Source organism: Curcuma longa, chromosome 3, assembly GCF_044706935.1.
Source record: "Curcuma longa cultivar G26 ecotype Majalengka, Jawa Barat chromosome 3, ITB_CL_G26_1.1, whole genome shotgun sequence".
NCBI classification, from domain to species: Eukaryota; Viridiplantae; Streptophyta; class Magnoliopsida; order Zingiberales; family Zingiberaceae; genus Curcuma; species Curcuma longa.
The window spans coordinates 20377125-20516829 of NC_133863.1; the positions used below are offsets into that span (position 1 = coordinate 20377125).

Genomic DNA, 139705 nt, shown 5'->3' on the forward strand with positions numbered 1-139705 from the left:
CTGCCATGTGGTCGCCTCGTGGCCACCACGTGGCCTTAAAGTTAGAAGGAAGTAAAATTGGTAAGTAAGATCATAAAAGATTATATAGTGTTCAAAGGGTGGCCAATTGACAACCTCAGCCTTGGATCCCAACCTCGGTGTTTGCTCGGCCTCATGTGCCGACTTTAGCCCAGCCGCAAGTCCTGACCTCGAGTCTAGACCCTATATCTCATCCTAGGCATTTGCTCGACTTCATGTGTCAATATCACCTCAGCCTTGAGTTTGACCTCAAATCTCAACCTCGGCATCTCCTTAACCTCATGTGTTGACCTCTCCTTAGCCTTGAGTCTTGACCTCGAGTCTCGATCTTAGATCTTAACCTTGGCGTCCGCTCGCCCCCAAGTGCCGACCTCTTTCCAACCTTAGGTCCCCGACCTCGAGTCCCAAGCTCGGTGTCTGCTTGGCCCTGCGTGCCAACCTCTTTCCAACCTCAAGTCCCGACCTCGAGTCCCGACCCGCACGCCGACCTCTTTCCAGCCTTAAGTCCCAACCTCAATCTCATACACCGACTCCGCCTTCGTCTTAGATTGAGTCTAGGGAACCGATTTGCCAGTAAGATCAAGAAACCTAAGACTATTTCTCCTGAAGAACCAAAAAAATATCCTAGAAGATATAGACAATTGGAACGAGTATATCGAAATAGAAGCACATGTTTCGGACTCTTTCTAAATTGGAATGCATATTTCAGAACCTATTTTAAACGGATGTTGATAACTCCATAAATGTTGCCCATACCCATAGGTACAGGTATGCACACAAAAAATCCTAACTTCTTCAAGTCTTTAATCTTCTTCCTCATACAAAATCCTAACTTGAGCATCGGAGTGGTTTACTGGAATTTATCCCCAGTGTTATTCTTATTCTTTTTAAGTGCTTTTAATTTCAAGTTTCTTCATCTCTTCCAACGATTATTTCTGAGGAGCGTGCATGTTAACCCATTCGTTGGTCGGTGACTTAATCATCTATGATATTTGACCGAAATAGGTGACAAGGCACAACTTATAATTCAATCCCTTAACAAGCCAAGTAGCAAGTAGCGTGATATATCATGAAAAGGGCCCTCATATTATTTTTTTTTTTTTTCTTTTTTTTTTCTATGGGTGCTGACACCCCCTTGCTAATCCGAGAATCTTAGGAGTATACATGAATTCAATGATCAGATTTCCACATTGAATGGATGATAAATACCCCATTTAGAATTTATCATATCCTGCAGAAGAGCAACATCACACAAAACTTAATTTATCTATATCACAAAGTTTTAATTCGATCGAAAATTAAATTAATCGATATTTTATTGATTCGTTTATTCAATTTTTATTGAAAAATTCGATCGATTTAGTTAGCTCAGAAAAAATTATTTTATTTGATTTTTGATTAATTCAATTCGTTCGATTTGATTTTAATTGAATACTCAACCCTAATAGCCGTCTATATAGTTATAATAAATATGAAATTATAACTACTATAATTTTTTATGAATTATAATTATTATATTGTAGAGTAATTATGATTTTAAAATTATTAGAACAGTTATAATTTTATAGTTATTTTAATACGTAAGTAAAAATATTTTTTAAAATAAAAAATAAAATAGAATGAAGTGTTATTTGATAATAAATGAAAAATAGTGACGATTAAAATATAATGGAGTTTTTAAATTACTTTTGTCGGATATATTTAAATGATGAATTTGTATTATTTACTATTATTATTATTATTTTGAGAGAGAGAGAAATTATTTTTTAAAAATATCTAAAAATAAAATTATTTTACAAAACCTCGCTTGAAGAGTCATGGTGAGTCATCATTAGCGGCCAAAAGAATGATAATAAACAGAATTAATTATCTAAATTAGGTACATAATAATTAAATTAAAAATTAAATTTTAGTTAATAATTTTCTCCTTCAATTTATTTTATTTCATATATTTAAATTAGAATAATCATTTCTTAAATTTAATCATGAAATTTTTTTTAAAAATGATTCATATATAGATAAAATAATAGAGGTTAGACTCCTCAAATATATAATCAAAAGATCAGCATCATAGTCCAAACAACACTAGCCGTTGAGCACACACATATGACTCATCACATAAGAAACTACATCAAGCCATGACACCGCCAACACCAAGATACCATAGCCCTACATGTCTACACATCACAACACTTGCATGCTCATCTACAGGTCATACAAAGCACCACATACCACAAAACCAATCTCATATTAGGAACAGAGCCACCGACAGCTTGGATGCTACTGTGGCTTGAGATCTACAATCCGATACACATGAACCTGCACCTTGCGAAAAGTCCAATCAAAATCCGGGATAATGCCCTGATAACGCCTTCGATTTCATGCCTCCCATATATAATATATCAAGCTAGAGATGTCAAAGTAGCACGCCTTGATTTTCCGTCGCCCATTCTTGTAATGTCGCCCAAGAACCTGCTGCATCTCCTCAAAAGAAGTAAAATTTTATCAAATACCCAGCCAATGCTTGACCTTGCCCCATACCTCACAAACCTTGGGACATTCAAAAAATAAGTGGTGGTTGGTTTCTTCATGAAGTTGGCATAACTCACACAACTTGTTAGACTCATATTCCACGCTATCTTTGGTCCTCAAGTGCCTATTTGCTAACATCCACAATATAAATCGATGTTTAGGCAGAACTTCCGACCTCCACACCACCGAACTCCAAGCTACCTCCAAACCCTGTGACATGAAAAAATGATAAGCATTAGAAACCCCTTTTTTCCCACCAACAAACCAATCTATCATAGTCATATTAGCCCTCTCCACACCGTTCGAGCTATGGACAATCTTGTCTCGGATTTCAATAAGTCTTTTAATTAGAGGAGAATTCTAAAGTTTTGCATTCCATGCCCAAAAATCTGCATTTTTAACATAATGATGATGCATCCAATTCACCCATAGAGAATTCTTCCGAGATTGTATGTCCCAAAGTATCTTACTTAGCAAAGCTTCATTCCATGCGTGGAGATCCTGAATACCATAGCCTCCATCCTTCTTTGATAGACAAATTTTAGACCAAAAGATAAGAGGTCATTTAGAAGACCACATAAAACTTTGACAAATAGTTTTGATCTTTTCAATTACCCCACTTGAAATTGGTAGCATAGATAGCCAAAAATATAATTATACAGTTTTAAAGAGTTTTTTTTTCATAGAAATGATTATTTTTAAATATTTTATAATTCAAACATTATATCATGGAAATAGTCAAGTTCGATAGATGGAAAGAATGAAATGAGCTAAATGGGTCATATAATTTAGTTGGCTAAATTGGCCAGGACAATTCAATCATGTCACGTAATTAAGTAAGCTAAGTAATGATCATAAATTACGATTAATGTTAAAGATGATTACTCCGATATAAATCTTATGAAAAATTTTCCCATCAAAATAAATTCAAAAATATACATGGCTCCTCATCCAACATCTATTGTCCCAAATTTTGATCATGGCGGAGCGGGATAACCTATGACGGTTCTATCATATGGCGGAGCAGGGCGAACCGACCCATCAACTTGGCGGGTTGAAAAATCTCCAACCCCACCCAACTCAAGACGAATCGCAGGTTAGGCGGGCCAATCCATCAACCTATTAAAAAATAAAAAAAATATAAAAATAAATTGAATTATAATTTAAATTGATTAAGTTGAAAATTTTAAATTTGAATTATAATTTTTAAGTTTGAATTGATTTTAATTTTAAAATTTAAAATAAATAAATAAACTTTCTCAATCTGCAGACCAACCCAAGTCCGTCGTGGATCAACCCATGCGGGTCGCAGGCCTAGACGGGCCAACCCATCTGAACTCATTTTAAATTGGGTTGATAAAATTTCAATCCAATCCGCCTAAATTACTTGGCGTGACAGACCAATCCGACGAGCCTAATCCAATTTGACGACCTAAACGACCAAGTGGATTTAGTTGATTGCTTCATTTGATCAATTAACTTACTCAAATAGATCAAATTAATGTTGCCAATTGATCAAATGGAATAATAAATTATATAAATAAGTTACTTTTACTAATCAAATATAAAAATATTTATTCTTTTATCTATTTTGATTAATTTATAAGACATATTAAGAAAATTTATCTAACTATATTATTCTTCAACTATTTTATTCTAAAAATCAAATGCACCATAAAAATAATTATATCAATTTTAATTTATTCTATAAACGTAAATATACTATAAGAGATGTGGTAAGTGTTCATTTTTATTTATTCAAACTTTAGGAGAGGAGTCACGAGAAATTATAGAACTTCAACTTCAAGAATGAGCTAGCTATTATCGATGAACAGAATAATCTTCTCAATTTTTCTCGATCATCGTCATCTTTTTGGTTTCAATCAGCACAACTTGTTGAGTGCTCGAGCGCAAACAACGATTGATCAAAGAGTCTTTTAGGTACAAAAGCCATCTTCGATTTAGATCAAGAACACAAAAAACACCACAATCTCACAACACAAACAGCACTTTATTGTCAGAGTAATCGCTATTACAGAGCAGAACGAACCCTAAAACAGAGCATACCTCCAGGTTTCATATCCTCCTGCTGCGACAACACAAGAAGGTATGGGCGATTAGATGATCTAATCGCTGTCGCTGCTGCTGCTGCTGCTGTGCCCGTCATGCTCTCCCTCCCCGTGCTTCTTCTCCTTCTTCTTCTTTTCCTTCTTCTTCTTTCCCTCTTCCCCTTCTTCGCCTTCCTTCTTGTGCTCCTTCTCCTCCTTCTTGTGCTCCTTCTTCTCCTCCTTGTGCTCCGCTTTGTCTTCCTCTTTCTTGTGGTCTCCTCCCATGTGGAGCTTCTCCTCGATCTTGTGGATGATTCCTGCCATTTTCTTCGATCTTCACTCGCTAACTTTCTCCGTTGATCCGATCGATGGGAGGCCAGACAAATGAGGCAAGGTATTTATAGGGACTGAGGAGGACGTATGCGCCCTCGCTCGCATAACCTCTCCGAATCGCGCATTCATTTGCGGACGACTTAGGGGATAGGGCCTGCGGGGGACTTTGGATGAGTAGGATGGAACAGGAAATGAAGATTGGTGAGCAATGAGACCGCGACATCGTGTCGGAATGGACACGTGTTGCGTTTTTATTGTGGATGTCAATCGGTCTTGTTTGGTTCCTTGGGAGTTCACGCGGAGTTCACGGGGAAGGATGCGCGCCACGTATGGATAATCGAACTATCGAGATGAACATTATTTGCGATACCCGACAGGTACCTATATGTTATGGGCTTAAACAAGTGGGCCCCTATGCCAGTTAGGATGGGTCTAGATGGTTCACGCGAAAGTCGTTGGAGCAGGTCGGCGTCTCAGTAGCGGACGAGGAGGCGACACGTGACTAGTCGGCGACTCGTGGGCACGTTGAGCAAGACGTAATGTTTTGTAATTTCTAGAGAACTAGTTGACGACCCGAAAGTTTTACCTGGCATTTAAATTGTCAATGGAGATGGAGCCCAATGGTCGCCTCTCTCAGCATCTCATCACAGGTAGCCAGAGGCGGGTGCATGGCAAAACTTTCCCTTTTTTTGGCTGTCGGCAAGAGAGAGAATTGAAATGGATTGACAATTTATATATTTTGAAAGTTACAAATTTAATAACATTTAATATTATAAATAAATTAAATATTTTAAAATATATTTAATATTATAAAAATTTATTTATATTCATTCAATATATATAAAATAATTCATCAACAAAATTTTATTATTAAATTTATGATTTTTTAAAAATATAAATAAATATATAATATTAAGTTCATTAATAAATTCTTTTATATATATACAGAATCGTTCTGCTGGGTGACTCGTGAGCGCCGTCGACGTGGAAGCTACGTGGCTGGGTGCACACGCGCGTGGTAAGGAAAAGCAACCCGAGCGTCGCGATTTTCAAACTCTAACCCTCCGCAATTCCTCCAAACCCTATTCCTCTCCTCACTGACAGTGCTATATTCCTTATTCTGTAATATTTTTCCAACCAAATTGTTGTGCATCAATCTTGTCTATACAGTTTGCTATAGTTAGTTTAATACAGTTTGTTATGGTTAGTTTAATACAGATTCTTTAATACAGATTTTCACATCTTCTTAAATTGACATTCCCCAATAATGGAAGAAATTGGCAATGATGATCAGCTATATATTCCCCAAGTTACAGATGATCGAAAACCAAAAATTGGGATGGAATTCACATCAATAGAGGAGGCATTTTCGTGCTATAACCAATATGCACGAGAAGCCGGATTTAGTGCAAGGATAAGCAATAGCAAGAAAAATAAGATAACAAATGAAGTTGTTTGGAAAACATTTGTATGTTTTAAACAAGGACATACTGATGATCAACGAAATAAACAGACAAAAGGTGATCAACAGAGAAGGGAAAGAGTACGTGGCGAAGTTAGAACTGGATGTAAGTCAAAGATTTCAATTGTAAAGAATCAAACTGGATCTAATTGGATTGTCACAAATTTCGTGGAAAGTCATAATCATCCACTCTCGACCCCTTCAAAGGTGCATTTACTACGCTCACATCGTTATGTTTCGACAGCGAAAAAAGCATTGACTCAACAGTTTTCAGAGGCCAATGTACCAACTTGTCAACAAATGCGATTGTTGGAAATAGAGTATGGAGGACCTGAGCTAGTAGGTTGCACAGAAAGAGATATTAGAAATTTTGAGAGAGACCTAAGGGATGAAGAAAAAGGTATTGATGCTGAAACATTAATTGAGCTATTTGCATCTGAAAAAGAAAAAAATTCTGGTTTTTTCTATGAATATGAGGTTGATTCAGATAACAGATTTAGTAGGTGTTTTTGGGCAGATCATATATCAAGGAGGGCATATAGTGTATTTGGTGATGTTGTTGTATTTGATACAACATATAATACCAACAAATATGGATTGATTTTTGCACCATTTGTAGGAGTTAATCATCATCATCAAACAACTATTTTTGGTTGTGGTTTTTTAAGTGATGAGAAAGCTGATTCTTTTGTTTGGCTGCTTAACAAGTTCATTGAAGTCATGCCTACAGGTGCACCTAAAGTTATCATCACAGATCAGGATCCTGCTATGACAAAGGCGATTGCACAAGTTTTCCCTCAAACATTCCATCGATATTGTTTATGGCACATATTGAATAAATTCCCAGAGAAATTAAATCCTTTGACTTTCCATGACAACTATCAAAGCATAAAGAATGTCATTAGAAATTCTACAACGCCGGATGAATTTGAGAATTCATGGGAAGAGGTTATCAAGTGTGCTAACTTGGAGAAAAATGATTGGTTGTGTTTGATGTATGAATTGCGACAAAAGTGGGTGCCAGCATATTTTAGCCATATTTTTTGTGCTGGAATGTCAAGTAGTCAAAGATCTGAAAGCTCACATGCATTTTTCAAGAAATATATCTCAAAAAAGAACTCATTGATGGATTTTATCACCCGTTTCAATAGGGCACTGAGACACCAAAGACACAATGAGTTAATTGCAGACCATATTGATATGAATGAGCATCCCAAAACTAAGACAATCTGGCCAATGGAAACTCAAATGGTTAAGTTGTATACAAAAAATAAATGGATGGAGTTTCAAAGTGAAATGAGTGAGAGTCATGGTTATTATGTGAAACAGATATCTATAGAAGTTGATCTTGTAGTTTACCATGTGATGAATTTTCAAAGTTGTTCTTCCTCCAAACCAAGGGTCCTCACGCATGACAACCATAGAGACTACATATCATGTAGTTGTAAGAAATTTGAGTTTGATGGCATTCCGTGCAGGCATATGTTAGCTTTTTTCCGTGTAAACCAAGTGTTTCATTTGCCTGATAAGTATATACTCAAACGTTGGACACAACATGCAAAGGTTGGAGCAATATATGATTTGGGGGAGCAAAATTTCATCGATGATCCAGAAAGATTTTTGATGTCAAGACACTCAAAGTTGTCATATAAAGCGTCGGTGTTAATTGATGATGCATCTTTGACTGATGAGGGAACAAATTTCTTAGATGAACAATTCGATTGTATCTACAAAAAAATTCAAGAGATGAATAATGGTAAAAAATGTGACAATGGAAGTCAAAGGAATAAATCCATGGATGGGACTCCTGTTGTTAGTGATCCTTCTTTAGTAAGAACAAAAGGATGTGGGAAGAGATTGAAATCATCAAAGGAAAAGGCAGTTGCAAAGTCCCGGCTATGTCATGGATGTGGGCATCGAGGTGTGTCACATGACAAGCGCAACTGTCCACTTTTACAGCAAGGGTATGTGTTGATTACTTCTGTATTTATATAATTTTATTTGTAAATCAATTTATTTTATTAAATGTTGTAAATATGATAATGTGTTTCCGATTGCCAGATCAAGTATAGATGATCATAATATCAACGATGACGACACATATGAACCCTTGGCATCTATGGCTGGTACTGTTTTAGTTTCATTTTAAAAAATTATAGTGGTTGATTGATTGAGAAATTAAAGTTAATAATTGTCTTTATTGTTGTAGGTTCTAACAATATGCTTTAGGATTCAATGTTGAAAGGATTTTAAAATATCTTGGAGTAGCATCTCCTTTACATATTAATTTTCTTTTGGCTGTATGTATTTTACTATCTTGAATGCTTCTTCAATTTTACATATTCGAAGGTATGAAGAAGTTATCAAATTCTGTGAGCAAACTATGGAACATGCTGAAGGTATGAAGAAGTTTTTTTTCTGCAAACTATGGAACATTCTGTGAGCAATTTTACAGATTCCAAGGTTGTATGTTTCTAATATAGTTTTTTTTTTCATTTATATTAATCTGGCATAGCAAAACAATAAAGACGTTAGTGATTCCATAATCACATTCTTAAACTGTATAAATAGAAATATTGTTTTTTCCATCACATTCATTATTTCTATTTTTGAATGCATCCTGATGCAGAGACATGAAGACATGAAATTGTATGGAGGACTGATCATGACTGATGTTGTTTTCTTGTTATATTTTTTCGCAGATTTCGACTTTCCAAGCGCGAAATTAGCATATTTTGGACTGATCATGACTGATGGTTGTATCAAGTTACTTGTTATATTTTCTTCGCCAGTATTACATCGGATACTCGACTTGGTTGTTTAACATTATTAGTTTGATTAGCATCTTGTTTTGTTGAATAGCTAATGCATTGAACTTGCGTTTCAATGATCATCATAAAACTCAATCGTGTTGCATTTTTTAGTTCAGTTTTGTTTGTAATGAATCTTGCACTGTGAAAAGTATCAAAGTTGGATACATTTGGCTGTCCTTGATACCATAAAAGCCCATCCCGCACAGGTATCATTCTTTCGTGAATGACTATTGTTGGAAGGATAAACTATTATGGGAAGACTTACAACTCAGTTTTTGAGAACGTACAACTAATGACTATATGTGTTATTTAGAATTTTTTATGCACTGTGAAAAGGCATCTGGATTTGTTGCCTTTTTGGGTCAGTTGAAACTTCATTCTTCACATAGTTTGGACTGTAGTTTTGACTTGTATTTTTCTGCCTTAAGAAATTATTTTGTACAATCTTTTGAAGGAACCTTACTACGCAGTTAGTTGTGCTCATTGCTTGTCTTCTTTTGTTGCCAATAGTGTCATGAGAATGAGTGTCCAATATTGAAACTGCTCATATTGAATGATAGAACTTGTGACAACCTGAAATTTATAATATATTTTCTATGATTCTGTATGTTTCAGGTTGTTCGAGTCCAAGCCATTACAGACCTGCATGCTGTCAATGCAACTAGTGCAAGGTGTTCCACTAGAAGCTTGTTGTATCCTGGGATCTTGCAGTGGTGGCTCAGTGTAACGCCCGAGTTATTTTTGTCTATTTTTGAATTTTAATTAGATTTAAAAATTATAATAAAGGTCCTTTAGTTAAATGGTGGAAGGAAGTTGGATAAAAATCAAATAGGTAAAAAGATTCGCCTTGTAAAGACGAATCCAACGAGACCAAGTTTGACCAAATCGGAGGTCGTTTGATGGCTGAACCAAACGAACCAAGTCTGAACCCGGTTCGCTATAATAGGTTTAATTGCTTTGATTGGATTTAACCGGTGGGTTTAGATTTAATGGGGGAGGTTACTGTGCACTCCTCGTTATAACAGCACGTCCGCCGACTCCTTCCGCGCCAGCAAGACCACATCCACGCGGACTTCGTCCGCGCGACCACGCCGCCGCCGCCCGATTCTGTCGGCGGAAAGCACGGAACGGAGAGGCTTTAAAGGAGGGAGGGGATCGATTGCAAACCCTAGCCGCCTCCTTCCTTCCGCTTCTCCTCCCTTCCTCTGTTCTTTCCTTCGTTCTTCGCTGCCGCCGAGCTCCTCTGCACGTCCGACGCCGCTGTGAAGAAGGAAGCCGACACCAGTCGACGCCCGCTGCTGCGAACGTCGCCGACATCGCCCTGCCGCGCCGCGCCTTCCTCTGCTCAGCACCATCGAAAGTCGCCGCCGCCGCCTCGTGGAGAAGAGCAGCGGCCACCGTCAGCCGCCACCAAAGGCCACTGACCCCGCCGATTTCCAGCCACGCCACCGCCCGGAGCCGCTGCTACCAGGACGCCAGCGTCGAGCCTCTGCTGCCCTGTTCACGCGAGGAAGAAGACGAGCGCAGCAGTAGGGTATTGATTAATTTCATTAAGGTATGGTTTAATTAAGTAAAGTTAGTGATTAATTAAGGTTATCGATTTAGGTTTAGCTAATTAGTTTAAAAGCTTTGATTAGTCTGGTTAATAAGTTAATTAGTGGTTAATGAATTTAATAATAAGGGTATATTTAAAGTTGAGTTAAACAATTGAGTAATAGTTGACTAATTAAGTTATTGGGATTTAAATAAATGACGGATAATTAACCATAGAGTTGATTAAATAATAGGTTTGGTTAATTAACTGGTTAACTAATTCATGTTCCATTAATCTTAGTGAATTGGTTAAGTTAGGTTTAATGGTGATGGATTACGATTAGTTAATTGATATAGTAATGAGTATAGATTTAGAGATTTCTTAATTAGTTAATTATTTAATTAAGTTATTACGGATTTGATTATTAGTTAATTTGATTATCAAGATCTAATTCCATAGGTTAATTTGAGTAGTTGTTGGATTCATAAAGGATGAGTTAATTAGGGTTAGGTTAACTCTTGACTCGGTTAAGTAATTAGATCATGTTAAAGATTTCAGTTGAATTATAGTTATGGTTTTGTTAGGTCGTGCGAAGAAGGCGCTAGAGCACCTCGGAGAAGGTCTCCGATTTCACGACCCTTAGCATTAAAAACCTAGTAAGCAGACAAGTAAGTACATCTCTCACCTGCAGTATGAGTTGTTCCGTTATTTTCTTTGCTCTTGCTATAGTATGATTTTATTAAAAGCATGCATTAAGTTCTTTTACATAGCATGTATGAATTGTTTCCTGTGTTTTTCCATAAACATGATTTTGTTAAAGCATATGCATGATTTTGTTAAAGCATATGTAAATAGTAGAATTGCATGATATAAGAAGTAAGATATTATAAGTATATCTGCCTAGTTAAGATATGGATGATGTAATATGAAAGAAAGTATTTTACTTTGATGTTGACAAGTACCGGACCGTGAGGTGTCCAAGGGATGGGCTCCATAAGTTGCCCCTAGGCCGCGAGGTGCCTAGTACGCTCTAATCGGCTTCGGTGGCTAGCTACCCCGGACCGGTTAGGGATGCACGCATTGGTACTTTGTCAGGGCCCAAATGATGGATGTTTAGTATGTTTAATTATTATGAAATAGTATGTTTTGAAAATCCCCTCACATGTTTAGATATGAACATTCATGTTGCATAAGTCAGTTATTACGAAGTTTTCTATGGTTTTTGTGAGTTAGATGATGTACTTACTAAGCGTTGCTTATAGTTTGCATTCCTCATATTGCAGATAAATGAAAGGAAAAGTTATAGGAAAGAGGAGGCAGCGGGAAAAGTGTTTGATGTGTGGTGTCGGCGGAACCGCGGAATAAGATCAAGAATTATATAAATGTTTATTTTATGTCCAAGAATTTATATTTATTTCTTTTGCTTCTGCATGTTAAACAGAAAAAGAAAAGTTTATTTGAGTTATTTTATTTAATGAGTAAAAGTTAAGGAAAGTTTAAGTACGTAATGTCTCCCTATGAGTATAAGAAAGAGGGGGGCGTTACACTCAGTCATTGAAGAACTAAAAATTTTTGTGCTTATGTAGCACAATCTTGACACATCCTTGAATTTATCAAACTCGCTTCATTTTATTTCGATTTGTCGCCTCTTCGTAAGTAGATGAACTCAATGTGTAGAGGTTTATATGCCATTTTGTGTCTTTATCAACTTGATCATGTAAGCATCCTCAGTTTAACTCATTTCAATCTATCAATGGTTTTGTGTAGGATCGTGTGGGATCGGCTATGGAGGGTGAATAGCCATAAATTGAAATTGCAACACTTGGATTCATAGTAAGTGTATCAATAAAGCGAGAATGCCTTCGATGAGAATGCTTCCTATTTGGAGACCGCGATACTTGTCTAGAATTGAAACATAAACACTAAGAAACACGCTATTTATCAGTTGGAGTGCTTCCTATTGGGAGACCGCGAAGAATGTGTTTCTGAATTCTTTACTCCCTCAACTCAACCTGCAAGCTATTTATCAGTTTCTTTAAGAAACACGCTTTTACACAAGTCAACATTGGTAAATTAACCATCACAAACAAACTAGAGAGGCTAAATATGTGACAGCTACAAAGAATTCCGAACGTATCAAAAAAGAAAAATTTAAAAGAAGTTGTTTGTCAACAATATTACAGTACATCCTGAAGCATCTGAAAACATGAAAAATTTAAGTCCACACAAAGACATGATATAACATGAGCAAAAAAAATGATAGTCCTCTTGCAAACAAGTATTATCCTATCAGAATCACTCGGAGCGCAGCCCACTGAAACTCTTCCCAGTTTCTCCTCGTACGCCAGGAAGCCACACAAAAGCAGCCTGAGTAACACAAATGAGTATTGATCAGATATTGTAACATCATATTGAAAGAATGTCACTAAATTGACAAGAACATATCAATATGAACAAATTCATAAGGTTGCCCTCGTCACCAAAAACAGAATATCAAAGAATGTAACATCTTATGTAAAGAGCTCATAATAATGCTGATTACCAACCTGGATCCATCTGGGTTTATGTGTTGAGATGAAGGATGAGGATTCATTCTGACTCTGTGCTGCCAACCATTGAAACTACCAGCAACTTCTACAATTTCACCATCTGTCCAGTAATCTATATGAACCTATGTTAATAAAACAATGTTATAGCATATCAAATATGTGTTATAAGAGAAAAACTGCTTCTTCTAACAGAATGTAGTTCGTGCTTATCAAGCTTCTCAGAAGGGCTTAAGCTATTGTGGCATGAATTAACAGTAACATAAGCAAATCTTAGCACATTCATCACATTTGCAGTTAAAGAATATAATCAGATAGGCACACACCATGCTGCTGGTCACTTAAAAGCATGGAAGAACACTTGCAGTATTATCAAATAATGAAAAGTTTGAAATTAGTAAATTACATCTGCATTCTATGATGGGTTTGGGCAAATTACATTCCAATTGAAGCAATACACTGGTGCATTTGAAAAAAGGATTTGGTTACCTGAACAATTGAAAGAGAACACCAAGTGTGCTCATGTGGCTTTTCATTTTTTATTTGAAGCTGTATTGCTTTTAAGGGATATATAGGGAAGCCAAAGAAGTTGCTATCTGGCTTGACAGTTATGATAGGACCAAATAGATCAGTGTCTGAGTTTTATGGAGTGATAATTGGCCATCTGGAATGGCCAACTTTTCTATCTTGGATCTTCTAGAACTCGTATTGAACACTCTTGAGATGACATTTGGCAATCCTATTGATTATGTGTAAAACACTTGGATACTTGTATCAGAGTTTCCAACATAGTTCAGGAATAAATTTCATTTGGTGTGGAAGATATGAACTAGGAAGACTGGAAGAGTAATAACAGAATACTTTACTGAAGTATTTTAGTACATTTTCATCTTCAATTTGTTGCTTTATTTGTGAAAGCTCCACTTCATTTTGCTCCTGAAAAAATTTCAGCACACCAATAATTCAAGAGAAAAAATGGTAAATGGTCTTCCCATTATGTTTTTTAGATGATTATTTTCATTCTGATAGTCTTGTTCATAAGCCTACAGATTAGAACAAAAGCAATTACATAGTTAAACATCAATTAGCTACGTCAACATATCTTACAAGGATAATTGCAGATAGAATAATCAAATTAATAAAACACGATACATCAACTTAAATAACCTATATCTACTATACGAACATGTAGAGGGAAGAATTAGATTGGTAAAGAAATGTACTTTACCTTTTTTGCTCTTCTTTTTGTATCACAAAGGTTAAAAGTTAACACGAAGCTAAAATACAAACAAAAAAGTTCATTAAGCACATTGAGGAAAAAAAACAAAGTATATCACACCAATAACTCAAATAGAATAATTCAAATATAATTTCAAGTTCAACACACCATTTACAATAACTTAGATAAAACAACTTATATTGATACCACACTTACAACAATTTAGATATAATCAATATTTACAGGATAACATTCTCTAACAATTTGAAATAACATATCTAATCATCACTACTCATTTGTAGGGAATCTAATTGTTGCCTTATGTCTTCTAACGCATCTTTCAACTTAGCTATTTGTTCAGCCTTCGAAAGATTTCTCCTTGAATTTGAATTTGAACTAGAAGTTGCCCCTGAAATTTCTTTTCCCCTTGATGTTAAAGGAGTGGGTGTAGATGTTTTATTCAAATGTTTATAATAAGCTTTTTCTGCCTCTTCTCTACTTTTAAAAGATTGGTGTATAACACCTTTAAAGCCAGTAACTTGATTAGATGTTTCTATCCATGTGTCATAGATACTTGGTTTGCGTCCAACAAAGACCACATATATTTTCCCCTATATAAAAAATAACATTTAGAATCTTATAAAAATATAATTTTAGAAGTTAATAACAAATAACATACCATTTACTTATATAAAGAATTACTAATTTGCAAGTTTCCTGCAAAAAAAATGACAAATCAGAAAATAGAATGAGAATTGTTGAGCTTAATAATCGGTGCTTCTTTCATCATGTTTAGAATAGCTTACTAGAATTCTAGACAGATCCTAGCATCATATATTTGCTACATCATGCATCTTAATGAAAGATCCTAGTCTTACTAAAGATAAAATGGGATACTAAATGAATCAAGTTGTTCCAAAGAATAAAAACAATCATTATCAATAGAATCTTTTGTCAGCTTTCTGAAGTATTCCTTTGGACAAAGAATTCCAAACACATTGTAAGGTAAACCCATACTGACAAATAACCAACACACAATCAATAGCAAGGGTATAGTAATAATGTTATTAATGATCTAATATTAAACTAAATGCTATGAATTAATACAGTTTAATACTATGAATGATGCTATGAATGATCTATTGCTATGAATGATGCTATGAATTAATGCAGTTTAAACTAAATGCTATGAATTAATTCCTAACTAAATGCAGTTTAAACTAAATGCTATGAATTAATTCCTAACTAAATGCAGTTTAAAACCAACCTGGATCCAGTTTAAACTAAATGCTATGAATTAATTCCTAACTAAATGCAGTTTAAACCCTAAATCATACCAGTTTAAACTAAATGTTATAAAATAATTCCAAACTAAATGCAGTTTAAACCCTAAACCATACCCTAATACTGAGGGAGTAGCGGCGGCAAGCAGAGGTTGGCGGCGGCGAGCAATGTAGGTGGCGCGACGGCGAGCAGAGCGAACCTGTCCGCGAGAAGAGAGCAGTGGCGCGGCGGCGAGCAGGGTCTTGAGGCGAGCAGGCGCGCCAGCGAGCAGTGACCGAGGTTGCGGTGGCGAGGGGAGAAGAGACCAAAGGTGTAGCGGCGAGCAGGGTCACAAGCGAGGTTGCGGTGGCAAGGGGAAAAGAGACCAGAGGTGCACGAGGTTGCGGTGGCGAGGGGAGAAGAGAGTAGAGGCGCGGCGGCGAGCAAGGTCACGAGCGAGGAGAGGAATCACGAGGGAGGTTGCGGTGGCGAGGGGAGAAGAGAGCAGGGGGAGAAGAGAGGCGGCGACCAAGGTCGCGAGCGAGGAGAGGAATAGGGTTTGGAGAAATCGCGGAGGGTTAGGGTTTGGAAATTGCGACGCTCGGGTTGCTTTTCCTTGCCACGCGCACGCTCCCAGCCACGTGGCTTACACGTCGACGGCGCTCACGAGTCGCCCAGCATAAGTCGCCCAGCAGAACGATATATATATATATATATATATATATATATATATATATATATATATATATATATATATATATATATATATATATATATATATATAGAGAGAGAGAGAGAGAGAGAGAGAGAGAGAGAGAGAGAGAGGTTTGATATCCCGCGCGACTCATCCCTACTCGATCCGTGCGCGACCGTCGACCCCCGCCCACTTCCGCCGCCGTCGCGCCGCCGTCCGATCACCGCCGGCCACCGGACCCGGACCGTTGGATGCGCAACTCGCCGACGCACATTCTGGCATCGGATTCCGGCCGGATTACGGCCGGAATCCGGCCAGAAACAGGACAGTGGCCAACGGCCACTGTCGGCCGAAAATCAGCCGGATTCCGGCCCAATTGCGGCCGGAGACCGGCCGCGGTCGACGCGCCGGTCTCCGGTCGGAATCCGGCCACCAGTCCGGCGCCGGTGAGTTGCGCATCCATCGCCGCCGGTCCGGTGGCCGGCGGTGGCCGGACGGGGGAGCGGCAACGGCGAGAACGCCGACGACGCAAAGAAGCTACAGTGATTTTTTTTATAAACGGCCTGGATTTTTCACGATGAACGGCCGGGATCGCTGCGCACGGGACGCATTTTTTCGTTCGCGCAGGATATCAAACTCGTATATATATATATATATATATATATATATATATATATATAGTCCTGATCTGCCGCGCGACAGCTCCGACCCACCGCCGTCGCGCCGCTGTCCGGTCACCGACGGCCGCCGGACCGGACGCATTGGAAAGCCAGCTCGTCGGCGCTCCGGCCGGGGCCGAATTCCGGCCGGATTGTGGCCGGAATCCGGCCAGAAACGCGACAGAACGACCCTTGTCCGATTTCAACGGAAATCGACCGGATTCCGGCCGAATCATGGCCGGCGCGTCGACCGCGGTCGGTCTCCGGCCGTGATTCGGCCGGAATCCGGTCGATTTCGGCCGGAATCCGGTCGATTTCGGCCGGAATCGGCCAACAGTAGCTGTTGGCCGATTTCGATCGAAATTCGATCGGATTCCGGCCGAATTTGGCCGGAATACGACCACCGGACCCGGCGCCGGCGAGTTGCGCATCCATCGCCGCCAGTCCGGTGGCTGGAGATGGCCGGACGACGGTGAACAGCGGCGGAGAAGCAGCAAACGTCCGAGGAGAAATACTGTGTATCGCGAAAATGGACTGTCGGGATTGATTCGCGCACGGGTGCGCAGGAATCAGTCGCGCGGCAGATCAATTTTCTATATATATATATTACTAACGTTGGCTCTCTAGATCTTTTTATTTGTATTTTTTTAAAATTAAATTATTTTATAATTTGATAATGATTTTTTTTTAAAGAAATAATTTTAAATCAATAAAATATAAAAATTAGCGATGGTTCAACGACTAATTTTTATTTATATATATATATTTAAAAATATATCTATAAATATATCGTTAATATTTTATTTTTTTTATTCATCCTACCACTTCCTACTTCTTCTTTTTATATATATAGATGAAAATTTTAATACTTTTTTTACATATATTTTGAATTCTCCAAATAGAAAAGAAAACACATCTTTCCAAAATATTTTCATTCATCTAAATATCCAATATTCTCAGTTTTTCTCTCACACGCAACTTTCTTTAAAATTTTCAAAACATTGCATATGTTACAATATCCTCTAAATTTCTCAAATTTCTAAAGTTTAAAAAAAAATCCACTAATTCGAGTAACATCGCCCTAGCTTTGTTTTATATGTATTCATCCCAAGATTGGTCAACCATGAGCAACCAATTTAGGATATCAATACTGTCATATATATTTTCTCCTCTTCAACCATCAGTCAGTACTTCAAACAAATCAAGAAAGACTAATGTTGATGCATCTATCAGCGATAAAGACTCGTAACGCCATTATGTGTTCTTTTATCATTGCCCATCGAAATTGGAGCACCTCAAATGCCTGCTCAATATCCTTTCTCATAGCCTTGTGGTGTTTTTAAACATCTTTTTCTTGGGATCCTAAGGGCATGGAAAGCTCTTGACGAAAGTACCCCATTCTGGGTAGATACTATCGGTTAGATAGTATCCTTCTGTATATTATGTATTGTTAACCATAAAATTAACCTCTAGTGCATTTTCTTATAAGACGTTGTTGGATAAAGGTGATTTGTTAAGCACATCGATATCATTACACGACCTTGCAATCCCAAAAATGACATGTGATGTGCGTAGGGTATACATATGTTTCTTATGCTTTAATCGCACATCTTTCTGTATTTCACGATATTTCCTACGTTCATTGCATCCTTTATCTGTGCATTAGGCATGATTTTCTCCTTTTCCTAGTTCGGAGATCTGCTCGTATTTTTATGTATTGCAGGATGAAAATGGAGCGAAAAGGCTAAACGAAGAAGCGATTGAAGACAAGGCTAGATAGGGTCGTGCCTCCTAGGCACGGCCGTGTCTCACTCCTACAGGGACCGTGCCCCAAAGGGCACAGCCGTGCTTCACCAGAGGCAGAACCAGCCCCTGGCCGTGCCCACCAGGCACGACCATGTCTTCACAACAGAGGAGCAACTGCCAGGGGTTGTGCCAGACAGGCACGGCCATGCCTTCACTTCAGCCCACAGCCAGCGCATGGCCATGCCTCATAGGCACGGCCGTGCCTCATTTCCAGAACGTCGTTTGCCTGAGGCCGTGCCCCACAGGCACGACCGTGCCAAATCTCCAAGCCTCGTCTGCCCACCAGGCACGGTCGTGCCCACCAGGCACGGCCGTGCCACCTTCCCAGAGCATCACCATTCTATGGTCGTGCCCCCTAGGCACGGCCGTGCCAACTCCACAGAAGAGTGGCAGCACACGACCGTGCTTCCCAGACACGACCGTGTGACGGGGGCGTGCCTGTCCATATAAATAGCCCTCTTAAGACCCCTAAGAAAGGGGGGAGACCTTGGGAGAGTTCCAAGGAGTGTTTTGAGCCACCGAAGCCACATTCTGGAGCAGGAGTCGACGATCCATCCATCCGACCGGGATTACTCCATCACTTCCGTCCCACGTCAACGAGGAGAAAGCAACGCGGAGAAGAAGACCTTCATCGATAAGTTTTATTTCCTTTCTAGGATTTAGAATGTATTGTTTCAAACCTTCTTCGAGTTGTATTCTCTCCGTTATGAAGTAGTTCTCTAGATTCTAGGATTAGGAGGAATCGAGATGTATGGATGATTGATTTTGTGGATTTGTTATTACCATGTTCAGTGATATATATATACATGTTGTTTCATGGATTTGTGCCTTGCAATTAATTGATAATATGTCTGTGAATGGAATTGAATCTATGAGGGTAAGGATTTATTGTGGTTTTGAGGATTCTTAGGATCGTATACCGGGGTGCCTTGTGACAGAAGGTTAACCTTTAACCGGACATTCCGAGGAAAGTCTTTAGGCTATAATGAATCTTTATGAGGGATATCTAATGGTTATTGATTGTTAGGGAGAGGTCCTTAAATGGATACCCTGTGACAGAGGGTAGGACATTGGTAGTATGCTGGGGCGACCAAGTGACAGCGGGAGAGTCATAACCAGGCTAACTGGTGTCATCTCAAACTGACAATCATAACACTAGAACACCATTGATTTTATTCCGAGGAAGCTTGACAAGGTCTAATTGGATACATTGGTTAGAATCCCTGCAAATGTGCATGTATTGAGGAATGGTAAAGGATCCATAGTCAATCAAACATAATCTCGAGGAATCCGAAGTCCTAGAGTCGTTTCCACATATCTGTCACACTCGATTTCTCTCTATTTGAGGTTTTAGGAGCTTGAGCACTCTCTCTTCCCCACACAAATTCAACTTAAGTGATCTCTCCACTCTTATTGTACTAGTTTAGTAATCAATTTCACGGTCCCTGTGGATTCGATATCTTTATTACTTGACGACATTCCGTATACTTGCGGAACGCCTTATCAACATGCTAGATCCACAAGTCTACATATGCGACTTTTCAAACACAATTGTTAGGACACCATGATCACACTAAGTAAAGAAACCTTTCCAAGTGACGAGCTAATTTTTCAATTGTCAATGCATATAATCAAGACTACCCAATATGCCAAGGAAGTTGTGTCTCTGCTTTTGCATTTCAAGTAAGTATTGGATGCCAATAGCATCAAATCTTCTCAAATATTGGGTCCTAAACACTTGAATCTCATATCAACAAAAGTTGAACAAACATTCGATAACAGTTGTTTCAATAACCCATAGGTACTCATCATAATGGTTAGTAGGGACTCCATACACCAATTGACGGATAGCCATCGTGCATTTCTGAAGTGGTGACAAACCTCTTTTCCCATGACATTGACCCTCCTTTGAAAATATTCAAAATGATTTCCAAGACATTGACTATGTGAAAGAATAAATATCAGCTCATCAGAGAAGTAATCATTAAAAATACAAGCATATCTGAGATTCACAATTCCGATTTAAATACCTTCTCCTCAGTGTTCTGTTGGAAGAACTTTGAGTTATTTACGTAGCATTTGTCATTGCTTATATAACTAGAGCATTATTTGTTCATCTACACCCTCTGTATCTTCTGACAATTCATTTCTCCAGAATTCATGGATCATAGATCTTTTATATTGATCTGGATTTTCAGACATTTAGAATAAATGAAGATATTTATGTGGTTGAGAAGATAATGTTTGTAGATAAAAGATTCTAATTTTCTTACTTATATATAGGCTAGTTTGTAATAGTTAGTTTATAACACTAGTTTGTACTGATTATATTGTAACGACTACTTTTTAACAACTTGCTTATTAAATCCATATAATTGGTAGCATTGAATGATATTATTAATTTGAAAGTGAATTATATAAATGTTGCAGTACCTATAAGAATTATGAAATTCTTATGAAGAACCTCGACTTCCCGCAAAATTATTTTTAACATTTGATATTCTTTAATGTCGTGTCAATCTATGTCGATGTTTTATTCCATTTTGGTACTCTCTCTGATTTTGAATTTTCCCTTCCTCTTTGCTTCCTTTTGCCCTATTGGACGAATATGGATTTCACAGTCATCCACATGAACACATATCCAGATTTGATATGGAAGTGTGCTCCTCTGATTTAGATGTTTTTGCGTTCTTGCTAGAGTTACAACTAACTGATTATAGAACATATTTCTCATACTCTCTGAAAATCCTCCATGCATGCGTATACATGGAGTCCTTGTTATTATTATTGGCTTTCCAAGTGCATTCTCTAACACATTCTTGTCACTCCAACTACTTTTTGACGATGAGTATAAAAATTATTATAGTTTATAAAAAAATTTATTCACCATCGAACAAACTTATAGTAATATGATTTTAGTGGCATCCAAATTCTTGGCACAGTTCCAACGTGTAAGATACGTGAAAATTTGAGCTCGTCTTACGAAGACAAAATGAACAAAATTTATTTCGTTCAAATTAGAGGTCATTGGGTTAGTGAACAAAAGTGTTCGATACTGAACCAAATCGAATCAACTTGATTTGGTTTGTTATAGAGGAGATTTTTATCAGAACAGAAGCAATGAGAAGTTTTGTTTGAGAAAATGAAACAAACAAAATTAGTTTCGGTCAAATCGGAGTTCGTTTGGTTAGTGAACCAAGTGAACCAATATAAATCCGATTTGTTACAGGATAGGTTTGAATCGAATCTGATCCAGTTCAGCCCATTATCAACTAGTTCAACCAACCCTAATAGCATGATCCAGTTTAGCCAACGCAACACGCGCCGACCGCACTGTAACGATTCTTCCTCGCTAACCCGGTTTGTTTACTTGGTCTCCACCTCCGCAGAGGTGACTAATCCAAGGATCCACACGCACACACACACCCGATGCACTATGAATCTTCTCCTTCTCGAAAACCTCGAAGGCGGAGAAACCTTTACAACTCTTTCGATCTCCTCAAAGATGATATAAAATGTTGTTTAGGAGGAGAGGAAGAAAGCAGAGAATGGAGAACAAACAAGTTCTCAGAAGAAGCACAAAAGAATGAAAGAATAGCAAAATTCTTGATCTTTGTTCTCGCGCAGGCTTCTTTTATAATTTCTGCAACATCAGTCGACTGCTGGCAGGGCCAGTCGACTGATGCCTTCAATCGGCAACAAAATCTCGCATTAAAGCGCATTAAATGCTTGCCAATTTTCTGCAACGTTCAAATAGCAGTCGACTGTCCAAGACCAGTCGACTGGCAACAGTCGACTTACCATAACACCAGTCGACTGCCCAGTCGACTCCTGTCTTCCTCTGGCTCGACTGATTTTTCTGTGTGCGTCTGATTTATGAGCAGTCGACTGCTGGCAGGGCCAGTCGACTGGTGAAGCTGAAAAATCACATTTCAGCTTCTCTTGACCTAGACCTCGGCCTTCAAACATCTTCCACAGCCTCATGCCTTCCCTGCACTAGCTTGAGATGCTTCCATCAGCTTCGTCATGTCAAGTCCTTGCCAAGACTACCCACTTGGACTTTTCCTTGCCAAGACTACCCACTTGGACTTTTGCTTGCCAAGACTTCCCACTTGGACTTTTCCTTGCCAAGACTACCCACTTGGACTTTTGCTTGCCAAGACTTCCCACTTGGACTTTTCCTTGCCAAGACTACCCACTTGGACTTTTGCTTTGCCAAGACTACCCACTTGGACTTTTGCTTTGCCAAGACTACCCACTTGGACTTTTGCTTGCCAAGACTACGCTTGGACTTTCCTGCAAACTTGCATCACACATGTTAGATCACAAGTATTGCCTAACTTCAAACATAGTTTAGCCAAACATTGAAACTCAATGCACTTGGGGCAAAGATTGCACCAACAGTGTCTCCACCCGCTTCTCCTCTTCTCCCTTGCTGACGCTGTTGCTGCCCTGCCTCCGGTTCCCAACGGCCACAACCCCGCCGCCTTCCTTCGTCGGAGAGAAAAGAAGGGTCGCCACTACGGCAAGGGGAGACACTTGATCTTGTCTTCTTCGTCCTCTCCGTCTTTTAGGTAAAGCAATCGATTCCTCTTCTTTGTATGTTGGCTTCCGTACTCGAGGAGGATGAGAGACTACAACATGCTCAGATGCCATTGTAGGAGATTGGTATCATCTCTTCATCCTTCACTACCATTTCCACCTCTTCCTGTCCCAACCAATGAGAAAATACTCGTTTGGGTTGGCGATGAACTCTTACCTCGTGAAAATGCCAAGGTATCCGTGTTTGATTCAGTTGTACAAGGTGGTGATGTAGTGTGTGTTAGTATCGATGGAATCAAAATATCTCCACAATGGTATGATATTGTCCACTTTGGACCTAAGCCCTCATGGTTTTGTTCTTGGGCTCTCCCCAAAAGGCCTCATACCAATGGAGATACTTGTCATCCTTTTAACCCCATGATATTTTTCATGTACTTTAGATGTGGGACTATGTTTGCACCCTTACAACCCAACAATCCCCCCCCCTCAAACAAAGTACCACAGGCCCCCCCAACATCGTTTTGATATCTGAATCCTCGACCCACCAGGACTTTTTGCCCCTCGGTCCACCCGACCTATTAGGACTTCCCATCTAGCCGCAGCTAGGACTTTTTGCCCCTCGATCTACCCGACCTACTAGGACTTCCCACCTAGTCGCAACTAGGACTTTTTACCCCTCGGTCCACCCGACCTACTAGGACTTCTCACCTAGTGTCTGGTCCTCTTGATTCAGACACGGGAGTACCCACTTCCTTTGTTTAAGGTTCAAATCACATGGCTAAATCTGGATCATGGCTCATCCGGCGGTTAGTCCGGTGAAGAGCGGTCTCGCTCTGATACCACTTGTTAGTATCGATGGAATCAAAATATCTCCACAATGGTATGATATTGTCCACTTTGGGCCTAAGCCCTCATGGCTTTGTTCTTGGGCTCTCCCTAAAATGCCTCATACCAATGGAGATACTTGTCATCCTTTTAACCCCATGATCTTTTCCATGTACTTTAGATGTGGGACTATGTTTGCACCCTTACAACCCAACAGTGTGGGAAGGTCTCCGTGTATACAATGGAAAAGTCTTTAAGCTTGATGAACATTTAGATAGATTGTTTGATTCAGCAAAAGCTTTAGCCTTTATTGATGTTCCAACACGAGAAGAGATAAAAGGTGTTGTTTTCAAGACCCTGGTTACAAATGGGATGTTTGATAACATATTAGACTCACGCTAACACGTGGCAAGAAGGTTACTTCCGGAGGCATAAGATTGGTTACAGCAACTATTCATCGTAACTCACCAAATGACATTGAAACGGAATTCTAGATAGAGGTCTTCCTTGCTGATACGGATTACATTCGGAAGGTGGGTATCTTGACTCATCTCTTTAGATATGTCGTTTGATATGTATAGTATCGTTATAGCTAGTAATAATTGTATGTTTTTATATATGCCCTGGTATATTAATACTTGTTTCATGTGTATATCAGGTGGTATGTCTTTTTACCTGCTACTTGTTTACTTGCCTTATGATAGATATGTAATAATTTCTTTGCGTTGATATACTGTTTCTTACTGAGCATAGACTGGTAGTTATTATACGCATTAGTGTCATGCACCATCTCTACATGATTGCATACTAGCGATCATCGGCTCCTTTATAGTCTGAGCCCGTCGCTCCAAGATTGCATACTAGCGATCACCAGCTCCTTTATAGTCTGAGCCCGTCGCTACAGGATTGCATACTAGGATCGTCGGCTCCTTTTGCATATTGCTAGCGATCACCGGCTCCTTTATAGTCTGAATCCGTAGCTACAGGATTGCATACTAGTGATCATTGGCTCTTTTATAGTCTGAGCCCGTCGCTACAGGATTGCATACTAGCGATCATCGACTCTTTTGTAGTCTAGTTACATGATCTGCATACACTGCCACTCATGGGTTAGTGGTACATCAGGAGACCTTATGCAATGGTTTGGCGACCTTGTAATCTATTGCAGGGTTCGTGCCATGGTGTTAATATATATGATTCTGGTATGTACAACTTTCTTTTTGTGGTTCAGTTGTGCTTTTCTTACTGTACAGACATGATTATTACTGCTAGATAACTCATTGTACATATTTGTGAGATATTCGCTGAGTTCATTAAACTCATCCTGTTGACTTTATTCTTTTCAGGTTGAAGTCTGTCTGGAGAGCCGCGCTGTTAGTCCCCTATCGAGATGACATCGTCTCTGTCGATTTTGGTTTTATTATGTTATCTGTAGATATGTTTCATATCTTGTTATATGTTCGTACGAACTTTCTTATACATGTTCGATTTTTTGGTGTGCACATTATAGCTTTCTAGTTGTGGCCATGTGGGCCTTGTTCACATGATTCTAGTACTTGTTATGTATTTGTCATGTATGGAGTGTGACCGTGTAGGCCTTATTTGTGGCCATGTAGGCCTTATGGTATTTGTATTCAGGAAAGTAAATTGTTATAGGGGAGATGCTGCCGAATTTTCAGACAGCCGTCTCCCGGGGCGTGACACAACGGGTCGATGTTTATTGTAGTAATCATCGATACATTTCAAAAAAATTTGATCTTTTTTATCATTATCAATGACTATGTCAGTACTAATAGTGACCCATGACTTCACAAGAACCACGTCTTCACTAGGAGACCAAATTGTTCATTTTGAGTCATCTATCTCCAGTTTGTAATCATGCTTTATGTGTGATGAGTGTGATAAACACTAAGTTACTGGAATAGACGATGGTGTTATGGGTTCTTTGTCGTTGATAGATGCATCGACACTAGCCCTTCTTGATTAGTTTGAAGGCATAATTGATGGTTGAGGAGGAAAAAATATATATGGTAGAGTTGAAATCCCAAATTGGTTGTCGATGGCCCACCAATCTTAGGGTGAATATATACAAAACCAGGGCTAGCCCTAGGCCAGGGCAACTAGGGCGACTACCCAAGGCCCATAAATGAGTAGGGCCCTAAGGCGGTGGAGGCAGAGGCGGCCAGGATTGTGAGGCCTCCGCTTCCGGCGACCAAGGGGAGGTGCTGCTAGTCCCGCCGCTCAACTTCGCGATGGTGGACTACGGCGTCTACCGCTCAAGCTTACCGGATGACACCAACTTCCGTTTCCTCCGCTCGCTTCACCTTCACTCTATCTTGTGTGCATCGATCACCTTTAGTACTGCGAGTGAAACAAAAATAAAAATCGCTCCTTTGATTGCAAAAAGCGCCCTTTTTTTATTTGCTCGTGGTGGATTGATCATTGATGTCGTGCAGGTGCCTTTGCCCGGAGCCGTACCCGGAGCAAAACCTAAATTTCCTTAGGGCTAATGGAATTAAGCTCTTCCAGATCAGGATTGAAGGGTGCAAGGTGCATTGCTAATGTCTCTGTTCCTGGTTCCTCCAGTTCACGTTCACTGTTTTGGATGCACTTCTAGTGTTTGATTAATTGCCACTGACATAACCTAAATCGTTTATCCTTGTGCACAGTCAATTACTTGATGGTGGCTTGGTCTATCTTTGATCTCTTTGATGAGAGCAACTCTTTCTAAGTGCTTTATTCATGTTTGCTCCGTCCCCGGTGAGAAACTTCATGTTTGCAGGGATTGAGTCCGAGACTGACTGAGATTTATCATTTATTCATGTTTGCTCCGTCCCCGGGGCAATGGTGCAACGGTAGGACATCCGGGTTGTAACCCAGGGACTCGCGGTTCGATCCCCAACTACGGCGTATTTGCAAGAATTTTCTTTCAAATGGGGAACGCAATCAAAGGATGCTGGGCATCTGGATTGGCCGCCGTATGTGCTTCCCGATTTACCCTGGTGGTCGGTGGAAAATTTCCGTGGGACCGGGCCGGCCACCCCCAGGGATTGAGTCCATGAGACTGACTGGGATTTATCATTTATTCATGTTTGCTCCTAGATACGTAAATCTTTGTCACTCTAGGGGTTAGTTACATTGGCTAATGCCTAAGTTTATTCCTTGTTATCATATTAGCAGTTGACTCGAATTTCCTTAATTGCTTAGGTTGATGATAGTATTCGTGAAAATGCAAGATAACTTAGTAGTTAGTTGGTAAAGACTTTCGTGATTGTTTGCAGAGTCTAGGAGTAGAATTCTATCTTTACCTATTAAATGTATAATAACTATAAGCTAACCACTTGACAACGCTCGAGCTTACTATTTGTTGAATATCTAACATTGAGATTTATTATGTCAGTTTCTCCTATTTCAAATTAAATGGTTGTGTTAATGATGCTTCATCATTCAAGCTAGGTGATCAGCCTCTTCTTTCCATGCTCCTCTAAATTACTAACTCAAGGCAACTACTTAGTTTGTGCATCTTTATGTTGATTAGTTGAACTATTTTGCATGTGCTTTTTGATTAACAATTTGCATCTCTTTCAATCTTGTTTATGAAAGTCACTAGAATAATTCTATTAATACTATCTACTCTGAGTTCTAGTTCTGATTTCTGAAGTTTCTAAACTATTTGTCATATGGATGGAGCATACATATAACAGAACTATTTGTTAAAGTCGATATGGAATTTTCAGTTTGGAACTTTTTCACTACGAAGAGGAAAAAGAGTATTTCAATAGAATTTACAGTGGCAATTCAAAAAATTCAGATATTTTTTGTCTAAATATTTTTTAGAGTATCGTTATCATTTTAAATAGGAGAAATTATTTTTTTTTGTCTTGAAACTCTAATTGTTTGGAGAGCATTGTTTTGTATAAAATTTTTTTAACTTGACACTCTTATTAATTGAAAATTATAATTTATGTTACTATGTCAAAGGCCCAAAAATTATAATTTCGCCCAAGGTTCTTACACAACAAGGACCGGTTCTGTACAAAACGAAGCTGGGGTGACATTACTCGAATTCGTCAAAAAATTTTAAAAACTTTAAAAATTGAAGAAATTTAAAGGATATTGTGGAATATATAAAATATTTTAAAATTAAATATTTTTGATGAATAACATAGAAAAGAATACCCCTTTTTACTGGAGTACATATGCAAATTGTATTCATTTATTGTACGAGACACAACGAACTTAACATAAGTGCTTCGACAGAGTACTTGTCAGGGTAAATGAAAACCCCTTTGAGCTCCATTTTTTTTTTTGGTATCCTCAATGACTAATTGGAAACAATCTATCTCATTTTTATTCAAATAAACTAAATTGCACATTCAATTTTTTATGTATATCTTCCCGTTCTGATGTGTGAGAGAAAAATTAAGATAAATATGAATATTTTGAGAAGATGTATTTTCTTTTATATTTGGAGAATTCAAAAAGAAATGTAAAAGAGGTATTGAAATTTGCATTCATCTCGAATAAAAAGAAAAAAAATTGAATGAAAAGGATAAGAAAGAAGAAATAGAAAGTGGTTGGATGAATGAAAAAAATGAAATATTGAATATATACTTATAGGTATTTTTTTAAAAAAAATAAAAATTAGTCATTTTTTATGTTTATTGATTTTATTATTAGTTTTTAAAAAATTGTTATCAAATTATAAAATAATTTTATTTTTTTTTAAAGTAAAAAATAAAAAGGAGCGACTCCCCTCCTAACATTCTATTTGACACATAATGCTCCATGCTCTAAGTTAAATTTTTTCAACCCATTTATATATTTAAATTTTTATCAACTTTATTTTAGATTGTGTCTAATATTTGTATTAACCCATTGTTGATATATCAAAATTTAGGCTTAGTGTTGGTAAGCAAATTCTAGAGACGCATAGTGACTAATGATGCTGCAAAAGGTTGGAATCCGCCAACCTAGCGGCCCCACACGATCGGCCCCCCGACCATCTGTGAGGAGGTAAATCACGGTGAATGCGGGACTGGTCAGGGCATAGTGGTTGAAGGATTTGGAAACATGACACATTTTGATGTTATCGCATGTGCGCCATGAGCCTTCGAACCGCCTATCTCATGCTGCAAGCTCCCATGCCCTGACCAGCTGCTCCCGCCCGTGGGGGCACGCATAGTGACTAATGATGATTCAAGTGGGAGTTGTCCGATAAGATTAAAAATTGGTCGAAAAATTAAAAATTTACATTTTGAATGGATAATTTTAGATTATTTAATTTTTTAAAATTAATTTTGAATGAATGAAAATTTAATTATTAAAATGAACTCAAATAAAAATTTATTACGACAAGGGATGTAAAATTATCCCGCATTCATTCAAAAGGAAAAGATCTTAAACCTTTCTTATATTATGTTTTGTGTGTATTAATATTTAATTGGTTCAATTCAAATCAGATCGTATGAGAGATATAGAGATATATAGGGTTGAATAACTAGTACCAACTTAAAAAAAAATGAAAGAGATGTCTAGCATCGATCGAGCATTTGGATTGTGCACGTGCACAAACATCAGGACATGATTGTGTAACACTAAAATCAATCATCAGGAGATGATTGAGTTGGTTATTATGAAACAGACTTACTTATTATGGGCGTATGGAGGCAGGTCACGGTTCGTCAAGTCCAAGAGCAACCTATCACACCGCTTAGCCGGGCCACCGAGGCGGGTTCGAAGCATCGCATAAGGTGAACCGAATCGGATCCCCGGCCCTATGGTCCCCAGTGAAGCCCACCGAGCCGACTCCCCAACTCCTTATCCTCATGCGAAATCAAATTCAATCTCCCCCTCTCAGACACTCGTCGAGTCCTTCAAGTCAGCGCGGGAACCTCGCCTAACTCACAAGGAAGCAGGCTCCTCCAGGACGGTGCAGTTTCACACGTATACCTCTTCTCGAGACGGTCCGGATATCCTGTCACCTCTGCAACTCATCATGGTTCCGAACCGAGCCTCGCGGACCGAAATGGAGGAATCAGAAAGGACACGATAAACGACAGTACTTCACTACGGGCGTCGTAACCGGATCAAGGCTCATCCTCTCGAATACTCGACACCGAATCCCCGCGCAGTATCCGACGAGCCGATAATGAGACCGAGCCAAATCGATCCATTCGGACATAAGGTCCGTCGGCCTTATCGTTCCACCCCGGCCTCTCGGCCCTGAGCCGAATCGGTCCATTCGGACATAAGGCCCGCCAATCTTACCTTTTCGCCATGGCCCTATGCAGGTTTCTCTTTTTCCAAAGACCACTCCCCCATCACGTAGTTGTGAATGTTCTCCTGCCATCTCTGCAACTCATCATGGCAAAGCACGTGCATGACACGACCCCCCCTTTTTTTATATATACAGGCCAGCGATGGGACATATGCGCTGACTATACCCTACTTACTGACACATTCATAACGGTGATGGGACTCCAGTCACGTCTGTGATATGACATAACATCTTCAATCTATATAAAAGGTTAACCTTGCACCGGAGGAGGTATGCAATCTCACAAGCACTCCTTTTTCACTCTCAATTTCCTTCCCTTCTCCAGAAGCTAACTTAAGCATCGGAGTGGTCGCGCCAAGACAACCCCTGGCCTTCCTACTCACGTTTCTTATGCTCGCAGGATCTAGAAGCTCTCCACCTTCATCTTCGCCCAAGTTAGCTCAAGTGGGGTGCTGAAGAAGAAGCTGCTCACCCAGAAGCGGATCTCAACAGGAACATTACTGAAATGGATAAGAGTCGAATCTCAACGAAGTCGAGGCAATGCCCTCTCCCATAGTGGTCAACTGTAGTTTATCGATTTATCTCCTCATAGATGATCATATGGGGCAATGCCCTCTCCCACAGTGATCAACTGCAGCTTCTCATGTTTTTTTACCTTCGGGACATGGTTGAATTAGTTACTATAGAATAGACTTGTTAAAGTAGACAAGGATTGAATCTCGACGACGCCGAGACAATGCCCTCCTTCATAGTGGTCAATTACAATTTCTCAATTTACTTCCTCATCGATAGTCGTGAGACCAACCATGTGGAATCATTAGGGTGATAGATTCTACCTTTTTGCTGAAGTGTATGACTAAAATCAAATGACTTTGTGTGATTCAATGCTCTTTCATATGGGATTGAAGATCAAAGTGCTCGCTCCCGGAGCATAGTTGAGTTGGTTACAATGCAGCAAAGAAGAGGGCAAGGGTTTGAATCCTGGTGAAGCCAGGCAATACCCTCCTGCATCGTGATCAATTGCAATTTCTCGATTTATCTCCTCACAGATAGTCATGGGGTCGATCGTGTGGGACCGCTAAGGTGGCGGATTCTACCTTTTACAGAAGAAGATTAAAGTGCTCTCTCCGTAGTAGTACCGATAACTTTTTGATTTATCTTCTCATAATTGGTCGTGGGATCGATCGTATTATACGATGATCGTTGAAATAATAAATTTTATTTTTTTTTGTTGCAAACGATCAAAGTGTTATTTTTAAATGAGACTCCATCTGAATCATTGAGTTCAAAATGGATGAAACAAATAAATCGAGACGAAGAGACAATGTGCTCCTTCGATTGGATTGGATCCAGCTCATCGATTGAAATGTCATCGTGGATATTTAATTGGCGTTGCTGCCACGCGCCCAACAGACCTAGTGCAGAGCTCGAGCCGTAGACGGACCACGAGGTCGAGCCTATTGGGAATTTACACTTTCTTTTTGTGTGAAATCACTAAAATACCCTTCGTCGGTGATTCCCCTCCGCCGGCACCTCACCTAGTCATGCAGGCGCCGTACTTTGACGGCCGCACCGTCTCTGACCCCGTGGTTTCGGTATCGTCATCTGATTGGGCGCCGAAGGGGCTGTGGTGCTTGAGCCTATCGCCGGAGTTGATGGCTCTGCTGAGGCGGAGCAAGGCGTAATCGAGTGGAATTAGCTCGGAGGGGGAGATTTTGACGGCGCCGTCGAAGTGGAGGCGATCGAGGGCGGCATGGACGAGGAGGAGGTCGTTGAGGTTGCGACGGTAACGACGTGGATCTAGATGGAGGGGCTGGCAAGAGGAAGGTTATTTTGGTATATTCAAAGAGGGAGGAGGGATCTTACTTGGGAATTTCTCAAGGTAGGGCTTGGTTTGCTCTACAAAACGCATGAAGGGATTGCTGCTTGATCTGCGACTTGGACTCGGAGGCCGACGACAGTTGTCCGGCGTAATCTCGGCCCCCGTCCTCTTCGGCTCGCATCCACTCGCCCTCACTCCGGCTCCGTTTCGGATCCGTTCATTCTGCACGCGGTCTCCCTCACGATCTTGTCCCAAGCCTCAGCCCCAGATGGCGGACGCCGAGACATACACCTTCGGCCCATACAAGATTCATCAGACCGAGGTCTTCCGCTCCACTCCGTACTCTTACGCGATGGTGAACCTGCGTCCTGTTGTGCCGGGTACGCTTTCCCCTTGACTATAATTCTCTCCGCACCTCTCTTGAATTCGGTACTTTTCGAACTTTGGATTGTTCCTACTCACGAAAGTCTTCATATTTCCTTCACTAAATCAATGTAGAGTCTCTCATGCTTCTGTTCATTTTTTAGTGCTCATGATTCTGTTCATGGTGTTGAAAGTAGATACCTTTTTGTCATTTCGGTTAGAGTTGATAGGATGTAGTTCGATCCAGCTTATTAATCAGGTGCATGTTTGTAAAATCTGATTTTGTTTGTATTTTCTCCAACTTCAAAAATTCTTATTCGTAACCTAAGCATGCCCAAATTGTTCCTCTGGTCGAGTCTTGTCAGTTAATAAATACTTGTGGACCGTTTCTTGAGTAATTATACGATGCCATCAATAAACATACATGTAAAAGTCCATTTGCATGGACTACTCTGAGTATCTTGCCTTGGCCTTTTACTATCTCTTTGCACCATTTTGATGTTATCACTTCATGATCATGGAATGCTTGAATGCATATAAAGAATGTCTCTTTGATTAAACTTCCAGTCACTAAGCATAATGAGCACATGAATGTTTTCAAATGCTTGCACATTTAGACCTTTTATCTCAGTAGCGCTTCCATCCTCTAACTCTGATTGGTATAGCAGTAATAGTACATTGTTCTTGAGGAAGGTGTGGGAACTGCTACTTGTATTGTTTCCTATCGTCTTACTCAAGCATATGATATTGCAATTGAACATCGAATTTGATTATCAATTAGCTATTCATCATAAATAAAGGTCAACTGTGAGCTTAAATATATTTTAGAATGTATTCAAGTATCCTGATTTCAGTTTACCTAGGGTTTCTAACTTATAGTTTTTTTTTTTTACTGTTATTGTGCATATGGTGCAGAGATTTTGTAGGCAAAACATATGAAAGTTTGTGGTTTTACCTTATACCTCATGTGCTTGATGACATTTAGTTAGGTATCTGGACAAAACACTAAACGATGAGCATTTTATTGTTGTTAACAAAGGGATAACCAGTCATTTATTCTCTTGCATGATAATCTTGTGTTAATTTTGTGTATGGAATATGATGTATATTTGTGAATGGTTTCTTTTTAACTGTTTATTTATCAAAATTATGTTGTTTTATATCTCCCCCATTCTATTCACTTGCTTCTTTTATTTTTTTTTGCAGGTCATATCCTTGCCAAATTAACCTTTTTGAAATAGTTGGAAAATTGATGATGTATGAATGCATATCAAAGTTTTCTTTCTTGTGCTTTGCAGCCATGTTAAGTGTGCAATCACCATTTCTGATAACATTTTAGTCCATTTATATGCATCAACAAAATATTTCAACTCAAACATATTTTTTTTGCACTTTAAACCTTGACATTCTCTACATGTACTAATATGCCCGAAGCGTGAAGTAAAGCGCTTCGTTGATCTCACTGCTGATGAGGTTTGCGATTTATGGCTTACTGCCAAGGAAGTTGGTGATCGTCTTGAGGATTACCATAAAGCATCTTCATTGACATTCACTATCCAGGTGAGGATGTTAGCATTTGTTTCGATCTCTGTTTTATGTTTTAAAACTTGACCACACTATTTTGCTTGAAGTCTAGAAGCTTTTCTCAAGAATATCTGCTGTGTTAATGAGACTTAGGTTCTTTCCCATAGTTGATTGGATAATTGCTATCTGTCTTACAAATGTTGATTTATCTCTGGAGGCAATTTCTTTTCTTCAGAGCTCTTATTCTTCTTTAGTTCTTTAGAATTAAATCCTACAATTTCGTTTCTTTTCTTTGGTTTTGTATGTTTTTTTTGTTGCAATATTATTGAAGCATGCCCATGCAAGAATTTTAGCATTCTCGAAAAGAAACAATATTTAACTATATAATTCACAAACTTTTGCAATTCCAGATTAAGGATGGGAGTTACGGTTGAGCAAAACTTAGCTGTTTAGTCTATGTTAGGATGTAGCAGATGCCAGAAATTGATTGTGTATTCCCTCATGGAATGCTACTACTTAATTCGGCAGATGATTACTATTTATTTTTCCCTTTCTAACCAACTTGATGATTACGAAGGTGTTGCACTAACGACAACACCATACTTATAAACAACAAGGTATCCGGTTTCAGATGATAAGGAAAGAAGTATTGTTGATCGGCTAACAGGAAGCAATTTAAGTACATTAGTGTAAGCCATAAGATGCACTTGGATGAGGGGATTCTAAATCTTATCGATTACAAAAGGGTCTTGAAGTTACAATTTTACCAAATTTCATGGTTTCAAGTTTCTTGCTTGAATTGACTATGAACTTTCTTAGTTAGGAAAATTCGATTCAAGTTAGGTGGAATTTTTTTTTCTAGAGGATAGCCTTTCCAAGTCAAAGCTAAATACTTGTTCAGGCACATATTTGTTGAACTGGATGAATTCATGAGACGCTATTTTAGTTCATATAATTTAAGTTTCTTCTTTGTTATTTAATTATATTATTATTTTATAAAATGTTTGAATTTGGTAGAGTTAGGCTGAAGTCTAAGCCGTTTCAATTAGCCAAGATTTCATTTTTCAAAATGTCAAAAACCCAAATCCTTGATAATTTAACGAAAACAATTTTATGATTGAAAATTATAATTTTATTTTAGAAATTTTGATTTTTATAAAATTTTAATCTTAAAATGTATGTCTTGACATTTTTAATTTATATTTTATAAATTACATTATCTCTGAAAATTTAAGTTATACCTTTTTAACACCCTTTTTTTTTTAAAATGCCATTTTGTAAAAAATAATTGAATTTTTTAAATTTCAACATTTTTTTGTTTTACACCTTTAAATACTCCAATGTTTTTTTTTAAAAAAATTGTCATTTTTTAAATTTCAATTATGTAAGCCAAGTTGTATAACTACATTTTTTTGTTTCAAACAAATAAACTCTTAGTTGTTTTTAAAATCAGATTCATCTCATTGACTTGGGGTAGTTGGTAGAATAGGTCATATCATTTTTTTTACGCGTGTTGATTTTATGTTTTGTCAAAGTTAGTGTCAATTGAGTTTTCTTTGATTTAAATGAAAATTTTGAAAATTTTTATGACTCAATTTGATCAGGTCTATAGGATTCCAAGTGGAATTAGGTGAGAATAATCAAACTCATTGATATCTTTCATTTTGCTTATCAAAACAATCTTTTATCTTGGCTAACCAACCAAGAAATACATTAGGTGAAACTATTCACAGCAGCTAGGAGCTTCCACATCGATTTATTTTGTGATAATTTCCAGATCATTCCACATTCTAGTTTCATATTTATAAGGTGGATCCCAAGTCGTAGAATCATTTAATGACAAGGCCTCGAGGTCAACCCTGATCTTCTGGCTTATAAGACTAGGAGCTGCTAATTTGTTTCTTTCATCTCTTCCGTTGTGTATGAAACCCGAGAGCGAACTGTTGTTTGGTCCTGAATTATTCTGTCATCTTGCTAAATGCGATGAGTTGCATTTTGAAAAAAAGGGGAATGTTTTCTGAAACATACTGTAGATTTGATGTATCTTGTATTCAAATAGCCCTTATTTCGATGTTTATCTATATTGCAAGCTTTGTATTGTATTACTAAGTCGAGGAGTATGCTATAATGTTCCAGGATGGACCTCAGGCTGGGCAGACAGTTCCTCATGTGCATATTCACGTTCTTCCCAGGAGAAGTGGAGATTTCACAAAAAATGATGAGATCTATGATGAGGTAAGTAGTATTCATGCGTATCGTTCACCTTGTGTCATCACAAAACTTATATCGGTTAGAACAAGTAATGATGTTCTTATGCGATAGATACATTGCCATGCCACTCAGTTTCAGTTTCTTATGATTTCCTCCGATTATTTCATGATTTCGATAGATTGATTCAAAAGAAAAGGAAATGAAGGAGAAACTTGATCTAGACAAGGAAAGGAAGGACAGAACACCAGAGGAAATGGCCCAGGAAGCAGAAGCATATCGGCATCTTTTCTGATAAATAGTTTCAGTGATCGATGTGTTCCAAGAGCAGACGACGAAAAAGGTCTGATTATCTTCTCATTTACTTTTCTGGATGTTAGAATAACTGTTATCGAATCCATTCCTGCAACTACATACGAAATGGGGTTAAAAGCTTGTTAATTTTACTCCATGGATTTAAGTTTAGATTTGTGTAAAACAGCATGTGACTTTTTATATAGTAGCATTGAACTCATGAATATATATCTTAAATATGGTTTTTCGAAAAATCTTATTAAGGTAAAACATAGTGTTTTGGAATTGCTATCAATCACCAACATATCACAACTGCTTCAAGTACTATTTATGTGTAGTTTAGAAGTTTCTTGCTATAATTTTGGCCTCATGATTCCTAGAGTTTTTTCCCCTCTGCTTCAAGAAATTCATCTTCTATATCCCTCCTCGTCGTAAATTGTGATTTATTTATTACATTCTTAACCTTGGATTTAGATATTTTTTCCAAGCCAGAGCAAAATCTCAATTAAATCAAAATAACGGACCGATCAAATTGATTGAATTTTAGTTTGGTTTATTTTAAATTCTCAATTATTTTGATTTATTTAATTCCATTTTAATTTTAAATTTTCAAATTCAGTTAAGTCGACTATTATGCTGTGAAAAGTCGATTGCTATACTTAATTCAGATAACAACAGAGCAACTTGATTGATAAATTAAATTAAATTAATCAATATTTTATATCGATTCAATTTATTTGATTTTGATAATAAAATTTATTCAATTCATTCAAAAAAAAAAAAAAAAAAAAAAATATATATATAATTTGTTTGATTTTGATTTGTAATATTTTTTAGTAAAAAATAAAATTCTGTCATTCCAGCAATGATCTCATGATCATCTGTGAGGTAAATTAGGAAGATACAACACTACGGAGGAAGATTATTGTTTTGATTTTATTGAAATTCGTCTTTTGTCTACTTTAATAAGTCTGTTTGCACTAACCAATTCAACTATGCTCTAAGTGTTGATTTGTAATACTCACTCCTAATTATTGTTTTGGTTTTATTGATGCATTAACTCTGACTAACAAATCAATTGCTTCGAGGGCGATTTGTGAAGTTGAGACAAATATCCTCTTTCATTGATTTGAAGTAAATAGAGAAGCTACAGTTGATCACGACAGAAGAAGGTATTTTTTAATTTACCAACTTTATTTACAATAATCAGCTATAAGAATTATAATACTCTTGTGCAAGTCTTCTGCAAGATGATTTGTAATACTCACTCCTAGCTAATTGATGCATTAACTTGAATGACAAATGTTGCAATTACAAACTCTACCTCACTAATTCAGTGATGAAAAATTATCCCCCTTAATCATAACTAAAGTAAATATCTATGCTACGTGCAAGGTGAAATTAAGAAAATAAATTATTAATATTGTATGGATATAAAAGAAAAAAAAATAATATGGATATGAATCAAGAAATTATTAATTATTTAAGTAGTAATATATTAGAGTGTAAATTTCTTTAGAATTGAAAATTTTAAAAAGAAATAAATAGGAGTTCTTACTAGTCATAGTTTGAATCAGATGAACTAAGCAAGTGCATTTATATTCTTTTACTGACCAAAAAGATTTCATTGATTATAATTTTTAATCACACAAAAATATTTCAAAAAAACAACTTTTACAAAACAAATAGATCAGCTATAACTTGTATCTTTTAATACAAAAACTCATCCATCATCTAACTCAGAAATTCAACCAAACAGATAGGAAAATGATAGTTACTCAAAATGCTCATTCATAGCATATATCGGAATGCAAATTATCAAAAGATTTATCGAGGAGCAAAGTCGAATGAAATCGCATAATTTAGGGTCACCAGACGCGCATCAAATAGGTAGCTAAGACTCTAGCATTGAAGTTAACCACAAAAGCAAACTTAACGGTAACGACGGAGCGACAATGTTTGATTCCTCTTCCAGGTTGCTCTGCGTGATGGCCTGGCCTTGTGATGGCGATGCCCTTTGCCGCGAAGACCACGATACTTCTTACCAGCCGAGGTGAGCCCGCGAAGCTCGCGATGTTTGTGAACACCCTTACAGATCCAGTTAATCCTTGGGTCGTTGCGGATAACAGTGTGAGCTGCATCAACAAGGATGACCTCGAAGTATTTGTAGGTGGAATCCTGCAAAACATGAGAGCACAAGTCGGTTGGTTCATTGGCAAATTCAAAATATCAGGAATACCTTGATGTATAAAGTTCAGTAGCATGAAAAGGAAAGCTAATCTCACCTCATTGACCCAATAAGAGTTTAGTACCCTGAGGCCTCCCAACTTTCGCCCGGCTCTCTCCTCCGCAACTGACCGCTTGTTTCTTTGGAACTTTAGCTGAGTGATACCTTGATTCTTGGGTTTTCCATAGACGATACCCTTTGGAACCGGCCTCTTCCTCCCACCACGTCTAACCCGAACACGATAAATGACATAACCCTGGGCACACAAAAAAGAAAATAACATAAAGACCAAAATGGAATATTACTCAATGGAGATTGGAGGGCTAAAGTCATATAGCCAATCCACTAATAGTTTGTAAAAGCACAGCCAATGATGGTGATAATGATGAAATATAACAAGAAAAATTTTTACAAGGAATGCAATCAAGTCACCTCATAGTGCATATGTAATCACAAGAAGTCTACAATCACAAGCAAAAAAAACAAATAATAAGTATAGACATAACACAACATATTTCACATTGCAACTTGTAAAAAAAACAAATAATAGATAAAGCTAAGATTAAATGAACAAAAATCTACTGTTAAAAGAGAAGATCTAGACACTAAAATATAGATAGAGAAGATTTCACACAAAAGTGATGAAAAAGGAAGAGGAAAGATGACTGGAATTCATCAGTGCCTTGGGCCAGCGATTTCAGCTGTGAGAGGAGCATCAAATGGGAGAGGCAGTTAAGGGTGCAATACAAGCAGAGATGCCAGGAGGGAGAGATTAGATTGTGTTTCAAATTTTTTTAGCAGTCAAAAATGAAATTGTTAATGCTGTGTAAGGCCATGGCTAATCTTTATTCAGCAGGGACAATTGGTCCTGCTTAATTAATCCCAACCAATTTAATCTTAGTTTCAGACACTTTGAAGATTTCCTCCACTAATGCTCATTCCACCACATACATAAATCTAGAGAAACATGATTGACATCAGTCCAGGAACCAACAAGTCATTCCACTGGTGCAAATCAAATGCTCATCTTGTTCTTCTCCAACTTACTTTCTTGGATATATGAGTTTATTATACATACTTCTCAAATAACTGCATCAATAAGGAGAATCCAACTAAAATGTTCCTTAAAAATAGTATTTTTAAATCATCAATGAAACGACAACAAAATCACACAAGTAAATTCTCATCTTGTTCCTCTCCAACTTCACTGACATTGGTATATCAGTTTATTCATACAACTCAAATAGTTGTAACAATAAGTAACATCCAATTAAATTGCTTCCTAAAGATACATTCCTTCAACCATCAATCGTTTCTGAACAAACATTGCGTTTGTTGCTACCATACTGCTGATAAAGGAATAGAATTACAATTCAAGTAACAGCAACAGATTAGCAGAGAAAATCCGAAGGACTTCTCGAAACAAGTACAGAAAGCTATTTAGTCAAAAGCAGCCAAAGATCTAACATGCAAAATTCGCAAAGAACAAGCGGATTGAATCATAGGCGAGGAAATAACCAAAAAAAAATTGGAATTTGGTATTTGATCGTACCTGCTTTGCCTTGTAACCGAGACGTCGAGCCTTGTCAGGGCGCGTGGGCCTGGTGACGCGCACGATGGACGGGAGCTGACGGTACTCCCAGCACCGCACCCTCTGCAGGAACCGCATCACATCCGACTGCTTCTTCCTCCATAGCTCCGACACGTACTTGTACGCCCCTGGAAGCACAGATAAAAAAAAAACCACACAAAAAATCAATCAAACACCGAAAACGAGGAGTCAGCGATGAGAATCATCCTGGGAAGGCGACTCACCCATGGCCTTCGGCTAGGGTTTGCAGTTGAGCGCGGCGGGGACTGATTGCGACCAGGGTTAAAAGCCAAAAACGAGCCATTTCGGCCGTCGGATTCAGTGAGGACAATCACGAGCGTTCATTTGACAATAATCATTTTGCAATATAGCCCCTAATTAAGTCACGGGTAAAAAATCTACTCGTCAAATTTCTTTATAAAGGATATCTTTTTATTTACACATTAATTTTAAAATAAATATATATAAATTTCAAAATACTATAATTAATAACACTTAACAATTAAAATGACACTTTTAATTATCATTTTCGATCAAATACATAAATGTTTTTTAAAAAAAATTAAAACAACACTTAATCATATTTTTCATCCAAAAAATATTCATATTTCATGTGTTAATATATATATATATTTAAATTTAACATTTTTTATATAATTTTTTTATTAATTTAGTCAAACTTATTTAAATTTAATCATCAAAATCAAATCAACTTTAAATAATTTTAATCAAATTAAATAATTTTATTTTAATATGAATAAATGCTACAACAATATAGAATATATATATATATAAAAAATAAAAAAGCACCTGCAATAATCTAGGATGCCTTTTGATTTTTATTTGATATATAATACATATAATAAAATTGTAAATATAACTTAATGTTATTAAAAAATTCTGCAGAAATCTATCTTAGAATTAGACAATTTTAAAAATTTCATCAACCACACAATGACTATAAAATTAGATTGCAGAAGAAACTCCCCACTTCTTTACATTTTACAACAGACAAGAACTAACAAAATGGACTTTGTCTCTGAAAAAGATTACAAAAAGAAAAAGAAAGAAAAAAGCTTGAACAACAAAACAAAACCATTCAGAGATAATAATTTTACACCTCTGTTCTGTTGTATTTCGATATAATTAGCACTCTTATACAACACACATGGAATGGAAACCCACAAGGCAAATAAATACAACTCTTTCAACCATGCCCAGTTCAGTTCATGTTCCCTTGGAAACTAGTTCGATAGCCGACGTTTGTATCGCTTCAGAACCGACGCTAAATTCTCTTTTCCTTTAGGAAATGCAATGTCTCCTGCGGCAGTACCTGTTCTGCCCTTGCGGCCGGCAACCGCAATTTCAACATCCTTAATGGTCTCGAGGATCATACTTGCAGTCGTAAAGGATCCTTCGACTGGCATTTCAGCTCTGTCTGGGGCACTTTGCATCGAACAGTCTAAGTTGTTAGTATCATTTCGTCGGTCTTCAAAACATAAGCATGGAGTGAGAGGAAACCGGGGCTTAAGGAACGCAAGTTCAACAATTCCCTGTATCGAGATAGAAAGGTGATCAATGTGCAGTGAATGACCAGAGATAAGGAAATATTCATGACTGCGTTAATGCATTTCTATCACCAACAATATACCGACTCCTTTGTGCTTGACTGTTACTGGTTACTGGTAGATATTTGAAAACAAGGTTATACGAGATGATTAGGCGCAAAAGGAACAAAGGGGTGTGACAAGAATAGATCGTCGAAGGATAAAATATCTGAAAACAGATCTAGGGGGAAGGGCGTGCTAAAGGTCAAACAAAAAAATTGGAGCCATTTCTAAGAGAAAATCTCAAATAAAAGAGAGTCAGAATTCCTCCAAGAGATGCTCCTGAAGGCCACAGGTTTTTGCTAAGTAGATATGAACTTTGTATGCTTGACTGACAGCATGCACAAATTAGTTAGATCTTTACAAAATAATGAGGCATCTCATGAAATAGCTAATTCATGAGGTTTTAGTTCAGAATTCTAGAAGATTAGGTTGCTCGATGCAGTTCATGATAAAAAAATCGATAGGTTTGACCAGTAGTTATTCTGTCTTCACATGAAACACTGATGTAGTTTTGAGTGAGTCCGGGTGCTAAGGCAAAGAACAATATGTTGGATATGCGTAACAAAAATTAAGGAAAGTGGGCACCTTCATGGAGTCAATAAAAGCCCCATTAGGGATCGGCGCCCACTTGATTTTTGTTATGCATATCCAAAATACATTGTTCTTTGCCTTGGCGCCCGGACTCACTAAAAACTGCATTAGTGTTTGTGTTTGCCTTATTCATCAATGTCGATTTCTTCAACTCAAAAGCAGGACTTTCCACTTTGTATTAATTACCAGGATATCACCCACTGAATTCTCCAAGAACCAGACAGCAGACTTAAATGGTGGTGTCATTCAACTTGATAAGTATTATTAGTTTAGCTCTTTGTTTTAGGGGAAAAAAAAGATCAATAGCTCTTCACAGTTGTCAGTGAACATGCAAAACTATCCTATTGTCATGATTCTTGTTTAGCTCAATCATAATGCAGAGATTTCCTAACTAATGTTGAGAGAGAAATTTACCTGAAGCCGGTTGAGAACATATGTATATTTTCCCCATAGCTCTGGTCGATTCTCAACTAGTGACAGATCCAAGATGCGTCGAACACACCAAACTCCAAAACTCACAACAAGTGATGCCCGCCAAATACAATCATCTCCGCACTTAGGAATGTTTAAGGGAAAAGAAGAATTTGAATCCTCGTCCAGCTGGACTGAAGCGAACTTATTAGTGGAGGAATAGTACTGAATTTCACTAGAATATAATTCATGAAAATCATCAATGCCACGTCCCCGCACACTTTTCTCATTGAGAGCAACTTGATTAATGAGCTCCTCATCAGAACCATCGTTTGGTCTAAAGAGCCAATCTGATCCTTCCAAGTTCAGAAGCCTCTGGATACAAAATCTAAGAGAGTGAAGTAACTTAGATTCTGATTCTGAATAAGAGAAAATTTCTCTAGGGGCAAGTCTTGGTTTGTCGGCAATTATTCTTTTTCTTGTTTGGTCTCTATCCATCACTCTACACAGTTGTTCAAATGGTTGTACAGACCAAAGTGATTTGACATCCTGGTTCATGCTTGACTGAAGCGAGAAGACATTGTCATGGAGTTTGGGCGGGGAAATTTGATCAAACGCTAATGGGATTCCGGTCCTAGATAAAATGTTATTGTATTGTGACTTTTCCAAGGTCATCTGACCCATAGATGATCTGGGGCCTATGGGCTTCTTCATCTCGCTTAACAAGGAATTCCTGCAAGCAGAAATATCTGGAGAACTATGGTATTTCTTTGCATAAACAGAAGACCCAACACTACTGCTAGGTGGTTCGATCAAGGAATGGTCATAGTAAGATGATTCAAGCATTCCTCTGTTGGCTCTTGGTGCTATTGGACTCTGCAAACCAGACGATCCAACAAAGCCTAGTCCACTTTGTCTATGAGCATATAAGACGGAATCTCTAAGGCTTGGAACAAGTGGTGAAAAAGATTTAATAGTAGTTGGAGGTTGAGAAGTATACGAGGATAAATAATTTCTCCCTGCCCCATTTCCTTTCAAATGAGATGCTATCTGGTACCCATGTATTGTTGCTGGCTGGAAATCCCTATCCTCAGAATACTGCGGCATGTGTAAACTCGAGTAAGGTCTTCGTATAGGTTCACGTAGACTGCCGGAGGATCTTTGCAAAAGAGTATTTTCCAGCTGCACATCATGGGACAAAGGTGTAATTCCCATAAAATTCAAACTGGACAAACTCCTTCCATTGGGAGAGTCATAGCCGATTGAATAGGCCACTTTGTTATCAATTCCTAATAAAACGTCGTACTTCTTCAGCATTGCTTCTTGTGTTAGGTTCCCATGAAAATCAAAAAGACAACCCCAGAACTCATCCAAGATCACTGCCAATTGACGCCGAGAGCCACGGCCCAATCCAGACAATCTTGATAAGCTCCTGTAGTCACTATCAAGACTTTTTCCTTCAGCACTTTGAGCAGATGAGTTCACAGAATACCCTCCAGCAATAGGCTTGGAAAAGAATTCCTCAAGTTCCAAAGTCCCTTCACTACTTTTATCTGTGTAATCAGCTTCTATAGAAACATCCCTTAGGATTTGCCCTTTATCGAACTTATCTAAGACACTAGGATCAGACAAATTATCACTAGATGTCTCATGCGCAATTTCCAAATCAGTATCAGGAAAGGATTTAGCTTTCATTGTATGATCCACTAAAGAGGTATAATGAGCAGTATCTTTCAGAACAGGCACAGATTGAAGAAATTGATCTTCAGTATGTACAGGTGTGACCAGTGGATGATGATGGACCTCTACAACCAATTTATCCTGCTGGTTCCCCACAGAATTTCCCAAAGCAGGTTCCAGTACAGACAATTGATTTTCTTCAGATGATATTTTGTGGTGATCAATATCTTCTGTCGCCCGAGTTAACTCATGCTGATATTTTTGAACATTGGAGGTCCAAAATTTCGTTTCTGGTTCACCACTTTCAGAATTCAGTGGTGTAATTGCCAGATGCAGTGTAGAAACAATTGAAGTACAAGAAAGAAGCAGAAACACAGCATTAAAAACTGCCCCAGTGATTCCTGTAGCTCCTCCAATGTTGTTAACCCAGCTACTATTCCCCAATAACATGTCTTTTATGAAGATAATATTTGAAGCAAAAATCCCAAAAAAGACAAACAAAGCCAATATTTTCATATGTAATGAGAGTTTAAAGGATCCCATTAGTGAACTGGATGATGCAACTCTAAAAAGAGAAACAACAGAAGATGGAAGAAGCATAGCCTGTACAATTTGGCAAAAAATAAACAACTGATATATCCCCGCAGGACCAGCACATTTTGCACAGCAGAGAGCTAGAACAATTGAAAGAGATTTAACTAAGAGATGAAGAACCCATGAAGAGATCTTTGCACCAAAAAGATAATGTAAGATTAGTCGCCCTCCAACATTGGAAGTTAGAGAAGTAATTTGACTAGAGAAAAGAAGGACCAGAAAAATTGCTACAGGTGCAATAGGAGTCCTAAAAACCTGCAGAAGAAAACCAGAAATACAGAAGTTATCAGTATGCAAGTCAATGATGAATGAAGTGTTACTTGCCCCACACATTTTTCTCAGGATAGCAGTATAAATAATTTGTACTGATATAGTGATATATTGGAAAAATAAAAGAAGCTGCAAGCAGGGTAACAAATATGCTAAACATTCTACATGAACACGTCATAGTACAACTTGGAAAGCTTTCTTATTTAACTTTTTAATCAATAAATGATGAAAAAACATTTTGCACACAGTAAACCAATATTTTTGCAAAAACTGCAAAAACACAATAAAGAAGTCCATAAGGAGATCAGTACAAATAGATGCGAGTACTATCTGGAAAACTGCATCAATCTAGTTGTGATTCTCTGATAGGACCATCCTAACGTGAAAAAGAAATGACTAAGGGTGCAAATGACCAAGCAGCAATAAGAATGGGCATCTTCCATTTTTTGAAATTCATGCAAGTACTATCTGGATTACAGCATCAATCTGGTTGTGATTCTCCGATAGAACAATCCTAATGTGAAAAAGAAATGACTGTGTAATGACCATGCAGAAATAAGAATGGTGATCTTCCATTTTTGAAAGATAGGTCAGACAGGGAGTTACTTTTGTGGCGATGATAAAAGATATTTGAAAAGAACAATAACGTTGGAATTTCCAGTGAGGAAGAACTGAACTATTAATGAGCATTATACAGTTTTAGTTGAAGAAGGCACCTTGAACTACATCCAAAGTTTATTTATGCTCCACACCACCAAAAATTAAAACACAAATCCATTTCACTTCGATCATACAATGAAAGAACTCTTTTTTACTGTTTTGCACATAGTGCATTGTAATCAGATTAAACTTTCTGCTGTGCATGCCTTAGCTCAATGTCATAGTACCAACAACCTACCACTATTACATTGGATATTATTTTCAGTTTATGATTCCAATCGTGCTGGATTTTTCAACGTCATTCTTTAAATTTAGACAACCCTATGATTAACTGGCATTTATAAAAGTGCTGGATTTTTCAATGTCATTCTTTAAATTTAAACAACCCTATGATTAACTGACATTTATAAAAGGGCAGTTCTTGTAAAACATTAATTGTAAGGGAAGTTCACATTCAAATACCAAGCAGCAGATCCAATTTTCTTAATTTGCAGCTGATATTATAAGTTATATTGTTAGCCAACTTGATGGCCTGCTTCTTGTAAAACAATAATGCTAAAGTAAGTTCTCGTTCAAATACCAAGCTGCAGGTCCAATTTTCTTAATTTGCAGTATAAGTTCTATTGTAAATCAAGTTGATATATTATTCTGATTTTTTTTAGCAACTAGAACAGATGTCCAGTGGCAATACTGAGAACTTCATCAAAATTCAATCTTAATGAAAAGATGAAACAGCTTATCATATACTCCTGGGAAAAATACCTTATGAAAACTTTGGAATCTGGTCTTTCTAGCAAATACCATATGACTCAAAAATCAGCTTCTTTAACAAGCATATATGAATATTACAAAAAAAAAGGAAAAAAAAGAAAGCTGAGAAAGAGGTGAATAACCTGATCCATAAGCAAAGAAACATCTTGAAAGCTGAACATCACATTTGTTCTGCTAAAAACAACTGCTGCTGAACTCATCAGTGTATAATTTACCAGAAAGATGCTGGTAAAAATGAAGATGATTGCAAAAAAGTGGTCATGAAACAAGGCACCCATCGAAGCATTGAGGAATGTCTTTTTTTGCTGAACACAAGTAGATTGATATTCAACATTTGGAACATTCAAATAAATACTTCAAGTGGTTAGTGAAAGGTACTCAGGAAGAAATAATAGAAACCAGGCTCATATGGTTGCAAGAAACACAATCCTCAGAAATATGACTGCAAACAAAGACTAAAAATACTGAATCATGCTGATTATACTGAGAAACTGTTTTCAAATCAATCATAGCAACACACACTCTACAACCATACCAACTTACTACAGAAGAACCATACTGTTCCACAGAGAATGGTTTTCTCTTTTTTCTTCAGACAATTACAAAATCCTTCCTACATAAGATGGTATTCTGTATGTTGTACATTTTGCTGTTATTACAGATATTAGACACCTATAGGGAACTAAAGACCCATTATACAAGGTTGCATGTGCTCGTTTGAGCAAAGGCGTGAACTTCAAAAGTATAAGAATAACATATACAGGTTAAAATACAGGTTCCAAAACCAATTTCAGTCCAAGATCAGAGCAGTTTCACAAGGGTACCAACTTGTGCTGCACAGCATAGGATGGCATAGGTCAGCCCTTGAACAGCTGCTCATGGTCATCTCTAGCCAATGCAAGGAAAGATGTCCTTCTCAGTCGGCCAACATGAACTCTAGCGTCAACAGGAACCATGCCACCATCAGAGAAGAGCAGCACCTTGATGGCCATGCAATGGAAGGCTTCATCATGTGTTTCAACCTACAACCAACACTGAAGTGTAGCATGAAGGTGATGGAGAAGAAGTCACAACCAACGTGTATGGTCATGAACACCCTCCACTTTCAGGGTAAGTAGTGAAGCTTGATCAAATTGAGCAAGCAAAGGAGCATCTCCTGCAGCTCCTTGACCTATCCCTGACCTCCTATGAGTTCTCCAGCAGATTCTTGATGTTATCATATGCACATAGGATGTACACCAATGTGGTCAACTTGTGGGAAAAGAGCAGGGACCATATGGACATGGCCGACGTGAGGGCCAATCGGGATTGGCTTAGCAAATAAACTTATAATCTCTCATTTAAGAAAAGGAAAAAAAATTTAATCTTTTCACCTACAATTTACTGTTTGTCCATCTCTTCTCCCCAAGTTTGAAAGGAAGCAGTTGACGCAGTTTTAGGATCTGTTGGCTACCTCATTGAATCCACTCCCTCCAGAAGTGTTCCAATCAAACTAGGAATATGGAAGTCTGTAAGTTCTCATCCACCCCTTTCCATGGATTTGAAATCCCTCCCCTCAAGTAAGCAAGCCCCTAGTGTCACCATTTGTAGTTCTTTTTCATCTACTGCTTATAACAGAAGATGGAATTTAGACTTGATTAGCCCAACTACTTCACCCAATTGGTTTCAAGTTGATTACAATCAATATTCTGTTGCTCCTGTTGAATTCTTGATTATTTCTGATTGTTTATCACGCTTTTCAGTCTGGCTTACAATTTTCCAACAAAGATTGGATCAGTATCAAACAATCTAGCTCAGAACAATGAAGACTGAAAATTATTAGGCTCAATCTTCTTTTACACAATGGATAAGAATGCTACTGGAATATTGACTGAATACAACTTTACAGACAACAACCAGTCATAAACTCAGCTAGTTGAATAGGTCTCTACTTGTAAATTATGCCATAGATGTTTGAGTTTATAACCAACTCTATCAACTTTTGCTTTCTTTAGGACACTAATCCTGGACTACTGTTCATGTTAATTTTCAGATTATCTTCCTCAAGAAGGATGAGAAAATTATGCAATTTGTAACCAAAAAGAAGTTGAAGTAGCTGATATAACTGCAATAAATAAACAAAAGTTGCATACAAAGAATAGCAGGAGCAGTACACAACAAAGAACAACAAATGACCGCATCCTAGAAACCTTTACCTGCACAATTTCAGAGTGAATGTAAAAATTATGCGCCATTATGTTTGCACCAAGAAGAGCCACTAGTAAATATGAACTCTCCCCACTCAGCTTCGGAAAAAGTACATCATTTACAATTGGAATTTCAGGTTGACTGATTAGTACCCCAAAAACATAAAATAGCAAAGAAAACCCTGCTATAATTGTGTATATTGTTTCACCCAAAAATTTGCCCTGCACCTCAACCAGTATGTATATGCAGTGAGCATACCAACTATATTTCTGCATGAAAATGATGATGGAAGAAGATAGGATAAAATTACCAGTAAGATGACAAGAGGCAGGAAAACAGCACCCAGTGTAGCCAAACAAACAGAGGTCGCTAGGTCAACACCAGTAAAAAGGTTGATCCCATTTGCAATTCCTAGTATCTGATCAAGCAAAAAAAAAAAATTAAAAAGGCTCACCCATGGAACAAGAAATTTACTTGTATTGCAATATTTGGGATGATAAAAGATAGGAAGAGGAATCTATCAAATAGCACATTAAGTACCATAGTTAGTTCAGAAGTAATCATGGACAGTGTAACTTGAACCCCCAATATCATGCATGCCAATCTGGAATATTCCTCGCTACAAATCTTTTGCAAAATCACCAAACACAGATGTTAGAATATAACTTGATTTTGCTACAGAAGATGAAGACATTAGTGAGACAATTAAATCAAAATTCAAACCAAATTTAGCCAATTGATAACAATATCAATCTGGAAAATGTCCACATCATATTCAAGATCACAATGAAAGGACAGTTCTGGTTCCAAGGAATTCCAATAAGGTTTTTTGTAAGATTATTATATTTACTTTGATTTAAAACTTACAAGTCATAACATTAGTTGGAAATACAACCTTCCATCATAAGAATGCTGTATCACCAAAACTGATGTAGCATCATTTTCCACAAAAAACAAAGCATATCAAATAACAGACACAAACAGGTTTTGGAAAAATACTTAAAATCTACTATAACCAAACAACTACAAAATTTAGTACCTGGGCAAGATTCTTTTGCATGACCACACCAACACATGTTGCAAGGTATTGGCAAAAAATGGCAGTTAAGTTGAAGAAGAGCACAAACAACATGAGATCATATCCAAATTGGATCCCACTCTCCACAGCTACCACCCACTTTCCAAGGTCAATGTATCCCACAGATATCACAAGTGCAGGCCCAATAGAAGGAAGTAGTTGAGATGCTATATGCCCTGCTGTTTCCATGGCTTCAAAAACATACAAAGTAGAAGTGCTGATTTGCTATATCACCAACTGGGAAAAAAACACTTTCACATGGATCAAATTTGGATCAACAGCGGTAACTTGACAAAAGATCCACAAATTACATGCATCATCTAGTTGAAATTCAAAAAATCACCACAGCTTTTTTATCAATCCAATGGAGAAAACAACAAGCTTGGGTGAAGCCATCCACTATATTCAGAAGCGTAGAAGGCAAAAACCATGACCTTGTAAACCTAAGGATATTCTTCAAATACTTTCTTATGCAGTAACACAATTGTCTTGGTGTCAGTCGTTAATATCAGCATCACCTCTAAACCAGACAGAAGCAAAAAAACTTAACAAAGCTCCTGTAAACAAATGAAAATCCAATCCCAATGATGTCTTCACTACATGGCGTGATCCCAAACAACGACCTGGACAGGTGCAAAGAAGATGGATTGAGAAAGCTGCACCTTCTTCCTTACATATGGCTTGACTATGTTGTGCAAAGCAATTATCAGAATGCGCAAATGCACGTAAGCGTTTATCAAGCAAGCTTCAGGTCAGCAGCCTATGCAACAGCCTATATACATTTAGACCTAAAAGCCCATTTCAAATATCCCATTTTCTTCTAATCACCTGCAATCAGTACCAAAAAAACTTGTAAAATTTTTAATTAGTAACATAAGAAAAATATTGTCTAAGACTTAATCTAAAGGCCATGAATTCACTAACTCAATAAAAAGAACAGTTATACCGAATATGGAAGCTTGTCCACATAACATACATATCTAGTAGATGAGAACTTCTTAAATAAGTAGCCAATTGACTGCTGCCAACAAATATGAAATGAGGTAAAGCGTGTACTACTATAAATCACTCAAAACAACTCCACCTTCATATGGTACCCCCAAACTCCTCCACTCATATAAAACGCATATGCATCCCAGTAAAACCTCTCATTTCAATATCTATTTTTCAGACTCAGTCTCCTAGATAAATGAATACCAATGAACAGATTCTAAGCTCAAAATCGGATTTTGACGTTCAATCCTACTGATTCCGCTGAAACCGTATTAAAGAACAGATCCTTGGTACACGAAATCGGTCTTGCTCCAAATTGACTCCCAAGCTCGACGAATCCCCTTGAGGAGCCACTCCAATGGGGCAAAAGAAATCCACGAACCCACAAAAGCGCACAAATAAGAAGAAGAGAAGAGAAGAAAGAACCCGAAAAACAAGAATCACATCCTTAGATCGATTCCAATGGATTTCTGATCCTTGGTTAGAAGAAAAAAACAAAACTGTACCTTGAGCTCACTTAAGACGCCAGATTCCCCGCCGTAGCCACCATTATCTATCCACTCTTCCTACGTCGCCTCAAATCGGGAAAAGCAGAGAAGCGAAGCGCGCTGAAGGAGCCAGGCGAATCGTCTGTCAAGAAGCTCCTTTTTCTCTTGGTTTTTTAATTTCATACCACGCATCTTCTTCTTTTCGGGATTGGTCTTTTGTCTACCATCTTCACCTGCGTTATGATTGCTTTACATGGATGGACCCCATGTGGCTATCACTGCAGTACCACAAGTAAAGTGTGGGTATGAGTGACTAAGTGCCGTTTTGCTCAAGTGTTAGACAACTCAGTAATCGAGTCCCATCCCGCTACGACTCTAAAGAAAAACATGGGGCCCAGATGCAAACCAATAAGAGCATAGTACGCTTGCGGGTGAAATTACGGAGGCGCGAAGACGTCAATCTAAAGCATTCGCCGTTGACGCCGGTAGCTAAAAAATTTTAAAGGCCGTTAAAGCCAGCCACCACTACTCTATCTCGCTAGGACCCACACTTATTTCCAATCGAGATGCGGGTCGTTTTGTGGGTCTCATTGATCAGCATGCCTACTCTGTTCTTGTATTAACGCCGTCTACCGGGGGCCACCTTGTTGGGCGAGGTGATGAATAAGCGACCATTCGCTTTAACCTATGCGAGCCGTCCGTATAATATAAATAGGCGACAGCGACTCAAGCATCCGAAGTTGCTCTCCACTTACCATGTTATAAATGAGGATAATTAAGAAATAATAAAATGTTAAAATATTTCCCCATTATTTGGTAATAATGAAGATAAAAAAAACATTTTTTTGGGAGTGTTCTTGTGATGCTAAAGGATGAAATGTCAAACCCACAAAGAAGTTCTTAAGGATTACATGGTTGACTAAAAATAAGTTGGTGTCATTCAAAGATTGAGATATGCGTATAATTAATCAACATTTTTTACTTAAATACTTGTTTATTAGTATTTAAGTAAAAATGATGTTGTCCCCGAGGCCATGATACCGCGGTAGAAATCCAGGTTATCACTACGACGTATTTACAGAAATTTTCCTTAAAAATCGCAATCAAAAGGATGTTGGGCATCTGGGTTGGCCGCTGCGTGCGCTTCCCGATTTACCCTGATGGCCGGTAGAAAACTTTCATGGGACCGAACCAGTCACCTCAGGGATTGAGTCAATGCGACTAACTGGGATTATCATTTTTTTAAAGTAAAAATGATATTAAGTTGCTAGATAAGTTCAACTTATTTATTAAAAAGATTAGTGAATTTTACTAATTAGATTATAGGCAAATTTATCTTTACTAACCTAAAACTTAAACCTTCAAAAGTACCATTTTAAGGAAATATTAATTTTTAAAACATTAAAAAATATATAAAACTTAACACCATTTTCCTTCCCACATACTAACTTCAAAATTCATAGAAATGAATGATTAGAATCTTGTCGCCCGGCCATGGTTGTTGTTGAGCTAGCTCACTTAGAATCAATGTCTTAGAAATGATCCTCAAATAGACATATTTAAGGTATCCTTTTAAAATATTATCCTCAGGGGAATGTGTGGCTATCTCCGGTAGAATTCATCTATGCTGAACAGTGTTTGAGCTCATGCTATTGTTTGAAGTACTTGTCGACAAGTTCAGATCCAGATTAACTCACCAGGCTTAGGTATAGTGTTTGAGCATGGCACCTTGATGTTGTTTGAGGTGATAGAAAAGTTTAGATCCAGATTTCCTCGCCAGGCTTCTGCAGTAGAATCGAGATCAGATTTCAGCTCATTGCGCCTGCTGCAACTGTATTAGTTCTTGCTGAAGCTGAGAAATCAAGAACGAATGCAAGATTAGTTCAAGCATTATTTACTGAACAGTCTAGTTATGATTTACAATGTACAACAAACATTCAAGTACTAAACTTCATCGCGGCTCCATGTATGGCTATAGAATTTCGGCAACGGTAAACAGATCTAGTTCATAGTTCACAAGAATTTGGTTCAAAATGAGAAGCGATGTGATACTCTGTAAATGGGAAAATTTTCACAGTTATACCAGAAAATAAGACTACAGTTCGCTGTACAAGGTTCGTATAGGAAGGGGCTTGACTGAACGTCGACACAGACCAGATTACGATATGATTATAAGATTGTTCATGCCAAGTAGTTGTAAATCTGGGGGTTGTTCTTGTCCCTCTCCAAGTATTCCCTGTCGATAAGGCTCTCTATCCTCTTCTTCAAGTCCGCAGGCTTTATCGGAAACTTAAGCTATAAGAACAACGCAACAGAGTGATCAGAATAATAGGTGGAAAAAGAAAAGAACGAGGGAGAGTCAGTCAGTTACCTGCTGAAAGAGTTCGGTAATTAGCAGTGTGTGACTAAGTACTTTCCTTGTCTTCATAACACGAACAATAGCTGCATCAACCTGCGAACAGAAACCGAAGCTTGTAATGCAAAGAGTAGATTGCAAGGACAAGTAGATATAGCTTCAGAAATCTCCTACCAACTAACAAGTATATGAAACAAAAAGGATACAATACAACTTTGTCCAAATTAATCACAAAACTGAAAGGTTCACCAATGGAAGATGGAGCTCAGGTTCCATATGCCATGCGAAGGACCTTTCAGCCAGTACAAAGAATTCTTGTAGATTAGAAATTTTTGCAGAAAGTTACACTGAAAACTTCCAATACCTCCCATGCCTTTTGCACCAGTAAAGCTCTGGTCTTTTAGACTATAAACAAATTAATTGGATTTGGATAATTTTTGAAATGGGCTAATCTTATTTGCAACACGACCATAGAATTCAGATGCGGAGAAAGAAAATAGGGGTTGAGTGTGCAATATTGTGCAGCACGCCTATGATTAAATTCTCTGAATGAACAGTTTGTCATGCCACAGCCAGAAAGACTCAAGTCATATACCCAAAGCACTAATGTATTCTCAAATGAACAGCATGAGTGCTGAGCCAACTGTTACTTTTAAAAATATATATTGAAATTATGTTCAGTTTGTGGAACACAACTCACAACAAATGGACCAGACATGAAATTGGCGATCCACATACACATATATTGTATGCCTTCTATAGTAATATGCATCTCTCCCAACTTGATGTTGATTAACATGTTGAAATTCATTGAGATCACTCCAAGAAGCAGCATAAATGCACTTTTGCTTCAAGTAATGAGCATTTTTATCAAGCATACATAAATACGATATATTATTTAACAACTTCTTCTTTCATGGATGATATTATCACATATCATTTGCTTAGCCAAAGTTACATGGATAGATGATTTGCATATAAAATATACCTGATACTGACGATCTTGGAATACTCTTTCGGTGGTGCTTGTATTCTCCTCCACAGTCTCTTTCATTTGGATTGCATTTACCTGGAAAGAGAATGTCTTAGCTCAACCACTTGAATCCAAAAATTTGTGTAATCTCACTGAGAAAACTTTTACCTTTATACGATATAATGGAGCGTTAAATTCTTCATTGAACACAAAAGAATCCTCATCTTCAATCTCTCTTCCTTTGGGGGACTGCAGAAAATAAGAGTATTTTGAATAAAAAGATAAACATTCAACAGCGACATGAGGATAGATTACCTTCTGTAGCACTCGAAATTTGCCACATGCTAATGATTGTAAAGTCCTCCTCAACTCTTTATCTTCAATGCCTGTAGCATCTTTAATGTCTTGAAAATTCAGCTTTTGAGTGTCATTGAAAAGCATGAGAACAACTGCCTGGAAACACGAGAATTCAAAAAGAATAATAATAATACAGGTACTTAAATCAGCACTGAAAGTAGTAAAAAATCAGACTTACCTGGAACAATGACACTGACAATTCTTTTTTCCCTTTTGGAAATTCTGCTTTCAGAACACAATGGCCTAATGAATTCTGCCACATTAAACGCCTCCCATGGTACTTACTCAAATAGAACTCTTTAAATATGTCCTACGATGTAAATAGAAATTAAAATGTTTCATACTTTAGGAATAAGTTAAATAAAATTTGTAGTTGTCACAACCATACCTGATAGACATTCAGCTCATGAGGAAGCCGAATATCCATAGGCGGATATGTGGGCCAATATCTGGAGGAACCAGGAGGAAAAGTCTGTTAAACAGAGCTGGCTAGTCCAACTCACAACACATAAATTCTAAAACCTAGATAATTTGATAGACAATTAATTAAATGAGCAACACACACCCGGTTGTCAGGACATGAACACTCATTTCAATACCAGTTGGAAGCTTTGTCCTAGCTTGGGATGATTGTTTAAAGGAGTCATTTATTTCTTTAGATAACCCAATGTCCTGTGTAATTATCAGTGTGAAACAATTACTTGCAAAGTCAAAAACCAATGAATGGAATTCCATTAGCAACTTTCTTGACAGCCTCACGTGTGACAAGAAGTTTAATTTAGAACTGCAATAACGATGATGGCATGAAAAATATGTTTACCCAATTTTTATATTTTTCATTAAAAAAACAGAATAAAACTAGAGTGAGCAGAAATAAATCTAAGATGGTGGGCCTTTCCAGGAGTTGCCATACAAAATAAATTTAAAAGGAACCTTACTGCTTATTAAAAAATTGGAAGGAAAACAAATTCTACGAATAGATCTGAACAGATGGCACATGTACTTATCATACAACTTGGATAGTGCTGTAGAATTCTATGATGCTAAAGGCAATTGGACATTTACAACACATAGCTTCGTATCATACTAGCACTTGTTATTCCTATGGTCGAGGAAGATAAATAAAGCATGGCCCCAGTATTAAAGTTACTAAAAATGTAGAAGTCATTCAATCACCATGAAAAATAGCACAAGTATTGCCCTTGACAATAATAGATGATAGATCTATAGCAAAGTTCAAACAGTAAATCCATTCAACAATTATGGTACCTTAAACATTCCCTCGAGTTTATTTGTAAATTGGCTGCCACACTCGGTTTTCAGCTGAAAAGGCAAGAAATTGCATCTTAGAGAAATTGCATAAATATAAATCTTCAGATGAATTCATGCAACAATCTTTAGGAATACTTTTAATTACTTTTGTGATCATTGACTTCTCAGCATCAATTGATGCACTCTTTCCCAACAATAATCTTTTTGCAAGATCTTTCTTGTAAAATGCCTCAAATACATCTTTCCCCTGAATCAACACATGAAAAAAAACAATACTACTGAGCTTATTCAAATATTTGCGAATAGAACATATCACTAACATGAACCAAGTATGCAAAACTTACTTGTATAAATCTGAATAACACCAAAACTTTGTCGAGTATACCCTCCAACTCTTCTTCAGATGTACCCTTGTTGCCAGCACGGAGCTTCTCATCCACAAACTTGGCAATCAATTCAGCTGGCCTATTCTGTTTTATGACACCGAAGATTAAATGGAACACAATCGACAATCTAAACAAATGGTGAAGGTTCTAAAAGGCATATGCAAAATGCATATGATCAATTCACTACCTAGCGATTAATAGGTTTCATAATAAAAAGTAAAATTCAATCTTTTGATAAAAGTATATAAAATGTTTACGTTCACATCTATATAATATTTCAACATTTTTAACATAAGCTAAACATATAAAAGAAATGTTTACAATTACAGATATTATCGAATATATTCAACTTAATAGATCTATATAAAAACAAAATAATAATAATAATACATCACTGTTCCATAGATTATTCACATGGAAAACTTCAAAGTAATGATTCTTCATAGGATATAATTTTATCTAAGCATATAATTATAATCTTCAATAAATTCGCTACCATCACCGTAACCCTAAATAGCTTTTTAAAGATTTTTTTTTTTAGCACTCGACTAAATTCTTTAATTCCCCCCCCCCCCCCCCCCCCCCCCCCCCCCCCCCCCCCCCCCCCCCCTCCCTCCTCCTTTTTTTTTAACTTTTTAAATTTTTAAGAGGGACATAGCGTATTTTGAGAAAAAGAGGCCACATAAGGTAATTAAATGAATAGAAGCCTTAGCATGACAACAATCAACATTAGGGGCCATTTTAGGGGAATTGCCCTAAATTAATCTTATCTAGAGTGTAACAGATTTAAATAATTTACTTGATTATGTATTCAGATACAAATGGAAAAGAAGAGGTCTAAATAAAAACCATGTCTCCTTTAGTTGATTTTTTCTATTTTTTTTTTTGTTTTACACTACTCCCCTATATTCTCACATTTTCCCCAAAATCTGGTCACTGATAGATTTCTCCTGTAAAAATTCTGCATGAGCAGATCTTACAAAGCTCACAGCAGTTGCTAAGGTGTATTGACAGTCATATATGGAACCATTATTAGAAGGAAGAAAAGGGAGAGGCAGAACATACTGTCATTACGTTGCCAATACTTTCATTCAGTTATTATAATATATATAAAAACAATGGTCCACTCTACAACAATATATTGCCCATATTCAGATTTGATGACATCAATAGACTATTAAAACCATAAAGATATTACTTTAGGAATTTTTGTAGTACAAAGTCCACCAGATGAAGCAGGTAAAGAACTAAATAGATTCTGGTTGACTAAATTACTTTTCTAACATAAAATAAACAAATTGTAGGAAGATTTACTAACACTGTAAACTTTGAACATAGCTTTTCTAATCTTGGACCTAGAAACAACACACATTCTGTATGATACAAAAGACCTCCGCATCACTTTAACATGGTCTTTCTTAAACTCTAGAATGCAAAGCAAACCTGCTCTATTTAGCTACTCAAATTTGTCAAAACTTGATAATACTCACTGAATATTTCATGGACAAGAATACAAGAAACTGGCATCAAATATATGTGTAATGGTACAAAAAAATGGTTAAAATTGTATTGCTGCACAGTTCTCTTTCCTCTTGTTACATACATTAGATTATAAGCTACAAGAGTTGGTCGACCCTGTTAACTATGAAAGGCGTCTAGCTCTAAACGAAGTGTTGCTTCAGAAAACCACAATACTATGCTGAGAAAAAAAGGAACTGATGAACAATGAAGAAAGAAAATCATCTGAAGAGAGAAAGCAACTCAATATATTTCACATCCACAGCCATTTTTAGGTCTTTAATGTTGACTCTAACAATCACTAGGTCAAGGAGTATGCAAATATCACCAATTTTTTTAGGCATTTAAGACATAATCTGAGCAGGATAAAACATCTAGGCATTTCAATCAAGACATCATGTGTAGCAGGTTTACCTGACGAAGATTAATCAGATGCTCGAATGAATCCTTTATGGTATTAGAGAAGACTTCGTTTTTGAAGAAACTTTCTTCCAGTATCTTGTCTAGAGACGCTTTAAACTCTAAGAGGTAGGAAACAAGATCTTTGTCTTTCTCTTCATCCATGATAATAGCTTGGCCAGTACCACGAATATATGAGCTAAGAGCTTGTTTTATTAACTCGAGAGCATTAACCCTCTGAAATAGTGTATACATTCTCTGAAGGTCATCAATACGGTTTGCTTCCATAAGCAACGTGAATCCCTAGACGATGAGATTATAACAAAATGAGATAGGAAAGATAACTTTGTGATATTCAACAGACCAGAAGGCATGAACCAAGTCACCTTCTCAAGAATTGCAGAAGTATGACGTTCAAGAAGTTGCTTTTCTGCAGTTGCTACAAGGGGCTTCCTCGTAGTAGCATCCAAGTATAACAAACATCTTTCATGCTCCTCATGTAACCTCAACTTTAATTTTGTAACAGAGAGGGATTAAGAACATAGTAAGCAAATCAGACGTTCAAACTAACTAGATAAATTAGACAGGAAGAATAATGGCAGGAAGGATCTCACATCAACATGTTTCAAATAATCTGGAACATCTGACTGTTGCATATATTTGACACCTTCAGATGCATAAAATTCAGAAGTGCCTTGAAGAAAGGGTTTCTCAAAGCTATCTGTGTAAATTCCTAGTGCAGTAAACATCTTCAAAAGATGACTCAGGATAGTCCTACCAATAGCTTCACCTTGCCTGCCAAAGAAAAAAATACTTTCAAATGACAATAAAGACACTGAAGAAACATCCACTTAGTTGAAGTAAAAGAGTGCTCTATGACCATCAGAAACAAGCCTTGTTTGATATCAGTTGTGCTGCCCATAAACAGTAATTTTGTTGATTTAAGTCCATTCTTAGACAATCAACTCAAGTAAGTTCATTAGAAACTAAAAAACTCCATGTTTGTATACTGTTGTTAGCTATGCAGGCTGCCCAGCCCAGATTATGCTGTTGAATCCAACAACTTTTGCTAGCTAAAGTGGAGGCCCAACAGTTCCTTTAATATTTTATATGGATAACTAGACTAGAAGTAGAGGCCCAACTCAATATGTGGAACTAACTCAATTTAACTAGGGAATTATTAGTGAGACATGTTGGAGTTCAAACATAGGACCTTCTATGTTTATGTTTGATTTACTAAATACTTATCCTAGCATCAGAGAGCGGTTGCATAACAATGCTTCCGAAATAAAGAAATCATTATAATGTATCGGATTAAAAATAAACTATAGTACTTGGTCTCAATTGTCAAACATGAAGTAATTAATGTAACTGATCACTAACATGGATGACCTTTAATTGTTTATATTGACTTACATCACAGTTAATGTAGAAAATAAAATAATCAATCAAATGATATGATGTGTTAGTCTAACTCATGTGATTACTTTAAAAAATGGCAAGAGAAAAAATTGGAAGTAACTGAAATAGATATAAATAGAATAATAGTTTAAACTATCCACACTTTAATTCTATGTTCGATTCTCATGCCCAAAACTTGTTAATCAACAAAAACAATTCAATAACGAGTTTCACAAATACTAGTACCTCATAATGCTGAGACAAAAGCCTTGGAGTTACAAAAGAAATTTGTAATTCTGAGGAGTGAAAGTTGGCTGAATCTGAGTTAAATCAGAGTCAGGAGAGTATGAATTTTAAGGGCACTAGAGTAAATGTGAGACTAAATATAATTTCTATATGTTTAAAATTGTGATAAATTGAAGGCTTTGATGGATGATGGTACAAGGCATGGATAACAAGAAATACCAGCAATAACTTAAAAAGAAACAAGAATAACAAAATAGAACACGATTAAACTCCGCATTTGGATATGGATTCAAACTACAATGGATTTTAAGATTAGTGATTTTGAAGTCGAGGCTTTTCAAATTCCACAAATTCTGTAACTTTGTAATTTGGCCTGAGTGCAAGAATATATTTTAAAGTTACTATTTGGTGCAATTATGATTCATGTTGTTGAAAGTAATAACTGAGATGTGAGACTCAACACTAATTTGAGAATAAACTGGCTCAAAAGGAAGATTTTGCAACTTTTAAAGTCAGGTCTTGCGACTTTTTTCTTTAGGATAATCTCTAACTTCAAGTTTACATTCTTACAAACATAGGTAGGCTGGTTTAGGCTAAGTTTTATTGTATTATTATATGTCAGAATTTAGTTCCCCAGCTAGAATTGTATTATTTTGGTACCGTACCATATCGTACCAACACTCAGCATGGATCAAAAACAGCCAAGATAAGTTTAGATGGGTTTTACTCTGTTAATTCTCAGTTTATTTTGCTTTTAAAATAATTTTTAAAAAACTATAGCAATTAGATACTTGAATTAAGATTAGTCTATGTCATACCATTTCTATGTTCATCACTCAACATGTGTCAAAGTGTGTCAAGATAAATTTAAATGAGCATTACTCATTTAATTCCCTTCTACTTAAATTATTTTCTTCAAAATATAAGATTATTGATTAGATGGTTGAATTACAAATGAATTTTACTCATTTTTACTTCAATGCATTCCAAGATACATTCAAAAGGTTTGTACTCCTTTCAAGAATAAGTCTAGCAATTTGATAATCAGTTGATTTAACATTTTGGAAAAACAAATTACAGAAATATGACAAACATTGATATCATTAGTTGGATTTTATTATCAATGTGCGTCAACATGTGCCAAATGTTGGTACAGTGTGGTATACCTCTGCATAGGCAGCACAAGATAAATTACCCATGCCAATTGGTATTAGGTCTCAGTAATTTAACTAAACAATGAGTTTCACTTTCAAACTATGGTTTGGGCCAAGAATTGTAGCTCCTTTTGTTTTTAAACTTTTTGGATTATATATTAACTATAATTAAATTCTGGGTTTGGTTTTCTTTAAAAATACCTAGATCATAAGTTTAAGGATTGAAGTACAGACCCCATCTTGGAATAAACAAATGTTCCAATCAGGTCAAGTCAGCTAGTTTTCACCCTTAGAAGTTGCTGAAAACGTAAATGTACAAGGATTTTCAATGCAAGGCAGGCAGTGGACCAATTAATTAGGCTTATCAATCAGTACACTGTAGCTTAATAAAATTCACTAAGCTCACAAATGAATTCTTGCCATTTGCAAGGACTGGACTAGGAGCAATTTCGAGTCTCCTAGTTTTCAATTTACAAAAACTGTCGCCTTATACCGCTAAAAGTGAATTAGTTGCTTAACTTAAACTACAATTTCTCTACAAATCAAATATCACGTATGCCAAATTGTTCCCCTATTATATCTAAAATGAAGATTAATGAGGTAACCATCGTATCCAATACTTTTTTCAGTTTTGCATTTTATTTGTTTTATTTGAATTTAAGTACGAGGGACTTGGTAAACTTCTAGGTGGTCTTTTGAGAAGTTCAAGAGTGTATTTGTTAAAACCTAAATGTTTATTAAGAGAGGATGGACTAGGTTTTGGTTTTTGTCTAGATTGCACACAACCTGTTAAACTTAATAAGGGATAGTATTTGCGATCATCTCCTTGAGACAACCAAGAGAGACAGAGAGGGCAGGTTTCTTCTCTAGCAATTGAAGATGCTTCAAGTGGATTCTTTGCAGCAACAAAGAATCTCCAGAGAGGATTCTTGTGAAATAGGATCTGATCCTTCTTTTGATTTCTTAGTGATTCAAGCATTGTAATAGTTGATTTTTGTTCCAACTCATTATTTAGATACTTTTTTAAGAATCTGAGAGGTAAACATGATGAGAAAGAGGGCTTATAGATGAGAGGAGAGTATTTACAAGGTCTCTCGAGATGGACAAAGAAGAAACAATTGAAGTATATAGTTCAACGATCTTATCACACAGGTTGGTTGACACCACGGTCCACCGATTGGTCAACTAATCGAGATCAGTGAACACAAACAAAGAGAGGAAGAAAAGGAATAGACAAGCATAAGAGGGAATTTGGATAGCACCTTGAAGTATATTAGTCTAGAGGATTAGCAAAGGCTAATTCAGGCTTGTGAACAACTCTTGTTGGAGAATAGATGTTAAGGTGAGAGAGTCATTAACCCATGCGAAGGTACAGAGTCCTTGTAAAAGTCATGATATATCTTCATGCTTTTGGTGATTGATTGTTTCAACAATCCATTTGTTCTCAGAGCACCTTCACTTTTGTGCATGTGTTGTGTGGCAATACATGAATGGATGAGCTTAGAGTGCTAACTGTGTTAGTTATTACGATTCATGTATTACAATTATGATAGCACTGTTGCATTACAGTTAGATGTCATGAATTAATGGTTACTTAGTTGCTTTTTCTTTTTTGTTACTAGTTTCTTGATAGAGTTCACCTATTAAGGAAAAACTCTGAGAGACGCATTTAAAATTGTACGAATATATACTTAGACGACCAATAAATATTTCAGTTAGACAATATAAAACTATAACAAATACACGTATTAAATGAGTAAGACCAAAGAAGATTTGGTTAGCAATGATAAAACAGAATAAAATTTATTTAAATATAGATGATGATATAGAAAAGAGCAGAGTCTAATAGCGTAAGATGATCTATGTAGCCGATCTCACTTAGTGGGATAAGACTTGGTTGTTATTGTTTCTTGATAGAGTTATATGATCATCATCAGCATCAAGTCATGTTTGTCTCAACTATTTGGGACAACTACAAGGTCCTTATCCCTTCATTAAAATCTCGCTCTATCGAAGCTTATATCACTAGTAATAATCAAATCAACTAAATCACTATTCGATAAACTACAATTTTCTTTGCTTTCCTTCTATTTCTCTCATATCTTCTACTCTAACTAATTCTCCCTCTAACTGTTCAAACTATTGATAGTCTTTCAGCCTAAGAAGCACAGAACAATTACCTAGACTCCTAAATCTCTTCTCCAATTCAATCACTCACTCTACTCTCTATCCTAGTAATGATATCTTCATCAATATATCTTTGTTAAATAAGAGAACTAAGATATTAACAATTCTTCCCAAAATTTTATGGCCATCAATTCTTAACTATTCCCTCAATTCTTTTCTTATTATTGAATATTTTGCAAATTCAGAATTAGTTCAACTTGCTAATTAGTCCTAGAATCATGGACTCACTTCTTTACCCGCACTGGCACATGGCAATGCAAGAACCCTTTGCTATTTTGGATCAAAAATCAAGGTAATTTTTTGGCAAATCTAAGAAAGTGAAAAATGAATTTTCTTAACGCACCTCTCCTTTTCAATTAACCTCAGAAGTCCTGTGACAACTTTGTGCTCTACCTCCTGAGATGAGGTGAGGTGCTTCCTGAACAGCTGCAAACCCATGTCCCACAATGAGCAGACGTTTGGATTTTGCATAACATATGTTCTATCAAGTACTAAAGCAATGCCACGAATGGTCAACATCTGGTTACAGAAGTCCTGCCAGCATTTCTCCACCAGTGACAAAAATACCACCAAATCAGGACTCTGGCCAACCAATGATGACAAAGCCATAGAAATGTGCATTTCACATTCCTCCTGTATTCGTTGGTAAAGGCTCCCTCCCATCTTATGCAAGCAAAGATTGCTGACAGCCTATACAGACAACAGAAATAAATCACATGCCATTCCATCGGAAAAAGGAAATTATAACTGTATGCAGAAAACCATACAAAATAATCAGGAAACCCACCTGATAGAGCTTTTCACAGTCACAGGGATCTGGTCTCTTCAAAAATATAGCAGTAATAGCTGACTTCAATGTTGCCCATGTATCCTCCTCAAAGTTAGGGGGAAGTGAGGGTTTGACTGACACACATGAAAATGCAAATGATAGCAAAGCACTGTTCTGAGAATAATAGGCGTTAAGAGCTTTTATTGAGAACATTCTAAATCAGTATAAATAATAAAAATTGACAAAGGCATCCACCACTAGTACCACAGTAATATGGCTGACACTTGACAGCAAAGGGGTTTTGGCCATTATTCAGAGAATAGGTAATTTCTTATATAATATACCAGTCTCTAAGAGAAGTTGACGGTTGATAAATGACATATATTTCTCGTATTCCTGTTTCTTCAATTGCATCACCAATTGCCAGGGTTAAGTCTTTCTTAAGAGAGAAAAACAATGACTTTAGCAAAGGATAAACAACACCTCAACCAAAGTTTAAAATATCGAGCCGTGCCGAGGTTTCGATCTCGGACCGGAATAATACAGTTTCGGTACCATATCATACCGTGCCGGTATAATTTCGATATTTTTAAAATATAAAATATATTAACTAAAATAAAAAATTTAATCTAAATATTTAAAAATAACAAATAAAATATTTTTAAAAAATAATAAGATAATTTTATAGATTTTAATAAAGTCTATTTAAATTATCTTCAACTATAGCTAGGAATTGATTATTAAAATCTCAATTAAATCCTAAGTTAAAATCCCCCAAAAAAAAACTCAAAATCGCGACTACGTGCGCTTCCAGTTGCGCTTGGCCCGTGCGCGGAGGCGTCGCCGGGCCGGGGCAGCGCCTCTGATGGCGATGTCGGGCCCAGGCGATGCCTCCGGAGGCGTCGCCGAGGATGCATGATGCCTCCGAAGGCGTCTCCCGGCTGGAACCGTTGTGCCGGTGCCGGTCCGTCGGCGAAATGAAAATTTTCGTCGGTATTACGCGATACGGCTCGAAATTTCAATCCCTGACCTCAACTATTTAGGTATCTTCAAATGCCTTGATATGAGAATGTGAAAACTACAACACCACTCAGAAAAGCTCTCAAATTAAAAGGGGTAAGAACCACAACTACAATGTGATAGTTTTGTGATTATTCTCTTCTCTTCAACTCTCTAATTTACATATGGTGTTGGCTGACATTTCTATATCAATCAATTTATACATTCCTATAATATAATCTCCTGATTTTTTAATTAATCATACTCTCAACTCCCTTAAAAATATTTACCCTTTATAATTTGCTCCAAACCTAGATTTTGGGACGAACCGAAATGATTTTAATAGGAGGAGATATAAATGAGCATGTAGGAGTTAAAAATGAGAAATATGATAGAGTGCATGGGGGTTATAGGTTTAAACAAGAAATGAAAAAAGGAAAATTATATTGGATTTTGTGATAGCATATGACATTATACTAGTTAATAGATTTTTTAAGAAAAGAAAAGAACACTTGATCACATTCAAAAGTGAAAATAAAAAAATAAATCGCAAATTGACTTTCTTATGGTTAGAAAGAATGATAGAATGATTTTTAAAAATTGCAAAGTTATCCCTAGAGAAAATTTAACTACCCAATATAGGTTAGTAGTGTTAAATTTAAACATAATATCAATAGAAGAAAAATATACACGACTCTTAGAATTAAGGGATGAAAGTTAAAGGATGGAAAACAAAACATATTTAAGAAGAGGATAGAAGTACAAGCATTAGGAGAAATATATGATGACTTGAATATGATATGGGATAAAATGATATCAAAGTAAAAAAAAATAACCAAGAGTGTACTCGGTGAGTCAAAGGAACATGCACGACTAAATAAAAAATTTTAGTGGTGGAATGAGAAAGTGCAGAAGAAAGTGAAAGAAAAATGAACAATCTATAAAGAATTATATACTTATAAGAACGAGAAAAACTTTAAAAATATATACATTAGCTAAGAAAGAGACTAAAAAAGCAATGAATGAAGCTAAAAATAAAACTTTTGAACGCCTATATCGAAAATTGAATACAAAAAAGGAGAAAGAGACATTTACAAATATTTAAAACGAGAGAGATGAAGACAAGAGATCTTATCTAAATAAGATGTATTAAAGATGAATGTAATAGGGAACTAATAAATAATGAAGAAATAAAAGAGCGATGGAAGAGGTATTTTTATCAACTTTTAATGAAGATTTAGATAACCAACTTAACTTAGGTAATTTAAACAGGCAGTATAGAAATTTAAATTTTTCTTATATAATTCAAACCTCAGAAGTAGAGCAAGCATTAAATGAGATGCAAAATGGAAAGCAATTAAACCAAATGATATTCCAATAAATGTATGAGTCTTGGAAAATAAGGTATTGAATGACTTAAAAAGTTATTCAATCACATATTGAAAATTAAAAAAAAAAGTTAGATCAATGGAAAGTAAGTATTTTAGTTCTCTTATTAGAATAAAGGAAACACACAAAATTGTACAAACTATACGGGTATTAGACTAATGATTCATACCATAAAACTTTGGGAAAGAATAATAGAAAAAAACTAAAGAAGGAAATCATGGTGACCGAAAATCAATTTGAATTTATGCTTGAAAAGTCAGACAATAAAAGTTCTACATCTTCTCAAGCAACTAATTGAAAAGTATTAGGAACAGAAATAAGATTTACACATGGTATTCGTCAACCTAGAAAAAATTTATGATAGAGTCCTAAGGAAAATTATATAGAGAATTCTTAAAAAGAGAGGAGTTAGCATAGTATATATTAAACTAATTAAGGATATGTATGAGGTTGTAATGATAAAAGTGAAAACTTCAGATGGATTAACTGAAATGTTTCTCATAAAGATAGGGTTCGAATCTTGGTGGGAAACGCTAGAAGTGAAAGGTTTTAGGCTTAGTAGAGTAAAGATAGAATATATGAAATTTAAATTTAGCAATACTAGATGTAATAAGACAATTGTTACAATATGACATGACGAGTTGTCTGTAACTGACAGTTTTAAATATTTAAGATTATTTTTGCAAAAGGATGAAGGGATCAAGAGAAATGTCATACATAGAATACAAATAGGATGGTTGAAATGGAAGAGAGCGTCAGGTGTTCTTTGTGATCGTAAAGTGTCTCTAAGACTTAAAGGAAAGTTTTACAAAACGGCGGTCAGACTTGCTATGTTGTATGGAGTTGAATGTTGGACTATGATTCAAGCACATGAGCAGAAGATGAGAGCTGTAGAGATAAGGATGTTAAGGTGAATGTGCGAACATACAAGGATGGACAAGATAAGAAATAAAAATATTAGAGAGAGTCGGGATTACACCTATTGAGAAAAAACTCCGAGAGACACGTTTACGATGGTACGGACATTTATGTAGATGACCAATAAATATTCCAGTTAGGCGATGTAAAATTATAACAAATGTGCACATCAAACCAAGAAGAGAAAGACAAAAAAAGACTTAATTAGCAATAATAAGATAAGATAAAATTTATTTAAATATAAATGATAATATAGTAGGGGATAGAATCCAATGGCATAGAAGGATTTATATAGCCAACCCCACCTAGTGAGATAAGACTTAGTTGTTATTGTATAATTTGCTCTAATAATGATATAACATTGAAATTTTATAAATTGTCGTAGTCTTCTAGCAATAGAAGGATATTTGCAATCTGACCAGACTTTCAATAAGAAGTCTCACACCTAAAAGATTTTTAAATTGATCTTGTTTAAGTTGCATACAGTTACAATTGAAGGCAATACTAACTTTAATCTGTAATTGCTAATAGTAGTTTATGTTTATTGTTTTTTCTATAGCTTAATGATATGGCCTCGTTCTCTTACTTGAATATTAGCCTACACAAATGTTACAGTTTTCCCATGTTGAAGTTACAACTTCAAAGGAACTACATTTTAAAACTTAAAAATGTGAGGTTATGTTCATGTGTTGATCATAAGTTTGTCTTCAAAGAATACAAAACTGATGTATGTATCCTTTAGGGTGCGTTTGGTTCAAAGTTATTATTAATAACCTTGGTTATCTACCCAAGGTTATCAACAAAAACAGAATTTGGTTTAGGTAATGAGCGATTCCCAGTAATGAAGCATGCTCGCCACATCAACAAATGAGGGATATGAATCGGAAAGTGATTACCTTAGAAGTTGGAGGTTTTCAACGATTCTAGGGTTAATACTAAATTTCCCCCCAAATTACCCACCCTCCGCAGGCTGTCGTGCACGAGGAGGTGACAACGGCGAGCTACGACGGCAGGCAACCACAAGCAAGCAAACAGGCACGATAACAGCGTACGAGGAGGCGGCGACGACGAGCAAGCAACAACGGCATGCGCAAGCAAGTGGTGACGACGTGCGAGGATGCGACGACGGTGAGCAAGCGACGACGACGGGTGGCGGCGATGACGTGCACGAGCAGGCAATGATGACAGTCGAGGAGCAGAGGACGACACAATGTTTTATAATCAACTTTAGTTTTTAACTTTAGTTAATTGATTCAATCAACTCCTAACTTAATAGGAAATTTAAATAGGCTTTCTCAAACTCTACTTAAATTATCCTATTAAAATATATATATATATATATTTATTTTAAATTTAAAAATTATAAATTAATTATATTTATTTATTATATATATTATCCACCTATTATTATCATTAATATTAATATTATTAATTTAATTTATTCTAAAAAATAATGATCAAATATTAAATTGAACCAAGGGTAATATAGTAATGTTAAATTAGGTTATAGCATTACCTAGATTTGAACCAAACAACATTAGGTTATGGTTTATACTCATAACCTTGATTATGTGATTACCTGGCAATCACATAACCAAGATTATGCATGATAACTTGAACCAAATGCACCATTAAGGTAATTAAATAATCTCTTTCCAAAATGATTTCACTTATAAATTTATTTTACCTCATGGATATGTTTCACACATAATATTATGAGCATATATAAGTTCTCTAAATGTTGTAATATATTTGTATCATAGAACCTCAAAATGCACGTACTAAGCTTTGAAAAGCCAAATAAACAAAATGCCAAGTATCACCTCTGTCACTGTTGTATAATATTGACATATTACGTAACTCACCCATATTAAGACTCACCCATATTACTTGATATGGACCAAGACTCATATAAATGGCACACCATCATACTTTATGATCAGTGTTGGGAAATAAGCAAATATGTTACAATAATTTGATATGACAAATGAGAATGACAAAGATAGAGATATGTGGGCCTATTACAAAAGATAGTAGCAATTTAGTAGAGATAATAAGAAAAAAATATAAAGATCAAAGAAGGATGGCTCTTGAAAACTTAGTGATAAAAGGACATGATTTTCCTAGAGTGACCTCATCACATGATGATGCTCTTCAAAGCTTAAGGATCAAAGAAGGATCTTAGAGTCAAACAATAAGCCAACTAGGTTTTAACTCTCAAGAATGAAGAAAATTTAAATGGAACAACTCATGGTTTATAATTTTGTTCTGTGCCAATCGGCACGGGCCAAACATCTTATTCTGCTTGCCAACCTGCACACAAAAATTGTCCGACACAACAAAACTTGCTTTGTGATGGCGCATACCACTAATGGCTTCCGCTAGTTGTATATAAACATCATCTTTAACTTGACCAAACTAATGAACAGTTCACAATAAGGTATATCCACGGTAGGCTTCCATGAGAAGTCCGAGACAATTAGATAGAGGCTTCCACAAGCTATCTGTGAAAGTCATCCCTCCCGCGAGAAGCCTGAAACAAGCTTCCATGGGTTTGCAATTGTAGTCCCTTTCACGGGCTATCCATGAATGCCATCCCTTTTGCAAGAAATACAAGATAATGAAACAAAGGTTTCTATGACCTATCGGTGAATGTTGTCCCTTTCGCGAGCTGTCCGCCGATGTTGTCCCTTCCATGACAAGGTTAGGGTTATATTTTCCAGCTCTCCTCTTCTTTCTTCTCCTCCCTGATCTTCTTTCCACAACTCCTCTCAAATTCCCTCCTTGTCAATGTCTTCAGCACCTTGTGTCACAATGAAACATCTCACTGGGACTGAAACTTCAACTTGAAACGAGATTTCAAACCTTGGGACAACCCAATAACACAAAGTAACTAACAAAGAATCAATGGTGGCAATTTCCTGCCATAAACTTAGTGGTAATTGGTTCGGATAGGAATTTGAGTAACAAGAGTACTTAATTTACATCAAAATCTAATATAAACTACGTAATCTTTTAATTGGCTGAAGCAATGCTTTATGATCTTCAGATATTGTCCGAGTCTCCAAACATGATTTCCCATTTCTTACAAGTATTTCCTAAAACACAACTCAAGCAGGAACTATTAGTTTCCCTTAGTTTTCATCAAAACCAAAGATCAAGACATTAACACCTGGGTCTAACCCATTGCATTGTCACTACAAAGAAGTACCATATCACAGACCCAACCCTTCCTTTTTTGGAGCAAATAGTCAAGGATTTACGCAAACAAAGTATTAGACAACAGTCTCACATGTGATACATAAGACTGTTTTGAGGTTTCTGGAAAATCGGATCAGGAGCACCAGGTCATGTTGGTAGAAAGCCTAATAGGTAGTTTTGCAAGAGGACCAGCCTGGTATGTCGGCTGATTACCTAGCAGGGTCGACTGAAGATATTAGAGTCAGCGTTGCAGAGTGAATCAATCAGGCTTCACATCTCCAATATCCACCTAGGCTTGCGTGTGAATCAGTGATGATAGGGAGAATTTCAATGTAATTACATGATGAATTAGTCTTTTGTCAATAGATGAATAGTTGGTTGTACGCTAAAATTCAAGTCCAAGAAACCAGCCAAAGCCTACCAAAAGAGATATCAAACTAAATATAGACCCAAAAAAATCGCATACTTTTGAATGACTTAATAACGAACTTCTTGGTAGTCGGCGGCTGGAGAGGTGTAGCCTTCTTCCTGGATAGATTCGCAGCAACCCCTGTCGTAGCAGCACGGGTTGGAGACCCAGGCTTCAGCTCCTCCTGTTCGACGATCATCGCGTCGTCCTCCTCCACAGGCCGAGGAGCCACGTCGGTGCCGAAGCGGCGTTGCAGGCCGTTCTTCTCCTGGTCCAAGGAGCAGGCTGAGACCGGATGGGATTTGGCCTTCTTCATAGGGTCAGAGCCGTCTGGGGAAACCGGGGTGGCGCTGCAGGAGGCTCCGCTGCTTTGGTTGCTATTCCTGGTGGTTCCGCCGCCGCTGCTGCTTCTGCTGCCGGAGAAGGCCCTCTTGTGCTGAGTCATCAATTGATCTCATGCGGAGAAGAGCATGGCGGAGGCCACGGAGATTGGGGGAGATTGAGACGGAGGAGAAGGGGAAGCGAGGGCCTGCGCGAGGAGGAAGGGGAGGAGAAGGCGAGAGCAAGGGAACAGGAGTGTTCTTATTCGATCCCCTTCTATTGAATGGGGATTTGGTGGCTTGGAAACGGGTCAAGGGGTTCGGAACCCGGTCGAAGAACTTGGTTCGGGCCAGCGGTCTATGGATCGAGCTGGTTCTTCTATTTAGTCCGGTCAAAGCTCGAAATGTATATACACTAATCGATTTGGTTCTTAATACTTTAAGGTTCCTTTTATTTAATAAAAAATATTTTTTTAAACATATTATTACTATTTTTATTTAATAAAAGTATAGAAAAGATAATAAAAATAATCTTATTTTAGACCTCTCTGTTTTAAAATATTTGTCCAAACTCAAAATTAATAAATAATTATTACTACCAATTCTCAATTTGCCACCTACCATTCTCAATTCGATCTGACCGATTATCAACATAGATAAAAAAAATTCAAAAAGTTAACATTTATAACCCCCGAGAGCTAGGGTGAAATGGTAAGCACACTTTGGGATTCCTATGTGTGTGTCGTACTGTAAGTGTATGTATCATCAAGTAATAAAAACATATCGATCACTTAAGATTGCATGTTAAATACTAAAATGCTTATAAAATAGACTATCTAGGGAATTGGAAATCGAATGCGTTGGTGCGAAGAACCAAAAGTAATCAAAAGAAAATTATTGTGAAAACTATTTAGGAAGGCAATTCTAAGGGTTTAATTTTACTATGATGAATATCGGCTAATGTAAATCCTTTTATCTCAACATATAATTATGAATGGATTCATACTAAGGCAATTGATGTATCTATTTCCGTAGGCGACCCTTATTGACCTCCTTCTATCACTTTGAAGGTCCAGACTTGATTTCAACTAATACATAAGATGTCTATCTGCTACTCATTGACGAGCTCTCAAGTTGGTTTTAGAGGTCAGAGATTGAGGTTGCTAATAAATACACCCTTTCTCTCTATTGAACTGATTGTATGTTTATTTGCAATGACATTGGTCTGGGTTCACCTTTCAATTTATCCCAACAAGATTACTAACTAGTTGAATCGAGCAATAAACGATAGATGAAGTGAAACGAACTAAAACTAATTGATAAACACACATATCATAAATAAAATAAGGATCGATATATTTATCTAATAAAATATTAAGTTACTCCATGATTCTAGAATTAAAGAGACTATTTCATGGAGTTACAAAACGAAAACATAGGAGTTAAGTTTAAAAAAGAATAAAAAGTCATCTTCGATTGAACTCCAATCACTTTTGGCAGCAGCAAAGTCTCCACTTCTTGCACGACGATTGTCTCAACTTGGATTTCAATCACAAACTCTTGTGTATTCGATGATCCTCTACCGGGGGCCTTGGGGGTTCTTTTATATTTTTGGATGCTATTCAGTCTTCAACGGAATCCAAATCTTTAAAGTGTATCCGAGTCGACGCTTATATTGGCTCTTGAACCCTAACTCTGGGGGAAGACAGTGGTTGGCACGGGTGTCCTGAGTGGCATGATCTACCTGTGTTAGCCCTTGGATGCTTTAATTTTGCTTTGTTTGTGCGCCTTACCTCCAAGTATAGTGCACGATTGTGGTGTGGACCATGAGTAGCCTGTGCTAGATGCTAGATAGAGGCTTTTCGTCTCCAAATATATACAAAAAATCGAGATCTTCATGCCCTATCAACAATTAACACAAAAGAGTAATCTCCAGAACTAAAAGTATGAAAATGCTATGAGTAAGTGCAAACATGCTCATGAAACATAAAAACAACAGAAAAATAAGATTGAAAATATCGATGTAAATCACACACATCACTTTCCATGCAAGGAATGCAAAAAAAATCACCTCTCATGTTTGAACAATTGAGACTACTAAGTTATTATGCGGACTATTATTTGTGCTTCTGGATTTCTCTAATGATCAATGAGAAACTTTCGTAAGACATAATCGATTATCTTTAAAGATTAATCAGATAGTCAGACTTTGACTTACTAAACAAAAAAGCTAACATTTCTTTATCTATTATGCCTTTAAACATGAAGATTTAGGAGGACATTTGATTCTTAAATTTTTTGACAATAGAATTTATCTTTCACTGAAATTTTGATAGAAAAATTTCACTTCACTGTAAAATGCTAGAAATTCTTGATCCATGGTCGATACAAATGGGAAAATTCGGTCACAAGTAGTAGTTTCTCTTTGGAAAGTCAATACAGGGCTCTTCTTTCACAAACAAGCAAACAGTCAAGTTCTTACACACACATGTTTGTGTCCTCTCGAAAGAGGAAGAGGAGGGTAATTTTATTACAACCCAAGACCGACGGTTCGACCATCTCTTCGACGAAGGCCTGCTGTATATTGCTTCTCCAAGTCGGTGTCGAGCTCCTCGTGTTTCTTTGATTGGAGGCTTCTGTTGTTTTCCACTTTGCCATCCGCAGCTGCATTGCCCTTCACACCCTACAATCGGCCATAGCCAAAAGGCAAAAAGGCAACCTCAGACTCTAAAAAATGTGTTAGTAATGGTCAAGATTCTCCAACAAATTGTTCTACAGATCGAACACACTAGTCGCATAAGAAAAAGAAAGGTTCCGATGACGAATTGCAAAAAGAGGAGGTCAGAGACTACCATGAGTCTGTTGAACTTTTCCTGTCGCTCCTGGTCCGAAAACAGATGGTCCCAACTACTGGAGGACTGAAGCATTTGCAAGTATAATGGGAAGCATTAGGATAGCAGCCTAAATCGACAAATTCTCAATGGACTTGAAACATGAAATACCTCTTGAGAAGAGTTCTTTTTGTTACCCCAAAGTAGCTTTTTCTTTTGGTCAGTGGACAAGCAGCCAACGCCTCCGGAACCTACAAGGTTCTTGTTCACTGCAGATGTATGAAGGTAAGTTCGATACGAAGGTCCAAATAATTGAAATTTCACTACTAATGAAAGCCAACCATTATCTGTATTCTAATTACCACAATGGTCTCAACACCAAAAGCTATGTACTCATTATAATAAAACTCCAAACTCCTTGAAGTTGAGTTCAAAACACTCACCACTGGAATAAGCTTTCGATAACCAGTAAATGAGTTTGACAAGTTTTTGGACTAAGATAATCTCAAGATCTCTGTTCATTTGTTTAAATATTGACATGAAATCAGCGCAAAGAAATCTCAAACAACTTGATTGAAAATTTTTACACAGATTCTAGAGCAGAACGAGGTATGCCGACCCTGTAATGAGCAAGAAATAAGCATCCATCATAAATAATTAAACACAAAGAATAAGAAAATAACTGATAGTGCAAAGGGGTGTGAGATGCTCCCCTCCTTGAGGGTATTAAAATGACCAAGAAGATTGATGTTGTCACAATATTCCAAGCAATTATAATAAGAACTAGATGAACTTACCCAATTCAGCAGCTTGAATAGCAGCAAATTTTGCTGAACTAACAAGATTAGCACCATCAGCATTCTTGTTTGTAGAATCAGTTTCACCAACAGGCCTGGAATTGGATAGCCACAGTTTATCTACAAAATTGTCAATTTCAGATTATTTGTCAAACGTTTAGTAGATAATTTGTGGAAACTGCATGTGGTGGCAAAGTGATAATGATATTTCCACAAAGCATTTACCATGCTGAACATCTTTGACTTCTCTTGATGAAGGGCTTTGATTGTTCTTGTCTGCATTTTCAGAGGCTTCATCTACATTTTTTTCTTGTTGACTAAACAAAGTTTTTCTCTCGTGTTTGTCACCTTCCCTTTCATGATATTTCCTCTTCCGGTCCACATGCGCATGGTGCTCCTTGTTACTTGCAGTATCATTCTTACATACAGGGGGGTTCCTGTGATAGGTATTTCTGTATTCATGTGAGTCTCTCTCCTTATAACGGTCATGCTCTGAATCATATTGTCGACTTAACTTTCTCCGAGAGTCTGTTTTTTCAAAACCTTTATCATAGTCTCTTGCATCCTCCTTGTTCCTGCGCTCTGAAATCTCAACATGTCTGCCAGATAATCTATCATTCCTTGTGGACCTGGAAGACCGTTGGTAATTCCTATCATTCTCATCAGTTTGCCTGTCATGCCTGCTATAAGCATCAGGCCTTTTGAATTCATGGGGATTGGAATATGAATATTTCTCTTTGTGCTTTTCGGATTCATGGTCTCTACTAGACCTGCTTCGAGTAGAATGGGAATCCCTTTCTAACTCTCTTCCAGCTTCATTCCTCCGCTGATCAGAAGACATCTGTGCAAGATCATCCTTATAAGGTAGTGGACTGCAGCTCCTCTCACGTGTAGGACTTCCTATCAGTGATAACACAAGAAGGTGATCATACTCACAAATGTAAAATGTTTATAGCATTCTAACCTTCTAGGACATCAAATCAGTAGATGCAGCAACGAGGCAACTTTTGAGATATGTTTTAAGAGTTTAACTAACAAAATCCAAGCCAGTTGCAACAGTCACAAAAGAGACGGTACTGTAATGAAAGTTCAGGGGTTTTTTTGGTATCAATGAGAAAAAACACACTCAACCAAGGTTGGTAACAGGTCAGTCAAGTTAGTTATTTTACCTCAATGATTTTTATCTTTTGGAGTTCTTGTCATGGATATCACACATTTTACAAAAACCAACCAACTCTCTTAAGAAGATTAAGATTCAAGAATCATTCATCTATACAGATTTTAAAAAATTGCAAACTCAAATTTTGGTACAGTATAATGTCTTCTATGGCAAAAGCAAGCAGTGAATGATAACCAATGTAGGACTAAACGAATCACACTAATTCTTGGGAGTTTGGTACTCTATGATATGAAACGACTTATAATTATTATGAAGTCTCAGGAAATAAAAAGATCTACACAGAATTTACATCTACTGTTTTGAAAACAAGACTGGTGAACTGAAAGTTGCTTATAGTCACTAAAAATTGCTTAACTTCACCCAACAAATAGATAATTACTCCCAAGAATTTCTTCAACCAAAGAGTCTTCATAAGGAGGAATAACAATAAGTTACTACAAGAAGACAGATAGAAGTATTCATAGACGTCCAGTAATCATTTCAGACATTGTCCTAAATCTTCTTAAACAGTGCATATATCTACCCTAAACAATCACTAAGATATAGTTTACATTCTAGCATATTCTAAAAAAATAAGAAAGTCCATCTAAAACACAAAAGAAACAACTGTAATAGCCCTTTTGACCACGTTCTGCAAGATAAAAAGTTTTGGAACAAGTAGCTCGAGTTGGAATACTAACCATCAGATGAAGATGAATCTGATCTACCAAGAGGCAAGCGGCGGCGATACTTCCTACCAGTAGCATCATTTGTGGGCTTTCTAAAAGATGGTTTCACATCTAAGTTTTCAGATAATGATTTGGGTGAGGGATCCTTCATCAAGCCAGTACCTAGACAATGTATAGCTTTTTTCCATCATCTGAACTCAAGTCGAAGAAGCAATGATTTAAAACCAAAGGAAAAAAGGAAGAGCCACAAAAAGAACAGAAGAGTACAAATAATATAACATATTTGAAGACATTAATTACTTAAATCAAAATTAGTAAAATGTATACTGGTTGCCACACATGAAGACATTCTTAAGAGATTATTTAACATCAACTTGTACCTAAAAAAATAATTAGAACTTGATCAAACTGAATAGTAAAAAACTCAATTAGAAGTTGATCAAACTGAATAGTACATAAAATAATAGGTTATACCCAAGAGCAATTCGATTTTTTTTTCTTTCAAATTTTCAAAATAATCAAGCCATGTTTGGCCTAACTATTTATGGTTGCTTACATAAATCTTCTCTCTGTTTAACACAATGCAAGACTATAGTAATATTCAAATTAAGCAATCATTTCTATTACATTGGCTAACTATAGAATCTATTAGTTGTTTATGAATATGTCATACCATCCCAACATATATTCTCTTATTTTTCAGCTATTAGAGTTACACCTAATTGCTTTCAAATATTAGTGCCACACATGCACCTTATCTTTCACAACTTTACTATTAACTTTTTATGCGTGTTGCTTCCTAACATCTTTCAATAAACTTATAAAACTTCCTTTTCAAACTCCCAGGGACACAACGAACACACAAGACTCTAGAAGCTCTCTCCATTTTGATGATCTATTTTTATCCAATATCTTCATCAATATTGGCTTCTTGTTGAATAATAGATCCAAGATATCTTAATCTCTTATTTATAAGACTATCATGTTCATCCATCTAAATAATAAATACACAGTAATTTCTTTTCTTGTCATTAAAACTACATTTTCATATGCTTAGTGTTAATTCCATTCATCTAACAACCTCTAGTTTCTTTTCCCCACTTCAAGATTTGAATTTAATGTAATTGTATTGCAATGGTTAACATAATTTCATATGCAAATAATTGATACCAAAGGCCTTGGTTATTTTGAATATTAAAGGACATTTCAACTAATGTTAATGTAAAAACGACAAGGACTTAGGGTTGGCATTTAGTGCAAACCTATGACTATTGAAAATCATTTGACGCTCTCAGTAGCTCTAATATTAACAACTACATTATCATACACTTCTTTAATTATATCAATATAATTATTACATATGCCTTTCTTATCCAAAACCTCTACAATAGTTGTCTTCTGGCTATGTGTAAATCAATAAAAATATTTTATATGTAAATCATTCTTTTACTACATTTTTCCTTTTGTAGTCTTATTAAAATAAATGACATCTATAGTTCACCTTCCTGAGATGAACCAATTGATTTTCAAAAGTGATTGTCTCATATTGTACTCTCAATAACTTTTTCCATTTTAACTCATTAACTTGATACCTCTAAATTTAAATTAAAAAACAATGTATATCATCTTTGTTTCATAAATATATACTAAAAAAAACTTTCTCTTCATCCTTCAACAATCTTTTTAATCCTCAAAGTTTTATTGAATAACTTAGTAAACCAAATTATTCTACTACACTCTTCCGAACTTCAATAGGAATGTCATCCAAACCTCCACTTATCTTCATTTTCTTTAAAGCTTCTTTAAACTCACTTGATTTAATATTATGAAAACTATATAATTCCTAAATCTATTAAAAATTTCAGTATCTAAAACCAGATTATATGTAGAAAGCTCATTAAATAGTTTATAAAAAAACTAATTTCTCCATCTTTCTTTAATTGCATAATCATCAACATTGCTTAAGTCTATGCATTTTCTTTTTCTAGCTCTTGCAATTTGACAAATGTTATTATAACTTTTTCACCCCCATTTTAGCTACTATATGCATATTTAGTTTGCCTTCATTTACAAATTTTTCCAGCCTTTTAAATATGAATTCTTTAAACTAATAGTCTTTTGTACATTCTAACACCACCACCAACTTTCCATGTATGTTTTACCTCAACCTTTAGACACTCCAAAAATTGATCTTGCTATATTCATGATCAGATTTGTCATCATAGTCCACATAACATCAATGTTATCAAATTCTTTCTTCCAAACTTCTTCTTTCAGCATTCTATCACTGAAAAGTGCCATACTGTTGTCCTCAAAATTCCACCATCTAGTTCTTCTAAAATTCAAAACAAATTAAGGAAGGATGAATCAATTAACGATTTATAGCGTGAGTGCATAAACCAATTTTTAAGAATCCCATTCCTACCATCAGTTACTGGATGCCAGGATATCAAGAGCCCAAATAAACCGTAGCCTTTACTACATTAATTGAACAATTATGAGTCTGAACAATTATGAGTCCAAGTTTTAGCATAGATACATTAGGATTATACTAGCTAAATACTTCAATCAGATTGTGAAGGCCACGACCTTGAGGGCCCTAAACACACTTAAAATCACTGACATAAGTTTAACTATATCTAATTGAACAACGTAGTGCTTTAAAATGTCGGTAATGTCAGTTAGACTCAAGTAAACATAAGACTGGGCATGCCTAAGTATATAATTATAAAGGCAAGCAGCTTTCTAAGTGCACATTAGAAATCTTACAAGAGTAACAGTTTCTTATAAGAGCCAAAGCCAAACTCAGAAAAAGGAAGAAATGAGGATCTTCCTACTGTTAGTCTCAAAGCAAATCAAACCAATGACATTTTTTTATTAGTATATTAGAAAAAGGAGAGGTCAATTTATCAGAGCAGTAATTTATCAATAGCCAAAAAATACGACGTTTTACTCGCTAGCATAAGAAAAAAATGATCATAGCAGAAAAGAACATAGATACATGACAACGAAGTTTATCCCCTAATCAACTGTATAAATAAAGTAACAAATAGGATCAGGAACCAGAGCATGGCAAATCGATCGAGAGAAGTAACAAGTAACACGAGAAATGGCTAAGAAATTGCGCGTATCAGCGTAGATACCTTATTGAAGCGGAAACGAAAGGAGCTCCTCTTCGTCCTTGTTTCGCTAGGGTTTCAATCCCGCGGATTCGTGATGAAAAACGAAAAGAAGGATAATGAGGTGCACATTGCTTGGTTCTGACGAGGATCAGCAGATCAGACCGGTTCGGCCTGAAACAAAAAGTATTAATGAACCGGATATCTTACGGTCCTGCCGGTCTACTACGGAGAGTTAGCAAAGTAGACCGATCACCTAGAAAAAGTTACTAATTCTAATTAAAATTATGTTATTTTAAAATTTACCTAATATATAGAGTTTTAACTTTTATCCCTTTTATAAAACAATATATTTTTAAAATAAAATTTAATTATCCAAATAAAATCTAATAAATTTTTTAAAAAATATTAAATATTTTTTGAAAACAATTCTATTAATTTATAAAAATAACCAAGTTATATAATTTTAAATATAATTAAATGCGAGCCTAATCGACCCATAAGCATGATGATATGTTGGACCGGAGTTGGCATGAACCCCCACGAGCCATGCCCCCGCATGAATTGTCGCAGGGCATAAATGCGGTTCGGGACGAACCGGTTCAATGGCGGCCCAAAAGTGCCGAGTCACAAACAGCCCCACGGCCCAGCAAGCGAAAATTGGCGGGAAAATTCGGTCCCGTTTCTCCACTGGGTCGATCGCCGCTTCTTGCTTCGTCCCGAACTAACGCAACCCACAGGATGGTCTTCCTGCAGCGTTCCGCACCTCCGAACCCTCGCAAGCGCCCTGCTCCCGTCTCCGACGACGATCCCCAACCCCGATCTCAACCCCGTAACGTCGCCGCAGCCACCGAAGGGAGCGACGGAGGAGAAACGAAGGCAGCGAACGGGACATCACCGCATTGATCTCCGTCCTTGCCGACGCCGGGTGCACCCTACTGGCTCCGCCAGGTGCCCCACCTGCGCTCCCAGCTGATCCTCACCGGTTCCGACGCTGCCTCGAGGGACGCCTCTCCGTCGACCACTCCCTCCGCTCCCGTTTCGTCGCCGGCTTCTCTGCGTACACACGGACCCATCAGAATCTGAAAAGGTCGGAGCTTCTTATTTTTGCTACTTAACCTCCCTGGCTCTCCTCGACACCATTATTTCTTCTCGTTTGGATGTTTTGAATCGCTCCTTCTGATGCAGGGTTCTAATTCCGGCATCGCAAGATGGTGGCTCCCGAAAAGGGGAAAGCGTGGCTCGGATTCTTCTCCTGGTCGCCCCTATCCAGGCCCAGATTCTGCTTCTGCTTCTTGAAAAGATTCCTGAGCACTTTGATGCCTATGGAAATGGTGGTTTACCTCTCAAAGACGACGTAGCGAGGCTTATTGTCAAACACTTTATGTGGCTCGATTTCCTGGTTGATGCAGAGGCGTTTATCGAGAAGCTTATGGAAGTTGTCTCCATATCACCTCCTCAGCTAAAGAAGGAGATAGTTGGCTCTCTCCCTGAGATCATTGGCGAGCAGTGCAATGGAACAGTAGTGACTGCTCTTGACCGGTTGTTGCAGGAGGATTCGGAGGTCATTCTGCCTGTACTTGATTCTTTCTCTAACTTGAACTTGGATGAGCAGTTGCAAGAACAGGTTTTGATGTTCTCTTGTTTTTTTTATTATTTATTTATATAAAGTGACATTTATTTTCTTGCAACTCTTAACGAGCTTGATGGAGTTGCTAATTTTAATATCTTATCTCTTGATTTTGCAAAGGCCATCACCACAGCATTATCTTGCATTAGAACAGCTGAAGCAGACCATATGCCCCATTTGCTTAGATTTCTATTGCTCTCGTCTACACCAACAAATGTTCGTAGGATATTATCTCAAATCCGTGAGCAGTTAAAGTTTGCTGGGGTTATCAACTCTCATGCATGCAGAAACAATAAGCTTAAAGGCAAATCACCAGTTGATAGCACTGATGCATCGATCCTTGATGCTTTGCGATTGAGTCTCCTTTTCAAAAATGTACTCAAAATTTGCAGAATTATCTTTTTTTTAAAGATAGCTGCATAGCACATATTTACTACTTGCTTTAACTGCAGATACTCTCGGAGGCAATTTTGAAAGAGATGAACTCCCTAGACCAACCTCGCGAACATAAAGTCATTGATGTATGGTTCATCATTCTCATTCACACAAATGGAGGTTCCATGATGAAAAATGCAGAAAGGATGCTTAAGAAGAAGATTTTGGAAGGTTGTTTTCATGAAGTTCTTTTTGAGCAATGCATTAATGGGCAGAGGGAACTTGTCAAGGTTATTACTCTTGTCTATAGTTTTTTTCAATGCAGTATTTGATGATTCTGAGCAAAAAAGAAGGCAGACATATTCATACTTCTCGATATAACTTTAGTGTATTGTATCTCTAATTTGTCAATTCAGGATTACTTCCCTTCGTTTCTCTCTATCACTACATACTTACTCTCATGCAAAGAACTGCAAGCTAAAATGTTTGGCATCCACTTGTATACATCATTGTTCAAAGAGTTCAGTGATACCTACTCAAGGCAAGAAGTAAGCATATCCATCAATACAGATTTCTCTGATTTATGTAAAATTGCCTATCCATATGACAACAAAAATGAGTTTTTTGGTGCTTCTCCAAGAACCTGATTAATTATTACCTTATTTATTTATTTTAATAATACAACTTACAATAAAATATGACTTTTTTATCCTGAAACAAGATATACACATCTCTTAAATTTAATTTCTGTCAACTAGATCCTTGGTGCATTGGTCACACATATAGGCTCAGGAGTTGGCCATGAAGTGTGTTCTGCTTTGGAAACTATGATCTTATTCACATCAAAGTATGCTGAGCAGTTAGTTCCATTGTCTTCACATATAAGTGGTAATATTGCCCTTTTTTTTCTTCTTTAGCTGACCTTTTTCTGCAATTGGAGGTAAGCCACCTGTTCTTCCTTACATGTGATTTTGTCTCTCAGGTATCTTGGATTATTTAGATGGATTTCATGAACAAAATCTCCGCAAGGTTTTGAGCTAATTATCAATAACATTTTGCAGCCCTTCATTTCATTCAATTATCTTGTTGCTATTGCACATGGTAGGTTTATGAAGTCTTCTGTCAATTGGCCTTAGCTGCTTACTCAAGTGCAAATTCAATTGGTTCTTCAATTTTAAATGAACTTTTGATTATCGTCAGAAAACAGGCAAGTTTCAATTATTTACAATATCCGAAGACTGGGTTTCTATGTCATTTGTTCTTTGCTGCTTAAAGTTTAGTTGATAAAGAGAGTTTGTTCATTTACCTTTGATTTTCTTGCAGGTTGGAAATCCAGATATCAAGTACAGAAAAATGGGAATAATTGGTACAATAAAGATAGTTTCAACTCTTGGTGGTGTCAATGCTACTGCATCTTACATGTCAACGCAGGTCTCTTTTGATATTGTGAAATGAGGAACTATGCTAGTTTGTTCCATTGCAGCAAGTGTTTGGACTAACAATTTTTTTACTATATAAGATTTTAAGTGATTTACAATATCACTATTGCTTTATTCATTGGGGACTTCTCATTTGCATTGAATGCCATAATGCTTTGCCTTTGTATACCGTTAAAAAAATACAATTGCTTAGTGGTTGACCTAATACACAAAGGCTTGGATGGCACCTTACCAAACAAATTCATACTTGGTTCCATGCATTTTGTCCTTTTGATAGCATTCAAGCAGACATTGGATGGATCTTGCACTGTGCTTATCTATCCCAAAAAATTGGGACTAACACAGGTTGGCAATGATGATAATAGTGTTTACTTGGATGGATATTATTGGTTAAATATTGGTTATATTTATTAGAATAAGTCTCGTAGAATAAGTTCATAACCCTTGCTGTTCCTTTGTGCTGCGAGCTCTTTTGTTTGGTTGTTGCCAAGAGCCCTTGATCAGTTACGGCCGTGAGCCTTATTTGATTGCTGCCAAATAGTAGCTGGTGCCTTGCTACTGTAGCCTGGATTTCAACCACATCGACTCGGAGTCCAGAAACCTATACAGAACCTAGATACAGAAAGAACATTCTAGTTCTTCGTCTCACAACAACATCAAGTTCGGTGTTTTGGAGTTGCATATCGTTGGACTTCATTCTATCGTGATGGATATGGTGCTTGTTTCTGCAGAAGAATTTGCCAAGTTCTCTCAATATCAAGAATCACTTAAGTTTTCATCTTCCTCTATCACTGCTATTGCTGATTCAGGTAACCACAATACATGCCTTCTTTCCTCATCCTCTCAGTGGGTCATTGATTCTGGTGCCACGGATCATATGACAGGTAATTCTAATCTCTTTTCTACTTTCACAAACAAATCCAACACTCCTATTGTTACCTTAGCTGATGGGTCTTCATCTTGCGTTCGTGGGTCTGGCACTGTCAATCCCACTCCTTTGCTTTCCTTATCCTCTGTCTTACATTTACCTAATTTATCCTTTAATTTGCTCTCTGTTAGTCAATTAACTCGCAATCTTAACTGTTGCATCACATTTTTTCCCGATCATTGTTTATTTCAGGATCTTTTGACGAAGAAGATTATTGGTAAAGGACATGAAAATAGAGGTCTCTACATTCTTGATTCATCTGTCCCAAAATCTCTCATTTGTTCAGGTGTGAATTCTCCTTTTGATGCTCATTGTAGGTTAGGACATCCATCTCTTCCATTGCTTAAGAAACTCTGTCCACAATATAATAGCGTGTCTTCATTAAATTGTGAGTCATGTCAGTTTGCAAAACATCACCGTCTTAGTTCAAGTCCAAGGATAAATAAACGTGCCATTAGTCCTTTTGAGTTAGTTCATTCTGATATTTGGGGTCCTTGTCCTATTCTGTCTAAACCTGGTTTTAGATATTTTGTCACTTTTGTGGATGACTATTCTCGTGTAACTTGGTTATATTTAATGAAAAATCGTTCTGAGTTATTTTCTCTATTTTGTACTTTTTGTACGGAAATTAAAACTCAGTTCAATATGTCCATTCGTACTTTACGAAGTGACAATGCCAAAGAATATACGTCCAGTCTATTTCAATCTTATATGAGTCAGAATGGTATACTTCATGAAACCTCTTGTGTTGATACTCCATCCCAGAATGGTGTGGCTGAACGTAAGAATAGACACCTTCTTGAAACAGCACGAGCTCTTTTATTTCAAATGAATGTTCCTAAGTCTTTTTGGGCAGACGCGGTTTCTACTGCATGTTTTCTCATTAATCGTATGCCCTCCTCTGTTCTTCATGGTGAGATTCCTTATAAAATTTTGTTTCCTAACAAGTCATTGTTTCCTGTTAATCCTAGGATCTTTGGTAGCACTTGTTTTGTTCGGGATGTCCGTCCACAAGTCACTAAATTAGACCCCAAATCTTTGAAATGTATTTTCCTTGGTTATTCTCGTCTTCAAAAGGGTTATAGGTGTTATTGTCCTAGTATTAATAAATATCTTGTTTCAATCGATGTTACTTTCATGGAAGACACACCTTATTTTTCATCCTCACATATCCCGATTTCTCAAAAAGAAGATGATGATTTATTGGTATATTCTGTTACATCCTCTACACCTGTCTCAGAACCGACTCTTGTCAAACCTCCTATTATTGAAATATACTCCAGGCGTCGACCTCCTGATTCATGTCCTGCACCTACTACTTCGTCATCAGATCCAATTCCGAATGATGATCTTCCTATTGCATTACGAAAAGGTAAACGCCAGTGTACTTATCCTATTTCTTCGTTTGTTTCTAATAATGGCTTGTCGTCCTCTTCTTGTTCTTTTATTGCTTCACTTGACTCTATTTCTGTTCCTAAAACTGTCCGTGAGGCCTTATCTCATCACGGTTGGCGAAATGCAATGATAGAGGAAATGAAAGCCTTAGATGATAATGATACTTGGGACTTGGTTGATCTACCTCCAGGAAAACAAGCTATTGGATGCAAATGGATATTTAATGTTAAAGTCAATCCAGATGGGTCAGTTGCCAGACTAAAAGCTCGTCTTGTGGCTAAGGGGTATGCTCAAACATATGGTGTGGATTATTCTGATACTTTTTCTCCTGTTGCAAAGTTGACATCTGTTAGGTTATTTATTTCTCTTGCTGCTACTCATCATTGGCCTCTACATCAACTTGATATCAAGAATGCTTTTCTTCATGGTAATCTTCAAGAGGAGGTGTATATGGAGCAACCTCCTGGGTTTGTTGCTCAGGGGGAGATGGGACGAGTGTGTCGTCTTCGAAAGACTTTGTATGGTTTGAAACAAAGTCCACGTGCTTGGTTTGGAAAATTTAGTCAGGTTATTGAAAAGTTTGGTATGAAGAAAAGCAAGTCTGATCATTCTGTGTTCTACAAGCAGTCAGGAGCTGGTATTATTCTGTTAGTTGTGTATGTGGATGATATTGTGATTACTGGTAGTGATACTATGGGAATTTCATCTCTCAAATCTTTCATTCTCACTCAATTTCATACAAAAGATTTAGGGGTGCTAAAGTATTTCTTAGGTGTTGAAGTAATGAGGAGTAAAAATGGTATATTTCTATCTCAGAGGAAATATGTTCTTGACTTATTAACTGAGACGGGAAAGTTAGGGGCAAAACCTTGTAGTACTCCAATGACTCAGAACGTGGATCTTACTGCAGATGGAGAATTATTTGAACATCCAGAGAGATATCGAAGGTTGGTTGGAAAGTTGAATTATCTTACCTTGACTCGTCCAGATATTGCATATTCGGTTAGTGTTGTTAGTCAATATATGTCATCTCCAACGGTTCATCATTGGGCAGCATTAGAACAAATTTTGTGTTATTTGAAGGGTGCACCCGGACGAGGTATTGTATATAAAAATCATGGGCACACTCATATTGAATGTTTTTCAGATGCAGATTGGGCAGGCTCCAAAATGGATAGGAGGTCTACTTCAGGTTATTGTATCTTTGTTGGAGGAAATTTAGTATCATGGAAGAGTAAAAAGCAAAAGGTTGTGTCACGATCCAGTGCAGAATCAGAATACAGGGCTATGGCACAGTCTGTGTGTGAAATAATGTGGATATATCAATTGTTGACTGAAGTAGGACTCAAAATTTCAATACCAGCAAAACTATGGTGTGATAATCAAGCTGCTATTCACATTGCATCGAATCCCGTGTTCCATGAGCGAACTAAGCACATTGAAATTGATTGTCATTTTGTTCGTGAGAAAATTCAACAAGGCTTGATTACTACAGGATATGTAAAAACTGGAGAACAATTGGGGGACATCTTCACAAAAGCTTTAAATGGGATCCGAGTTGATTATCTTTGTAACAAGTTGGGCATGATTAATATCTATGCTCCAACTTGAGGGGGAGTATTGGTTAAATATTGGTTATATTTATTAGAATAAGTCTCGTAGAATAGGTTCATAAAACTCCTATATAAATAGGGGCTTGTATTTGATTATTGAATAAGATTTTCTGAACTTTGATAACAGATATAAAATAAGATTGGATGGAAGAGAGGAAAGCTATGAAAATTAAAGAGAGTGTGAATCGAGTGGAATATTTGGTTGGGTTGTAATATAACTGCATTCCAACTTCCAACTGCTTTTGGTGCATATCTATTTGGGTAATTTGGTGGAGCTGTGGTTATAATTTGACTCTGATTTTTTGTGTTTTTGGATTGAGTAAACTCTTTATTGCTTCTATTTTTCATGTTTGTCTCCTTTTAATGTTTTCTCTCAAGAAAAATTAAATAATTTGCTCTCTTCTTGATTATTTGGGATGAAAAGAAAATTCAAAAGAGGAAGAAACCAAATCTTTTTAGAATCTTTTCACCACCCTTCTTCATTCATTGGACTTGTCCAATTCCTTCGCTACTTGTATATGCATTATGATTGATGGGATGTTTTTGGTCGAAAGATATGCAATAATGCATGATTTTCTATTGAATGTTTTATATGCAGAAATCAAGTGGTGAAGAAGCTTTGGAACTTCTGAAATTATCTGTTGATTCATGCAAATTGACGAGTCTGCCATTGATCCTTCTTTATGATGAACTAATTGTTTTATTGGAGAGCACTACTTTGCAACCCGCGATAATTGAGTGGTTTGTATTTCATGTTCTTATCTTTTAGCTTTTTGTTATAGTAAAAGAGAAACATGTTGCCTGGATTGCCCCTGATTGGTTCTGGAAGTGATTTAGGATAATTGAATTATTTCAATCAACTATCTTATAGGATAACCCAACATGTTGGGGAATTCGAGTCTCTTTTTCTCTCTGATCTTGTGGAAGGCCAATTGCCAGTTAAATCCACATCCAATGGCATAGAAGGTTAGTTACCACTTATGGAATTCTTTCTTTATGATTTGATAGTCATAAGTTTGTAACAAACTGGTACAAACTAGTATTACATGATGTATATAAATTCTCTCTTTATTTCAGGAGAATTATGGATGAATCTCGATGGTGTTGTGTCTCCTGTGTGCCTTAATGTCTTGCCATTACTTTTCTCCTCGATGGAACAGTAATTTTTTCAAACTACTTATCTAGTCTGATTTCCCATTCATTTGTTGCACTAATGAGGTGCTATGACACTATTTTTATTGGTTTCAGGTGTTCATCATCTTTACAGTTTCTGCCTTCTCTGTTTCTGTTACTATCCGTTGTAAGCAATGATGATTCTGCCTTTTCCCTTTGAACATTACATCCACTTTTTCAATACATTTCTCTTATTTTAAAAGGTTGAAAGGGTGACAAATCACGGATCTCTTGGTGGAATAGATGCTCTTCTGGGTTGTCCTATGCATCTTCCTTCTTTTAAGGTGAAACATCTAAAGGCCTACATTTTTGAAATACAAAAGCATTGCAGAATGTTTTTCTTGGTGGTGAAATATATATGCATCTTCCTTTTTAAAGGTGAAATCACGGATCTCTTGGTGGAATAGATGCTTGTTTCTGAGCTATTATTTACTTCTTGCTTGGACTTTGTCTTATTTTCTCTGTCCTTGGGTTATCATAAACCATTTTTCTAATGCTTTTTTTCCTGAAGTACTTATCATGAACCTTGAGTATCAATTTGTAATGACATATTCTGAGGATAAGTTTGGGTGTAAATCCTATTATATTAGCATATGTTTAGAAAAATATTTTGAGTCCAAGCCCAAAGCTAGAAAGTTTAACATTCCAAATATACGGATATGCAGAAAAAATGAATAAAAAAGAAGGCTAATCTATGTCAGAATATGCAAAATTATCTACATGGTACTACCAATCAGGAGAGCTCAAAATGTGAGGGTATCCCAACAGAGATACTTTGTTGGACAACAGTCAAATTGTAGTCAATCCATGCTGACTAAACAAAAAGAATTGCAAGCTCAAAGCAGTTTTGCTAGTGGAACCAACCCAACAAGGGGTCCAACCAATTGGAGAATAATGGTTGAGCTACATTGGTTTGGTACACAAAATTGGTCATGTGCGGCCTATTATGCGCAATGACATCATTCCACATTGTCAATCCCAACTAAACAAAATGGAAACTTCTATTTTTTAAGAAATCATAGCCATAACCCTTCCCCTTTCAGTTAAGCATGTATATATATATGTAATTCTAGAGGAAGTTTATTTGCAAATGCACTTTGACCTGAGCACTTGAATGCCATGCCACAAATCAAAGGAGTATAGCAATCCACTGAAGAAGAGACTAGAGTCTCCTAACTTGATAAAGTCATACCTTAAGCATCATAAAATTGAGAAGGGCCATTACTAGAGATCATATCCTGAATTGTTGGGACTGAGATTGGGTGAATGAATTATTCTTGTAGGTGATACCTGTTCACTTTTCTCCAAAATATGTTGTTGATGTAAGCTAGACTTGCATAATACATGAGCAATCCAAGTGTAGTTTGACTAAGACTCCAACTAAATGATAAGTTGCCATCCATCCCCCACTTGATTAGATAAACCTAATGAGGAGGCATTACATGCACTCTAGATGTCATGCCCATTCCAACTATGAGCAATCTATCACAAATGATTCCTTAATTTCATTGGTAAAGGGCACATAATTGGTGGAGATATATATCTGCATATGCAATGTGCACTAAGATTCTGTACCTACACAGTGTTCCCTTGGTGCCACCTCATGGAGAATCCATAAGCATGATGCTAGGTTAAGTCATGAAATTTGGATTTATCTCTGACAAATAATAATGCAAAATCATTTGCAACCATGCAGTCATGGAAAATGGACACAATGCAAGCAAGATTTACATCTTGTAGTTGTTGATCTCACTTGACTTGACATAACTTGAGGATAATTTTGTGGCCATAGCCAATCATCTCATGGCTTGTGTCTCTCAGACAATGATTCCAAGAGAGGGAAGGAATCTTAAAATAAGATGCGGCATTAGTGATTGAGTAGCAAAAACAAGAATAGATGGCCTCTTTTGCAAGACTTGCAATAATTCGTTCTCATCTTAGTTAAATACATAAATAATGTAAATAAGTTGAAACAAATTACAAAATTGGACAATGATCTGGTTTATTTAATTAGACAATTATCTTAAAAGAGTATTCTTATGACATGCCTCTCCACCAAAGCTTGAATTCTAAGGAATTGAAGCGGCATTATTTTAAAGGAAATGATCATTTATGTTATTGTTATCTTCTTCTTTGCTAGTTCCTTAAGTAATAGAAATGAAGGAACACAACCTCGGAAATGCCTACAAACAATATCATTTTTCTCTCACACTTAGTTGGAATGGATATTAAGGTTCTTGAAAGAGTTTTTAATCCTTGGTTATATGAATGCATGAACTTAATCTCTTATGCATCAACATATACTATACAATAAACATATTGAAAATTTTCTCCTAACATCAGTGTGTCTCCTCTGAATCCCCAGTTTAGTGGAAAGTAGATAAAGAAACCTAATAACTTGGCTTTTGAGTTGAGCACAAGTAGAAAGAGACACTATAGTAAATGTCTTTATGGTTGTTTAAAGTGCCGATAGGTTCTTGTTGCATTTGAAACATTTTGTTCTTGTTACTAACTTGAAATCTATGTTGCAATGACACTGGCTTCTTGTAATTATGCTGCCCATGCCAATGCAATACCATTCATGGCGAGATAGCATCTTATGGTACTTGACGTGTCCCATATACAAGAGAAAATCTTGAAATAGTGTAGGATACCTGATGAGGATTCATAAATTGATAGGCAAAAGGTGGAGGAAGGTGAAGAAAAGGTGGATTTAGGGATGATAGTGGCTTGGTTACTTAGATTTTTGGTTGTATTTGTAATGCTACTTTTTCCTTGCATCACTTCTCTAGTAAGAGTTAAACAAGTGATGACGTCTATAAAATAAAGTATCATGATAGACTAGCGACTAGTAGAGATTTGTTTGTTTTGGTAAACTAGGGTGGGGGATTTCTTTCGAGGATAAGGTGGGGTAGATTCTTTTTGGGTAGGACTAATGTTTCATTAGTCTTTTTAGACTAATATACAATGGAATTTTTGTTCATTTTTAAGAAAAAATAATTAAATGAAAATAATTTCAACTAGCCAACAAACTAAACAAAAAGAATTTTATGCAAATTACATTGGGATTATGCAAACTTAGTTGTTGAAGTTGCCAAGCATTTGGATCTTTTGATAGGCATCTATGTCTCTTAGTCTTACAATTTTATAATTTATTTAGATGTTGAACCTGTTACACTAGATCTCAATTTCTATTTCTTTCATATTTGTAATTGGTGTTGCATGAAATCACAAATTTATGCACATGATCTCAATTTTAGCCTCTTGTAATTTTGTTGGTGTTAACATTTGGTCTCGAATCTCTTGGAATATACCCCAACATGTCTCTTTCTATATATACGAGTCAAAATGTATAATGCTAGTCATGAGTGCCTACTCGTGCGATATAGCATTAGGTTAGAGTAAACAGCCAAAGACCGATACACATGCACCTGCACTCTCCTGAAGAAACTCTCTACATCAATCTTGACCCCCTCAAACAAGCAACTTCTTCTCCAACCATACATAGTGCATCATAGAAGAAACAACAAGGTGATGAGCCTTCACCAAAACCCTAATCTCAAGGTAAGAATGCTTGAAAACTCGAAGCATCCTCCTATAGATAGACATCCTATGATGCCATATGAGGCCACTCCTTGATTTGTCTCCACAGCTCAGCTACAAGTGCACAACCAAAGAAGATGTGCTCCTGCACCTTATCCTGTAGCCCAAAAGTGTAGCTCTTATCCTCCAAGTACTCCTGCCTAGCCCTCCAGGTGCTCCTATTGTCTTACCTTTTATCCTTGATTGTATTAGTGGAAGCCAAAGAGTGGGGATGAAGAAAAGGAATAAGAGTGTTTAGAAAATTGAGGAAAATTATGTATTTGAATTGAGAAGAAATATGGTCTTGCGAGGAAGCAAGGTAAAGTTGGACTCTGATACCATTTGACACGATCACAAGTTAGATCTGTGTGACTACCGTCCCACAAGACTTGATATAGTATGATGATAAATTCGATCTTGCAAGACTGTGACAAAATAGACTAGGTTTATTGAAAATAGTAAAAGTAATAAAATTATTTGTAAGTAGAAATAAAATAATAAAAATAGATTATGATCCAATTTCTTTTATTGGATAGATTTATTTGAAGCATGGTTTAAAATTTCGAACCATGTCGAGGTTTCAGTCTCGGATTGGAACGATACATTTTTCGAGTACCATATTATACCATGTCGATATAGTTTCAATTTTTTTTAAAATACAAAACATATTAACTAAAAATAAAAAAATTAATCTAAATATTAAAAAATAAAAAATAAAAGAATTTTTTAAATATATATGTATTAACTTAATAAGATAATTTTATTAGGCTTTAATTAAGTCTATTTAAATTATCTTGATCATAACTAGGAGTTGATTCAAATTATTAACCTAAGTTATCTATTAAAAACCTAAGCTATTTATTTAAAAAATCTAAGTTTATTAAAAACTCTTGTTTTGTGCGACCGCGGGTACGCACGACCTATGCTAGGCGTTCGGAAGTGTCGCTAGTTCTGCATGACGCATCCGGAAGCATCACCGGTCCCACGCGATGAGTCTGGAAGCGTCGCGGTCCCACGCGATGCTTTTGGACAGTGTCTTAATCAGAATCGCTTGTGCGAGTGCTGATCCTCGGACGGAATGAAAAGTTTCACTTGTATTGGACGAAATAGATTGATATTTTAATCTATGATTTTAAGAATCTATTATTATCACGCACGACTTGCGCCAGACGTTCGGAAGCGTTGACGGTCTAGCGCGACGCGTTCGGAAGCGTTGTTGGTCCCGCCAAGGTTTAAAATATCGAGCCGTGTCGGAGTTTCGATCCCGGACCGGAACGATACAGTTTCGGTACCGTATCGTACCGTCCTGGTATAGTTTCGGTATTTTTAAAATATAAAATATATTAATTAAAATAAAAAATTTAATCTAAATATTTAAAAATAAAAAATAAATTTTTTTGATAATTTATAGGTTTTAATAAAGCTTATTTAAATTATCTCGAATTATAACTTTGAACTATAGCTAGGAGTTGATTATTAAAATTTAATTAAAATCTAAAGTTTTAAAAACCAAAAAAATGGAAAAATCGCGCCGCGCCGCACGATCGGTGCGCTCGCGCGGAGCGTCGCCGGCCCCGGGCGGGGCCTCCGGCGGCGTCGCCGAGGCCTCACGATGCCTCCGGAGGCGTTCCCCGGTCGGAATTCGTGTGCCGGCGCTGTGCCGGTGCCGGTGCCGGTGCCGCGGCGGAACGAATTTTTTCGTGCGTATCGGGCGATACGGCACGAGATTTTAATCCTTGGGTCCCGCATGATGCTTTTGGATAGCGCCTCCGTTGGAACTGCTTGTGCTAGTGTCGGTCCGCGGGCGGAACGAGATGTTTCGCCTGTATCGGACGAAACGACTTGAGATTTTAATCTATGATTTTAGGGATCTATTCTTATTACATCACAAATTCTTCAAACTGCAATTCTCTTTTGGTGGGTGGAAATCTATAGTTTTTAATCATCTCCAATGAAAAAAAATGTTCTTTTTAATGTATTTAGCCTACATTTCTGTATATTCCAGTAGCATCTTAGTCAGCTTGCATATATACCTATGTTGAGAGTGACAATCCTTTGATCATATATCCTGGCCACTCGATACAAACTATGACTAGGTTGTCACTGGCATAGAAAGTTCACCTTCCGGTAAACCTCTGAGGATTCTTGTGTTTTTTGCAATTTATTAGGATCTCATATTAGTAGGAAAAGAAGGTGACGATTAAATAAAATCATAAGTGAGAAAAATTGATTGATAATTGATGTTTTTTTCCTGCACTGCAGCAGTTCTTGGTTGGAGCAGATGGGAAAAAACTCACAGATAAGCAGAAATGGATCATATGTTCCTCCATCTACTATGCAATAAATTGGATAAGGGAGCTGGTATTTTTTTATCTTGTTAATGTCTGGTGGTTTTATTATATGATTATGCTTAGAATGCTTAATGTTGTACTTGCAGCTTAATGCCTTCAGTACACAAATCATTGGTAGAGTGGGTTCAATAACCCAGTTTCCAAGTGAAGAGCTAGTGCCGAAAATCATGAAGCGCTTGAGAAACTTGGTGTGAGTATTAAATTAGTCAACATTATCAAACTTTAGATCAGATCAAGGAGTACTGTTTTACTTACAGTGTCTCATCCAAGGTCAATTTACACTGATTGATATTGCCAATGCATAACTCTATTTTTGATAACTAACTACATTTGTGTTCCAGCAATAAGCACAAATAAATTGATATATGAGTTGTCTATGTCAATTTTTTATACAACTAGGACAAGCAGAGGAAGGGGAATAATTGTTAGAAAAGAATAAAGAGGCATGATAAAACAAGATTTAAAGCATTGATGCATGCTACAGTTTGGATCTCCTGTTGGAATGATACTATTTTAGTACTGTGCTATGTTGACACTCAATTGCTCTGAAGCATGTCAAGATAAATTCTAATAAATTTCAATTCTGTAATCATCTTTTTACTTCGCTTGTTTGTCTTTAGTAATTAAAAAGTTAAAATTTTGAACAAGTTTAAAAAAAGTAAACATCTCTACTGATGATTACACTTTACTAATATCATAACAAAACAAGTGTTGTACATTGAAACTGAGTATTAGTTCCTATAGATGTATTTCTTTAAGATCTAAATTATATCGCTTTTAAGATAGAATTGAATTTTCCATATGTTTGTTAATATATTTCGTTGAACCTATTGCGAGATGGACTTAAACTAACCTCCCTGCAATTAGTGCAAACATATATATAACATGTGGATACACATAAGTCTTGGAGCTTTGATACTATGGATCATTGTCTGATGCATCCCTTTGATACACATTGCGAGATGATCTTCATATTTTGAAAATCATGAGCTTGCTTTGGTTTACCATCCTTATATCAAGTTTGTTGATAGGTGCTATTTTATTGTACCACTATAAGCATCATTCTGTGTAGCAAGTTTGTAACCTTGCATATACCCATGAGTCATGTCTCAGAGTTGTTGAACATGAGTTTCACGACTACTCAGTGTGTCTTCAATATCATCTCCATCATTAGTTGCACTGCTACTAACAATGCTATCATCATGTCATTTTTTTCATAGAATTGCGGCATGAATATGACAAGTTTCTGTTGAAGTCTAAGAGAGAGTCAAATCCAACCCAAAATGCCAAGATACTTAAGTGGGGGTCTCTTGCGATGAAATATATTTTAAGAGCTCTTGTTTAGAAATATGAGCTCAATTCAACATGATTGATGTACAAATACATTCGAGGGTTTCCAGTTGTTTGTAGAGGAGGACAATGCTTCATTTATATGATTTCACAACATATGCTAAATCACTACTATGTCAGTATATGATGCTAAACTACTATTCTCGTATCTGCTTGACTCAATTACTTAACCATCTATATATCAATACTTAATTCAAGATTACTAGGCTGAATAGAAATATGTATTTGGTGGCAGTGCAATTGCTCCTACTTCATTTAACATACCAATCCAAATATTCAAACTGAAAGCAAACTGCTTCAAAATATATCCAAGTTCTATTCTAGATATCGATGATAAAATTCTACCTGGATTTGTTAATGAAGACAAGGGAATATGCAATGTAGGGGTGAGAAAAGTGACGGAGTGTCAAACAAAATCATGAACGAACTTATTCTTATGATTGCTTGAGTGGTTTGTGGGGATTTTGGTTGATATGAATTTAAAAGGCAACATCTTTCAAATTCCCTGGAAGCTTTATTATATGTTTTCTAAATCCTTAAAGTGTTATTTGCTTGATGTAATCCTAACAGAAGTATCCTTCGTACAGTTTATTGGAGGGATTGTTGAATGCTTATCTCAAGTGTTACCCTTTATCGCTACCTGAACTCCATTATTCTGTGGAACACTATGGCTCATCTTTCAGCAGGCATGACAATACAAAATCAAGGGAAAAAAAGAGCACGCCTAGTATTTTGCATGACAAAAACCAAAAACAGAAAAAAGATTCAATGATGGTAGAAAAACCAGATGCTAATGGCAAACTCCGACAGCCTACCATCATGGATGTATTGAGAAGAGCAGGGGCAATTGAGAACCAGGAAGTTTCAAGCGCAGGTTCTTCAGGTGCAACACCCAACAGGCCTCACTGTCATGAAAATGAGACTGCTGGTTGTAATGAACTTGGGCTAGTTGATATCTCAGAAAAGCCTATTTACTTGGAATCACAAAGATTCAAATTCAGACCTCTTCTTGTTGATTGCCTATCCATATTGAGCTTTTCTGAGGTACACGTGAAAAAATTAGAAACCATGTGTCTTGGTTTGCTCATGATTTCTTTGTTTTACCATAGTGTACTTGGTGGCATGTTTAAATTGCATCCTACTGTTATTGGCTGATTTATTTCCTCCTAATCCAATAGTTTATTTCTGACCTCATAATAGTTGGGCCTATGCAGAGCATTAATATGTATGGTTTTAGAAAGGCCTCACTTGTCCTGCATATGCAGTTGCTTAGGCATATTTTGATGAGACCACATAACAACTATGTAAAGTCACATAAGGTATATGGAGGCTGCATATGCAATTTAAAAAACCTTATTTCGTTAATATAAATCAATTTAAACTGAACCAAGTTGACTTAGAACCTTAAGCTATCCACTTTAGTAGCTTGTATCTTGTATCTTCTAAGTCTTGTTTTAAACACTTGCTTGGAAAGTGATAAACACATTAGACATGGATATAAATATTTTCACTAATTTAATAGACTGCTTGTGCTCCTGCATGTACCTCCATATATCACAAATGCAGGATGTAAGTGGGTCAACCACATTTTTTTATAATTGCCTTTTGAACTGCATATTGTCTATATATGCCTTTTGAAACCTTCATTCTCAGATGTGGCTAATCCTACATCTTTGCAAGTAAGTCTGTTTTCCTAATCCAACACAGGTTTCTTTTTAAAGGAATCCAGCATGTTGTATATAATCCTTTCAAAAGGAATCCAACCTTAATCTGAGGCATCAGGTTGTAAGAAACCTAAGTTACAACTAGATTGTATCTAACCTTATGTCCAGTTTTCTTACACCAGTATTATGACTGTCATTGCTCTAATTAACATAATATTATTGTTGTTCGGTATATAAAGCATGACTAAAACTTGGAAATTCCATTTATGCTTGTATCTTCTAGTCAATTCATTTAAGAGTGATTTCTTGATACACTAAGCCATTTGTTTGGCTTCAGGAGATTCTTTTCTACATGACCTATGATACGCTATGCAATAGTTCTTAATGTTCATTTCTTATTTTGGCTCTTATCACTGTTGGTTTGTTTATTGTCCATCACAGAGTCAAAATTCCTGCTGCTCTGATTCCTTGGCTGAGGTACTATAAACAATCCAAGAATCCTTTTTTCTTTGTCGCATGTTTATTCCCTGTTTATTTTCATACATTGATATGTGCACTGATGTATACTTTTCTTTAGCTATCGTTGCATCTCTATCTTATCAGGGATTTTAACTCCAAACTGGAGTATTTGAGTCCCTCCAGCAAACTTACCACAACTTGCTCAGTGAAGACACTAGCTGGTTACACCAGAATGGCAACTGGTGAGTTTTTGAATAGGGTTAGACCACTGTTTACCAGCCTAAAGAAACATCTGGATTCTGCAGTCTCATTTCTTCAATATGGTAAGTTCAACAACTTTTTAGTTATAGAAATTCTTTTCAAATTAGGTTTATAAATATTTGTATGACTCATGAGCTTATAGGATCAGAAACATGTGAAGACCACTGGAAATCTAGTTCATTAGCTGCTGGAAATCCAGATTTACCATACATATTGGTTTCAAAAACTTCAGTTGCCACTTCCGTATTTAAAGAAGTTCTTTATTGCTACAGCAAGGTACTAATTTTGAGTTGCAGTTGATAGTCTTCATCGAGGGGAATGTGTTAAGTGCTTTTTTGTTGTAGTTGCTTAGCATGCCAGACCTCTTCCTCAAGACAAACTTGTCAATTCTGAGGGGCATGCTAGAAGCATTTCAGCCGATTGAGAAGTTGGATCAGTTCTTATCTGTTGTCAAGCCATTACCAACCCCTGGAAGCATAGATTACTTATACTGTGGTGTATTTGCTTTTTTTGAGGGCATCATGGACATTGGTGATGATTCATTTGCTCAGCTCATGTACATCATTATGTAAACTTATGGAGACAGTTTGATATACACAAGACTTCTGTAATGCAGCATATTCATTCTCCTTTACCCTGGCATCAGAAGCATTAGTTACCCTTGAGTCGATTGTGAACTCCTATGCTATGGTTACTGAGTCATCTCTGGAAAGAAATGGGAAGAGAAATGATGAGGGATCCTCTGAATGCGTTGTTGGTTTTCTAAGGAGCAGGCTTGCTCTATCTTCGCGGAAGCTTTTATTGCAAGATCCATGCAAAGAGGACAGTGACAAAGGAAATAAAAATAGGGTAAAATCTGGGTGGTTTGCCTATCTTGTTACTCCTTGTTCATGTTTCTTAACTCCTTTCCTCTCTCTTTCAGGGTGATATGATACAGAAGATACTCCAAATATACCTCAAATATAGCGAGTCCACTTCTGATCTACTTGATGAACTAGCATGCAAAGTATTACCTCAGGTGGTTGAATTTTGTATTCTTAAATACTTCATTGGACCTAGTTTGCTTTGTATACCTTTGCCAGAGATACCATAGTAGAACATCTCATGAGATTCCTTTATTGTTAGTCAACCTGAACTCTCGTTTATAAGAACCTTCTTCACTGTTTTAGGTACCTTCACACAGAACTACAACTACACACGAAGTCATCCATGGCTTTCCAACTTTATCGCCTATGATGTTCCTAATATGGTACCGAGTACTGGTTCGTATTCCTTGCTTATTCTTCATAAAGGCACTTGAATTTCTTTTGTGCAACTCATGACCTGAAAGACTTTCACTGGTTCAGCATGAAGAGAACCTCTCAATTCTAAACAAGACGGTTAGTGCATGAATCAAGTAGAATATGAGGCAGTCTAAATTGCCATTCAGGATATAATTGTTGTTTCCCTTCAGGTGAAGGAAGTCACAGGGAGGTGTAGGAGATACATACAAGGGGAAGCAGCCAAACCACTCTTGATAAAACTACGACAAACAGTGAATGTGGTGGTTGCATTAGTTAATATGTGCAAGGTCCATGATAAGGTGTGGAAATGCTGTTAAGAGCTTTATGCTGTCTGTGTTGTTATTTCTGTGTATTCATGGTTAATCTTTCCTCATTAGCTCTAGTATGGCATGAAAAGTACATATTTATGACTACTTGTTATGATACAGGTAGCTGTCCATGCCATGGCAGTCAAGTATGGAGGCAAATACGTGGATAGATTCCTGAAAGGTATGTAATTCTAGTTCTGCAAGTAATTCAATTGTTGAGTGACAAATAATTGTAATGGATGATTTTTCAGTTTTTGACTTCCTACAAGATCAATTCCAAGCGCACAACGATATAATACTTGAACTAGTAAGTTCATGTTCTTCGTACCTTGTCGATGCTTGCTAGCTATATGATGCCAACTTCCTTAGGTGAAAGAGCTACAGAAGGGAACCAGAACTATCCAAACAATATGCTCCGATGCAAAGGCAAGTCGTCTAGGAATTTGATAAATTCGACCAATTGTCTTCATGTTTTGATAAAGCATCATCTTCTTTGTCAAGGGATTGAAAAGAACAATGGTGACAAGCAAGGTTCCTGCTACCAAGAGGTCCATGGAGCGCTTCTTGTTCCATGTCAAGGCTCTTTTACACAGCACATCCAGTAACTGCACTTTCTGGATGGGTGAGCTATCATGCAACATATTGTCCACTTGCCAACACATTCATCTCATTCGATTCTTCGGGTTTCGCCATTTTAACTACAATGCCAGGAAATCTGAAGCACAAGGACCTCTCCGGGCAAGTGGTGAGTTCCCAGGTCTACGAAAATGGAGAAGATGGCATGCCACAGGAGATGGAGGACAGCGATGAAGATAACAACAACATCAGCCCGGCGCAAAGAGCAACTGAGGTCGAAGATCTCGACGACCAACAAGATGATGACTGACACGTTGTGCTTTCTTCACTGGTCAGTACAACTCTACCCAAAATATTGCAGTGTACTTGTTAAACCTCTAAAGATGAGATTTTGTTTCTGCCGAAATATATCATGATACCAAGTTGATAGGAACTTATGTCCTATTTCGTGAGGAATTGGAGAAAAGATAAATGTATTGTGGTGTGTCTTTGCTCAAAGTTTATGAGGATGTATATTTTTTTTTTCTTCTTTGCTTAGCTTTGTGTCCTTTCCTCATCAAGTTACGACGAAAGAATATTCCATGTTATATCTGATGTTGTTGACGATGTGAAGATATATTATTGCTTTGTTCTCTTAAATGATGGAAGTAGAAATTAATATTAGATGCAATGACTTCAATTATATGAGTTACGATGGCTGTGATAGATGATTCTTTTTATCGCTATCAAAGTTTAAATTTTATATGAATCACCTTTATAACTATCTTATTGTTGTTTAATGTCATCTTGTACTTCATTGCCACGTTCTTGTATTACATTTTCATTGAGATCATCTCTTCTTCCTTTGAATCTTTGATTAGTTCAACCATTAATATTATCTTTTGCGTACATTAATGATTTCAGTGCCATTTACTATTTCTTCATGCTTCATTCTCTTTTTTAATCATGTAAAGGATAATGCATGTGGTCGGTCGCACAATTAAAAACATGGATGCATGGACTTCCACTCACTCTCGCTTATTCGGTCGGATTCCTTGCTCTCTTTACAGTTCAGTTGTTATGTGCATGCATGTATCCAACTCCAAGCAGTAAGTATAGCTACCGCTGCTGACTCACTAGACCAAGTCAACGCCAACTTTTCTCTTTGCATAGTATCGATCGGTCGAGGGCCAAATCGCTAATTATTTCCTTTAATTCATTGCGATATCATCGATCCTCATTTGCATATGGCTAGCTAGCTCCTCGTTAAGGTGACATTGAAATATGAGCAACCGCCCCACAATGACTTAGATGGTCGTCTATGGTTCCCGGGGCAATGGTGCAACGGTAGGACATCCGGATTGTAACTCAGGGACCCGCGGTTCGATTCCCAGCTACGGCGTATTTGAATTTTCTTCCAAATGGGGAACGCAATCAAAGGATGTTGGGCATCTGGATTGACCGCCGTATGCGCTTCCCGATTTACCCTAGTGGTCGGTGGGAAACTTCCGTGGGATCGGACCGATCACCCCCAGAGATGTGGCTACTGGGATTATCATTTTTTTTAGATGGTCGTCTATGATCAACGACTTACCATCTAGCTACCCAGTATTCAAACTCAAATCTAAAACTATATATATTATCTTTTCTCTAATATTCTCGATATAATTTTCTATGTTATAGTGAAAGATGAGCAACTATCAAATGGTGGCACATAACAACGTAGAAGATGATTTATAGTAGACGATGTTAAGATTGGCAGAATCTGTATACCTACACAATAATATGATATTGTCCATTTTAGATTTAAACTTTCATGATTTTATTTTTGAATTATACCCAAAATACTTCATTTATATATTTTCAATGTGAGATTTTTATTGTAGTCTCAACAATCTTCCCCATATGATTCCATCATTTTGGATCAACTTCTTTGCCTTTAAGATCATTATCTAACTTCGTGTTAGTAACATGGGGGTAGTTATTTCTTTTGCATTGTCCATTCTAAATTTTTTTTGTGTGTATTTTATTTGGATTGATGAATGTATATTCTTTCTTTAGTTTGTTTAATTTATAAAATTATGAAAAATATTAACTCATTAATTAAACTCATTTTAAATTTTTTGTTGACTCACAAATAATATCATCCACGTACACTTGAGGTACAAAGATATTTTCTATCTTATAAACTTATGATATTCTCTATATATTTTTAATATAGGACTTTGATTGTAATCCTAATAGATGATCAATAAAATAAGAAAAAATTTTGTTAACAAATATTATGCATACATATCAACTATGTTGAAGGTAAGATGTTCCAACTAATTCATTTTACATATATATATATATATATATATATATATATATATATATATATATATATATATATATATATATATATATATATATATATATATATATATTAATTAGAAGTATTCTATTTAATATATTGTCACCCCTAATAATATCCCCTCTCTAATATCTTTAATATGTAATTCATGTTCCCCTTCTCGATGATATCTTCAATATGCTTTTGACATTAATTTTAACCCTAATTTTTTTTTTTCATCTTCCACCTTCTTTATTCCATTCCTTTGAGCACCCATGACAATTTGGCATCGCAAGAATCTCACCGGGGTAACTCCCAACTAACTCTCTGACAACTATTATTTTCATACAGTTGACCACGTTACAAGAAGAAGACATCATCAACAATCTCATATAAGACGATATATTTTCCACCATATCATATATGATGGACATATAAAGGATACAACAAGAGTCGATTTGAGAATTTAATTAATGATTTTCTTAAAAGGGTTTTGAGAGTGTGTCACCATATTATGTATGCAATCTAATAAATGCTCACAATTCTCCTATTCTTTATTTAACTCATAGGAGCTCGAGTGAAAGAGCAACCCCACAAATGTGTGTCCATTTCACACCCACACAAACCCTAATTTTTGTTAGTACTTATTCAACAAACATTTTTATTCGACAACTGGTGTTGTTTGTATATATATAATCTATTAGCTAGTTTTTTTCGAGAACTAGTAGGAACAAATCAAGCAACCTCAATTGAAGCAAATATTCTAACTCTTCAAATTAAATGTAGACGTGTGCAAATCTAATTCATTTCCACTAGATCGACCAAAGGGTGTAGAACAATATATACAATAGTCCCTCTGTTTGAGCTACAATCTTCTTCCTCAAACATGAAACTTTTCGACTATAAGATTTGTGCTTTTTAGCGGGCAAATTCAAATGACCTTATCTTGAGGTCAACCATATCTTTTTTAGTGAAAAAGAGAGAGATGACTTGTTTGATTCCACAGAAAATTTTCAATCATCCATCAAAATAAATTTGAGAAATGCAATTGGATTCAAGTGGATGACCGATAATCATGAATTTTCAACCGTGTCCCGGGAGACCATCATGAGCACAAGACATAATTATATCAATTATATGGATGAGAGGAATATACCTTGCTTGCTCAAACAAAGTATGAATGAGATCACAAGATTAATTAAAGAAACATGGGAAAATTTTGTTCAAGAGGTTATTGCGTTCAATCTTCAGTGTTGAAAGTTGGTAGGTGACCAGCATGATGTCAAAGACCGTACGTTCTCCGCATAGTCCATGACGATTGAAACTAGTGCTCGGCTCGACCCAAGCTCGAATCTAATATGTCTTTTTGAAAAAATAGTAAAAAAGTAAATAAAAATTAGAAATTAATATAAATATTTTTTTGATTTTACAATATTTATCTTTTTATTATTATTTAAATATTTAATGTTTGAGTTGTGCTCGATCTAGATCTATGTAGTGTCCTACATAGCTAAATATATGATTGGGACATGTTTGACCTAGCCCATAGGCCAATTTATCTTCGTTTAATACAACTTGTGGACTAGATTAGGTTGGGTCTAACACAATCTAATTGAAAGAATTTTAAATTTCCTAACCACATGAATTCAACGAACCAAAATAGAATTTGTATAGAGAGAGTAAATAAATCAATCATAAGAAGATCTAATTTCAAGGAAACATGATATAATGAAATAAAAATACATAAATAACAACAAAGAATTTGGTTGGAGAGTCATTTTGTTTGTCTTGCATCGTTAACTGTTCGATCCCTATGGAAGAAAATGAAGTGGCAGAAAGAGGATGGTCTTCTAAGGGAATTAGGATGACGACATCGTAAAATCTTCATCAATGGGAAATGAAAGCAAGATGTTAGTAAATCTTAAACCCTCAAAGGCCAACCTTATATATAGAAATCTAATTAGTTATCAACCCATAGATAATAATGGATCGGGCTAATAGGTTTTACATATTTAATTCGCATCTAATAATTTAAAACTCAATAAATCTTAGTTAGATCATTTAAATGGGTTCGGTTCATACCGACATATATAAGTTACAATTAAGTCCACCTTAAGGGTGCGTTTGGTTGAGGGTCATCCGTGATTACCTTGGTTATGTGATTACCAAGTAATCACATTACCAAGGTTATAGGGAATGAAACATAACCTAATGTTGTTTGGTTTAATCCTAAGTAATGAGATAAAACCTTGTTTGTTTGAAGGTTTTAATGTATTACTTACTATTACATTTACTGTATTACCCCTAGTTCAATTATAATTATTTTTTTCAACTAAATTAATTTGATATTTAATTAATTTTAAAATTAAATTAAATTATTATTTATAATATTAATAATATAAATATATATTATGATTTGCATTTTTAATTACAATTATTAATTTTTATAATTAAACTATAATTATATATAATTAAATTATATATATTTATTTATTAATTTTAATTTTAATTTTTGTTAAAAAAAATGAAAATAATGATTTATTGTTTCTTTTTTTACTTCGAGTCTTCTTCAGGAGCAAATACACAACAGCACATGAAAGTAGATTTTCTCATTCTTCAATTCGGAGACAGCAAATCTACCAAAACGCAAACCAACCGTTAAGCAAACAGAAAAATATCGAATTCAAAAAAGGAGATAATATTAAACTGATCGGATAAACATGAAGTGCGTGGTTCACATCAGAATAAACAAATTACATATATATCAATTGAACAAAGAAGGAAATCAGTATATAAATTTAATTGTATCAACTGTTTCAGCTCATAGACTAAGCTGTCCATGAACTAAACACAATGTAATAAGTTTCCAAATTTAACAAAAAGAAAGAAGTATAACGTTTTCTCATTTATGACTGAAAGCTAAATCAAATGACGTCTAGAAAACGTCTAGAATTGAATCACCATCTCATTTCCTTGAAGTAATAGACTGTTTCATTTCCTTCAAGTGATAGACCATTGATGCCTGCCCCTTGATCTGTTCATTCTGCTCCTCTCTCCGAGGTTGCATCTTGCTCCTCCATAGGTGTTCTTTTCTCTTCCCCAGCTTCTACCCAAAGAACTGGTATTCTTGATCACTCGCCTTGTCAACTGTTTCTGCTAGAACCAATCATTGCTTTCGAGTGCAGCCTTCGATATGCTGTGCAAGGCTACCTCCAGTCCCTTCCGAGGATCAATGGGCTTCTTATTCAGGTAGGTTATCTTAGGTAGGATGCTGCAAATGTTTTTACAAAGAGCGGCTTCGCTAAAATTGCTCACAATTGGATTGCCAACGAGGTTGAGTGCCACAGCAGTCTAAAATCTCTTCATCACACCACAACATAAGTATAAATCTTAAAATTAGATCACAGAATAAGCATAAATCACATCAAGCACAAGGATACAAACCACAGCATAAGGATAAATCTTAAAATCTTAAAATCAAACCATAGCATAAGTATAAATCTTAAAATCACATCAGTCTAAAATTAAACTACAGCAGTCTAAAATTAAATCCAAAATGCTCTTTAAGAACTGGCTGATTCTTTGAAGTAGCAAACAAATAGCAATGAAGTAGCAATGAAATAAATTGAAATAATGGTTGTTCATCAAATAAATAGCTGATTATCGCAATAAATAGCAAACAAATAGTAAACTGAAATAATGGTTGTTCATCAAATAGCAAACCAATAGCAATGAAGTAAACTTAAATAATGGAGCAGTGATTATCGCAATGAAGTAACTAGCTGATTCTTTGAAGTATAAACAATTTAAACAGTGCTTATCAAATAAAGCAGACAAATAAAGCAGTGGTTATCTCCCAATAAAGCTGTGATTATCAAATACCAACTGAAATGAAGCACCAACAGCAGCTTTTGATGCGGAGATGAAGCAGTGAGAAGCACCAACCGACGCACAACTCACCGGAGGATCAGGACAGAAGCTTTGATGCGGGGATGAACGGAAAGAAACACCAATAGAAGAGAGCTCGCCGGAGGATCAGTAGGTAGGCAGTAGGCTAGGCTAGGGTTAGGGTTAGGGCTTGATGCAGGGATGAACGGAAAGACAGGCTCGCCGGAGGATCAGGAGAGGCTTCGCTCGCGATCAGAGATGGGAGAGCAAGTTTTTTTTTGCTCGCGATCGGAGACAGGAGAAGAGGCGTTCGCTCGCGGGAGAGGAGGCTCGCGATCAGACGGGAGAGGGGGCTCGCTCGCGGAAGAGAAGGCTCGGGATCAGGACGGGAGAGGAGGCTCGCTGGCGGAAAGCTTGCGGAAAGGAGGTTTTCGCCGAAGGATCAGGAGAGGGGAGAAGAGGCGTTCGGTCGCGGGAGAGGAGGCTCTCGATCAGACGGGAGAGGGGGCTCGCTTGCGGAAGAGGAGGCTCGCTCGCGGAAGAGGAGGCTCGCGAGAGAGGAGGCTCGCTGGCGGAAAGCTTGCGGAGAGGAAGTTTTCGCACGGGAGAGGAGACTCGCGATCGGGGACGGCTGCTCGCGGAGGGTTGAGGGTTTAGGGGAGGATAATTTTGTAAACAGAAATTACTTAACCCCGGAATCAAGAAAAACCTAAGTTTTTCTTGGTTATCTAATTCCGGGATAGATAACCCTTTTTGCTGACGTATGCTGATGTGTCAGTTATAATATATTACTTCGGAATCAACGATTACCTAAACCAAACAAGGGTTTAATTGATTACCTTAGATTGATAACCAAGGTAATCGCAGATTACCCCCAACCAAACGCACCCTAAGAGATTAAATCTAACAATCTCATACTTGGCTTACATGTGATATGTATATAATATACAATTATAACTTCAGTTTATATCAAACTCTATGGGTATAAAATACCCCTATAAATAATTTGGTTCATTAATTTCATTGGTATAGGACTAAAAAGGTCATAGCTACAATGTATGCCTGTAATAAGCCCTAACAATAATCATAATACTAATGTCATTAATGCCATAGATCAAGATGTGGATATGTAGTATGGAAATTACATGAAATATGATAAGTACTTATTAATTTTTAATTAATCCTGAATGACCCAAAAGGGTCTAATCATATTTATAAATATTTTATGCTAAATTGCAACAACAAATAATGTTCCAAGCTTTATGATTCCAAAAGGAATCTGTATCATATTTACAAATTCTAAATGTTAAATTGCAGTAGTAAATCATGATACTTTATTTTAGAGTGTCAAACAAACATATCAATACTCATTAATATTTTGAACTTTAAGTACATACAATAATCAAAATAAAATATTTATCTTTATTAATAAATATAGAGCAATAAAATGAATAGACTCTCACTAGATGAATTCTTTTTCTATAAGAAAAACTCTTATATCCACAACATGTGCATGAAACACCTTAGGCAACAAGTCCTTGGTGAGTGGATCAGCCAACATGGAATCTGTGCTGAATTACTCTATCTTGATGACTCTGAACTATTTCTTTAACTGTTAGAAATTTGATGTCGATGTGCTTGGACTTCAATGAACTATGATTGTTCTTGACATAAAATTTTATGACTTTATTATCACAGTTGATCCTCAATGATATGTCAATACCATCAACGATATGCAGCACTATGACGAAACTCTGCAGCCAAATCCCGATTGGATGCTTCGTAGCATACTATTAACTCTGCCTTCATATTATAAGTGGTTACTAGCGTCTACTTGACACTCTTCCAAGATATAGACACTCCAACAAGCATGAAAATATGATATGAAGTGGACCTCCTGCTATCCAAGCATCCAACAAAATTGGAGTTTGAATATCCAATCACCTCCATGTGATCTGACCTCCAATACATGAGCATATATCCTTTAGTTTTTTTGTAAATACACATCACTCTCTTTACCACTTTCCAGTGCGATGGTCCTGGGTTATTTACATATCTGCCTAACATCTCCACTATGAATTCTATATTTGGTCGTATATAAACTTATGCATACATGAGACTTCCTATAACTGACGCATAAGGGAATTAGTCTATCTCCTTTCTTTCAAGTTTAAGCAGTGGATACAGCTGCAAGTTGAATCTGCCACCTTTAGACATGGGTGTGTAACCAGGTGCATAGTTTTGCATGCCATACCTTATAAGCACATTTTCAATATAACTTTTTTGTGAAAGTCCAAGAATGTCTCTTGAACGATCACGACATATCTATATGCCTAATACAAAAGTTGTTTCACCAAGATCTTTCATTTCAAAATGATTGAATAGAAATGACTTGGTTTCATGTAGCAGACCCTTATTATTGCTCATAAGCAATATGTTATTTACATACAAGACAAGTATAATAAACTTCACTAAACTTGACATATATGCACTAATCAATAGGATTTTCTCTAAATTCAAATGAGATAACCAAATGATTAAATTTTTGGTACCATTATAGGACGTCTGTTTTAAATTATAAATAGACTTTTTTAATCTACATATTAGGTGCTTTGAATCTTTAGGCTTAAAGTTCTCTGATTACACTATATATATATATATATATATATATATATATATATATATATATATATATATATATATATATATACTCTTTAATATCTTCATTGAGAAATATAGTCTTTACGTCCATCTGATGTAGCTCCAAATCAAAATGAGCTATAAGTGCTATAATTACCCTAAGAGAGTCTTTCGTCAACACAGGTGAGAAAGTCTTCTTGTAATTAATGTCTTCCTTCTGAGTGAACCTCTTTGCAACAAGACGAGCCTTATACTTTTCGACATTGTCCCTTGAATCCCTCTTGGTTTTAAATATCCATTTACAACCAACGAATTTTGTACCTTCGGGCAATTCGATAAGTTTTCAAACATCATTGTTTGTTATAGACTTCAATATTTTTTGTATGACGTTAATCCACCTTTCAGGATTAGAGCATGTTTGACTTTTGGAAAAATGCAGGATCACTTTTCAACCCAATGTCAAACTTGTGCTCTTGGAGATAAATATAATCATGAGAAATTGTGGAGCTCTGTTCCCTCGTAGATCGCCTTAAAGACACTTGTTCTTGAGATGGTTAAGATACTTGTTCATCAATATGCAACAATATCTCACTTTGAGTAGAGGGACTCTCCAACTGCATTGGAGATGTCATGAGAATATTTTAGTTAACTACTCCTTCTAGATGTGCAATATCCATGATGCGTAGTATAGTAATCATACTGCTACTAATTGCACTAATAGTGACCATTGGAGGATTGCTTATGCTTTTCTTAAAAAATATTTTCCTAATTTTATCACTCCCACTGTCCTTAATGAATTTAATATTTTCCATTTCGAAGAATGATCTATTAGAGGGATCATAAAATTTATACCCTCTAGGTTTTTCAGAGTAACCCATAAAATTATAGTTCACAGTTCTTGAGTTTAATTTCTTTTCATTAGGCTTGTAAGACCTAGCCTCAGCTGCATAATCTGAGACGTGTAAATGCATAATACTAGGCTTCCTACCGGTCCATAGCTCAAATGGACTTTTAGTTACTACCTTACTTGGTACTCTGTTAAGTTGGTAAGCTACAGTCTTGAGTACCTCACCCCACAAAGATTCAAGTAAAGAAGTGAAAGCCATCATACTTCTTACCATAACTTTTAGGGTACGATTGCGTCGCTTAGCTACACCATATGACTCGGAGTACTAGCCATGATATACCGAAGTACAATCCCACACTTAATAAGGTAATTCACAAAAGGTCCTCGATATTATTCACCTGATCCATCATATCGACTGTAATATTCACCTCTACGATCAGATCGGACGACTTTAATTTTCTTACCTAGTTGATTTTCAACTTCGACTTTAAAAATTTTAAACATGTCTAAATATTGCAACTTCTCATGAATAAGGTACAGATAACTGAATTGAGAATAATCATTTATAAAGCTAATAAAATATGTGTGTCTATTCTAAGATGCCTTAAGGAATGATCCATAAATATCCGTATATATTAACTCTAAAACATCACTACAACGACTTGCCCCCTTATTTTTTTGTTAGTTGTCTTCTCCTTAACACACTCAATGCAGACATCAAAATCTGACATGTCAAGAGAATCAAGAATTTTATGTGACATTAATCTTTCTAGGCATTGTCTGGATATATTCCTAAATGCCTTTGCCATAACATAAATAGATTCTCATTAGTTAATTTGCGTTTTATATCTATACTATGCATAATTACGTTGTCAATTATAGGAGATATGATGTTTAATTTATAAAGCTTATCAACTAAGGAACCATTGCCAACCAATGCTGAATTATAAAAAATATTAAAAATTCTATTTTCAAATGAACAAGAATAATTTGATTTGTCCAAACAAGAAATTGAAATTAAATTTTATCAAAAAGACGATACAATAAATGCATTTTCTAAATTCAAAAAGATATTAGTTCTTAAACAAAGCTAAAAAATACTAATCGAGTCAACTTTAGTTTTTTTTTCATTTCCTGTATAGATGTATCTTTCACCATTAAGTGGAAAATGGTTTCTGAGACAATCCTGCATAGTAATACTGATGTGAGTAGTAGCTATTGGTGCAGAGAGCACCAGATGATCGAACTTGAGTTTTAATAATGGCAAAAAGTTCAAGTTAAGTGTGTGAAGTGATTTGATGAGCTTAACTGAGTGTGTAGGTGGCACAGAAAAGTCCTAGTTGCGGCTATGCATAGGAAAGCCCTAGTTGTGGCTATGCACAAAAAAGTTCTAATTGCGGCTAGGCAGTGGAGGTCCTAGATGGAGGCTAGGCGAAGGAAGTCCGGGTCAGGAGGACTAGGCAGGAAGTCCAGGTCAGGAGGACTAGGCAGGAAGTCTTGGCAGATTAAGAGCACTAGGCGAAAGTCTAGGTAGGTTTAGAGGACTAGATGTTTAGCAGTGGAAGACTTAGGGTCAAGGATTGAGGTTAAGCAAAAGTCCAACAAGTTTGAAAGACTTGGATGACACAAGGTAAATTCTCCCTAATGGAGTGGGTGAGGACACATTTCCAATAAGGGGAATAGTAGGCATCAGTCTAACCTAGAATTTCACTAGAAACCTGAAATTAAGACCAAAATAGTTTGGTTAAACTATTTCCTTTCCTGTTATATTTTGTGTTCTGGACTAAGTTGTACTGCAAGAAAGGAGGAGTTGAAACTTGATATTCTGAGCGTCCTTATTTGGATCCAGGCAATCGGACGGTCCAAGCATTCAGATTAGTTTTAGGTGATCGGACGTCAGCAGAGCGGGCCAGCGAGGCAGGTGAGGTGGTAAAATCCCAGTGGTCGAGACACCTCAGCGTTCAGACGCTCGGAGAGGTTCCAGGCACTCAGATTTGAATAAGACATTGCAGAGTTAAAGTTGATTCGACAACTTCCACGTTAGCATATAGGCATTTGAAAAGGGATACAGGTGCTCAGAAGTGTCGAGTCAGCATCAAAAGTGGATTGACGGGATGACGTGGAGGCGCTCGGAAAGACTTCTAGGATCTCGGATCATTTAATATAAGAAGCCTCGAGGGGGAACCTTAGAAGAATCTGACTATGACTCAACAATGATCGTTTACACGAAAATCTTCCATCCGGAACGTTGTCGTCACTTTGAGGAGTTGCAATAAAGTATGCACATCCATACTCTGTTGATATAATTACTTATTGTTTTACTTTTGTAGTTAAAATTTTAGGTTGGTATACGTGTTACCGATCTTAATCAATTTGTAAAGTAGTTAACTCCCTTTTGTAAAAGGGGAGTTATTTTGTGGATTACCTGTCGGAAATGATCATTGATCGTGGGTCTTGGAGTAGCAGCCTATGGCTGTGAACCAAATAAAATAACCACGTCACTTGTGTTATTTTCTACCGCCAATTCTGATTTATGTACGTAAGTTATGTGAGTTTTTTTTAAATCATAAAAATGCTCATAAGCACTATTCACCCCTCCTTTAATGCTCATAAATGATTTTACAATTGGTATCAGAACGAGGGATGTTCGATCTCAGTGTAACCACAGATCGAATTTTTTTTTTTGATTATTTCATTTTGCTCTAATTTTAGCCTTATTATTTTTTCCACATTGCTAATCAAAGACCAAATTTTGGTACATTTTATTTTTCTATATTTTATGTGCAAGATTTTATGGCCTGTCAGGAAGGCTATAGCACAACTAGAACACCTTTGTTCTATAGGGAGGACTTCACTTATTAGAAAGGTAGAATGGAGTACCATCTCAAGACACAGGTGGATATGCGGATCGTAATCCAGATCGGATTCACAATCCCCACTGATAATGATGTCCTCCCACAATCATGTGAAAAGTGGGATGCAACCACAAAGAAGAAAATTAAAGACAATGCTAAAGAAACCTAGACGCTCCAGTGTGGGTTGACCAAGGAAGAACTCAACCGAGTTGGTCCGTTCATAAGTGCTAAGGACTTATGGGACAAACTCATTGAACTACATGAGGATACCTCCAACATTAAAGTGAGCAAATGCGACCTTCTTGTCATGCCCCGAGAGATGGCCATCCGAAAATTTTGGTAGCATCTCCCCTGTAAAAATTCAACTTTACCAGAATACATACTAAGGTACAAGCCCACATGGCCATCTACAATCCAACATATGTAAATACAAGACTACTGCATAACGAAGGGCCCACACGACCACATACACATATCCAACACATACAAATAAAATCCGAAAACCACACCTTCGAGTACAAATCGAAAACCACACATCGGAAACAATACATAACTACACATCCAAGTAAAATCCAAAAACCATACAAAGTACTCAATAATCCAAAAGAAACACACGAAAGAACATCCACGTCGCCTTGCTGTAAGATGGGGGCAGTCCGGTCGATCTCCAAGCTGCATTATCCTTATCTACTACCTGAGGAGATAGAAAACCCCAGGGTCTGGGTGGTGAGTATATAATACTTAGTGGATACTAGATAAAAGTGCATAATATGATAAGGTATCAAAGGAATATAAGTATGAATATAAAAATGTATACAGTTCAACATGATATTACAGGAGCAAGGTCAACATACAGTATGATAATCATGTATGTCATGTCATACAAATGCAGCAGTCATATAATAACAAGTGCATAATCATATAACAACAAGTGCATCGGCTATAAATACAGTAAACAATGAACAAATGCATGCACGGTCACTATCTGCACTCGCCACCCCCAGTCACCCAACTTGTGCAGTAAACTAGGGCGCAAAATAAGACAACTGCACACCCTCCAACAATAAACCACTACACGTGAGTGGGGAGTAGTAAAATATCACTATCTGTAGTCAACATCCCCAGACACCCAACCTGTGCAGTGAACTGGGATGCACGGCAGAAATCACTCGCTCTAACAACAAACCACTACACGCGAGGGGGAGGGGCAGTCTTCAGGAGAGCTATCTAGCTAATCCTGGTAGCACCCAACCTGTATAATGCTATAATGCTCTTACTCAACCTGTGTAGTGAGAGTTAATAACAACAATATGTAGGATCGAGTGCACGTGAGAGGGGGTGAATCACGTGCTTGTAAAAAATTCGTTCGTTTAAAATCAGAGTTAGAAAGTTTATGCTTTGAAAAACGTGCAGCGGAAAATGAATACGAAGCAATGAAAGAAAAATATGTACGAAAGACAAATGATTTTTTACTTCGTTCGGAGCCGTCGACGACTCCTACTCGAAGGCCCAAGTCCCTTGGACCTTTTCTGTGGGCAATCCACTAAATCACTCTACCAGACACAAACTCTGGTAGAGTAGGCGAATATAATGATCAAAAGTGTGACAACCCCACACTTTTGATTTTAAAGTAAGTGCCGAAAATAAATATAAAAAACTTCGTTACCCAACACCAGAAAATTATGGATGCGCTCGGATGTTGGGGTGATCTTCTGGCAGAGGTTGGGCGTGGTCGTGTCGAAGCTCGGGTCGCCGCAGAAGAATGACGTTGGTCGAAGTTCTGTGATTCATGCACTGACTGCAGCTTTATATAGACATTATCAAGTTTATCTAGATCTGCAAATGTTTAAAAAACTGCAAAACTTGATCCACACTTAGCAGTTTATCTTATCCAGGATTAAAAGATAATTTAAATAATATATATATAAATTATTTTTATATGAATAATTTTTATCATTTAAATAAGAATGTCTCCGTACCAATCAAATTCATGAAAGTTACAAATATAACACTACTATGTATGCTATTATATCAATTTCCATCAAGGAAAATCCTAGTTGATTCTCAACTAAACTCCTGTTAATCCAAGTTAATCCTATCCCAAATCAACTCATCATTTATTAATCCCTCTTTAATTACATCTTAATCCTTTTATTAATTAGTTAATCAAATTAACTAATAAATAAATCCGTAAATTAATTACTTAACTACATTATTTAAATCAATAAACTAAATTAATTAATAAATCTATACTTAGCTTATCACCACATAGATTACCTAACCCTAATTGATAACCTTTAATCACTTTTAATCATGTTATCAATTTAAGCAATTAATTACTAATTAATAACTAATTAACTGATTAATATGTAATTAAGCTGTTTAATAATCTAATTAAACTAGATTAATTCTCTTATTTAATCAATTATTCACTATTTAATCAAATAAGCCTTAATCTAATTAACTAATTAATAACCCTTACTATTTATCATCATACCCATTGGCGGCCGACGGCAGGGGTTCGGCGTTGGCTCCTTCTAGTGGTCGACGGGTGGCGGGGCGTCTTCTTCACGCAAACAACAGCGTCAGATCGTGGCAGGGGCGATCAGGCAGGGAACGGCGGCGATCGAGTAGGGGCGGCGGTGGCACGTCTTCTCCAATCGACAGCAACGATAGGGGCGGCGACGTCGGATTTCGATGAAGAGAAGTGGCGGCAATCTCTCGGCTGAGAGCTGCAGTGGCGAACGGTGCGACAGCAGAGGGCGATCACGGCGAGGCGCGATGCGGGCAGAGCCAAACAAAGAAGAAAATCTCGGTCGGCTGGCTACGGTCGAACGAGGAAGGCGACAGTAGTTGCCCTCCTTTGAATCGCGTAAGGTGAGATTTCTTCGCCGGTTGACGCGGGCGCGGGCGGACGTGATAGCGTTCCGCAAGTATACGGAATGTCGTCAAGTAATAAAAGATCAAATCCACAGGGACCGTGGAACTACTTACTAGATTTAGCACAAAAAGGTGGAGAGAAAACTGAGCATGAGTTGTGTGGGGGAGATGGGAGTGTTCTAAAGTACTTTATCCTAGAACTCGAAGAAAGGAATCGACTGTGACACTTGGTTGTGAAACGATCCTAGGACTTCGGACTCCTCAGAGTATGGATTGATTGACTTGGATCCTCTACCTTTCCTCAATAATTGTTCAATTGTAGGGATGTTAACCAATTTATCCAATTCGACCTCGTCAGGTATCCTCGGAATAAAGCATTGGCTATTTTTTTACATCACTCGTTGTCGGTTTGAGATGGTTCTAGAAGCCCGGTTCAAGGCATTCCCGTGTCACTCAGGCGCCCCGGAGTACTAAAAGAACCCTATCCCCTGTCACAGGATATCTTTTTACGGACCTCTCCCCAACAATGAATGACCGCTAACTATCCCTCATAAGAATTAACTATGCATCAAGAAACCCCTCGAAACTTGCCCGGTTCAAGGCATTCTCCCTGTCACGAAGCGCCCCAGTGTACGGCCTAATGATTCCCCAATTCATAGTTAATCCCTACCCTCATGGATTCACACACACATAATTTATCATCTACGATGTATAATTCAACAAATAACTACCACAACATCAAGGTATGTGCAATATCAATCATGATAGATAAACAACACTTAAGGAAACTGTATTGATGGTAACAAGATCATATTAAGGTCAACGGTAAGTATCAAGCAATGAATCAAACGACTATAATAAGAATAGAAACAAAGTAATCATGCACTATGAAAAGAGAACCTATGTTGACCAAGCACAGGAGTACCCACCTGATTGATAAATCGTCGTGATAAGAATTTCTCCGTACCAATCAAATTCCTGAAAGTTACAAATATAACACTACTAAGTATGATATTATATCAATTTCCATCAAGGAAAATCCTAGTTGATTCTCAACTAAACTCCCGTTAACCCAAGTTAATCCTATCCCAAATCAACTCATCATTTATTAATCCCTCTTTAATTACATCTTAATCTTTTTATTAATTAGTTAATCAAATTAACTAATAACTAAATTCATAAAATAATTACTTAACTACATTATTTAAATCAATAAACTAAATTAATTAATAAATCTATACTTAGCTTATCACCACATGGATTACCTAACCCTAATCGATAACCATTAATCACTTTTAATCATGCTATCAATTTAAGCAATTAATTACTAATTAACTGATTATTAAACTGATTAATATGTAATTAAGCTGTTTAATAATCTAATTAAACTAGATTAATTCTCTTATTTAATCAATTATTCTCTGTTTAATCAAATAAGCCTTAATCTAATTAACTAATTAATAACCCTTACTATTTATCATCATACCCATTGGCGGCCGGCGGCAGGGGTTTGGCGTTGGCTCCTTCTGGTGGTGGACGGGTGGCGGGGCGTCTTCTTCATGCAAATAGCAGGGTCGGATCGTGGCAGGGGCGATCAGGCAGGGAACAGCGGTGATCGAGTAGGGGCGGCGGTGGCACGTCTTCTCCACACGGCAGCAATGATGGGGGCGGCGACATCGGATTTCGGTGAAGAGAAGTGGCGGCGATCTCTCGCCTGAGAGCTGCAGCGGCGAACGGTGCGACAGCAGAGGGTGATCACGGCGAGGCGTGATGCGGGCAGAGCCGAACAGAGAAGAAAATCTCGGTCGACTGGCTGCGGTCGAACGAGGAAGGCGGTGGCAGTTGCCCTCCTTTGAATCGCGTGAGGTGAGATTTCTTCGCCGGTGGACGCGGGCGCGAGCGGACGCGGGTAGTGCGGCGGTGGGTACTGCAGGTCGCACGAGCGTGATTTGCGCGGAAGAGAAATAGGCAGCAGCGAATTAGTTATAATGAGGAGTGCATAGTACTTTTAATTCGGGTTAAGATTTTTGATTAAACCAGGTTAAGTTTATTAAACCGAACCATTAAATTTTGGTTCGCTTGGTTCACTAATCAAATGATCTCTGATTTGATCCAAACAAGTTTTGTTTGATTTATATATCTTTGTGAGACGAATCTTTTTATTCCCTTTATTTTGTCATTAACCTAATTCTAAATTCGACCTATTAATCTAAATGGGCTTGGCTAATTTGATTTTCAACCCACTTAATTCGGCTCAATTAAAAACTCAGCCTTTAATTGGTTAATTCTAACACTAAAAATTCTAGGATATTACATTCTCCCTCACTAATAAAAATTTGGTCCCCAAATTTCTTACCTACGTACTATAACGCGGAAATACCATAGTAGTTCAGGTTATTCTTCGATGACCGATCTTTTGTTCTATTGTGCCTCCGTTCTGGTTGTAGCATCAACGTATCTGAATTCCGTACTTACTAGCTAGGTATCTGAAGGGAATATGGTCTGCCTCCGCTCTGGATGAAGCTAACTCTGAGATACTGCTGTCAACTAATGAATATACTGATGTACAGGGCCATAATAAAATCAAATATCCTCCGCTAACATTACTACTATAAATTTCTAGAAAACAATTAGATGTACTAGTTAGTTTTACTTACAATGCTTGGAGATCATGCCTTGTCTGTCCCATCTCACAACCTGGATCGAATAAACCGACATACGACAACAACCCAAAAGAAACAATGATAAATCCAACGACAAATCCCGAAAAAACTGAACTTGCTCTAATACTATAAAATTGTCACGCCCCGAAAGATGGCCATCCGAAAATTTCGCCAGTATCTCCCCTGTAACAATTCAACTTTACCTGAATACATACTAAGGTACAAGCCCACACGACCATCTACAATCCAACATATGTAAATACAAGACTACTACATAACCAAGGGTCCACACGGCCACATACACATATCCAACACATACAAATAAAATCTGAAAACCACACCTCCGAGTACAAACCGGAAACCACACATCGAAAATAATGTAGAACTACACATCCAAGTAAAATCCAAAAACCATACAAAGTACTCAATAATCCAAAAGAAACACATGAAAGGACATCCACGTCACCTTGCTGTGAGATGGGGGCAGTCCGGCTGATCTCCAAGCTGCATTATCTTTATCTACTACCTGAGGAGATAGAAAACCCCAGGGTCTGGGTGGTGAGTATATAATACTCAGTGGATACTAGATAAAAGTGCATAATATGATAAGGTATCAAAGGAATATAAGTATGGATATAAAAAGGTATACAGTTCAACATGATATTACAGGAGCAAGGTCAACATACAGTATGATAATCATGTATGTCATGTCATACAAATGCAGCAGTCATATAATAACAAGTGCATAATCATATAACAACAAGTGCATCAGCTATAAATGCAGTAAACAACGAACAAATGCATGCACGGTCACTGTCTGCACTTGCTATCCCTAGTCACCCAACCTGTGCAGTAAACTAGGGCGCAAAATAGGATAACTGCACACCCTCCAACAACAAACCACTACACGTGAGTGGGGAGTAGTAAAATATCACCATTTGCCGTCAACATTCCCAGACACCCAACCTGTGCAGTGAACTGGGATGCACGACAAGCATCATCCGCTCCAACAATAGACCACTACACGCGAGGGGGAGGGGCAGTCTTTAGGAGAGCTATCTAGCTAGTCCTGGTAGCATCCAACCTGTATAGTGCTATAATGCTGTCACTCAACCTGTGTAGTGAGAGTTAACAACAACAATATGCTACGATGCATAGTTTAACAGATAACTACCACAACATCAAGGTTTGTGCAACATCAATCATAATAGATAAACAATACTTGAGGAAATTGTATTGATGGTAACAAGATCATATTAAGGTCAACGGTAAGTATCAAGCAATGAATCAAACGACTATAATAAGAATAAAAACAAAGTAATCGTGCACTATGAAAAGAGAACCTGTGTTGACCAAGCACAGGAGTACCCACCTCATTCATGAATCGTCGTGATAAGAATCTCTCTGTACCAATCAAATTCCTGAAAGTTACAAATATAACACTACTAAGTATGATATTATATCAATTTCTATCAAGGAAAATTTTAGTTGATTCTCAACTAAACTCCCGTTAACCCAAGTTAATCCTATCCCAAATCAACTCATCATTTATTAATCCCTCTTTAATTACATCTTAATCTTTTTATTAATTAGTTAATCAAATTAACTAATAACTAAATCCATAAATTAATTACTTAACTACATTATTTAAATCAATAAACTAAATTAATTAATAAATCTATACTTAGCTTATCACCACATGGATTACCTAACCCTAATCGATAACCATTAATCACTTTTAATCATGTTATAAATTTAAGCAATTAATTACTAATTAATAACTAATTAACTGATTATTAAACTGATTAATATGTAATTAAGCTATTTAATAATCTAATTAAACTAGATTAATTCTCTTATTTAATCAATTATTCTCTGTTTAATCAAATAAGCCTTAATCTAATTAACTAATTAATACCCTTACTATTTATCATTATACCCGTTGGCGGCCGGCGGCAGGGGTTCGACGTTGGCTCCTTCTGGTGGTCGACGGTTGGCGGGGCGTCTTCTTCATGCAAACAGCAGGGTCGGATCGTGGCAGGGGCGGCAGCGATCAGGTAGGGAATGGCGACGATTGATAACTTTTGACCAAGTAAATTAGGATTATTTTGGACCGATTTGATCATATTTCTTGTTAATAAATTGGATATTTAGGCTGAAATTTATTTTGGATGAATTTTTTATCTTTATTATAATTTTTCATTAATTTTTAGCAATTTAAGAATATTAATTTATTATATTTTATTTTACAGGAAATTAAGATGGTCCTGGTTCGAGTTGGACTCAAATCATGATTTAATTTGCTCAACTAGGATTCAGCCCAACCAGAATCGATCAGCCAATGTCCAATGTTGATTCAGTTAGACCAGCCAAAGCTCAAGTCAAGCCACATTCAATTTGGTTCAGTTGGTTAAGGGTTTGGCTCAACTTGGTTTAAGCCGGTCCATTGGTTCATTCACTTAGCCAATTCAGATTAAGTCGGCCCATGTTATCTTAGCCCAAATTCCAATTGATTAAGTCCAAATCAATTTCCAATCAATGTTATCAATGCCATCGGTTCCCAAATTCCAAGGCTCGCGAGCTAGGGTCACTGTTCTTTCCTCCTCCGTGATTTTTTCCTCTGTTTCTCCCCGTTCTTCCTCTATTTTCGTTGTCGAATTCCTCCTCCGCCGCATCTTCTTCCCCTGATTCCCTACTCAAAGCTGAAAGCTCGAAGGGTTCTTCATCGCTGACCCTCCGCTCTTCCCTGTCGCTTCGTTCTCCGCTGTTGTGAGGGTTCTCCAGCTAGGGACGGCCGACGACAACCTCTCCTCCGCGTCCACAGAACCTCCGATAGTTAACCGGACCTAGTCTGCGGTTGTAGCTGGGACTCCACACCGGGCTTGGTCTACAGTTGTAGCTGAGCACCTCGGATGGCTTCATTCTCCGCCATCACCGGAAGGGGCAGGTAAGGGTTTCATTTGTTGTTTCCTGACTTTGTCTGCGGTTGTAGCAGGGAAAGGAGCAGCGATTGGATTCCAAGCCTCATCTTCTTCCATTCGTTTCTCCCGATAACCACCCCAGCGAGATTCGCTTCCATCAGTGCGAGTTTTCCTCTGATTGTTTGGCTTCATTTTGTGATGATCAGGGAATCACCAACTCTAAACCCTAGCTTGAATTTCCAATTTAGATTAGCTTTGCTTTTTAGTTGTTTGTTCCTGTTTGATTCAATCGAAAATCCCCCCCCCCCCCCCCTCTGCCCTTACACTGTAAATATGTTTCAATACTTGAACCTAATTCTTAACTCTAATTGTTAAACCTAATTCCTAATTTTGATCCTAACTATTAACCCTAACTTTTAACTCTAATCCTAATTTAGAATCTAACTTCTGATTTTCCTTTGGATGTGTTCTGTTGACATGAATTGATGAAACCCCATTCTCCTTTGGTTTGATGTGGTTCGGTTCTTGAGGTTTGCTTATGAATTGTGAATGGTGGATGTTGCTGAAGTGTTGAATGTATTTGATTTGGTATTGAGTTTAATCTGATTTATTGATGTGTTATGCTTTTGTCAAGGATTTACATCTTGTTTAAACGATTGTGATTCGAACTTTGAATTGATACTTAAATCTATTGAATGTATTGATCTTTTAGGTTGTTCGGTTGGGATGATAAGTGGTGATGAAGTTCTGTGGTGACTCAAGTTGAATATGAATTGAATTGTATCAATTAAGTGGCATGTTTTTGTTGGTTGTTTAGTTGGCATGTTTTGTTGTGACTGAATTGATGGTAACATGTCTGTTGTGAGAGATGAAAGGGGGCAAGGTGTTAACCGATTGAGTTGTTGTATCAAATGCTTAGGTTTGAATTGAATTTAAGTGTATCACATGATCCATTTGTGTTGAATGATAAAATTTTGGTGTTTGTTTAGGATTGAATATCAACTTGTAATTTGTATTATATGTTGAACCATGGTAAATTGTGTTGAACTTGAGTTGTTTGGAAAGGTTGTTAGCCGGCTATAAGATATGTATTGGGTGTGATCACATGTAAATAGATTGTATATAATTGATTCATGTTATGAATAAAGTGTTGTGGATATGTATTATAGGTTGTATGTTGTATGATGTGAGATTGCATGTTGTGTATATAGATGTATGCTGTATGTTTTAAGTGTTGTATGATGCATGATGTAGAATTCACATGATATGTTTGTGTATATAATGCAAGTAGAATTTATGTTGTTTAATTGTATATGTTTAATAAGTGTATTTCATAGTGTATATTAATTTTGTATTAATAAATGGAATTCATATGATAAGTTGTTGTACTTTTATTGTTTGAATGATGTGTGTTTGTAATTAATTGGATTCAATATTCTTTCATTAATTGTAGAGTTGGATTGTTAATAAGAAGATCTTGTAGATAGTTAGGAATGAATAAAACACAATAAAACCCCTACACCGGGTCTAGAATAACTTCCTGTCATTAAGTCCAAGAGAGACGATCCGGACCTCTCTATATTACTTTAGCGATAAATAGGGGTTTGGTAATAAAATAAATAATTAATTTTGATGGGTGTAAGTGACAAATAAATAAAGGGAATAAAAGTATATAAATAAATCCCACCAAAACAACCACATCAAAATTTTGGCACCGTTGCCGAGGACTCATATGTTGTTCGTATATTTTAGACTGTACATTGGTGTTCTTATTTGTTTATTCATTTTATTTGTTTGTTTATTCATTTGTTTATTGTTTGATTGATGTTAATTATTTATTTATTTATTCATTCATTTATTGTAATTATTTAATTCTTTTGTTCTAATTATTTGGATGTTGTTGATTTTCAGTGACACTATGACTTATCTGTGCTTTTCTATATTGGGGGAGTACACGAAAGTGTAGGGAATTGCACTGGAAGCAATGTCCCTAGGATCACTTTTATCGATGTTGACTGGATACAGTTGCAGAGTTGAGAACCCAGGGTGATCAGAAATCAAGGGACTCCTCTTGCGACTATCCATCTTCCCAGTGAAAGGAGAGTAATCTATCTTATCTTGTGGTTGTATATACTATTTTATTTTCTTTTATTTCTTTTCTGTTAATAGGATGTATAGTTTTATTTTTCTGTTAATAGGATGTATAGTTCGATTTTTCTGTTAATAGGATGTGTATATGTTTTATTTATTTATTTATTATTATTTTTTATTTGGTAGGATGTGTATATAATCTATTGTTTTGTTTATTGTTGTTTTATTTAGTGTATATATTCCATAATTTAGATTAGGATGTGTATAAATAATGTAGTTAGGATGTGTGTATATTTATTTATCATTCTTTCACAATAATTTCCCCCTATGCATGACTTCGTCCATATTAGGATTTGTGAGAATGTAGTTAAATGAGTTTGTCAAATTTTTAGAGATTACGAGACATGAAAAAGTTCATGGATTGCGTGAGGATATAACTTAGTGACGGATGTCCCTTTGATAAGCTAAGATGATGACCTACATTTACCTAGTGAGAACTGAGCCTGATTGCTTTATTTGTTGTGTGGCACTTATGGAGAATGTTAAATTAGAACTTGCGCTGATTCTGTTAAAATCACATTAACATGAGGTTACATGAATTATGAAGGTTATTCCATTATTCCACATCTATTCTCTTTTCTTAGTTTAGGTATCTCAATAAATTCTTCCATCATGTGTTTCATTTTTCCATACCATGCTTTGTTTTTCTTTTCTATTGGAATTGGAAACATTGACTGTTGAGATGAGTTTTGCCCGGGACGGACAATAGATTAAGTGTGGGGGATGTGCTTTAATGTTTCACCATTGGCAAACTATTAGGGTTTAGTTGTTGATTGCGCTTATTAGATAGGTTTCATTTGTTGAGGTATTTTATTTTTTCTTTTAGTTTTATTAAATTCAAAAAAAAACCTTCTGTTCATGAAAAAAAAGAAAACAAAACAAAAAAAAACAAAACAAGACAGAATTGAAAAAAAAAAAAAAAATAGAAGTGAAAAAAAAGAAAAAAAACATTTTGTTTCATGGTTGTTTCAAATACTATGTGTTGTTTATTGGTTGTTTTGTTAATAGGAGAATAAGAGTTTGTAAATGGAAGATAGTTAGTAGCAAATTTTTCTTTAGGATTCTCCTATTATGAGCTTCATTAGAAATGGTTTGAGTTTAGGAGAGGATGGAATGATATGCTCTTGCTATTAGTTTTCCCCACGCTAGCTTGGATGACATCTCTTGGGAGACTCATCTATGAAATATAGCATGTGTTTCCAATTCTTCCACTTACTTTCTTCATTGCATTGTTTCCATCTTCCATTACACATCATTGTTGAGCTTTATTCCTTTTAGCATGTTCTCTTTGAAATTCTAATAAGCCTTTATGATTGTGAAACTTTGTGTATATATAGTGGTGGAGATAAAAGTAGAGCAAGCCTATGGCAATACAGGATCCATGAGTAGCTTGAGAGCACTCCACTTGTTACTTGTTTATGAGGATGAGCTACTCCATTATTTCCCCTGTGAGGTTATGGTCATCATTCTTAACTTATTCAAAGTAGATTGAAATTACGGTGTTGTTGATCCATGTAAGAAATGAGTTCTGGATTGCTTGCATCTTTAAAATTTGGTATTCTTATTTAGCTTATTGTTACAAACTCTTAATTTGGTGGATCATTGTTAGGGTGGAAAATTTGTTTGGTTAGGTCTACTTTCACGAGACGTGAAAGAATAAGTGTGGGGGATTTGATAACTAGTTATTTGATCGGGTAAATTAGGATTATTTTAGACCGATTTGATCATATTTCTTGTTAATAAATTGGATATTTGGGCTGAGATTTATTTTGGATGAATTTTTTGTCTTTATTATAATTTTTCATTAATTTATAGCAATTTAAGAATATTAATTTATTGTATTTTATTTTATAGGAAATTAAGATGGTCCTGGTTCGAGTTGGACTCAAATCATGATTTAATTTGATCAACTAGGATTCAGCCCAATCAGAATCGATCAACCAATGCCCAATGTTGATTCAGTTAGCCCAGCCAAAGCTCAAGTCTAGCCACATTCAATTTCAATTTGGTTCAGGGTTTGGCTCAGCTTGGTTCAAGCCGGTCCATTGGTTCATTCACTTAGCCACTTCACTTAGCCAATTCAGATTAAGCCGACTCATGTTATCTCAGCCCAAATTCCAATTGATTCCGGTCCAAATCAATTTCCAATCAAGCCGCCGGTTCAATGCCAATTGGTTCAGCGCAGCGTTTAAAGGCGAAAAGCCGACTCAACACAGAGAGAGGCTCGCTAGCTAGGGTACTGTTCTTTCCTCCTCGTGTGATTTTTTCCTCTGTTTCCCCCGTTCTTCCTCTGTTTTTGTCATCAACGAGCCTCCTCCATTCCTCCTCCGATGCATCTTCTTCCCCGATTCCCTGCTCAAAGCTGAACGGGCTGGCATCCCGAAGGGTTCTTCGTCGCCGACCCTCCGCTCTTCCCTGTCGCTTCGTTCTCCGCTGTTGTGAGGGTTCTCCAGCTGCGGACGGCCGACGACAGCCTCTCCTCACCGTCCACAGAACCTCCGATAGGTAACCAGACCTAGTCTGCGGTTGTAGCTGGGACTCCACACCGGGCTTGGTCTGCGGTTGTAGCTGAGCACCTTGGATGGCTTCGTTCTCCGCCGTCACCGGAAGGGGCAGGTAAGGGTTTCATTTGTTGTTTCCTGACTTTGTATGCGGTTGTAGCAGGGAAAGGAGCAGCGATTGCATTCCAAGCCTTGTCTTCTCTGTCCGTTTCTCCCGATAACCACCCCGACGAGATTCGCTTCCATCAGTGCGAGTTTTCCTCCGATTGTTTGGCTTCATTTTGTGATGATCAGGGAATCACCAACTCTAAACCCTAGCTTGAATTTCCAATTTAGATTAGCTTTGCTTTTAGTTGTTTGTTCCTGTTTGATTCAATCGAAAACCCCCCTCTACCCTTACACTGTAAATATGTTTCAATACTTGAACCTAATTCTTAACTCTAATTGCTAAACCTAATTCCTAATTCTGATCCTAACTATTAACCCTAACTTTTAACTCTAATCCTAATTTAGAATCTAACTTCTGATTTTCCTTTGGATGTGTTTTGTTGACATGAATTGATGAAACCCCATTCTCCTTTGGTTTGATGTGGTTCGGTTCTTGAGGTTTGCTTATGAATTGTGAATGGTGGATGTTGCTGAAGTGTTGAATGTATTTGATTTGGTATTGAGTTGAATCTGATTTATTGATGTGTTATGCTTTTGTCAAGGATTTACATCTTGTTTAAACGATTGTGATTCGAACTTTAAATTGATATTTAAATCTATTGAATGTATTGATCTTTTAGGTTGTTCGGTTGGGATGATAAGTGGTGATGAAGTTCTGTGGTGACTCAAGTTGAATATGAATTGAATTGTATCAATTAAGTGGCATGTTTTTGTTGGTTGTTTAGTTGGCATGTTTTGTTGTGACTGAATTGATGGTAACATGTCTGTTGTGAGAGATGAAAGGGGGCAAGGTGTTAACCGATTGAGTTGTTGTATCAAATGCTTAGGTTTGAATTGAATTTAAGTGTATCACATGATCCATTTGTGTTGAATGATAAACTTTTGGTGTTGGTTTAGGATTGAATATCAATTTGTAATTTGTATTGTATGTTGAACCATGGTAAATTGTGTTGAACTTGAGTTGTTTGGAAAGGTTGTTAGCCGGCTATAAGATATGTATTGGGTGTGATCACATGTAAATAGATTGTATATAATTGATTCATGTTATGAATAAAGTGTTGTGGATATGTATTATAGGTTGTATGTTGTATGATGTGAGATTGCATGTTGTGTATATAGATGTATGCTGTTTGTTTTAAGTGTTGTATGATGCATATGATGTAGAATTCACATGATATGTTTGTGTATATAATGCAAGTAGAATTTATGTTATTTAATTGTATATGTTGAATAAGTGTATTTCATAGTGTATATTAATTTTGTATTAATAAATGGAATTCATATGATAAATTGTTGTACTTTGTATTGTTTGAATGATGTGTGTTTGTAATTAATTGGATTCAGTATTCTTTCATTAATTGTAGAGTTGGATTGTTAATAAGAAGATCTTGTAGATAGTTAGGAATGAATAAAACACAATAAAACCCCTACACTAGGTCTAAAATAACTTCCTGTCATTGAGTCCATGAGAGACGACCCGGACCTCTCTATATTACTTTAGCGATAAATAGGGGTTTGGTAATAAAATAAATAATTAATTTTGATAGGTATAAGTGACAAATAAATAAAGAAAATAAAAGTATATAAATAAATCCCACCAAAACAACCACATCAGCGATCTGTAGGATCGTGTACGCGCTAGAGGGGGGGTGAATAGCGCGTGTCGCTTTTTGAAATCTTTCGTTCGTTTTTCTGTCAAACTTATTAAGCAGCGGAATTAGAAAAACAAGGCAGGGGGACAAGCGGGATTTTTACTTGGTTCCTAACCCCCCAGGGTTAGTACGTCCAAGGCCTAATCACGGGAGGCGCCCGTCCACTAGTGGTCTCCTTCCCGAACCTTGTTCGGAGGCGGAGAAACCCGTCTTACAGTCCGATAAACAATAACTTAAGAATTGAAATTAAATGCAATAAATTAAAAGCAAACTCTTGTGCCCGATCTGGAAGTCCTGAGCGCCCCGCACTCCTTCTGGATCTTCCCCGGTTGCAAGAACTGGCCTCTTTTGCGTTTCACAGCACCACAGAATGAGTTGGGAGGTTTCTGGCTTGAATTGTCTCGTTTCTGGGCGTTCACCTCCTTTTATACTGCCCCTGGGTCGACTCCAGCAAGCCCTGAGTCGACTCCAGCTTATGTGGTGGATAAAACTTCATTCTGGACGTTATCTCTTGCCTGGGTCGACTCAAATGGGCTTCTGGGTCGACTCCAGCCCTTCGAGTCGACTCAAGTGGCATTCTGAGTCGACTCCAGCCGGAATCCGAAAAAACTCAAAACACCAATTTTGTAGATCTCTGAAAGAGCTTTCCAACGCATCTGAGTTTGCCTCGTTCTGAGACCCGAGTCAAAAGTTATGGCTGTTTGAAGTTCAGCCTGTATTATAGTTCCTGAAAAAATCAGCATGCATACAAAGAAGCAAACCTAACTTTACCTTGTGAGTCTAACTTCGGATTTCTCCCGAAATCCTGGGTTAGTCTAACCCACTCCATTCTGGAGAATTTGTGCCAACCAAGTCACCCAGACTTGTTGGACTTGTGCTCGGCTCTGTCGTTGCCCCCCAGGACTTGGAATGCAACTGATCCTCCTGATCAGTCCACTCTTCTACTTGACCGCAACTGATCCTCCTGATCAGTCCAGTCCTCCACTGCAACTTGATCCTCCTGACCAAGTCCAGCCATCCGCAACTTGGTCCTCCTGACCAAGTCCAGATCTTTGCCTGGTGCACGTTGACTCTGCCAAGACTTCTGCCTGATCCTCCAAACCAGGACTTCCCTTTGCCTAGCCTACAACTAGGACTTTCCCTTGCCCAGCTTCACTCACCAGGACTTCCATTGTCTAGTCTAACCGACTAGATCTTTCTCACTCACTTCCACACATCCAAACATCAAGTCCTGTTTGGATCAACCCTTGGTCAAACTGACCAGACCTAGGTGTATTGTCAAACATCGAAACACTAGGCAAGATCTTAGTGCATCTTGCACCAACAGACGGCGAGGCGCGGTGCGGGCAAAGCCGAACAGAGAAGAAAATCTCTATCGCTGGCTGCGGTCGAACGAGGAAGGCGGCGGCAGCTGCCCTCCTTTAAATCGCGTGAGGTGCGATTTCTTCGTCGGTGGACGCGGGCGCGGGTCGTGTCACGGCGGGTAGCGCAGGTCGCGCGAGTGCGATTTGCACGGAAGAGAAATAGGCAGTGGCGAATTAGTTATAACGAGGAGTGCGCAGTACTTTTAATTCGGGTTAAGATTTTTGATTAAACCGGGTTAAGTTTATTAAACCGAACCAGATTAAATTTTGATTCGCTTGGTTCACTAATCAAACGATCTCCAATTTGATCCAAACAAGTTTTGTTTGATTTGTCTTTGCGAGACGAATCTTTTCATTCCCTTTATTTTGTCATTAACCTAATTCTAAATCCGACCTATTAATCTAAATGGGCTTGGCTAATTTGGTTTTCAACCCACTTAATTCGGCTTAGTTAAAACTTAGCCTTTAATTGGTTAATTCTAACCCTAAAAATTCTAGGATATTACACTTCTACTCAATAAACTCTACAACATTAAGATGTAAGAAGGAGAATCCGCAAGTTGGTTACATGCGCAGATCCAAGACCTGCTCAACAGACTTCATGCAATCGGCCAACCCGTGGAAAATCGGGATATTATCAAATACACACTGAAAGCATTCCCAAAGAACACTTTGTAGGCATCAATGGTTAATGCGTACAAGATCTCCAGGGACCTTTCAAAAATAAAATTAGATGAGTTATTTTCTGAATTTGAGCTGCACAAGCAACTAACGCCAATATAATCTAGTCAAGAAAAAAATTGCTTTTGTTGCAGGTCAGATGAAAGAAAAGAATTCAAGAAGACAAGTCAAAGAAGAATTCAAAGAATCATCAGGTTCAGAAAGCAACAACGAAGTTGCTACCGAGCTAGTGAACCTAGTTCGGAAGATGCTAAGGAAGAAGCGAGGGTTCGAAGGTCAGAAATGAAGAAGGTGGTTCAAAAGGCTAGTTCGAACAAGGCACCTACAAACAAGATCGAACTCACTTGCTACGGATGTAAGAAAAAAGGGCATTTCTAGGTCGAATGCCCAAACTAGAAGAAAGAGCGCAAGATGAAGAAGAAGACACTCAAGGCCACCTAGGATGAGTCATATTCAGAAGACTCAGAGGAGGAAGCTAACACAAGTTTCCTAGCTCTCCCAGCTTGAGAGGAACTCACAGAGATAAAGACCGAATTAGACACTGAGTCTGATTCAAGCCACAGATCCGTATTCGGTTCAGAAGAACCAGATAGCTCTGTAAGTATAGAAAAGTTATATGCTAATATTTACTATTTAACTAACAAACTAGTTAAGTTGCCCAAGTTGAATCTCTCCAAAAGAAGGTCGCACTCCTTAAGGAGAAAGTCTATATCAGTTCGCCAACTGAAAATGTTCAAATTGGAATTTCAACTCAAGTCAAATTTAAGGAAGAAAATTTCAAGTTGAAACTTCAGATTGACGATCTAACAAGATCATTGGAAAAGTTCACTTCGGGTTTCAAGTATCTTAATATGATGCTTGGAACTCAAAGGGTTGTGTATAACAGATCTGGGCTTAGACATAGCCAAACATAGATCTTACATGTCTTTGCTAAATCAATCCAAGAAACCACGAGTCCAAGCATGGGTTCTAAAGTCCAACCTGACCAATCAAATTGGATTGAACCATTACTGGGTCCCTAAGGATTAAATACACTATTTGATCAGACCTAATAGGGGTCACGATCCAGGGGGATCTAAAACCGTTCATGTTAGATAGAATTATTTATTTTTATTTTTTATTTTTATGTGTACTTAGATTGAACCTAGGCTAGGTAAGGACACAAATTAGGTTAATTCTTACTTAATCTAGTACCAGGATTGGGCGAGATAATAGTAAGTTAGAAAAACTCAATTTAAGTGATCAAGTGAAGTAAGGAGTACCCTATTTGATTTACTTAGTCGAGTAAAATTAACCGAAACTATCTCGTCAAATTCTAGACTAGTTAGACTAGAGTTTCTCCTTAGACTAACAAAGTGTATAGTTTCTCGAATCATCTTTATTTTAGAAGGTGATCATTGCTCTGATACCCAATAAGGCCCCTGTGCCTCACCACTGGTTGAAAGTTGACTTTTAAAATACACACTTAGTAAGTCAAAAGATTAAACTTGAATCTAACTTAAGATTAATCAAATTTTAGAAAGTCATCATTTAACTTATTAAGATAAAAATTGAAAACCATTTCACACAACCCATAAGATTAACTGCTTGATAATCTAGAAATGGGTGAGATTAAATTAAAACTTTAATAAATTAATTCTTACCTTAATAAATTAATTTTTACCATAACAAATTATTAAAATCTTAATTAATTAAACTTAAATTATTAAAATCTTATTTAATTAAACTTAACTTATTAAAATCTTAATTAATTAAACTTAATAAATTATTAAAATCTTAATTAATTAAATTTAAATTATTAAAATCTTAATTAATTAAACTTAATAAATTATTAAAATCTTAATTAATTAAACTTAACATATTAAAATCTTAATTAATTAAAACTTAACTTATTAATATCTTAATTAATTAAACTTAACAAATTATTAAAATCTTAATTAATTAAATTAAATTATTAAAATCTTAATTAATTAAACTTAACATATTAAAATCTTAATTAATTAAACTTAGGAGGCGCTTAGTATATATTCGGTAATGGGAATGGTAATGGGTTTTCATTGAGGGGTTAATGGCAATGAGAATGATTACTGGATTGATGGTGCTTGGTATAGATACTGAAATGGGTATAATTACCATTGATGCTACTTGGTATGAATAAGAAAGTAATGGGAATCAGAAAAAATTTACAATTTTACCCTTACTAATTAAATACATGAAAAAATTTATTGAATAATTTTTTTATGGATATTATGAATTGGGAACATCCTTTGCAAGAACGTGGAGATGAGCACGTTGGGAAAAAATAATTTTTAGGGTGATGGCAATTGATCTGAAGGTGTAAATTTTCAATTTTCTCGTCCAAAGAAATATTTTCCGGAGGCCTTCCATCTCCTTTGATGTATTACTTGTGTTAATTTCTGATTAAGTACCGTACATATTAAAGAGAAATATATTATAGCGAGAGTAAGAATTGTGAGAAATCAAGAACCAATTTTCTTTTCCAGCTTTTACTCTTTATTTTGAGAAATCAGCTTTTACTTTTTATTTTGTGAATCTTACGGGAAAATATCATAACTTTTATTTTGCTGCTAAAAAGGTTTTGAAGAATCTTTATCTCCCTTTTAATCTGTAACAATAGGAATAACCAAGAATTTTTTTAGTTAAAATACACATGAAGTCTCCATAGATTTGAAGCAATCAAAATAAAACATAGTGAACAGTATTTGCATTGGCACAAGAAAATGAACACACATTTACTGATGGTTACATCTTGACCCATAGATCTAAAGCAATCAAAACAAAACACAGTAATTATCTCCCAAATAAACCATCGTCAAACAAAAAAGTATTATCTCCAAATATTCATCGCAAGCATATTGCAAGCAACTGAGCACAAAATCTCCAACTTCAGAGGGATCCAAACTGAATAATAACTCAACTTTCACAGGATCTTCACAAATAACTTGAGCAGCCTTGTACTTGTTCTTACCAATGAATCCATACTTATCCAACATTTGAAGAACTTCTGGCATTTTTGAGGATTTACCTTGAACCCAAGCTGACATTGACTCAAAGTGTGAGCTAACAGTTTGCATAAATCCTTCAACTCGATCACTGAGTAACTTGAAGTCAGAATCAATATTTTGCTCAGCTGAAATCTTTGCTCTCTTCGAAGCTTTTTGAACTTTGTTAATGGATGATTTATTTTTCTCCTTAGAGTGAGATGCCTTTGATGTAACAGAAGGTTCTTGATGTGACATCGAATCAACTTCAACTCCTTCATATATAGGTGAATTATCAACTGATATAGTCAACTCAGCATCCACATCAGTGATGTTTTGTGCAGCCATTGTAGGATCTTCCGCAACAAGACCTGTTGCTCTGTCTTTTCCATATACTATTTCTAACTCCGAAAAATAAGGGAATGATACATTGTAGAGACTTTTGGCATCATTGTGATTCTTTCAAAAAGAAGAACATATCAGTTAATTTAACATATCCATAAACGACATTATAATTTGAAAAAACCAATAATGACTAACACACGTACCTTAATCCATTCAAGGTATCATGTTTCTTCACAAGCTATCTTCTTTTCAACATCATTCCAGGTGCAACCACTTTGTCTACACATTTCATTGATAATGGAATTTCCTCTTTAAGGTTTTGATCCTAGATTCAATGTGACTAACAGATTTGACGAATGTTGATACCATGTTTCTTCACAAACTATCTTTTTTTCAACTTCATTCCAAGTACAACCACTTTGCTTGCACATTTCATTGATAGCGTGTAATTTTCTTTTTAAGATTTTAATCCTAGATTCAATGTGACTGATAGATTTTGTGAAAGTTGGTAATTTTTGGATCATAATCTTTCTTATCTCGACCATGTAGTTATTTTTGAACCCACCATCTGTTTTCCAAAGAGGATCGGTTGCCATATCTTGTAAACATCTTATTAATGCCCAACTCTCCTCTTCCGTCCAGAAAACTTTATTTTTGCCTCTTCCTCGTGCTACATTCTTTCCCATAGAGTCATCAACATTACTCTCCATCCTAAAAGAATATTAAATCAAGTTAATGACAACATTAGAACCGAATGTATAAAATAATACTAGAACCGAATGTATAAAATAATGCCCATGATGATATATTATGCAAATTGATGGGGAAAAACTTTAAATTATCTAACACTAGAACCGAATGTATAAAATAATTTCAAGGATAAGAAAAGTGAGAGATAGTTGGATGGATCCTACAACAACAACATCCAAACCTTTATCCCACTAAGTAGGAAAATACCAGCCTAAGTTATACCAAGAACGATGAGAAATAACTATTCATTTTATTGTTTTTCTTGAAAAAGCAAGGACCTCTTTGTGTTTGAGAGCAGATGAACACGTGTTACTCTCCATCCTAAAAGAATATTAAATCAAGTTAATGACAACATTAGAACCGAATGTATAAAATAATACTAGAACCGAATGTATAAAATAATGCCCATGATGATATTATGCAAATTGATGGGGAAAAACTTTAAATTATCTAACACTAGAACCGAATGTATAAAATAATTTCAAGGATAAGAAAAGTGAGAGATAGTTGGATGGATCCTACAACAACAACATCCAAACCTTTATCCCACTAAGTAGGAAAATACCAGCCTAAGTTATACCAAGAACGATGAGAAATAACTATTCATTTTATTGTTTTTCTTGAAAAAGCAAGGACCTCTTTGTGTTTGAGAGCAGATGAACACGTGAAAGAGTTGAGGTGAAGATAGTGTGGAAAAGGATATTAGGATAGAGTCATATAGATTGGCTAAGCCCACTAGTTCAAGAACAGTTACGGTGTTTGTTGAAAAGGATATTAGGATACAAGGCATGCTTTGTTCGAGCAATGTTCGAGCAATAGTTCCAAGTGCAAAGCCTGTTTGATTCTGCGAAATCTGCAAACATCAAGAAGCGAACAAAGATTAAGTTGATTGCACTGCTAAACCATACTTTTAAAACGCTTCTGCCAATCGGCGACGCGAGAGATCGGAGATGGGGAAGGGGAATGGAAATGCTAAAATCTGATATGGGGAAATGAGATCAAAGTTTGATCGGAACAAAAGGGTTGGACGGACACAAGGAGCTGCGGTTATGGGGTTGGTCTGCGGCGGGCGGCTCGTCGACATTGACACTGTTGCATCGTCAGGCGGCGTAGCTTGGTCCACCGTCACACTCTAACCCTAATTCCATTTCGTTCCTTAAACAGCAAAGGTGATTTACCTGAGCACACTTTAAATAGCAAACTCCGTAGGAAGAGAAGATGGCTAAGGGGCGGCTTTGGCACTGGGAAATCGGAGGCAGCGTTGAGGCTGGGAGGCACCACGGCGAGGACGGGAGTAAAGGGAACAAAGCAGCTAGCGCAGCTCCGGGATGGGAAGTATCGGGGAGCGAGGGGTATTAGGGCGCAGGGCACCGGTGTCCACGGAAAAAAAAACTGCGCCGCGATGGGAATGAGTTTAGCGATAACCGGGGGAAGGGTAGGTTATGAAATGAGGGATATCAAATCCTTATTTTGATTTCCATTCCCGTCTATCAAGCATTAAGAATGAGAATGAAATAGATTTCATTTCCATTCCCCTCTCCTAAACCCGCCTACCAAGCGCCTCCTAAGTACATTAGAGAGAGTCGGGGTTGCACCAATTAAAGGAAAACTCCAAAAATGCATTTAAAATGGAATGAACATGTACTTAAGCGATCGATAAATGTCCCAGTTAGACGATGTAAGACTATTATAAATATGCATATTAATCGAGAAAAAGGGTGACCAAAGAAGGGTAGCAATGATAAACAATGATAAAATTCATTTACATATAGTAGGGGATCGAGCTCAATGGTGCAAGAGAATCCATGATCTTACTTAGTGTGGTCAAGACTTGGTTGTTGTTGTATTGTCGTATTCTCATTTAATCTTATTTCTCTTAGCTATTGAGAATTGACTTTCGTAACCAATTGAGCAGGATCCATTATTTAACAATAAGTCATTGGACATAGTTGAACTATTTTGCTGGTAGATTGCCATAAAATCAATTTCTTAAGTCATTAGTTCCTTTGGATGGAAGGCATAAACATTAGGATGGGAAAACATCAGGATGATAGAAAACATAAATATTTTGTTTTTTAAAAATATTCAACATTTTATATTCCCTAGTTTTTCATTCATTTTGCTAAGTCATTAATTCATTTGGAGCTGACCTAGATAATCTCATGTGGTCTTCGAGCTCTCTTCCATTTTGCCATCCTCTTCTTTTCTTTGTTTCTGGTTATCTCCTTTTATCTTATACTTAAGTAATGCCGTGGTTACATGGATCTACATACTGGTTCGCCGGTATCTTTTATGTCCAACTGACTGGCATCTGACCATTTTGAGACAAGTAGGCCATATAGTTTTTGGTTTTCTTTTTTCTTACCCGTCCTTGGTAAAAAGTGTTTCTGACTAGGGATCATCTGCATGTAAATTTGTCACGCTTTCCTCTGATTTTTTATATCCAGTGCATCGTATACTGGCAGCATGTACGGTAAGATTATTATTCAATTTGTTAACCTTTTTTCTTCTGCGATGACCATCCATATCTTGAAGTCTATATTTGCAACTTTAGAGAAAGAATCTATCTACCCAGCTAACTTGTGTCGATTCCTGCAGCTCAGTGCTGATTGGTTTCTGCCTTCTGAGGCTTCTTTAAAGCGTTCGCACATTCGGAAGCTGATACGTGATCTTCTCAGCGAAACCTCTCATAACTTTAACCCTAGCACATCCTGCAACGGGAATGCTTCTACTTCTGTGTATCCTGGAAATAACTTGGAGCAGAAACATGGTGAACTGCTTTCCGTTAGTCCAGACAAGGACGCCATGGATGCTGCATCGTCTCCTGACAGAGGAGATGGAATTAAACTTTTGAGATCTTCTATCGTTCCGTGTGATAAAGAAGCAGGATTTTTGTTTCCAGAATTTCTTGAATCAGCACCAGAAAGTAATCTGCCTTTACCTGAGCATGTTCACGAGCATTCTACTTCCTCAAAGCCGTTGTTTGCTTCGTGCCCAACAATGGTGTTACTTCTGGTTCTCATATCTAATTGATCTTTTAGCAAATTTATGGACTAAAATATTCCTTCATATTTTATTTTATTTATTTTCTTAGTTTTCAAATTTCATTGTGGTTAACATCCTCCATATTTGTTTGAACAGGAACATGCTAATGGGAGTGAGCAATCATCTTTAAACGCGGGGAAAGATGATTGGTGGCCCCTGCATCGAAGCCTCAATACCCAGCTTTCTTCCACCACCTCTCCTAATGCAGTCGGAACTTCTATAGCACCCTGCGTTCTTGTGGGTGTGAAAGATGACATCGGTTCCGCTCCCGAGTCTCCAAATGCCGACGGTGGGAATGCTAATATAAGAAGTGAAGCTGAAAATAAGAAGGCTTCTCCAGATGATTTTGGTTGTGTTCCAGAGACACCGACTTCGACGTCCAGAGAAATTCTGGATGGTATCGTAGCCGATTCTCAGGAAGCTGTTATGGATAAAGTAAAAGACGAGTGTTTTGAAGATTCACAGAAGAACACTGGAGCAGATTGCCAGATTGTAGATAGCCAGGAAATTGTCTCAGATCCATGTGAGGTCGTTTGCGAATTACCCAAAGTTACAACAGTGGATGTAGATGATGAATGCCTTGAACTCGCCACCCACAACGAGGTCGTAGCCGACGAAGGTGAGTTTCCCCAGGAAACTAGTTCAAAGTCCCCGAGACACGATGATAACAGCCATGAAATGTGCATGGACTGCCATGAAAATGTTCATTCCTCCCAAGGTATCATAATCACTGATGATGACAAGTCCTCCGACAAGGATGATGTCGAAGTGACCGGTAAAAGATCAACCCAAACTTCATACAAGAGAAGGAAGGTCGTGATCCCGCCCGAAGGAACCAGAATGCGCACCCGGAGCTTTAGCCGAGAAAATGATTCGCGACCGTAAACCCTAAACCCCCGCTTTCATCACAGGTAATCACTAGTATGGCTTTTGTTGCAACCTGTACATGTTTCTGTAACATACAAGAATAGTGTTGGTGTTCAATAGATGAAGTTTCTGCAGTACAATTCAACATAAATTAGTTATCTAATAATTCGAAGCCAAAGTATTAGTCTTTGCCACCTCATTTGATCATTTGTTGCCACTCCATAATTTTAATGACAATATAAGAACAATTTCTACAACCTTTATTATGTTAATTAATAGCGTTCATATACACTTTATTACTAACTAATATCATTCTTAGCTAGTAGTCATTTTGATAACGCTTAGTTTTATTATTTTCTTAAATGTCTCGCATTGCTTTTCTTTTCCGGTATTTTTTTCTTGATTTTTTATTTGGTGCATATTTTTCTTTTATTGTTAAGGTGCCTATTTATTATATTTAAAAATTTTAATTTGATGAATAGCAATAGTTGTGATTGATAAATTTTAAATGTGATTAATTATTTTAATTTTACCTGCGTGTTATGTTGCTGACTAATATTTCGTCGAAATTACATTGTAGAATAATATACAATTAATTAAACAATCAAAAGATACTGAGGGTATTGCCATTATTTTAAATACATTTTCCCTAGTTGTTTAGCAAACTTAAAAATGTTTTAAAATTATTTTGTTATTATTTTTTGCAATATCATGCAAACGAATTAAACGGAGTCATATAATGTAATTATAATAATTTTAATTGTATCGTTGAAGAATCGGTTCAAAATTAAATTGATACAAGATTTAATCAAAATTAAATAAATTAAATTTTTTAAATTAATTGAATTTATTAAATTTTTTAATAAAAATAATATAAATTGAATTGATAAAATATTAATTAATTTAATTTTTAATTAAATTAATTAAAAATTTTAATAATGATATATTTTTATTTGATTTTAATTTTTAAGTCGGCAATTTTGATAATGTGTTTATTTATCA

General features: G+C 36.7%; 8 protein-coding genes and 1 pseudogene across 9 annotated transcripts; 4 read left to right on the forward strand and 5 right to left on the reverse strand.

Moving 5' to 3' along the window:
- The first annotated feature begins 6070 nt into the window (after nucleotides 1–6070).
- Nucleotides 6071–8542, forward strand: LOC141823853 (protein FAR1-RELATED SEQUENCE 5-like). Its single transcript, XM_074711065.1, has 2 exons — nucleotides 6071–8357; nucleotides 8455–8542. The coding sequence occupies exons 1-2, from the start codon at nucleotides 6199–6201 to the stop codon at nucleotides 8540–8542; spliced, it is 2247 nt and encodes a 748-aa protein (XP_074567166.1). The 5' UTR covers nucleotides 6071–6198.
- Nucleotides 8543–21340: 12798 nt separating this feature from the next.
- LOC141823854 (uncharacterized) lies at nucleotides 21341–26364 on the reverse strand (annotated as a pseudogene).
- Nucleotides 26365–32148: 5784 nt separating this feature from the next.
- Nucleotides 32149–37030, forward strand: LOC141825093 (bifunctional bis(5'-adenosyl)-triphosphatase/adenylylsulfatase FHIT). Its single transcript, XM_074712482.1, has 4 exons — nucleotides 32149–32778; nucleotides 34173–34319; nucleotides 36420–36518; nucleotides 36673–37030. The coding sequence occupies exons 1-4, from the start codon at nucleotides 32485–32487 to the stop codon at nucleotides 36784–36786; spliced, it is 654 nt and encodes a 217-aa protein (XP_074568583.1). The 5' UTR covers nucleotides 32149–32484; the 3' UTR covers nucleotides 36787–37030.
- Nucleotides 37031–38457: 1427 nt separating this feature from the next.
- Nucleotides 38458–40861, reverse strand: LOC141824263 (large ribosomal subunit protein eL15y). Its single transcript, XM_074711519.1, has 4 exons — nucleotides 40828–40861; nucleotides 40565–40731; nucleotides 39071–39268; nucleotides 38458–38963 (listed from the first exon to the last, which is right to left on the reverse strand). Exons 1-4 carry the CDS (start codon nucleotides 40829–40831, stop codon nucleotides 38718–38720), a joined length of 615 nt encoding a protein of 204 aa, XP_074567620.1. The 5' UTR covers nucleotides 40832–40861; the 3' UTR covers nucleotides 38458–38717.
- A 671-nt stretch (nucleotides 40862–41532) lies between these two features.
- LOC141824346 (protein ETHYLENE-INSENSITIVE 2-like) lies at nucleotides 41533–52061 on the reverse strand. 2 transcript variants are annotated; one of them, XM_074711609.1, is made up of 8 exons: nucleotides 51955–52061; nucleotides 50417–51283; nucleotides 49918–50004; nucleotides 49688–49795; nucleotides 49386–49598; nucleotides 47313–47495; nucleotides 43219–45744; nucleotides 41533–42156 (listed from the first exon to the last, which is right to left on the reverse strand). In XM_074711609.1, exons 2-8 carry the CDS (start codon nucleotides 50642–50644, stop codon nucleotides 41848–41850), a joined length of 3654 nt encoding a protein of 1217 aa, XP_074567710.1. In that variant the 5' UTR covers nucleotides 50645–51283; nucleotides 51955–52061; the 3' UTR covers nucleotides 41533–41847. The 2 variants fall into 2 exon arrangements, with proteins under 2 accessions (XP_074567710.1, XP_074567711.1); XM_074711610.1 differs by lacking the exon at nucleotides 51955–52061 and having other exon boundaries at nucleotides 49918–50052; nucleotides 50417–50505.
- A 1753-nt stretch (nucleotides 52062–53814) lies between these two features.
- On the reverse strand, nucleotides 53815–72424 carry LOC141824683 (cullin-4-like). The gene is made up of 17 exons (XM_074712013.1): nucleotides 71928–72424; nucleotides 64973–65088; nucleotides 64529–64875; nucleotides 59812–59992; nucleotides 59584–59706; nucleotides 59213–59500; nucleotides 57239–57364; nucleotides 57040–57141; nucleotides 56892–56945; nucleotides 56188–56294; nucleotides 56011–56071; nucleotides 55801–55932; nucleotides 55581–55718; nucleotides 55434–55514; nucleotides 55281–55361; nucleotides 54308–54388; nucleotides 53815–54231 (listed from the first exon to the last, which is right to left on the reverse strand). The coding sequence occupies exons 1-17, from the start codon at nucleotides 72313–72315 to the stop codon at nucleotides 54118–54120; spliced, it is 2520 nt and encodes an 839-aa protein (XP_074568114.1). The 5' UTR covers nucleotides 72316–72424; the 3' UTR covers nucleotides 53815–54117.
- Nucleotides 72425–74607: 2183 nt separating this feature from the next.
- LOC141824735 (uncharacterized) lies at nucleotides 74608–80931 on the reverse strand. Its single transcript, XM_074712062.1, has 7 exons — nucleotides 80810–80931; nucleotides 77679–77828; nucleotides 76044–76718; nucleotides 75819–75938; nucleotides 75193–75290; nucleotides 75043–75108; nucleotides 74608–74873 (listed from the first exon to the last, which is right to left on the reverse strand). The coding sequence occupies exons 2-7, from the start codon at nucleotides 77815–77817 to the stop codon at nucleotides 74721–74723; spliced, it is 1251 nt and encodes a 416-aa protein (XP_074568163.1). The 5' UTR covers nucleotides 77818–77828; nucleotides 80810–80931; the 3' UTR covers nucleotides 74608–74720.
- A 595-nt stretch (nucleotides 80932–81526) lies between these two features.
- On the forward strand, nucleotides 81527–101482 carry LOC141824494 (uncharacterized). Its single transcript, XM_074711797.1, is given in 32 exon segments — nucleotides 81527–81658; nucleotides 81661–81875; nucleotides 81974–82412; nucleotides 82536–82790; nucleotides 82868–83080; nucleotides 83207–83338; nucleotides 83549–83678; nucleotides 83773–83819; nucleotides 83896–83997; nucleotides 84114–84221; nucleotides 88764–88906; nucleotides 89037–89131; nucleotides 89243–89324; nucleotides 89414–89465; nucleotides 89542–89622; nucleotides 95183–95281; nucleotides 95358–95461; nucleotides 97209–97665; nucleotides 98727–98762; nucleotides 98863–99067; nucleotides 99148–99281; nucleotides 99350–99536; nucleotides 99622–99854; nucleotides 99928–100023; nucleotides 100175–100267; nucleotides 100352–100384; nucleotides 100459–100587; nucleotides 100717–100777; nucleotides 100848–100903; nucleotides 100966–101022; nucleotides 101098–101218; nucleotides 101307–101482. Coding segments are annotated over 32 exon segments (4503 nt in total).
- Nucleotides 101483–135840: 34358 nt separating this feature from the next.
- LOC141823855 (uncharacterized) lies at nucleotides 135841–138843 on the forward strand. The gene is made up of 4 exons (XM_074711066.1): nucleotides 135841–135908; nucleotides 135956–136226; nucleotides 137390–137794; nucleotides 137933–138843. The coding sequence occupies exons 1-4, from the start codon at nucleotides 135841–135843 to the stop codon at nucleotides 138719–138721; spliced, it is 1533 nt and encodes a 510-aa protein (XP_074567167.1). The 3' UTR covers nucleotides 138722–138843.
- Nucleotides 138844–139705: the final 862 nt, after the last annotated feature.

Excerpts from the sequence above, each read along its gene's own strand:
- LOC141823853 (XM_074711065.1), top strand. The coding sequence starts at position 6,199 with ATGGAAGAAATTGGCAATGATGATCAGCTATATATTCCCCAAGTTACA. Across the intron at positions 8,358-8,454 it reads TGTCCACTTTTACAGCAAGG|ATCAAGTATAGATGATCATA; the intron begins GTATGTGTTGAT and ends TCCGATTGCCAG.
- LOC141825093 (XM_074712482.1), top strand. The coding sequence starts at position 32,485 with ATGAAGGGATTGCTGCTTGATCTGCGACTTGGACTCGGAGGCCGACGA. Across the intron at positions 34,320-36,419 it reads CATTGACATTCACTATCCAG|GATGGACCTCAGGCTGGGCA; the intron begins GTGAGGATGTTA and ends ATAATGTTCCAG. Across the intron at positions 36,519-36,672 it reads ATGATGAGATCTATGATGAG|ATTGATTCAAAAGAAAAGGA; the intron begins GTAAGTAGTATT and ends TGATTTCGATAG.
- LOC141824263 (XM_074711519.1), bottom strand. Across the intron at positions 39,269-40,564 it reads TCGGTTACAAGGCAAAGCAG|GGTTATGTCATTTATCGTGT; the intron begins GTACGATCAAAT and ends TTGTGTGCCCAG. Across the intron at positions 38,964-39,070 it reads ACTCTTATTGGGTCAATGAG|GATTCCACCTACAAATACTT; the intron begins GTGAGATTAGCT and ends CATGTTTTGCAG.
- LOC141824346 (XM_074711609.1), bottom strand. The coding sequence starts at position 50,644 with ATGGAAACAGCAGGGCATATAGCATCTCAACTACTTCCTTCTATTGGG. Across the intron at positions 49,796-49,917 it reads TTACTTCTGAACTAACTATG|ATACTAGGAATTGCAAATGG; the intron begins GTACTTAATGTG and ends TTGCTTGATCAG. Across the intron at positions 42,157-43,218 it reads ATGTTCTCAACCGGCTTCAG|GGAATTGTTGAACTTGCGTT; the intron begins GTAAATTTCTCT and ends ATCTCGATACAG.
- LOC141824683 (XM_074712013.1), bottom strand. The coding sequence starts at position 72,315 with ATGACTCAGCACAAGAGGGCCTTCTCCGGCAGCAGAAGCAGCAGCGGC. Across the intron at positions 59,993-64,528 it reads AGGTTAATTGAAAAGGAGAG|GCAAGGTGAAGCTATTGGTA; the intron begins GTGCGTTAAGAA and ends TTTCTTTGGCAG. Across the intron at positions 55,362-55,433 it reads CTCCATTATATCGTATAAAG|GTAAATGCAATCCAAATGAA; the intron begins GTAAAAGTTTTC and ends TTCTCTTTCCAG.
- LOC141824735 (XM_074712062.1), bottom strand. The coding sequence starts at position 77,817 with ATGAAGGATCCCTCACCCAAATCATTATCTGAAAACTTAGATGTGAAA. Across the intron at positions 76,719-77,678 it reads AGATTCATCTTCATCTGATG|GAAGTCCTACACGTGAGAGG; the intron begins GTTAGTATTCCA and ends TATCACTGATAG. Across the intron at positions 75,291-75,818 it reads TATTCAAGCTGCTGAATTGG|TGAACAAGAACCTTGTAGGT; the intron begins GTAAGTTCATCT and ends ATACATCTGCAG.
- LOC141823855 (XM_074711066.1), top strand. The coding sequence starts at position 135,841 with ATGGGGTTGGTCTGCGGCGGGCGGCTCGTCGACATTGACACTGTTGCA. Across the intron at positions 135,909-135,955 it reads TCGTCAGGCGGCGTAGCTTG|CAAAGGTGATTTACCTGAGC; the intron begins GTCCACCGTCAC and ends TTCCTTAAACAG. Across the intron at positions 137,795-137,932 it reads TTGCTTCGTGCCCAACAATG|GAACATGCTAATGGGAGTGA; the intron begins GTGTTACTTCTG and ends TTGTTTGAACAG.